This window comes from Staurois parvus, unplaced genomic scaffold, assembly GCF_062004578.1.
Source record: "Staurois parvus isolate SC_StPar_1 unplaced genomic scaffold, SC_StPar_1.0 ptg000143l, whole genome shotgun sequence".
In the NCBI taxonomy this organism is placed as follows: domain Eukaryota; kingdom Metazoa; phylum Chordata; class Amphibia; order Anura; family Ranidae; genus Staurois; species Staurois parvus.
The window spans coordinates 2,876,324-3,020,502 of NW_028317939.1; the positions used below are offsets into that span (position 1 = coordinate 2,876,324).

Consider the following 144,179-nt stretch of genomic DNA (forward strand, 5'->3'; position numbering starts at 1 on the left):
TCTTCAGCCACCTCAGATGTTTTTCGTTGGTTTTTCGCTGCTTCTTTAGCAGCTATATCCGCCAAGTGGTTCCCTCTGGCCTCTTGAGAATTCAGTTTACCATGTGCTTTAACCTTCAAGACAGCCACTTGGTCAGGCAGGAGCAGTGCATCTATTAAATCCTTGATGGCTGGGCCGTGTTTTACCAGTTTTCCAGCCTCTGGCTTTCCAGATGATACCAGTCATGAGCTACTCCAAAGGCGTACCTTGAGTCTGTGTAAATATTGACTCTTTTACCTTCTGCCATCTTACACGCTGTAATGAGGGCTTGAAGCTCTGCTTCCTGGGCAGAGAAAGTTGGTAATAATGCTCCTGCTTGTAGAATTTCAAATTCCGAGGTCACAGCATAACCTGTGTGGTACTTGCCTCCTTCATCTGCATATCTGGAACCATCCACAAAAAGTGTGTAGTCAGGGTTTTCCAGAGGAATTTCACTCACTGTAGGGAGATGTGTGGTTTCCATGCGCATCATATCAAGGCAGTCATGTGGAGTAGTGCAGGGGTCTCCTTCTTCACCTTCTTCTCCCCCCTCGAAAAATGGCAGAAGAGTGGCTGGGTTGAGGGTAAGACACCTTTGGAGGGTCACATTGTCAGGAATGAGGAGGGAGATTTGCAACCGTAGATGTCTGGCTGTGGACAGGTGTCGGGGTTGTACCTGATTCAGGATGGCGGCAATGTCATGCGGCGCCAGGAGGACAAGTTCATGTCCCAGAACAATATCAGAGGTCTTATCCAGCAGAGCTTGAGCAGCAAAGACAGCTCTTAGACATGAAGAACCACCCCTAGCTACGGGGTCCAAATGGCAAGAATATTACCCAATGGGTCTGGTTTGCCCTCCATGTACTTGAGCTAGGACCTCTGTGGCGTGACCTTGCTTTTCTGATACAAACAGTTTGAAAGATTTCTCATAATCTGGAAGTCCCAAGGCAGGAGCGGTGGATATTGCTTGCTTCAGCAGAATAAAATTGTCCAGGGCCTCACTTGACAAGGTAAATGGCATAGACTTGAGAGCATCAGGGATTCATGTCCTGCAGTAGGATATGAGTCCAAAAAAAGGCATGCAGTTGTTTAGCTGCTTTAGGTTGGGGAATATCCTGGATTACAGCTACACGGTCCCCCAGTCTTGTTTGAGGATACTGCCATAAGGGGTGACACGGGTTTGCCCATTTCCTAACGAGAGTTGGGGCGTGGTGGTTGATATTCGCACTGCCCTTCCCGGGGGTCCCTGTCTTGTCTAGGATATCTTGGGGCTCTGCATTCTCTTCTAAAATGTTCCCATTTGTCACAGTTATAACAGGTGATCCTTTCCCTGATATTTGGCAAAGGTGGTGGACAAGTGTAGGTGGGATCTTCATCATTGACCACCATAAGGGGCGCTGGGTTTTTTTTTTTTTTTTTTTCTATGCCTCTGGCCGCCAACAGTAAGTCAGACATCTTCATAGAGCGGTATTCAGGGCAGGGCCACCATCAGACCTTTCCTAATATCCTCTTTGAGCCCTGAGACAAAAACAGTTGAGAGCATGTGTGTATGTGCCTTTTCATATTGAGAGAAGCCCAGATCATCAAAGGCCTGTATGAGTCTGGCATAATACTTCTCCACAGACTCCCCTTTATCTTGGGTGATGTCTTGAATCGTGGTAGTCTGATCCGCCAATTTCTCCTTTGCCCAGTCATGGAGCTGGGCACAGAACTCCACGCCTGAAGAATTGGAAATAACACTTGTCAGGCAGGCATCATTAAAGGCCATCTGCATAACCGGCCAGAAAACATGTCCTGCTTTAATTTGGCATAGACTGAGCAGGTCTTTCCAAGCAGCTGAGTAAGTTTCTTGTATCTGCACTACCCTGCGATAAAAGGGTATTGGCTGTTTCTCTGGGTCAGGCAGACTCGTCACTAAGGCCGCTGCTTGTGATGGGGTAAAAGCGACATACATTACCGGTGCCCCTTCCGGTAATCTTGAATGTCGGTGTTGTCTTGTGTACTGTTCCTGTTTAGGTTGTGCTCCACTGTGCGTGGGTTTGGGAGTCAAATCTATTGGCGCCCTTGTTGCTTGCAACTGTTGATCACTCCATTCAGATGCATTGTCATTCAATTGGACATCTGGCATAGGTTTGGGAGTCATACCTATCAGCATCCTTCCTGCTTGAGGTTGTTGATCATCCGACTCGAATACATTGTCATTCATGTATCCGGCTTGTGAAGGTGACACTTCCATATTGGGGAAAACGGGAGTGTGGTAGGAACCATCCTGGTTTAGAACAGGGAGAACTGGGTATATGCCTTATTTAGGCTTTCCGGGTGTACCAAGATGGCTGCCAGGCAGAAGTGCACTGGGCTGGACAGGAAATGACAACACAGGTGTAGCAAGATGGCTGCTAGCAGGAAGTGTACTGGGCAGGAAGTGACAACACAAGGTGTAGCAAGATGGCTGCTAGCAGGAAGTGTACTGGGCAGGGCTGGGGTAATGGGAATAAAGTAGGCGTTAGACAAAGGGCAGGGCTGTCCCTCCCCTCCTCCGCCCCACATTCCAACATAGGGCGGTGGTTTTAGAACACCTCTATTTACAATTTTGTGATACACATACATTATACAATTGCCATTTTCTTGAATTTCTTCCAACTATCCTTCTTTATGCAACACTTTTCCAGTTCTGTACCAAACTTCTGTCACTTTCAGCAAACCTTTATCACATAACATTCCTCTCTGTTCCTACAATGATTTATGCCAATCCTGACCTTCAGCTTACAAACTTTTGCTACTTTAGATAACTTTTTAACTGCTTCACTTCCTTCTCTCCTTTTTACAATATCACATACTAATAATCCTTTCTGTGGCTTGACTATCTTCTGACCCATCTTCCCCCCTCTCTCTGGGTCACCCAACTTCTCACTCTGTTCTGTTCTTTCACCATAGTCTCAGCTATCGGTTTCAGAGGCAGCGCGGGCAACTATTAGATTAATATCCCTATTCTGCTGCTTTCTGTCTTATCTCAGAACAAACAGTGATTCACAAATACACTCAGAACAGGACATTACACCTGCCGCCCCTTGCTCCGTGAAGCCTCAGCAGCTGAACTAAACCCTCAGGGGTCTCACACCGTCAACCCCGAGTCACCGTCCGTAGACGCTTGTTGCAAGGTTCCGTCTTCCAGGGGCCCACAGCTCACCTGGTCAGGACACTCATTGCAACATATTGCAAGGTTCCGTCTTCCAGGGGCCAACAGCTCACCTGGTCAGGACACTCATTGCAACTTATCTATCAGTCTACTGAGTTATCACAGTCGCACAGGATGACAGACACTGAACAAATACACAGTCAGCAGAAATCCAGTGGCAGGTTCGTTAAACAGCCCCAGGCGAGCAATAAAAATTACCTGCCGCTCTTGATGACCTCTGGAAGCCGACAAAACTGGCGCCAAGGCTGGACAGAAACAAATCGTACAGTGGTAAGTATAAAAAGTACCTACCGTACTCTCAGGGGTGCGCAAATCCCTTTTGGTCAGTCCTGGCCAGCCGCTCAGTCTCACGTGCGGACTTCCATCGGTCACAACCTGGGGCCCCACATTGGGCGCCAGCTAAAAAGGTTGGAGAACCACAATTGGGCTCAGGGTAGGATTTCTGCTGCTGCTCCTAATTTTGAGATATGGATTGCGTACACGCCGGAAAATAATTACACGGACAACTGTCCAGTACAACCACTTTCACATCATCTCATCTCTGTTTATTGCAGGGCGGTGCTTAACCTTTTATACATAGAAAACAATAGAGTATACGTCACTATTACATATATACAGTCACACTCTAAAAGGCACATTTTGCTTGGTTGAAATATAGGAGAAATGTAGAAACTTGATGCTTGCTTCTCATCCCGTTATCTTTTCACTCCTCCTCACATTCCCAAAGTCTAAGTGAAGTCCTCTGCGAAGGGAGGGGTTGAGAGCATCGCTCTGAGCAAAACAAGTTAAGGAGGACTACAAAGCCCAGCAGACAATATATATATATATATATATATATATACACACAACACATATATTTAGAAATATAAAAAAGTATAAAAGTAAATATGTATAAAATGTATATTTTAAACAGAAAACAGAATAGGCATTTTACCAAATCCATCACAGTATTGTGGGGTAGGTTATTTGTTGGTATACAATGAGCGATTCTGAGGTATGTAAAATTTTCAGCAGTAGGAATATTGTATTTGGATTGAAGAGTTTGGAAGGGATACAAAGATTGATTGATGTAGAGGTCCCTTATGTTGGTTATTCCTTGTTTTGTCCATTGCGATAGATCCAGTGAGGGGATGAGGAGGTGTAGTATGTTGGTTGGGGTGGGTATTTGTTTAGTGTCTTTGAATTTAGTGAGTAGAAGGTCCTGCCAAGCTTGTAGGGAGGCTACAATGCAGGGATGATTTAGTTGGGGTTCTATACGTTTGGACGGAGGGATCAAAAGAATGTTTTGGGGTTTAAGTGGTCGAAAGGGGAGGGTTTCCATTATGGACCAGATTTTTTCCTTCGAAGGATTCCACCAGAAGTATAATTGGTCTAAGAGGGTAGCTGTGTAATAAGATTTGAGGTGTGGGAGTCCTGCTCCTCCTTTGGTTGTAGGTCTGATGAGAAGATTGGTGGTACATCTCGGTTTTTTTGAGTTCCATAAGAATTTTGTAAGAATTGTTTGTAGTTTAGTGAAGAATGAATTAGGAACTGGTAGGGGAAGTGTACAGAATATGTACAAGATTTTGGGTAAAATATACATTTTTAGGGTCGCCACGCGGCCTAGTTTGGAGAGTTCTGAGGTGCGTAGAGTGTTTAGTTCTCGGGGTATAGTTTCAAGCAATATTTTGTGGTTTGCTGTGTATAGATGGCCTGTCGCTGGTGTGAGTCTAATTCCTAAGTAAGGAATGCTGTTAGTTTCCCATGTAAACGGGAATTGTTTGGTCAGTTGGGTTTGGAGTTGGGTTGAGATGTGAAAGTTAAGTATGGAAGATTTGGGTTCATTAAGTTTATAGTATGACACTGTTGAGTAAGTAGATAGGTGTGAGCGAATCGTTTGGAGGGATTTTTTAGGGTTGGATACCATAAGTATTATATCGTCCACAAATAGGCTGATTTTGTGTTCCATGTTAAGATGTGTAATTCCTGTGAATGTTCTATCCTCCCTCAGTTTGGAAGCTAGGGGTTCAATAAGGAGTGTAAATATTATCGGGGAGAGTGGGCAGCCTTGTCTTGTACCATTTGATATGTTGAAGGGATTGGATAATGTGCCATCTGTCAGAACTCTAGCGGACGGTTGAGAATATAATGACAAGATGGCTTTCATCATCCAACCTGTGATGCCAAATTTTTGAAGTGTCAGTTTCATGAATTGCCAATGTATTCGGTCGAACGCTTTTTCTGCATCCAATGATAGGAGGAAAGAGGGGGTCTTAGTACTTTCTAAATTATGCAGGAGGGAAATAATTCTCCTGGTAGCATCGGGTGCTTGTCGACCTAGGATGAAACCTACTTGATCCGGGTGTATTAGCAGGGGAAGGTAGGGAAGAATTCTTCTGGATATAATTTTTGCGTAGAGTTTTATGTCGGTATTGAGTAGTGAGATTGGCCTATAGTTCTGAACTAGTTGGGGGTCTTTGCCAGGTTTGGTATAGTCGTTATAATGGATTGCAACATGTCTTAGGGAAATGAGCCTGTGGTGGCAGCGTGGTTGAAGAGTTTGGTCAGATGTGGTGATAGTTCTGTGGCAAGGTGTTATAGTATTCGTTAGTGTAACCGTCATTTCCTGGTGATTTATTAATTGGTAGTGTTTTAATGGTCATTTCTATTTCTTTGGGTGATATCGGGGTGGAAATGGAGTCACGTTTCTGTGGATAGCTGAGGAAGATTGGTTGTTTGGAGAAATTGTTGTATGGTCGCGGTCGTTGGTTGAATGGTGTTAGGGTCGTTTTTAAGATTATAAAGATTTTGGTAATATTCTGCAAAAGCGTTCTATATATCTTGTGGGTTTGTGTTTAGGGTATTTGTAGATGGGTGTTTAATTGAGGCTATTTTGGATTTCAGACGTTTTTGTTTTACCGATTTGGCTAACAACGAGCTGGCTTTGTTACCTGGTGAGTAGAATTTCACTTTCATTTTCTGGAGATTTAGATCATATTTCTGGAGTAAAAGGGATCTTAATTTATTTCTATCTGCTGTCAGAGACGCAGAGATTGCTGGGTCTTGAGATTTTTTGTTTTTTTCTTCATTTGATTTGATTGATGTTAGGAGGTTATCTATTTGTTGGGTTCTATTTTTGTTATTGCGGGCGTTTAGTTGTATCAGAATACCTCTCATGTATGCTTTATATGTTGACCGTAAAGTGGTTATGGATATATCAGGGGTATCGTTAAATTAAAAAAATGTTTTGTGCGCATCAATTATCTGTTGCTTGTAGACTTGGTTTTTCAGCAGGAACGAGTTCAGTCGGGGTATAGTCGAATATTGTTTGCTGTCAAGAGAGATTGTGATCGGAGCGTGGTCTGACCACGTGATAATGCCAATCTTGGAGGAGGTGATGTGCTGCAGTGTCCATTTATCGGTGAGGAAGAAGTCTATTCTAGAGTAGGATGAGTGGGATGGAGAAAAGTAGGTATAGTCCTTTTCTGTACTGTGTTGACATCTCCAGACATCGTGCAGATCGTTGGAATGGAGAAATTGGTTGAAGGTCCGTCTTGAAGATCTTGTATTGGATGAGGAGTCCAGAAGAGGATTACCGATGATGTTAAAGTCGTAGCATTGGTAATTCAGGTGCTATGAAGAGGAGTGGACTGTTCTGTGGTGGAGTCGATGGACCATCAGATGTGCGATTTTGTGAACATGGGACTGCTGCTTTTGTGGACTGGGTGTTCAGCTGTGCAGAGAGCGATGTTGAGAGGGACAATTCTCACTGTTGAAGACTGGTAGCTTGGGGTAAAAACAGGGGTAAAAATGAGGGTAAGAAAGACTTGCAGACAACGCAAGTAACATGTGTAGCAGTATCTTCTACTGTATATGAAGGAGGCGTGAGGAAGCATGACTCTTCCGAGAGCTCATGCTGGGGACGAACTTGGATGAACAGTTTGTTCGATCGATCGGGGCCGATTGCCAGCTTGTGTGTTAGTAATTGGTGCCCAGGGAATTGAGCGTGGAGATAATAATGCAACGGAGTGGAGGCTATATCCGCTCAGTTTCCATGTGTTGTAGTCAGTTGGATGCCGGTTGATGGGAGTCGGGTGGTATAATGCTCCATGACTTTAATAATTCAATGCCTGCTTCTAGGGAATTAATTGTGAAAAATCTGCCTTGGTATTTGACATTGAGTTTCGTAGGGAAGCCCCACTGATATGCGATGTTGTGGTTCCGTAATGCTTTGGTTATGTTGACGAGCTTTTTACGGTTGTTTAGTGTGGCTTTGGACAAGTCTGCGAACAATTTAATGTTTGCTTGGGCTGAAGGGATGGAGGACGGATTCCTGGCTGCAATCATAATTTTTTCCTTCACATGGTAAAAATGTATGCGCGCCAATATGTCCCTGGGAATCGTCGTAGGTAAAAATGTTGGTTTGGGGATTTGATGTGCTCGATCTATAGCCAATTCCACGTCAGTGAGGGTGGGAATAAGATTTTTCATATAATTTTGTATGAAAGGGACAATGGCATCTGTAGCTATGGATTCTGGAATCCAATGGAATTTGATGTTGTTCCGCCTGGAGCGACCTTCTACATCTGCCAGTTTGAGGTTGATTTGTTCGATGTCTGTCGTATGGTCTGTATGTACATCTATAAGATTGTTATGTGTGGTGCACATTTCTCCTAATTTTTTCTCGATATGGCGGATGCGTTTTTCCTGGTTTTGAACCGTGTTGGAAATTTGGGATAGTGAAGCCGTCAGATCATTTTGTAGTGTTTGTTGCAGGGAAAGGAGCATGTTCTTCATAGAAATCTCTGTGATAGGTTGGTCAAAAGCAGGATAGGATTCAATTAGAGATGGAGCAGCATCAGAAAGTAGGGTAGGAGAGAAAGAATGCAGCTGTCTGTCAGGGGGAGATCCCATATCCAGCCTAGGTCTGGATTTTGCCGGGCTGCTAGTTGTAGGAGACGGTGGGAGAGGACTCACCGGGGTCTCCTGGGTAGAGGGGTCCCTTAAGCCTGGGGTCCGGATAATGTGCAGCCTGGTGGTCTGTGGTCTCCCCTTCATGCTGTTGCTGGGCAGATGAGCCGTTTTGCAGGGGACCGGCGCCATCTTGGTTGCAGGGAGTGAGAGCTGGGTAAAAATGTATCATTTTTGCAGGGTGACCTGGCGCTTTCCTCCTGCGGGTCACAGCCCTGTTGGATGGTGAGGTTTTGATGGCTCTATGGAGCTAATTATAATTCCCTGGGGTCGTAGTGTGCCGGCGTTAGGCTGGCGGAGCTCTCTTCAGTGAGCGTCCATCCTCAGAGCCGGCCGCGCATGCGCCCCAATCCATTCCTTTATGACTCCAGTGTCCCCATCCTCTGATGGTTCCTTCCAGCAGGATAATGCACCATGTCACAAAGCTCAAACCATCTCCAACTGGTTCATTGACCATGACAATGAGGTCACTGCACTCCAATGGCCTCCACAGTCACCAGATCTCCATCCAATAGAGCACCTTTGGAATGTGGTGGAACGGGAGGTTTGCTTCATGGATGTGCAGCCGACAAATCTGCAGCAACTGCGTGATGCTATCATGTCAATATGGACCAAAATCTCTGAGGAATGTTTCCAACACCATCTTGAATCTATGCCACGAAGAATGAAGGCAGTTCTGAAGGCAAAAGGGGGTCCAACCCTCTACTGGTACGGTGTACTTAATAAAGTGGCCGGGGAGTGCATATTATTCGGTGGGCAGTGACATCAGTCAGTATCACGGTTGATGGGAGATTCTGAACAATGACTTATTTTATTATGGGATAGATTTAGATACAGTAAAATGGTGAGAGCCAACCTGTCATGACCCTAGTGCTACGAGCAGTCGGGGACCTCAATATAGTCATGTGCAGAATATGGAGCTATAGGAAGATCAGTGATAGGACAGCGTCATAGAAGCTCAGGTTGGGCATGGCCAGAAAGGGAGGACTGCCCTTTTCCTGGTGACCCAGGCTGAATGCAGGGATAAAGGTTTACTATGATTTTTTGGTGGGATCCCATGCCATTTTGCTTCCACAAAACTGTGTACTGTCCCATTTAAGATAAAATGGCATGGGCCCCCATAACATTTATACCACACCCTTATCTTGGCACGTGTGCGGGTGCAGCAGTAAAAACACAGAGTCCAGTTGCAGATAAATTAGAACTTGTGTTGTAGAATAATGTAAACTACAAACAACCCCAACGGGAGAGCGCCGCTAAGGGTATCACTCAGAGTTCAGTTCTTGGCAGAGGGGCGATGTGTAAAGATGCACCAACAGTATCTGTCTTTAGAAGGCAGAATGTGGTCTGGTCCCAAAAGGAAGTTGCAGCACAGGTTTGCGAGTCCCTAGTGTAGAATTAACCCCTTCACTAGTCACTAGAGATTTGGGTCCCCTTATAGTCCTGCACACCCAGGCAACATGCATTTCCTTCCAGACTTGCACTCCAGAGACAGTAACCAGTCCTTGATCTTGGGTTTTTTGTTTTATTAGGGGATTTTGAACTTGGATGGGGTAAGGGGTGTATGGGATGCCCAAAGGAACTGCAATTGAGGACAATCTTCCTGGAACTTTGTACAAGTCTCTTTAAAACAAAGAATCATCTTATTGGAGAGCTAGCCAACCTCTCCTGGTGTACCACCCCAGACCCTAGATACTTCTTTATCCAGCTGTCTGAAGGAATCCCTGAGCAGGGGATCCAGTTCCTGTCGCTTTAAATGTAAGGCAGTCCCGGGAAGAAAGCTAATCCAGTTTCTCACTAGAGTGCTCCTTCCCCTCTCTGGCCCAGGGGGTGCATGTCCACTCATTCAGTCCTCCTATGAGCTGGTGGTTTGGTTGATGCTCTCAGGCCTTCTGCTGGGCTGCTCCTTCCCTACTGCAAAAGTGATCCTCGCTCTGGGGGCTAGTGAAGTCCTGAGCTTTCCTCCTTTCCAGGACTACTGCCTATAGGTAAGCCCCTTCCCACCCGAACCCCCTCCCAGGCTCCTGCTCTTCAGCCTCTCACACATCTTCCACCCAAACTCTCCCTGCTGCTGAGCAGGATTGGTCACTCTTAAGGACTATCCTGGCCCCATGCCAAGCCTTCTGTTCAGGATTGGCCAGGATCCCTCAAGAGTGCAGACTAGCTCCACCTCACCCCCACCCACTGAGTTCTAGAGACTCCCCCAAGTCTCTAGATCAGGTGAGGTGTCAGGGAACTGCTCTACAGAGCATCTCAGCCCTGACTTAATTTCACCCTGCTAACTATTACACCTGGACTGCTGCTCAGCCCTCCCAACTACCAATTGACTCCATCTCCCTCTAGCTATCTAGGAGGGTGCTAGCCTGTTCCTATTCATCAGGAACCTTTCCCTTCCACTATCACTTTCCCTAATAGACGGGATGTGACAAAACATGGTGGTCACCAAAGATGGCCACCAAAGGTCACCTGAACACATAGTAGCGAACCGGAACGCTGCCTCCAGAAACCATAGAAAAAAATGATTTTCCTTTGACTTATTTTCCAGGATGTGTCGGGTGCCACCTACAGTGAAGAAAGCAGACTGCACCTGGCTACAGGCATACAGCCTTGGTGGCTTGTAGGGATGGTCTATATGTTCGAGTGTTCACTGAACACATGGACATCTGGGGCGTTCAACGGGCCATTCGCCCGTATGCCCCACAGTGCAATGCGCTCTGGTGACGCATTGTAATTGGCCAAAGCATTGCACCTGACCACAGGTCAGGTTCAATGCTTTGGCCAATCACAGCTGAATTCACAATAAGAGCCATGATTGGCCAAAGTCTCAGTGACTTTGGCCAATCATGGCTCACGGCAATTGAGTGGAGCTAGTGGTGATGTCACTGCTAGCTCCGCCCAATTGTGGATGATGGTTCTGACAGGTACATAATTGGCTGGAGCTAGAGGGGACGTTTGTTTTCGTCTGACTTGCAAATGTTGGTATCGGCGAGTACTCCGCAGGTGCAGACGGGTCGGCGGGTGTCGGGATTTTTTTAATTCGTCAGGACAACACGGGACGCTGTGATTGATGATGGATTACAACACTGAAACCATTTTTTAAAATAAAAGACTTGTCAAAAACAGATTTTTTGTTCAATAAAGGATATTTTCAAAAGTCTGGTCTATTTATTTTTTACAAGTACCCCTTACTCACACACAAGGGGAGCAGCATCAGGGTGTCCCCTTATTTAAAGGGGTACCCTGATACTAATGAGCCCCCCTGCCCACAGACCCCCCCCTGCCCACTGGACCAGGGATGTGGGGAAGAGGCCCTTGTTTTCCTTGGCATGAGGACATTTGCCCCACCCCCTCTCCTGGCTTGCCAGGCCTGTGCTCAGATCAAGGGTCTGGTAGGAATTTAGGGGGGATCCCATGCACTCCTCCCCAATTTTGGGAGGTGCGGTTCCCCTAAAAGTCCTACCAAGCCTAAAGGGCTAGGGGGAATCCCACACAATTTTTTAAAATACATTTTTACTGTGGGGTCCCTCCTAACCTTCCTACCAGACCTAAGGGGTCTGGTATAGATTTTTTTAAATGTCAGTCTTGCTGCAGCAGGTTTAATACACAGATGTGCAACTTTGCAGGTTGTTTAGGGAGACCCCCCCCAGGCATGATATTTAAAGGAATTTTTTCATTTTTTTTAACTTTTAGCAACGAAAATGACTACGCCTTTAAAAACAATACTTTTTGAAATGTTTTCTTTCACTGATTCATATCCCTCAGGGCAGTGCCCAAGTCCCCACATTTATGGCCAATAACTTGCATATAAGCCGTCCAAATGGGCATTTTTTAAATTTACAAGTTCAAGTCCCATAGACCTGCATTATGTTCAATGTTCGCAGTATAACTTTCTACCGCGACCCGAACACACAGGGGGTGTGCAGACCATCACTAGTGGCTGAGAAATGGGAAGTAATGATCATACAGCCTCTTCCTTAATGTACCATACGCCTCCCCCTTGCAAGGCACCCCGTGCCCATGTTCAGGGGGCAGTGGCCTCATCTCCACATTCTGTCCCCAAATAGGGTGGCTGCCTCATCCCTTTACACCCGAACACATATTAATGACACAGGTTCTGTGGCTGAGTAGGCTGGTAAGTAACTGTTTCCTGTCCACCATATAGCAGAAATACCGAATACAGAAAAATCACGTATATATACAGTAGGGTAGCGCCACCATTCATGGACGTGGCTGTAAATCACTGGATCCTGGCCGGTGATCACTCGCCCGGAGATTGCTGAGCATCTCCGATGAAGAGGACAGTTATCCTCCCTGTCAGCTTGTGCACACAGCACAGCCATCCAAAGCAGTGTGATTACAGTGAAGCACATGGACACAACTTATAGTAACACAGCACACATTTAACCCTTTGATCTCCCCAGATGTTAACCCCTTCCTGCCCAGTGCCATTAGTACAGTGTCAGTGCTTTTTCTAGCAGATCTGAGGGGAAGGCTGCTGGGATTCAGTGTAGTCCCGGGAAAATGGGGTCCTTAAAATAGATTAAATTTTCGGATTTTCTCCTCCTTCCTGGTCCCGATCCTCTCCTGGTCCCGTTCCTCTCCTCCTTCCTGGTCCCGATCCTCGCCTCCTTCTTGTTCCCAATCCTCTCCTCCTTCCTGGTCCCGATCCTCACCTCATTCCGGGTCCCAATCCTCGCCTCCTTCTTGTTCTCGATCCTCTCCTCCTTCCTGGTCCCGATCCTCGCCTCCTTCCTGGTCCCGATCCTCTCCTCCTTCCTGGTCCAGATCCTCTCCTCCTTCCTGGTCCCGATCCTCTCCTCCTTCCTGGTCCCGATCCTCTCCTTCTTCCTGGTTCCAATCCTCTCCTCCTTCTTGGTCCCGATCCTCTCCTCCTTCCTGGTCCCGATCCTCTCCTCCTTCCTGGTCCCGATCCTCTCCTTCTTCCTGGTTCTGATCCTCTCCTCCTTCTTGGTCCCAATCCTCCCCTCCTTCCTGGTCCCGATCCTCGCCTCCTTCCAGTGATGTCACTTCTGCCCGTGCGTTCCACGCGGGTTCCGGTGCACTTCCTCATATACACAGGGCATCCCGGCTCCGTTCTCCCATCTTCCAGCCCAGATGACAGCGGCAGACCCTGCTAAAGGAGGGAGCTAAGGACCTACTAATCTGATACGTCTGAAGTTTGTAGTCATCTTGTGAGTGTTTTAACCTCTTTAACCCCTCCCCCTCCAGAGGATCCCCCCCTCCTGACCAGGCCATTTTTTGCGGTACAGTGTGGCGTTACTTTAATTGACAATTGTGCGGTCATGCAACGCTGCACCCAAATGAAATTTACATCCTTTTTTCCCCATGAATTGAGCTTTCTTTTGGTGGTATTTGATCGTCTGTACATTTTTTATTTTTTGCGCTATAAGCAAAAAAAAGACCAACAATTTTGAGGAAAAAAACAAGATTTTGGACATTTTGCTAGTAAACATGTCCAGTAAAAAAATTTAAAAAATCAAATTTCATCATAAATTTCGGCCAAAATGTATTCTGCTCCGTGTCTATGCTAAAAAAAATCCCAATACGTGTAAATTAATTGGTTTACATGAAAGGTATAGTGTTCACAAATGGCGGTATAGATAATGAGATTTTTTTTTCTACTAGTAATGGCGACAATCAGCGACTTTTAGCGGGAATGCGGCAGACATTCTGACACTGGGGGGGAACCAACTTGGTGTCACTGACATCCCCAGTGACACCAATGCAGTGATCAGTGCTAATAAAAAGCACTGACACTGTACTAATGGCACTGGGCAGGAAGGAGTTAACATGAGGGACAATCAAAGGGTTAACTGTGTGCTGGGAGTGTATTACTAGGGGGCGGTGGTGTGTGCTTCACTGTAATCACACTGCTCTGGATGGCAGTGCTGTGCAGTGTGCCTGAGCTGACAGGGAGGAAGTTTGTAAACAAAACAATCTTCCTCCCCGTCGAAGATGCTCGGTAATCACTGGGCGGGTAATTACCGGCCAGGACCCGGTGATGGACAGTCGTGGGCGCAAATGGCTCACGCACGCCCCCTACCAGGAAATGAGAAATCACATATATATATTTCTTTATTTATTTATTTATTGCAGGTACTTGTATAGCGCTGTCAATTTACGCAGCACTTTTACATATATATTGTACATTCACATCAGTCCCTAACCCTCAAGGTGTGTACAATCTAAGGTCCCTAACTCACATTCATATACAAGGGCCAATTTAGACAGGATCCAATTAACCTACCAGCATATCTTTGGAGTGTGGGAGGAACCCGGAATACCCGGAGGAAACCCACGCATATATATATATATATATACACATGTGATTCTGCGCACAGATTCCCCCCTGGAGCAGTATATCTGCTATAGGGTGGTCCTTAAGCAGTTAATAAACCATCTTTATACACATACTGCACTTAGCTGGCACCTCCTGTCCCTCCCTACATAGCTGGTCACTCCCTGTGGACGGCTGCCGCCGGCAACTCTTTGGATTTTTTGTATATTGTGGAATTCTGGGCCTTAAAAGGACTTTGTCAGAGTAATTAGGACTTATAAGGACTCCCTTACATATTGTTTGCATTACCATTGGTCCTAGTTAAGCACCAGATCATACTGTTCTCTTTGTGGGGGGAAGCCCCCTGCACCAATTCACCCCTCCATGTTCAGGGCATGTGCCCTGGTGTAGTTTGGGGGGGGGGTGTCAATCACCCCCCCCTCTTTCCTGACCTGCCAGGCTGCAGGCTCAGATAAGGGTCTGGTACGGATTTGGGGGAGATCTCAAGTCATTTATTTTTTTAATTATCTGCACTGTCCTGACATTGGGGGATATCTGTACTGTCCTGACATTTGGGGGATATCTGTACTGTCCTGACATTTGGGGGATATCTGTACTGTCCTGACATTTGGGGGATATCCGTACTGTCCTGACATTTGGGGGATATCTGTACTGTCCTGACATTTGGGGGATATCCGTACCGTCCTGACATTTGGGGGATATCCGTACCGTCCTGACATTTGGGGGATATCCGCACCATTCTGACATTTGGGGGATATCTGTACCGTCCTGACATTTGGAGGATATCTATACCGTTCTGACATTTGGGGGATATCTGTACTGTCCTGACATTTGAGGGATATCTGTACTGTCCTGACATTTGGGGGATATCTGTACTGTCCTGACATTTGGGGGATATCTGTACTGTCCTGACATTTGGGGGATATCTGTACCGTCCTGACATTTGGGGGATATCTGTACCGTCCTGACATTTGAGGGATATCTGTACTGTCCTGACATTTGGGGGATATCTGTACCGTCCTGACATTTGGGGGATATCTGTACCGTTCTGACATTTGGGGGATATCTGTACCGTCCTGACATTTGGGGGATATCTGTACCGTTCTGACATTTGGGGGATATCTGTACTGTCCTGACATTTGGGGGATATCTGTACCGTCCTGACATTTGGGGGATATCTGTACCGTCCTGACATTTGGGGGATATCTGTACCGTCCTGACATTTGGGGGATATCTGTACCGTCCTGACATTTGGGGGATATCTGTACCGTCCTGACATTTGGGGGATATCTGTACTGTCCTGACATTTGGGGGATATCTGTACTGTCCTGACATTTTTAGACCTCAAGAAATTAGATTGGCCATCAGTACTTCAGGATTGATCGGTTTTCAGATCTATCCCATAGTTTGTGAACTCTATAACTTTCCTACAGATAAATAAAACATCCTAATTTGGGTTGTTTTCACCAAAGACATGGAGCAGAATACATCTCGGCCTAAATTTATGAAGAACAATTATTTATTTGCAAACTTTTATAACAGAAACAAAGAAAAATGTGTTTTTTTCAAAATTTCGGGTTTTATTGGTAATTTAGCAAAAAATAAAACCCCCAGCAGTGATTAAATCCCACCAAAAGAAAGCTCTAGTTGTGTGAAGAAAATGATAAAATTTTAGTTTGGGTTCAATGTTGTATGACCGCGCAATTGTCATTCAAAGTGTGAGAGCGCTGAAACCTGAAAATTGGCCTGGGCAGGAAGGGGGTAAAAGTGTCCGGTATGGAAGAGGTTAATAATAATGATAATAATAATAATGATAATAATGATAATAATGATATTAATAATAATTTCTGATTTCAGGTTCTGATATCTCGATGCTCAGATCCCTGTTTACCCGGCAGCAGAAAAAAGTTTGGCTCTTCCATACATAAATGCTGCTATGAGTGTTCCCCGTGTCCAGAAGGAGAGATATCCAACATTTCCGGTACGGTTTGTATTTGTTAGTAAGTGATTGTTGGACTCGGCAGACTTTACCAATGTAGTTAACCGGTTCCGTGCCGCCCTATAGCAGAAATACTGCTACAGCTCGGAACGGGTGCGCACAATCATGTATATATATGTGATTTCACTGTTCTGGGTAGCACCGCCATTCGCAGCCTCGGCTGTCAATCACCGGGTCCCGGCCGGTGATTACTTGCTGGCACCCGCTAATGATCACCGAGTATCTCCGACAGGGGAGAGACCTGTGTATAGACAAAACAGATCTCTCCTCTGTCAGCTCCTGCACACTGCTTTGTATGGCTCTGCATAGCAGCATGCTTGCAGTGAAACACAAACACAGCACACAGGTAACCCTTTGATCACCCCACATGGTAACCCCTTCCTGCCCGGTGTCATTAGTACAGTGTTGGTGCTTTTTATTAGCACTGATCACTGTATTGGTGTCACTGGGGATGTCAGTAACAGTAAGTCAGTCCCCCCCCCCCGTGTCAGAATGCCCGCCTCACTCCCACTATAAGTCGCTGATCGCCTCCATTACTAGTAAAAAAAACCCAATTCCAGTATATATCCCGCCATTTGTAAACGCTATAACTTTCACATAAACCAGTTAATTTACACGTATTGAGATTTTTTTTAGCAAAGACACGGAGCAGAATACATTTTGGCCTAAATTTATGAGGAAATTTGATTTTTTTACTGGACATGTTTTATAGCAAAATGTCCAAAATATAGTTTTTTTCCTGAAAATATTTTTTTTGTTTATAGCGCATGTAACGGAACCGGTACCCGACCGCCACAAACAACATGTTTTATACAGAGGGCGGGGAAACACAACCAGGAACAGGAAATACATCATCAGTCCACCCTCTCAGTGGGAAGGGCTACAGTATAGGCAGGAAACACCTCATCACCCCTCCCCATCCAACCAGACACAGAACAATGGGATGCAACCATGTGGCAAAGGACATTGACCAACCCCCACACCAATACACAAACAGTACATCTCATAATAGTTCGCTGGACAGGAAGACACAGCACCATGGGGGGGAGCACATGGCAAACAAACAATGGACAGCCATGTGGCCCAGAACAAAGGAATGGACACATGGCAGTAGACAATGGGCAACCACATGGCAGGGACAAAGGAACACACACTATACACAATACTGGGACATTCACTTTCACACCCTGTACCCCTTAACAGGCACAGGGTGGGTTAAACATAATGAGGGGGACATGAGCTGACCAAGCGGTCCAACCACCCCCAAAAGTCACTCCCGTCACATATCTCCCCTTTCGGCAAGAGAGTAACACAGGAGTAGATCCCAGACGGATGTACTCTGAAGTTACTCTGCACCTCCAGTCTCTCAATGCCGGCACCTGCACAGTACCCCATGCAAATTGTCCCACACCAAGTGTTACTCACCCAGCCAACCTCTGCCTCTCCCGTAGAACATACCCGCCGCTGGGGAGAAGTACGGACTGGTCCTTCTCCCGGAAATCCTCTCAGCCGCTGGAGAGAAGACAGGGTGGCTGGGCCGCCTTCATCCTTCTGTGGGGGATCTGGGCCAACTGCCCAGCATCCCTGGGGTATCCAGGTGGTGGCTGTAGTTGCTAGGCAGAGGCCAGCGGCCCTCTGCCCTGTTGCCAGCACTTCTGCTGGGGACCCCACATCTGCTCCGGCTAACCATAGGGGAGGTAGGCCGGCTTCCTCCCCTCCCAGACTGTGGATCTGCTGCTGGGATGGAATTCCACTGTCACTGTCCCCCTGGTGCACAGATCCTGGCTTGGGAGGGAAAACAGTTTCCTCCACTCTGGCTGACTGTGGGGGAGAGAGGACAACAACCTCCTCTCCCTTCTCACCCTGGGCCTCTGAAACTACCACAGGCATGGGACAGAGGTCCTGGACCCTCTGTCCGGTTGTCAGCACTTCAGCTGGCGGCTCCCCGGCTGGTTCCTCCTCAGAAAAAAAATCAATCAAATCCCCAGCCTCTGGAACTGGGGTTTGGGGATCGGGGCTCACCATCTCCTGTTCGTGGAACTCAGGAGACGTTACCAGTGCTGGGCAGAGTTCAGTACTGTTTGGCCCTGTTGCCAGGTCTACTGCTGGTTCCTCCTCAGCCGAGAGGTCTATCAGATCCCCAGTCTCTGGAATTTCCACTGCTGATTCTTGGGCATGCTGCCGAACATGTCCTAGCAGCTTCCTGTATGCCCTTTCTAGATCCAGTTCTTTCTTCAGCAGGTATTCCAGATCTGCTTTAAGTTCTGAGACCCCTCTGAGACTGAACATAGCCTCTCTGCCTTCTCGTAACTCCTCCAGAGTAGGTTCTCCTCTATCGCCAAACACAAAAAGGTCTGTAAGGCTCTCCCACAGCAATCCAGGCCCACCAAAGTCAAGTCCCTCAGGAGAGCACTCTGTGGACACCCCTAAATATTCCTGCTCTGCGTACCACTGCAGAGCCCGATATCTATTGTCCAGTTCTATCTCCTGCTGGACCAGTCTGTCCAACTCAGCCACCCATTGCTCCTGGGGTTGCTCTCCCAGGAATGGCATCCATGACTTCTGATGGTCCCTGGCCCTCTCCTCTGGGGTTGGATACCACTTGCCTTTGTCCATACCAGCAGCCTGGACGGCTCCTCTCCAAAGCACCTCCTAAATCCGCTGCCTGAGCTCCAGGTACTGATCCGTAGACACAGTCCTGGGGTATGTTGCAAGAACAGTCTGTAGCAGCCCTGGGAACTCTGATGCCAGGTCCATATCTCCACTGGGGTGACTGACGTCTTTTCCTGCTCTTGAATCCCGGTGGTGGTTTGGATGTGTTTACAGTTGGAAGCACAATCCCACCGCTTGCCACCAATGTAACGGAACCGGAACCCAGACTGCACTGAGTTTTTCCGTTATAGCACAACTTCCCCTGTCCGAACACCATCCACGGACCACACCCTCGACATCCCTCAGGAAAATAGACAATACCCAGCTCTTACTAAAACAGGAAGCCAACAACCTTTATTTTACACAAACAACATGTTTTATACAGAGGGCGGGGAAACACAACCAGGAACAGGAAATACATCATCAGCCCACCCTCTCAGTGGGAAGGGCTACAGTATAGGCAGGAAACACCTCATCACCCCTCCCCATCCAACCAGACACAGAACAATGGGATGCAACCATGTGGCAAAGGACATTGACCAACCCCCACACCAATGCACAAACAGTACATCCCATAATAGTTCGCTGGACAGGAAGACACAGCACCATGGGGGGGAGCACATGGCAAACAAACAATGGACAGCCATGTGGCCCAGAACAAAGGAATGGACACATGGCAGTAGACAATGGGCAACCATATGGCAGGGACAAAGGAACACACACTATACACAATACTGGGACATTCACATTCACACCCTGTACCCCTTAACAGGCACAGGGTGGGTTAAACATAATGAGGGGGACATGAGCCGACCAAGCGGTCCCCCCACCCCCAAAAGTCACTCCCGTCACAGCGCAAAAAATTAAAGACGCACAGACGATCAGATACACCCAGCACACCATCCCACCGATGGGTCCCAACACACCATCCCACCGATGGGTCCCAACACACCATCTCACCGATGGGTCCAAACACACCATCTCACCGATGGGTCCCAACACATCATCCCACCGATGGGTCCCAACACACCATCCCACCGATGGGTCCCAACACAGCATCCCACCGATGGGTCCCAACACACCATCCCACCGATGGGTCCCAACCATTCGCTTTAGCTTAAAAGTATGTGCCGCCTCCAAAGATCAACAACCGCCTCCGGAGCCAGAACACACCGAGAATAAAAAAAAAACACCCACACACACCCCCAGGGAGGGTGGGAGGAAAACTTGCTCCACTGATGCCCTATCCTGGACTGAATAGGATGACCCCCCCACAACCACACCCAAAGATGCTGAAGACCCCACCCTGCACTCCCGTCACCAATCATATAACCTGCCCATTTTCTAACTCCCACCTACTTTTCTCTTAACCCTTTCTTGTCTTTCCTACCCCCCTCTTAAGTCATGTCTACCCTGCGCTATTTTCTTTTTCTTGCTTTTTGCTACAGGCATCTCTTTCCAGTCAATGTTAACACCTCAGCCACTTCTCAACTACTCAACTTAATTTCCTCTTTTAACCTAATACAATGGGCACAAGCCACCACTTACTCCAATGGCAACACCCTCAACCTCGCATTCTCCCACTTAAGCACTCCCAGCAACCTCTCCAACATCCCTTTTCCTCTCTCTGACCACAACCTTCTCAGTTTCACACTTCCCCTGTCTCCTACCTCCCATGCCTCCAACCAGCAAACGGTTACCCGCAGGAAACTTGGCCACCTCAACCCTTCCCTTCTTCATCCTGCTACTGACTGCCTTTATGATAAAATTGCTCCCCTGTCCTTCCCAGACCTGGGCACTTCTGCCTACAACAACATTCTGTCATCCTTCCTGGACACGCTCCTCTCACTACACGCAGAACCAGGCCTCACCTGTCACAACCCTGGCAAACAGATGACACCAGAAGTCTCAAGAGATGCAGCCGTGCTCTTGAGCGAGTATGGAGTAAAACTAAATCCCTGAAAGACTTCACCCTCTACAAATCCCTCCTTCTCAAATACAGCTCCTGCCTTCATACTGCTAAACAAACCCACTACACAAGTCTCATCAAAACCCTCTCATCCAAATCCTGTCAACTCTTTTCTACCTTTAATTCCTTACTTCACCCCACACTGCCTACAGCCACCAACTTGCTTACTGCCCAGGATATTGCCAGTCATTTCAATAACAAAATCAATACAATTAGTGAGGTGAGATTAATGAGATAGCCAGCATCCAGCTTTCTCTACCAACCAACTCACCAACTCCAACACCACAATCAACACTTTCCTCTTTCAACCCCATTACCACTGAGGAAGTTGCCAAACTCCTTTCCTCTGTCCACTTCACCAAATTTCCCCTGGACCTGTCCTCTCTCAATTACTATGGCCACCTTCCTGCTCCATCCTAAACTTTCAAACCCACATCTTCAACCTTTCCCTCTCTTCAAGCACGTTTCCCTCCACGCTCAAACATGTACTGGCCACCCCCATACTTAAAAAATCCTCACTGGACCCCACCTGTTTGAATAACCTAAGACCCAGCTACCTGCTGCCATTTGCCTCCAAGCTTCTTGAATGCCTTATCCACAGTGGTATGAGTTGCTACCTCCTTGACAACAACCTTCTCAATCCCCTACAGTTCTGCTTCCTCCCACAATGTTCCACTGAAAATGCTCTATTAAAATTCACCAATGATCTTTTAACTGCTAAAACCAACGGCCATACTCCATACTCATACTCTTAGACCTTTCTGCTACCTTTGACACAGTTGACCACCCACTCGTCCTCAACAAACTCCACTCCCTTGGCCTCCATGACTCTGCTCTTTCCTGGGTATTCTGGTACCTATCTCTGTGCACTTTTAGTGTCACATACAATACCATCTACTCTGCTCCTCTTCCTCTTTCTGATGGGGTCCCCCACGGCTCCGTCCTTCAGCTCCTCCTCTTCTCCCTCTATATCTCTTCTATAGGCCAGTTGATAACCTCTAATGGCTTCCAATCCCACCTCTATGCTGATGACACCCAGATCTATCTCTCAACTCCTCATTTCACCCCCTCAATCCCCTTACAGGTCACAAGTTTACTAAGTGACATATCAGTATGGATGGCACACCGCTACCTCAAACTCAATCTTTCTAAAACTGAGCTTCTAATAGTTCCTCCTTCTGTATCTCCTCCCCATGACTTTACCATTGAGATCAACGGCACAACCAATGGTCCCTCCACACATGCTAGGTGGTGCTTGGTGTAATCCTAGACTCTGACCTCTCCTTCATCCCCCACATCCAATATCAGGCTAAATTTTGCAGCCTCAAACACCGGAACATTTCCAGAATTCTCCCCTTCCACACTAAAGACACCACACAACAGCTTATTCACTCCTTGGTTATTTCCCAACTTGACTACAACTCCCTTCTCACTGGCCTACCCTTACACAGGCTATCCCCCCTTCAGTCTGCTATAAATGCTGCTGCCAGACTAATGCACCTTACTAACCAATCCATGACTACTGCCCCTCTGCCTATCTCTTCACTGGCTTCTACTAGCCCAACATATCATTTCAAAATACTAACCACAACATGCAAGGCCATCCACAACATCGCCCCCAGCTACATCACCAACCTCATCTGCAAATATTGTCCTCTCCTCCCAAGACCTCCTGCTCTCCAGTTACCTCCTCCCACACTCGCCTCCAGAACTTCTCTCCCATCCTCTGGAAGATGGCCACCTAAAAGCAAAGGATTTGAGTCTCTGTGGCATGACCTCCGACAGGTTCAAGCTGAGTGCCACAGACTTCTGATAATTTATTTGAAAATTAGATAATTCACCATAACGTCTAAATTCAGCCATCAAGTTGGGAATGGTGACATCCAGTTAACTGCTAAAAAAGAGCAAATCATCTGCATAAGTAGAGACCTTATGGCATTTATGCCCAGTCAAGATATTATGAATGTTCTGCTTACTCCTAACATAGTGTAGAAATGGTTCACACATTAAAAGGAAAATGAGAGGTGAAAAGGCACAACCGTGTCTTGTACCATTTGTAACAGGGAAAGGAGACAAGAGCAATCCATTAGCACCTGTGCTGTGACTCAGTCCACATTCTCATAGTCGGACTAAGGCCTATGTCTTCCAGTGTGACCCTGATGAAGGACAAATTCACGCTGTCAAAGGCCTTTTCACATCAGTAGAACGAAGGAGAGTTGGAGTAGTCCCTGGCAGGACAGAATGTATAACATTAAGTCTTCGGATCATACCATCACATGCCTCTCTGTCTGGTATAAAGCCCACCCGGTCATAATGGATAATGTTATTAAGATAAGGAATCAGATGGGTAGCTAAGATTTTAGTGAATAGTTTTGGAGCAAGCTTGAGCAGAGAAATAGGCCTTTAGTTGGAGCATCGAGTGGGATCTTTCATTCTTTGGTGATCACTGAGATATGGGCTGTTAATGTTTCTGGGTGTACAGTGTGTTCATGGGCACTGAGCAGGCTTTTCCTGAAAGCACTTTTACTAGGCCAGGGAGAAGCCATCTGAGTCTGGTGCTTTGCCAGTTTTCATTTGCTTGATGACCTGGGAAAAATCCAGAGAATTTATTGGTTAAGCAAGGCTATAGATTGTTTCCAGAAGGCATTCTGGTGCTCCGACCATAATCCAGAATCCTCTCTCTGAGTATATCACAAAGCACATTTATTTATTCTGGGCTGGAGTGACAATGTATAAGGAAGCAAAATACTCCCTAAATGCTTACGCTATCTCAGAGGGCATGAACAGGTGGGTTACAGTAGTGGCGTACTACCAGTAGATATGCTTTGGATTTCCATTGTCTAAGCACTCTAGCAAGAGACTGACCACATTGGTTTCCATATTTGTAGAAACTATGTCTGCATTTAACAAGAGTGGCTTTAGCATTATCTAGAACTCAAATATACTCAAAGGATAAGTTCACCTTTTGTAGCAAGTTACATGTCACAGCTATATTCAGGGTGCAACATGTAGCATGTAATGAACGGACTGCCCCCCTCCACTAGCTGTAACAATTTAAAAAAATGGGGGCTCTGTCCACCCGGCCATGTCACTCATTCACAGTATTCTGTGCATATCTTCTCAGTCTTCTCAGAAGCCTGCCTCACTACCTGCCCCCTGGACCCTATCCCCTCTCAACTCCTCCGGTCACCCCCCTCTTCCCTCATCCGCTCCCTTACCCACATCTTCAATCTCTCCCTCTCTACTGGCGTCTTCCCCTCCCCCCTAACACATGCACACATCACCCCCATACTCAAAAAGCCCTCCCTGGATCCCACGGACCTCAACAACCTCAGACCAATTTTCCTGCTGCCACTCACGTCCAAGCTCCTTGAGCGCTTGGTCTACGATCGCCTAAGCGCCCACCTAACTGACAGCAACCTCCTTGACCTACTACAGTCTGGCTTCCGTCCCCTACACTCCACCGAAACTGCCCTCCTCAAAATCACCAACGATCTACTAACCGCCAAAGCCAAAGGCGACTACTCTGTCCTCCTTCTCCTAGACCTCTCTGCGGCCTTTGACACAGTTGACCGCCCCCTCCTCCTTAATAAACTACTCTTCCTTGGCATCAGAGACACCGCTCTCTCCTGGTTCTCGTCCTATCTATCCCAACGCTCCTTCAGCATTTCCTACAACGGTGCCACCTCCTCTTCCCTCCCCCTCTCTGTTGGGGTCCCCCAGGGCTCTGTCCTTGGACCCCTTCTCTTCTCCATCTACACCTCCTCCCTTGGCAAACTCATACACTCCCACGGCTTCAACTACCACCTCTACGCTGATGATACTCAAATCTACCTATCCACCCTTCACCTGACCCCCACATTTTCCGCCCGCATCACTCACCTCCTACACAACATCTCTGACTGGATGTCGCTACATTTCCTCAAGCTCAACCTCTCCAAAACCGAGCTTCTCGTCTTTCCCCCTTCCCGCGCCCCCCATACATCCTTTCCATCACTACCAACAACACCACCATCAATCCCGCCCAGCAAGCCAAGGTCCTTGGCGTCATTCTGGACTCAAACCTTTCCTTTCAACCTCATGTCAAATCACTTACAAATACATGCAGGCTCTACCTCCGGGACATCGCCAAGATACGCTCCTTCCTTACCCCAGACACCACTAAACTACTCGTACACTCCCTGATTATCTCACGCCTTGACTACTGCAACTCCCTCCTCACCGGCCTACCCCAGTGCAAACTCTCCCCGCTTCAGACCATCCTGAACTCAGCTGCCAGACTCATCCACCTCACCAGCCGCTCCACCTCTGCCACCCCCCTCTGCCTCTCCCTCCACTGGCTCCCCATTGCCCGACGCATTAAATTCAAACTGCTCACTCTGACCTATAAGGCCATTCACAAGACTGCCCCTAACTACCTCACCGACCTGATTCCCAGGTACCACCCTACCCGTACCCTTCGCTCTTCACAGGACCTCCTTCTATCTTGCTCCCTGGTCTCCTCCTCCCACGCACGACTGCAAGACTTCTCCAGGTCCTCCCCCATCCTCTGGAACTCACTACCCCAATCCATCAGACTGTCACCTTCCCTCCTCACCTTCAGGCGCTCCCTGAAAACCCACCTCTTCAGGGAAGCCTACCCCACCCTCACCTAACAGCCGCTGCCCTTCCCTCCTACCACTCCATCCCCCACAGCCATTCCCTCCTGTACCTCTACACCCTCCCTCCTAGATTGTAAGCTCGAAAGAGTAGGGCCCTCTTACCCCTTGTGTGCTGTTTGATGTTACTGTACTGTTTCATGTATTGTCCCCCCCTCTATTGTACAGCGCTGAGCAAACCCTTTGGCGCTATATAAACTCGATAAATAAATAAATAAATATGAAAAAACTACAAGTTCCGACAGTCTTTATAACCATCGGCTTGTAGTTTTGAAAGCTTGAAAGCTTTTGGCCCAGGGGACAAGTACAACCCAGAAGCCCATGGTGCAGTGACTTGGCCCCCTCCCACTTTCCCTCTTTCCTGCCTCCTCCTGTCCCCCATCCCAGGCTAAAGTTCTCCTTCAGGTACTCTCTGCTCACCCGGTGGGATGGGTTGGACAGCGCCTGGTTCAACTGGCATCAACTCCAGGTTCCCAAACTGGCCAGAAGGGGCTGCAGGAGGAACTCAGGGCAGCTTGGTTGGGGCTGGCCAGGGAAGGAGAGCCTCCGCTGAAGCACAGAGCTGGCCAGAAACAGCATACACCATCCATGTCAGGGGGTGGCCTGCGTCTGAGCTCACTCGGCAATGTTCTGGACATGCCCAGAGAATGTTAAATTTGTTGTCAAAATTTGACAAACTGAATTCTTGAAGTGTATATCACAGCAAAAAAAATGTGCAGGACATGAACATTTCTCAGCATTTTGTCCTTTTTAAAGGCCCAATAATAAATTACCTGTTGACCTGCTAGAAATGCTCTGACTTCTTAAGTCCTATTGTGGGCTGACAATACCCAGCACTTTTGTGGACTTAATGGTGTCAGCTCTGTCCAGTTCTCTTTTGCTAATCTACTGAAAGAATCCCCCATCCTGTTCTGTACAAAATAAAGACTAATCACTTTGTAGTCTTCAGATAAGAACCAGGAGGGCTAATTAGACTGTGCTGAGATAACTAAAGGCTTCTCCTGCTGCCCTCTCCTATGGTGGTCTCCAGTGGACTCACTCACCCAGACCTAGTGGATGGAAAGGAGGTGGAGTTGCATTCCTTCTATCCCCACAGAGCACCTTGGACTTGGCTACCCTACTTTCTCTCCTCTGAATTACACATTATCATTCTTGGTGACTTTACCATCCCTGTTAGTGTTAACAGCCGGGCTACAGCTCAACTTCTCAACTTAACCTCATCTTGTGACCTAACACAATGGACATTCACTCTGATGGTAATACGCTTGGCCTTGTATAACCCCATCTCTGCACTCCTGGCAACTTCACCAACACCCCCTGTCCTTTCTATGATCACAACCTCATCAGTTTCACAGTATACTTGTTTTCAACCACCTATCCCCCCAAGCAGCAAATGATTACTTGTAGAAACCTTCACCCTTCTCTTTTCTGTTCTGTTACTGACCACCTCTATGACAAAATCTCTCCCATTTCCTGTCCTAACCCGGCCACCGTTGTCTACAGCAGTTCACTCTCATCTTCAGTGGATGCACTTGATCCTCTAACTAATGAAATGACTAATGAAACCACCAAGTTACTCATTCACTCCCTTATTACATCTGCCTTGACTTTTACAACTCCCTTCTCATATGCCGATCTCTCCATAGGCTATTCCCTCTCCAGTCTATCATGAATGCTGCTGCCAGGATCAACTACCTTACCAACTGCTCACTGTTTGCCACCCCTCTCTGCCAATCCCTCCACTGGCTTCCGATTGCCCAGTGAATTAAATTCAAAATGCTAACAACAACAACATACAAAGCTATTCACAACTCTACCCCCAGCTACATCACCAGTCTTGTATACAGATATCTCCCAAACCATCCTCTCCGCTCCTCTCATGATCTCCTGCTCTCAAGATCCCTTGCCTCCTCCTCTCCCATTCTCTGGAATTCTTGACCTGTCTGGCTATCCCCTACTCTAGATGCCTTTAGGTGATCCCTGAAAACTCATCTGTTCAGGGAGGCAAAACATTGCAGAACAAACCTCCAAAATTTTTTTAAATATATTAATAGTAAAAAAGGTCCAGTCCGAGCATGTAGGCCCTTTACAGAACCATCTAGAGGGGGTGACTGGGGACAAAGAGAAGGACAATGTATGAAATCCCTTCTTCAGCTCTGTGTATACAAAGGGGCATGGGGGGGCTCTTGTCCTCAATGGGTATGGTATTGACACAGCTCCAGATGATCCACATTGGCTAACAATTGATATGATCCAAAAATATTTAGACAGAATAAAGGTGAATAAAGCCCCTGGACCGGATGGCATACACCCACGGGGCCTTAAAGAATTGAGCTCTGTCATCTCACAGCCATTGTTTCTCATTTTTAGGGCCCCTTTAATGACTGGCATAGTACCACTGGATTGGTGTAAGGCCAATGTGGGACCAATATTTAAAAAGGGGTCAAAATCTTTCCCAAGTAATTATAGGCCTGTTAGTGTAACTTCTATAGTTGGGAAGATACTGGAGAGTTTAATAAAAGACACACAGAGGAGTACTTGCTGGAAAAAAAATATTTTAAGCAACAGACAGCATGGATTCATGAAAGACAGAAGATGTCCAACAAATCTGATTTCTTTTTATGAAGAGGTGAGCAAAATCTTGGAAAGAGTGGATGTGGTATACTGGGACAGAGGGGTGGTTGTGGACATGGTATACTCGGACTGAGGGATGACAGTGGACATATTATACTTGGACAGAGGAGTGGCTGTGGACGTGGTATACTTGGACAGAGGAGTGGCTGTGGACGTGGTATACTTGGACAGAGGAGTGGCTGTGGACGTGGTATACTTGGACAGAGGAGTGGCTGTGGACGTGGTATACTTGGACAGAGGAGTGGCTGTGGACGTGGTATACTTGGACAGAGGGGTGGCGGTGGACGTGGTATACTTGGACAGAGGAGTGGCGGTGGACGTGGTATACTTGGACAGAGGGGTGATGGTGGATGTGGTATACTTGGACAAAGGGGTGGCGGAGGACATGGTACACTTGGATTTTGCAAAAGCGTTTTGCACAGTTCCCCACACACGGCTAATATGTAAGGTAAAGTCTACAGGCTGGAAAAATCCAAATGTAAATGGATAGAAAACTGGCTAAAAGATCGTATTCAAAGAGTAGTGGGTAATGATTCATAATCTGAATGACCTAGGGGTTGTCAGTGGGGTACTCCAAGGTTCAGTGTTATTAGTGGGGTTCCCCAAGGTTCAGTGTGATTAGTGGGGTCCCCCAAGGTTCAGTGTTATTAGTGGGGTACCCCAAGGTTCAGTGTGATTAGTGGGGTCCCCCAAGGTTCAGTGTTATTAGTGGGGTACCCCAAGGTTCAGTGTGATTAGTGGGGTCCCCCAAGGTTCAGTGTTATTAGTGGGGTACCCCAGGGTTCAGTGTGATTAGTGGGGTCCCAGAAGGTTCAGTGTTATTAGTGGGGCACCCCAAGGTTCAGTGTGATTAGTGGGGTACCCCAAGGTTCAGTGTGATTAGTGGGGTACCCCAAGGTTCAGTGTTGGGACCCTTACTTTTTAATATATTTATAAACAATATAGGATTTGGGATTATAAATCCCATTTCAGTGTTTGCAGATGACACCAAGCTGTGCCGGGAATAACGTCCTTACAGGATGTCTCCAACTTACAAGCCGACCTCAATGTTCTGTGTAATTGGGGGACTATGGGGCCAATGAGGGTTAATTTTGATAAATGTAATGTTCTGCACTTGGGGGCTAAGAATATGCATACATCATACATACTGGGGGGGGGTACAATTGGGGGGTCAATGGTGGAGAAGGATCTGGGGGGTCAATGATGGAGAAGGATTTAGGGGTTTTCGTAAATCACAAGCTTAATAATGGCATGCAAGTTGTGGGTTGTAAAGCGAGCAAAATCCTCTCTTTTATTAGGAGAGATATAGACTCCATAGAGAGAGATATCATCCCCCCCTCCCCCCCAGGCACATATCATTATTAACACCTCATCTAGAATATGCAATTCAGTTTTGGGCACCAATTCACAAAAAGAACATTGGGGAACTGGAGGGAAAAAAGCGAAGGGAAAGATTAGAGGAACTGAATGTATCCTCCACTTAAAAGAGGAGATTAAGGGGGAATATGATCACCATGTATAATACATAAGGGGGATATGATCTCCATGTATAATACATAAGGGGGGATATGATCTCCATGTATAATACATAAGGGGGATATGATCTCCATGTATCATACATAAGGGGGGGATATGATCTCCATGTATAATATATAAGGGGGAATATGATCTCCATGTATAATACATAAGGGGGGATATGATCTCCATGTATAATACATAAGGGGGGATATGATCTCCATGTATAATACATAAGGGGGATATGATCTCCATGTATCATACATAAGGGGGGGATATGATCTCCATGTATAATACATAAGGGGGAATATGATCTCCATGTATAATACATAAGGGGGGATATGATCTCCATGTATAATACATAAGGGGGGATATGATCTCCATGTATAATACATAAGGGGGGATATGATCTCCATGTATAATACATAAGGGGGGATATGATCTCCATGTATAATACATAAGGGGGATATGATCTCCATGTATCATACATAAGGGGGGGATATGATCTCCATGTATAATACATAAGGGGGAATATGATCTCCATGTATAATACATAAGGGGGGATATGATCTCCATGTATAATACATAAGGGGGGATATGATCTCCATGTATAATACATAAGGGGGGATATGATCACCATGTATAATACATAAGGGGGATATGATCTCCATGTATAATACATAAGGGGGGATATGATCTCCATGTATAATACATAAGGGGGATATGATCTCCATGTATAATACATAAGGGGGGGATATGATCTCCATGTATAATACATAAGGGGGAATATGATCTCCATGTATAATACATAAGGGGGGATATGATCTCCATGTATAATACATAAGGGGGGATATGATCTCCATGTATAATACATAAGGGGGATATGATCTCCATGTATCATACATAAGGGGGGGATATGATCTCCATGTATAATACATAAGGGGGAATATGATCTCCATGTATAATACATAAGGGGGGATATGATCTCCATGTATAATACATAAGGGGGGATATGATCTCCATGTATAATACATAAGGGGGGATATGATCTCCATGTATAATACATAAGGGGGGATATGATCTCCATGTATAATACATAAGGGGGATATGATCTCCATGTATCATACATAAGGGGGGGATATGATCTCCATGTATAATACATAAGGGGGAATATGATCTCCATGTATAATACATAAGGGGGATATGATCTCCATGTATAATACATAAGGGGGGATATGATCTCCATGTATAATACATAAGGGGGGATATGATCACCATGTATAATACATAAGGGGGATATGATCTCCATGTATAATACATAAGGGGGGATATGATCTCCATGTATAATACATAAGGGGGATATGATCTCCATGTATAATACATAAGGGGGATATGATCTCCATGTATAATACATAAGGGGGGATATGATCTCCATGTATAATACATAAGGGGGGGGTATGATCTCCATGTATAATACATAAGGGGGGAATATGATCTCCATGTATAATACATAAGGGGGGATATGATCTCCATGTATAATACATAAGGGGGGATATGATCTCCATGTATAATACATAAGGGGGATATGTTCTCCATGTATAATACATAAAGGGGGGGGATATGATCTCCATGTATAATACATAAAGGGGGGGGGGGTTATGATCTCCATGTATAATACATAAGGGGGATATGATCACCATGTAAAATACATAAGGGGAGGATATGATCTCCATGTATAATACATAAAGGGGGATATGATCTCCATGTGTAATACATAAGGGGGGATATGATCTCCATGTATAATACATAAGGGGGGTATGATCTCCATGTATAAAACATAAAGGGGGATATGATCTCCATGTATAATACATAAGGGGGGATATGATCTCCATGTATAATACATAAGGGGGGGGTATGATCTCCATGTATAATACATAAGGGGGGGTATGATCTCCATGTATAATACATAAGGGGGAATATGATCACCATATATAATATATAAGGGGGGATATGATCTCCATGTATAATACATAAGGGGGGGGATCGTGATCTCCATGTATAATACATAAGGGGGATATAATCTCCATGTATAATATGAAAGGGGGGATATGATCTCCATGTATAATACATAAGGGGGATATGATCACCATGCATAATACATAAGGGGGGATATGATCTCCATGTATAATACATAAGGGGGGGATATGATCTCCATGTATAATACATAAGAGGGGATATGATCTCCATGTATAATACATAAGGGGGGGATATGATCTCCATGTATAATACATAAGGGGGGATATGATCTCCATGTATAATAAATAAGGGGGGATATGATCTCCATGTATAATACATAATGGGGGGATATGATCTCCATGTATAATACATAAGGGGGATATGATCTCCATGTATAATACATAATGGGGGGGATATGATCTCCATGTATAATACATAAGGGGGATATGATCACCATGTATAATACATAAGGGGGGATATGATCTCCATGTATAATACATAAAGGGGATATGTTCTCCATGTATAATATATAAGGGGGATATGATCTCCATGTATAATACATAAGGGGGGATATGATCTCCATGTATAATAAATAAGTGGGGATATGATCTCCATGTATAATACATAAGGGGGATATGATCACCATGTATAATGCATAAGGGGGGGATATGATCTCCATGTATAATACATAAAGGGGATATGATCTCCATGTATAATACATAAGGGGGGGATATGATCTCCATGTATAATACATAAGTGGGATATGATCTCCATGTATAATACATAAGGGGGCATATGATCACCATGTATAATACATAAGGGGGGATATGATCTCCATGTATAATACATAAGGGGGGATATGATCTCCATGTATAATACATAAGGGGGGATATGATCTCCATGTAAAATACATAAGGGGAGGATATGATCTCCATGTATAATACATAAGGGGGGATATGATCTCCATGTGTAATACATAAGGGGGGATATGATCTCCATGTATAATACATAAGGGGGGATATGATCTCCATGTATAATACATAAGGGGGACATGATCTCCATGTATAATACATAAGGGGGGATATGATCCCCATGTATAATACATAAGGGGGGGGGGTATGATCTCCATGTATAATACATAAGGGGGGATATGATCTCCATGTATAATACATAAGGGGGGGTATGATCTCCATGTATAATACATAAGGGGGGGTATGATCTCCATGTATAATACATAAGGGGGAATATGATCACCATGTATAATACATAAGGGGGGATCGTGATCTCCATGTATAATACATAAGGGGGATATAATCTCCATGTATAATACGAAAGGGGGGATATGATCTCCATGTATAATACATAAGGGGGATATGATCACCATGTATAATACATAAGGGGGGATATGATCACCATGTATAATACATAAGGGGGGGATATGATCTCCATGTATAATACATAAGGGGGGGATATGATCTCCATGTATAATACATAAGAGGGGATATGATCTCCATTTATAATACATAAGGGGGGGATATGATCTCCATGTATAATACATAAGGGGGGATATGATCTCCATGTATAATAAATAAGGGGGGATATGATCTCCATGTATAATACATAAGGGGGGGATATGATCTCCATGTATAATAAATAAGGGGGGATATGATCTCAATGTATAATACATAAGTGGGATATGATCTCCATGTATAATGCATAAGGGGGGATACGATCACCATGTATAATACATAAGGGGGGATATCATCTCCATGTATATTGCATAAGGGGGGATATGATCACCATGTAAAATACATAAGGGGGGATATGATCTCCATGTATAATACATAAGGGGGGATATGATCACCATGTATAATACATAAGGGGGGGATATGATCTCCATGTATAATACATAAGGGGGATATGATCACCATGTATAAAACATAAGGGGAGATATGATCTCCATTAGAGATGAGCGAATCGAAGTATCCGAAGTGGAATTCGAGTCGAATATCGGAAAAATTTCGATTCGCGCCGAATCCGAAAAATAGCCTAATTCGGACGCGAATCGAAATTTTTCCGAAAATGGCGGCTGACATGTGCGGCGACGGAGCGGGGATGTCTGGGAAGGCGCGCAGACAAGGCGCGCTGACCCATAATGCATTCCTCAACGACATGTGATCGCATCAGCCAATCAGCAGCCAGCCAGCTAGCACTGTGTAATGGTCGAGCTATAAATAGCGGCCATTTTGGAATTCTTCATTTGCCTGCAGTCATTGAACAGAGGCAGACCGCTCTGTACTAGGGACAGGGACAGAGTTAGGGCCACAGAAACGATACTTGGGGACAGAGAAACGATACTTAGGGACACAGAATTGTTAATTAGGGACAAAGAAACGCTAGTTAGGGCCACAGAATTCATACTCAGGGACAGACAGAATTGTTACTGAGTGCCAGAGAATTGTTATTTAGGGCCACAGAAACGTTATTAGGGCCACAGAATTGTTACTCAGGGACAGACAGAATTGTTACTGAGTGCCAGATAATTGTTACTTAGGGCCACAGAAACGTTATTAGGGCCACAGTATTGTTACTCAGGGACAGACAGAATTGTTACTGAGTGCCAGAGAATTGTTACTCGCACAGACACAGAATTGTTACTCGCACAGACACAGAATTGTTACTCGCACAGACACAGAATTGTTACTGAGGGCCACAGAACTGTTACTTAGGGCCACAGAATTGTTACTCGCACAGACACAGAATTGTTACACAGGGACACAGAACTGTTACTGAGGGCCACAGAACCGTTACTTAGGGCCACAGAATTGTTACTCGCACAGACACAGAATTGTTACTCGCACAGACACAGAATTGTTACTCGCACAGACACAGAATTGTTACTGAGGGCCACAGAACTGTTAGTTAGGGCCACAGAATTGTTACTCGCACAGACACAGAATTGTTACTCGCACAGACACAGAATTGTTACTGAGGGCCACAGAACTGTTACTTGGGGCCACAGAAACGTTAATCAGGGACACAGAATTGAAACTGAGGGCCACAGAACTGTTACTTAGGGCCACAGAATTGTTACTCGCACAGACACAGAATTGTTACACAGGGACACAGAACTGTTACTGAGGGCCACAGAACCGTTACTTAGGGCCACAGAATTGTTACTCGCACAGACACAGAATTGTTACTGAGGGCCACAGAACTGTTACTTGGGGCCACAGAAACGTTAATCAGGGACACAGAATTGTTACTGAGGGCCACAGAACTGTTACTTGGGGCCACAGAAACGTTAATCAGGGACACAGAATTGTTACTGAGGGCCACAGAACTGTTACTTAGGGCCACAGAATTGTTACTCGCACAGACACAGAATTGTTACACAGGGACACAGAACTGTTACTGAGGGCCACAGAACCGTTACTTAGGGCCACAGAATTGTTACTCGCACAGACACAGAATTGTTACTCGCACAGACACAGAATTCTTACTCGCACAGACACAGAATTGTTACTGAGGGCCACAGAACTGTTACTTGGGGCCACAGAAACGTTAATCAGGGACACAGAATTGTTACTGAGGGCCACAGAACTGTTACTTAGGGCCACAGAATTGTTACTCGCACAGACACAGAATTGTTACTCGCACAGACACAGAATTGTTACTGAGGGCCACAGAACTGTTACTTGGGGCCACAGAAACGTTAATCAGGGACACAGAATTGTTACTGAGGGCCACAGAACTGTTACTTAGGGCCACAGAATTGTTACTCGCACAGACACAATTGTTACTCAGGGACACAGAACTGTTACTGAGGGCCACAGAACTGTTACTTAGGGCCACAGAATTGTTACTCGCACAGACACAGAATTCTTACTCGCACAGACACAGAATTGTTACTGAGGGCCACAGAACTGTTACTTGGGGCCACAGAAACGTTAATCAGGGACACAGAATTGTTACTGAGGGCCACAGAACTGTTACTTAGGGCCACAGAATTGTTACTCGCACAGACACAGAATTGTTACTCGCACAGACACAGAATTGTTACTGAGGGCCACAGAACTGTTACTTGGGGCCACAGAAACGTTAATCAGGGACACAGAATTGTTACTGAGGGCCACAGAACTGTTAGGGCCACAGAATTGTTACTCGCACAGACACAGAATTGTTACTCGCACAGACACAGAATTGTTACTGAGGGCCACAGAACTGTTACTTGGGGCCACAGAATTGTTACTCGCACAGACACAGAATTGTTACTCAGGGACACAGAACTGTTACTGAGGGCCACAGAACCGTTACTTAGGGCCACAGAATTGTTACTCAGGGACACAGAATCGTTTAATTAAAGAGTATGTCAGACAACATGCAGAGGAGTGGCAGAGGAGGCAATGTTTTAGGAGCGAGCAGACGTGGCAGCAGAGGAAGGGGTCGAGGCAGCACTATTCGCAGCCAGAGGCTAGTGCTCCCGGTGTCATCCAGTACAGTGAGGAAGAGCTAACAGAGGGCGGTCAGGAACGGGGGGAGACATCCGCCTCTTCAGCAGCCAGGCGAAGAAGTAGTGGCGAGGAGAGTGGCTCGGTAGCCGGTCTAGAGACAGGTCTGTCTCCTGACCCACACGCAGCCGAGGGGGCTAGTAGTGAGGCGGAGACCCTAATTGATTATGATGAGGCTGATCGCACTTGGCAGCCTCGTCGTCATCAGGCTATTGCTTCCGCATCATCAGGAGAAGAGGGTGGCAGCTTGGCAGCGAGCAAAACAGTCGGTGGGTTGTCTCCATCGCCACACTCTGCCATGTGCCACTTTCAGGTCTCCTCACACACTGCTGGTGTGTTGAATTTTTTGACATAGGGTGCTGGCAGATTACGGGCCTCCCATAGATGCTGCCAGGCCCCTAATCTGCCATGGGCCCCTATATACCGCCTCCTCATGCTGCTGCCAAGTCCAAAGTCTCTCATGGGTCCCTGTACGGCCTCCCATTGCTGCTGTCTCCATCGCCACACTCTGCCATGTGCCACTTTCAGGTCTCCTCACACACTGCTGGTGTGTAGAATTTTTTGACATAGGGTGCTGGCAGATTACGGGCCTCCTATAGCTTCTGCCAGGCCCCTAATCTGCCATAGGCCCCTATATACCGCCTCCTCATGCAGCTGCCAGGTCCAGAGTCTCTCATGGGTCCCTGTACGGCCTCCCATTGCTGCTGTCTCCATCGCCACACTCTGCCATGTGCCACTTTCAGGTCTCCTCACACTGCTGGTGTGTAGAATTTTTTGACATAGGGTGCTGGCAGATTACGGGCCTCCTATAGCTGCTGCCAGGCCCCTAATCTGCCATAGGCCCCTATATACCGCCTCCTCATGCTGCTGCCAAGTCCAGAGTCTCTCATGGGTCCCTGTACGGCCTCCCATTGCTGCTGTCTCCATCGCCACACTCTGCCATGTGCCACTTTCAGGTCTCCTCACACACTGCTGGTGTGTAGAATTTTTTGACATAGGGTGCTGGCAGATTACGGGCCTCCCATTGCTGCTGCCAGGCCCCTAATCTGCCATGGCCCCTTATACCGCCTCCTCATGCTGCTGCCAAGTCCAGGGTCTCTCATGGGTCCCTGTACGGCCTCCCATTGCTGCTGTCTCCATCGCCACACTCTGCCATGTGCCACTTTCAGGTCTCCTCACACACTGCTGGTGTGTAGAATTTTTTGACATAGGGTGCTGGCAGATTACGGGCCTCCCATAGCTGCTGCCATGCCCCTAATCTGCCATAGGCCCCTATATACCGCCTCCTCATGCTGCTGCCAGGTCCAGAGTCTCTCATGGGTCCCTGTACGGCCTCCCATTGCTGCTGTCTCCATCGCCACACTCTGCCATGTGCCACTTTCAGGTCTCCTCACACACTGCTGGTGTGTAGAATTTTTTGACATAGGGTGCTGGCAGATTACGGGCCTCCCATTGCTGCTGCCAGGCCCCTAATCTGCCATGGGCCCCTATACCGCCTCCTCATGCTGCTGCCAAGTCCAGGGTCTCTCATGGGTCCCTGTACGGCCTCCCATTGCTGCTGTCTCCATCGCCACACTCTGCCATGTGCCACTTTCAGGTCTCCTCACACTGCTGGTGTGTTGAATTTTTTGACATAGGGTGCTGGCAGATTATGGGCCTCCTATAGCTGCTGCCAGGCCCCTAATCTGCCATAGGCCCCTATATACCGCCTCCTCATGCTGCTGCCAGGTCCAGAGTCTCTCATGGGTCCCTGTACGGCCTCCCATTGCTGCTGTCTCCATCGCCACACTCTGCCATGTGCCACTTTCAGGTCTCCTCACACACTGCTGCTGTGTAGAATTTTTTGACATAGGGTGCTGGCAGATTACGGGCCTCCCATTGCTGCTGCCAGGCCCCTAATCTGCCATGGGCCCCTATACCGCCTCCTCATGCTGCTGCCAAGTCCAGGGTCTCTCATGGGTCCCTGTACGGCCTCCCATTGCTGCTGTCTCCATCGCCACACTCTGCCATGTGCCACTTTCAGGTCTCCTCACACTGCTGGTGTGTTGAATTTTTTGACATAGGGTGCTGGCAGATTATGGGCCTCCTATAGCTGCTGCCAGGCCCCTAATCTGCCATAGGCCCCTATATACCGCCTCCTCATGCTGCTGCCAGGTCCAGAGTCTCTCATGGGTCCCTGTACGGCCTCCCATTGCTGCTGTCTCCATCGCCACACTCTGCCATGTGCCACTTTCAGGTCTCCTCACACACTGCTGGTGTGTAGAATTTTTTGACATAGGGTGCTGGCAGATTACGGGCCTCCCATAGCTGCTGCCAGGCCCCTAATCTGCCATAGGCCCCTATATACCGCCTCCTCATGCTGCTGCCAGGTCCAGAGTCTCTCATGGTTCCCTGTACGGCCTCCCATTGCTGCTGTCTCCATCGCCACACTCTGCCATGTGCCACTTTCAGGTCTCCTCACACTGCTGGTGTGTAGAATTTTTTAACATAGGGTGCTGGCAGATTACGATCCTCCTATAGCTGCTGCCAGGCCCCTAATCTGCCATAGGCCCCTATATACCGCCTCCTCATGCTGCTGCCAGGTCCAGAGTCTCTCATGGGTCCCTGTACGGCCTCCCATTGCTGCTGTCTCCATCGCCACACTCTGCCATGTGCCACTTTCAGGTCTCCTCACACACTGCTGGTGTGTAGAATTTTTTGACATAGGGTGCTGGCAGATTACGGGCCTCCCATAGCTGCTGCCAGGCCCCTAATCTGCCATAGGCCCCTATATACCGCCTCCTCATGCTGCTGCCAGGTCCAGAGTCTCTCATGGTTCCCTGTACGGCCTCCCATTGCTGCTGTCTCCATCGCCACACTCTGCCATGTGCCACTTTCAGGTCTCCTCACACTGCTGGTGTGTAGAATTTTTTGACATAGGGTGCTGGCAGATTACGGGCCTCCTATAGCTGCTGCCAGGCCCCTAATCTGCCATAGGCCCCTATATACCGCCTCCTCATGCTGCTGCCAAGTCCAGAGTCTCTCATGGGTCCCTGTACGGCCTCCCATTGCTGCTGTCTCCATCGCCACACTCTGCCATGTGCCACTTTCAGGTCTCCTCACACACTGCTGGTGTGTAGAATTTTTTGACATAGGGTGCTGGCAGATTACGGGCCTCCCATTGCTGCTGCCAGGCCCCTAATCTGCCATGGGCCCCTATACCGCCTCCTCATGCTGCTGCCAAGTCCAGGGTCTCTCATGGGTCCCTGTACGGCCTCCCATTGCTGCTGTCTCCATCGCCACACTCTGCCATGTGCCACTTTCAGGTCTCCTCACACACTGCTGGTGTGTAGAATTTTTTGACATAGGGTGCTGGCAGATTACGGGCCTCCCATAGCTGCTGCCAGGCCCCTAATCTGCCATAGGCCCCTATATACCGCCTCCTCATGCTGCTGCCAGGTCCAGAGTCTCTCATGGGTCCCTGTACGGCCTCCCATTGCTGCTGTCTCCATCGCCACACTCTGCCATGTGCCACTTTCAGGTCTCCTCACACACTGCTGGTGTGTAGAATTTTTTGACATAGGGTGCTGGCAGATTACGGGCCTCCCATTGCTGCTGCCAGGCCCCTAATCTGCCATGGGCCCCTATACCGCCTCCTCATGCTGCTGCCAAGTCCAGGGTCTCTCATGGGTCCCTGTACGGCCTCCCATTGCTGCTGTCTCCATCGCCACACTCTGCCATGTGCCACTTTCAGGTCTCCTCACACACTGCTGGTGTGTAGAATTTTTTGACATAGGGTGCTGGCAGATTACGGGCCTCCCATAGCTGCTGCCAGGCCCCTAATCTGCCATAGGCCCCTATATACCGCCTCCTCATGCTGCTGCCAGGTCCAGAGTCTCTCATGGTTCCCTGTACGGCCTCCCATTGCTGCTGTCTCCATCGCCACACTCTGCCATGTGCCACTTTCAGGTCTCCTCACACTGCTGGTGTGTAGAATTTTTTAACATAGGGTGCTGGCAGATTACGGGCCTCCTATAGCTGCTGCCAGGCCCCTAATCTGCCATAGGCCCCTATATACCGCCTCCTCATGCTGCTGCCAGGTCCAGAGTCTCTCATGGGTCCCTGTACGGCCTCCCATTGCTGCTGTCTCCATCGCCACACTCTGCCATGTGCCACTTTCAGGTCTCCTCACACACTGCTGGTGTGTAGAATTTTTTGACATAGGGTGCTGGCAGATTACGGGCCTCCCATAGCTGCTGCCAGGCCCCTAATCTGCCATAGGCCCCTATATACCGCCTCCTCATGCTGCTGCCAGGTCCAGAGTCTCTCATGGTTCCCTGTACGGCCTCCCATTGCTGCTGTCTCCATCGCCACACTCTGCCATGTGCCACTTTCAGGTCTCCTCACACTGCTGGTGTGTAGAATTTTTTGACATAGGGTGCTGGCAGATTACGGGCCTCCTATAGCTGCTGCCAGGCCCCTAATCTGCCATAGGCCCCTATATACCGCCTCCTCATGCTGCTGCCAGGTCCAGAGTCTCTCATGGGTCCCTGTACGGCCTCCCATTGCTGCTGTCTCCATCGCCACACTCTGCCATGTGCCACTTTCAGGTCTCCTCACACACTGCTGGTGTGTAGAATTTTTTGACATAGGGTGCTGGCAGATTACGGGCCTCCCATTGCTGCTGCCAGGCCCCTAATCTGCCATGGGCCCCTATACCGCCTCCTCATGCTGCTGCCAAGTCCAGGGTCTCTCATGGGTCCCTGTACGGCCTCCCATTGCTGCTGTCTCCATCGCCACACTCTGCCATGTGCCACTTTCAGGTCTCCTCACACACTGCTGGTGTGTAGAATTTTTTGACATAGGGTGCTGGCAGATTACGGGCCTCCTATAGCTGCTGCCAGGCCCCTAATCTGCCATAGGCCCCTATATACCGCCTCCTCATGCTGCTGCCAGGTCCAGATTCTCTTATGGGTCCCTGTACGGCCTCCCATTGCTGCTCTCTTCATCGCCACACTCTGCCATGTGCCACTTTCAGGTCTCCTCACACACTGCTGGTGTGTAGAATTTTTTGACATAGGGTGCTGGCAGATTACGGGCCTCCCATTGCTGCTGCCAGGCCCCTAATCTGCCATGGGCCCCTATACCGCCTCCTCATGCTGCTGCCAAGTCCAGGGTCTCTCATGGGTCCCTGTACGGCCTCCCATTGCTGCTGTCTCCATCGCCACACTCTGCCATGTGCCACTTTCAGGTCTCCTCACACTGCTGGTGTGTAGAATTTTTTGACATAGGGTGCTGGCAGATTATGGGCCTCCTATAGCTGCTGCCAGGCCCCTAATCTGCCATAGGCCCCTATATACCGCCTCCTCATGCTGCTGCCAGGTCCAGAGTCTCTCATGGGTCCCTGTACGGCCTCCCATTGCTGCTGTCTCCATCGCCACACTCTGCCATGTGCCACTTTCAGGTCTCCTCACACACTGCTGGTGTGTAGAATTTTTTGACATAGGGTGCTGGCAGATTACGGGCCTCCCATTGCTGCTGCCAGGCCCCTAATCTGCCATGGGCCCCTATACCGCCTCCTCATGCTGCTGCCAAGTCCAGGGTCTCTCATGGGTCCCTGTACGGCCTCCCATTGCTGCTGTCTCCATCGCCACACTCTGCCATGTGCCACTTTCAGGTCTCCTCACACACTGCTGGTGTGTAGAATTTTTTGACATAGGGTGCTGGCAGATTATGGGCCTCCCATAGCTGCTGCCAGGCCCCTAATCTGCCATAGGCCCCTATATACCGCCTCCTCATGCTGCTGCCAGGTCCAGAGTCTCTCATGGGTCCCTGTACGGCCTCCCATTGCTGCTGTCTCCATCGCCACACTCTGGCATGTGCCACTTTCAGGTCTCCTCACACACTGCTGGTGTGTAGAATTTTTTGACATAGGGTGCTGGCAGATTACGGGCCTCCCATTGCTGCTGCCAGGCCCCTAATCTGCCATGGGCCCCTATACCGCCTCCTCATGCTGCTGCCAAGTCCAGGGTCTCTCATGGGTCCCTGTACGGCCTCCCATTGCTGCTGTCTCCATTGCCACACTCTGCCATGTGCCACTTTCAGGTCTCCTCACACTGCTGGTGTGTTGAATTTTTTGACATAGGGTGCTGGCAGATTATGGGCCTCCTATAGCTGCTGCCAGGCCCCTAATCTGCCATAGGCCCCTATATACCGCCTCCTCATGCTGCTGCCAGGTCCAGAGTCTCTCATGGGTCCCTGTACGGCCTCCCATTGCTGCTGTCTCCATCGCCACACTCTGCCATGTGCCACTTTCAGGTCTCCTCACACACTGCTGGTGTGTAGAATTTTTTGACATAGGGTGCTGGCAGATTACGGGCCTCCCATTGCTGCTGCCAGGCCCCTAATCTGCCATGGGCCCCTATACCGCCTCCTCATGCTGCTGCCAAGTCCAGGGTCTCTCATGGGTCCCTGTACGGCCTCCCATTGCTGCTGTCTCCATCGCCACACTCTGCCATGTGCCACTTTCAGGTCTCCTCACACTGCTGGTGTGTAGAATTTTTTGACATAGGGTGCTGGCAGATTATGGGCCTCCTATAGCTGCTGCCAGGCCCCTAATCTGCCATAGGCCCCTATATACCGCCTCCTCATGCTGCTGCCAGGTCCAGAGTCTCTCATGGGTCCCTGTACGGCCTCCCATTGCTGCTGTCTCCATCGCCACACTCTGCCATGTGCCACTTTCAGGTCTCCTCACACACTGCTGGTGTGTAGAATTTTTTGACATAGGGTGCTGGCAGATTACGGGCCTCCCATTGCTGCTGCCAGGCCCCTAATCTGCCATGGGCCCCTATACCGCCTCCTCATGCTGCTGCCAAGTCCAGGGTCTCTCATGGGTCCCTGTACGGCCTCCCATTGCTGCTGTCTCCATCGCCACACTCTGCCATGTGCCACTTTCAGGTCTCCTCACACACTGCTGGTGTGTAGAATTTTTTGACATAGGGTGCTGGCAGATTATGGGCCTCCCATAGCTGCTGCCAGGCCCCTAATCTGCCATAGGCCCCTATATACCGCCTCCTCATGCTGCTGCCAGGTCCAGAGTCTCTCATGGGTCCCTGTACGGCCTCCCATTGCTGCTGTCTCCATCGCCACACTCTGCCATGTGCCACTTTCAGGTCTCCTCACACACTGCTGGTGTGTAGAATTTTTTGACATAGGGTGCTGGCAGATTACGGGCCTCCCATTGCTGCTGCCAGGCCCCTAATCTGCCATGGGCCCCTATACCGCCTCCTCATGCTGCTGCCAAGTCCAGGGTCTCTCATGGGTCCCTGTACGGCCTCCCATTGCTGCTGTCTCCATTGCCACACTCTGCCATGTGCCACTTTCAGGTCTCCTCACACTGCTGGTGTGTTGAATTTTTTGACATAGGGTGCTGGCAGATTATGGGCCTCCTATAGCTGCTGCCAGGCCCCTAATCTGCCATAGGCCCCTATATACCGCCTCCTCATGCTGCTGCCAGGTCCAGAGTCTCTCATGGGTCCCTGTACGGCCTCCCATTGCTGCTGTCTCCATCGCCACACTCTGCCATGTGCCACTTTCAGGTCTCCTCACACACTGCTGGTGTGTAGAATTTTTTGACATAGGGTGCTGGCAGATTACGGGCCTCCCATTGCTGCTGCCAGGCCCCTAATCTGCCATGGGCCCCTATACCGCCTCCTCATGCTGCTGCCAAGTCCAGGGTCTCTCATGGGTCCCTGTACGGCCTCCCATTGCTGCTGTCTCCATCGCCACACTCTGCCATGTGCCACTTTCAGGTCTCCTCACACACTGCTGGTGTGTAGAATTTTTTGACATAGGGTGCTGGCAGATTACGGGCCTCCTATAGCTGCTGCCAGGCCCCTAATCTGCCATAGGCCCCTATATACCGCCTCCTCATGCTGCTGCCAGGTCCAGATTCTCTTATGGGTCCCTGTACGGCCTCCCATTGCTGCTCTCTCCATCGCCACACTCTGCCATGTGCCACTTTCAGGTCTCCTCACACACTGCTGGTGTGTAGAATTTTTTGACATAGGGTGCTGGCAGATTTCGGGCCTCCCATTGCTGCTGCCAGGCCCCTAATCTGCCATGGGCCCCTATACCGCCTCCTCATGCTGCTGCCAAGTCCAGGGTCTCTCATGGGTCCCTGTACGGCCTCCCATTGCTGCTGTCTCCATCGCCACACTCTGCCATGTGCCACTTTCAGGTCTCCTCACACTGCTGGTGTGTAGAATTTTTTGACATAGGGTGCTGGCAGATTATGGGCCTCCTATAGCTGCTGCCAGGCCCCTAATCTGCCATAGGCCCCTATATACCGCCTCCTCATGCTGCTGCCAGGTCCAGAGTCTCTCATGGGTCCCTGTACGGCCTCCCATTGCTGCTGTCTCCATCGCCACACTCTGCCATGTGCCACTTTCAGGTCTCCTCACACACTGCTGGTGTGTAGAATTTTTTGACATAGGGTGCTGGCAGATTACGGGCCTCCCATTGCTGCTGCCAGGCCCCTAATCTGCCATGGGCCCCTATACCGCCTCCTCATGCTGCTGCCAAGTCCAGGGTCTCTCATGGGTCCCTGTACGGCCTCCCATTGCTGCTGTCTCCATCGCCACACTCTGCCATGTGCCACTTTCAGGTCTCCTCACACACTGCTGGTGTGTAGAATTTTTTGACATAGGGTGCTGGCAGATTACGGGCCTCCCATAGCTGCTGCCAGGCCCCTAATCTGCCATAGGCCCCTATATACCGCCTCCTCATGCTGCTGCCAGGTCCACAGTGTCTCATGCCATGTGCCACTTTCAGGTCTCCTCACACTGCTGGTGTGTTGAATTTTTTGACATAGGGTGCTGGCAGATTATGGGCCTCCTATAGCTGCTGCCAGGCCCCTAATCTGCCATAGGCCCCTATATACCGCCTCCTCATGCTGCTGCCAGGTCCAGAGTCTCTCATGGGTCCCTGTACGGCCTCCCATTGCTGCTGTCTCCATCGCCACACTCTGCCATGTGCCACTTTCAGGTCTCCTCACACTGCTGGTGTGTAGAATTTTTTTGACATAGGGTGCTGGCAGATTACGGGCCTCGCATTGCTGCTGCCAGGCACGTAATCTGCCATGGGCCCCCGTACCGACTCCTCATGCTGTGACGTTGCAACAAGGTGGAATTCAACCCTACATATGTTAGACCGCCTTTACGAACAGCGAAAGGCCATCACAGATTTCCTGATGTTAAAAGCGGATAAAGGTACTCCCTGTGTAACTTAGATGTCAGCCATTGGCAGCTCATGCGTGACACCTGCGCTTGCTCAGGCCCTTTGAGGAGGCCACGCTATTCGTGAGTCGGCAGGACTATGGGATGAACGACGTCATTCCTCTGTTGCACGTCCTGGAACAAATGCTGTTAACAATGGCTGGTCAGGGTGCGGTAGACGTGGCGCACAGATCTCAACGCCACATGACCCCTGTGGGGGCAGGACAGGAAGAAGAGGAGGAGGTAGAGGAGGACATTGGTGCTCAGGAATTATTGAGTGAAATGGGTGGTTTTTCCACTCAGCGGACAGGAGTGGAGGAGCAGGAGCATCTGGTAGAGGAGGAGGAGGAGACAGAGGACCCAGACGCACCGTGGCAGTATGCTGTGGAGATGGAGGCAGGGAGTCCCTCGCATTCCTTGGCACAAATGGCCCATAGCATGCTCGGTTGCTTGCGTAGCGACAGCCGAATAATAACCATCAGACAGAGGGATGACTTTTGGCTGTCCACCTTGTTGGACCCTCGCTACCGTTCAAAAATGGTGGCCTTTTTCACACCTGCTGAGAGGGAGGCCAAAATAACGTACTATAAAAACCACCTATGTAGTCAGCTGGTCTCTGCCTGTCTGCGCCAACGTCCATCCTCAGACACTGTGGGCCCTGTGCGCTCGCGTTCCGCTGCCATGGCAGCAGGGGAGGGGTGGGGTGGTAGGAGCAGTGGCAGCTCCACCAGCAGCGGCTGCCTCAGTCTGCAGTCGATGATGAGTAGCTTTCTTCACCAGCGCAGTGAGGAAACTACTAACCAGCCGCAGCAGCAGCAGCAGCAGCATCAGGTGGACCTGGAGCAGGACCTCAAACAACAGGCTTAGGCCTACTTGGACAGCACCCTGCCAACCGAGGTAGACAATCCCCTTGACTACTGGGCAACGAAACTTGACCTTTGGCCCCAACTAGCTGAATTTGCCCTTGAAAGGCTGTCATGCCCGGCCAGTAGCGTGGCATCGGAGCGCGTGTTTAGTGCGGCAGGAGGTATTGCAACTCCGCGGAGGACACGACTGTCCACCCAAAGTGTGGAGAGACTGACGTTTGTGAAAATGAATCAGGCGTGGATTAGTCTGGATTTCAAACCACCAGTTCCTGACACAACTGACTAAATCCGCCATGAATCATGCCCCAAACATGTGCCACTTTCAGGTCTCCTCACACTGCTGGTGTGTTAAATTTTTTGTCATAGGGTGCTGGCAGATTACGGGCCTCCCATAGCTGCTGCCAGGCCCCTAATCTGCCATGGGCCCCTATACCGCCTCCTCATGCTGCTGCCAAGTCCAGAGTCTCTCATGGGTCCCTGTACGGCCTCCCATTGCTGCTGTCTCTATTGCCACACTCTGCCATGTGCCACTTTCAGGTCTCCTCACACTGCTGGTGTATTCCATTTTTTGTCATAGGGTGCTGGCAGATTACGGGTCTCCCATAGCTGCTGCCAGGCCCCTAATCTGCCATGGGCCCCTATACCGCCTCCTCATGCTGCTGCCAGGTCCAGAGTCTCTCATGGGTCCCTGTACGGCCTCCCATTGCTGCTGTCTCCATCGTCACACTCTGCCATGTGCCACTTTCAGGTCTCCTCACACTGCTGGTGGGTTCCATTTTTTGTCATAGGGTGCTGGCAGATTACGGGCCTCCCATAGCTGCTGCCAGGCCCCTAATCTGCCATGGGCCCCCGTACCGACTCCTCATGCTGCTGCCAGGCCCGTAATCTGTCATGGGCCCCTGTTGTCGCTTGTTGGCATATTCCGCTCGTTCAGATGCTCCTTCTCCTGCTACTCCTCTTCACGGATTCTGTCAGCAGTCTTTCTTGGAATCCGTTTCCAAGAGACAACAGTTTGCGAGCACGCACCAGACGGTGCAGAAGCTGAACGTCCTCCTGTCCAAGTTGCTGCTGCCAGGCTCGTAATCTGTCATGCGCCCCTGTACCGCCTCCTCATGCTGCTGCCAGGTCCAGAGTGTGTCATGGGCCCCCGTACCGACTCCTCATGCTGCTGCCAGGCCCGTAATCTGTCATGGGCCCCTGTACCGCCTCCCCATGCTGCTGCCAGGTCCAGAGTGTGTCATGGGTCCCTGTACGGCCTCCCATTGCTGCTGCCAGGCCCGTAATCTGCCATGGGCCCCCGTACCGACTCCTCATGCTGCTGCCAGGCCCGTAATCTGCCATGGGCCCCTGTACCACCTCCTCATGCTGCTGCCAGGTCCAGAGTGTGTCATGGGTCCCTGTACGGCCTCCCATTGCTGCTGTCTCTATCGCCACACTCTGCCATGTGCCACTTTCAGGTCTCCTCACACTGCTGGTGGTTTCCATTTTTGTCATAGGGTGCTGTATGGCCTCCCATTGCTGCTGCCTCCACCGCCACACTGTGGCTCCACACTCTGGTTTTGGCCCCGTGACTGCCCAAATGAGTGAAGTGTGCGGTGATTCTAAGATCGACGGCACTCATCTGCATGTCATACTGACTGACAGTATTATTTCTCTTCCCCAGCAGACTCCAAGGGCATTTAAATTAAAGGTACAGTGTTCAGCACTAATATTAAGTCTCTCTGAAGCCTAGAAACACCCTTTTTTAAGTTAAATTCACAGCGAATATATTCGACTCGAATCAAAATTTTTCCACGAATTCGCCGAATCAGTCGAATCGAATTTTTGAATACTTCGCTCATCTCTAATCTCCATGTATAAAACATAAGGGGGATATGATCACAATGTATAAAACATAAGGGGGGATATGATCTCCATGTATAATACATAAGGGGGGATATGATCCCCATGTATAATACATAAGGGGGGGATATGATCTCCATGTATAATACATAAGGGGGGATATGATCACCATGTATAATACATAAGGGGGGATATGATCTCCATGCATAATATATAAGGGGGATATGATCACCGTGTATAATACATAAGGGGGGATATGATCTCCATGTATAATACATAAGGGGGGGATATGATCTCTGTGTATAATACATAAGGGGGGATATGATCTCCGTGTATAATACATAAGGGGGGATATGATCTCCATGTATAATACATAAGGGGGGATATGATCTCCATGTGTAATACATAAGGGGGGATATGATCACCATGTATAATACATAAGGGGGGATATGATCTCCATGTATAATACATAAGGGGGAATATGATCTCCATTTATAATACATAAGGGGGAATATGATCTCCATTTATAATACATAAGGGGGATATGATCTCCATGTATAATACATAAGGGGGGGGATATGATCTCCATTTATAATACATAAGGGGGAATATGATCTCCATTTATAATACATAAGGGGGAATATGATCTCCATGTATAATACATAAGGGGGGGATATGATCTCCATGTATAATACATAAGGGGGGATTTGATCTCCATGTATAATACATAAGGGGGGTATGATCACCATGTATAATACATAAGGGGGGATATGATCTCCATGTATAATACATAAGGGGGATATGATCTCCATGTGTAATACATAAGGGGGGGATATGATCTCCATTTATAATACATAAGGGGGGATATGATCTCCATGTATAATACATAAGGGGGATATGATCTCCATGTGTAATACATAAGGGGGGGATATGATCTCCATTTATAATACATAAGGGGGGATATGATCACCATGTATAATACATAAGGGGGGATATGATCACCATGTTTAATACATAAGGGGGGATATGATCTCCATGTATAATACATAAGGGGGGATAAGATCTCCATGTATAATACATAAGGGGGGGGATATGATCTCCATGTATAATACATAAGGGGGATATGATCTCCATATATAATACATAAGGGGGGGAATATGATCTCCATATATAATACATAAGGGGGATATGATCTCCATGTATAATACATAAGGGGGGATATGATCTCCTTGTATAATACATAAGGGGGGATATGATCTCCATGTATAATACATAAGGGGGGATATGATCACCATGTATAATACATAAGGAGGGATATGATCTCCATGTATAAGACATAAGGGGGGGGATATGATATCCATGTATAATACATAAGGGGGGGATATGATCTCCATGTATAATATATAAGGGGGGTATGATCTCCATGTATAATACATAAGGGGGATATGATCACCATGTATAATACATAAGGGGGGATATGATCTCCATGTATAATACATAAGGGGGGATATGATCTCCATGTATATTACATAAGGGGGGGATATGATCTCCATATATAATACATAAGGGGGGATATGATCTCCATGTATAATACATAAGGGGGATATGATCTCCATGTATAATACATAAGGGGGGATATGATCTCCATGTATAATACATAAGGGGGGGATATGATCTCCATGTATAATACATAAGGGGGGATATGATCTCCATGTATAATACATAAAGGGGGATATGATCTCCATGTATAATACATAAGGGGGATATGATCTCCATGTATAATACATAAGGAGGGATATGATCTCCATGTATAATACATAAGGGGGGATATGATCTCCATGTATAATACATAAGGGGGATATGATCTCCATGTATAATACATAAGGGGGGATATGATCTCCATGTATAATACATAAGGGGGGATATGATCTCCATGTATAATATATAAGGGGGGATATGATCTCCATGTATAATACATAAGGGGGGATATGATCTCCATGTATAATATATAAGGGGGGATATGATCTCCATGTATAATACATAAGGGGGGATATGATCTCCATGTATAATACATAAGGGGGGTATGATCACCATGTATAATACATAAGGGGGATATGATCACCATGTATAATACATAAGGGGGATATGATCTCCATGTATAATACATAAGGAGGGATATGATCTCCATGTATAATACATAAGGGGGGATATGATCTCCATGTATAATACATAAGGGGGATATGATCTCCATGTATAATACATAAGGGGGGATATGATCTCCATGTATAATACATAAGGGGGGATATGATCTCCATGTATAATATATAAGGGGGGATATGATCTCCATGTATAATACATAAGGGGGGATATGATCTCCATGTATAATATATAAGGGGGGATATGATCTCCATGTATAATACATAAGGGGGGATATGATCTCCATGTATAATACATAAGGGGGGTATGATCACCATGTATAATACATAAGGGGGATATGATCTCCATGTATAATACATAAGGGGGGGATATGATCTCCATGTATAATACATAAGGGGGGATATGATCTCCATGTATAATACATAAGGGGGATATGATCTCCATGTATAATACATAAGGGGGGGATATGATCTCCATGTATAATACATAAGGGGGTATGATCTCCATGTATAATACATAAGGGGGTATGATCTCCATGTATAATACATAAGGGGGGATATTATCTCCATGTATAATACATAAGTGGGGATATGATCTCCATGTATAATACATAAGGGGGGGATATGATCTCCATGTATAATACATAAGGGGGGATATGATCTCCATGTATAATACATAAGGGGGATATGATCTCCATGTATAATACATAAGGGGGGGATATGATCTCCATGTATAATACATAAGGGGGTATGATCTCCATGTATAATACATAAGGGGGGATATGATCTCCATGTATAATACATAAGGGGGGATATTATCTCCATGTATAATACATAAGTGGGGATATGATCTCCATGTATAATACATAAGGGGGGATATGATCACCATGTATAATACATAAGGGGGGATATGATCTCCATGTATAATACATAAGGGGGGATATGATCTCCATGTATAATACATAAGGGGGGTATGATCACCATGTATAATACATAAGGGGGATATGATCACCATGTATAATACATAAGGGGGAATATGATCACAATGTATAATACATAAGGGGGGATATGATCTCCATGTATAATACATAAGGGGGGTATGATCACCATGTATAATACATAAGGGGGGATATGATCTCCATGTATAATACATAAGGGGGGATATGATCTCCATGTATAATACATAAGGGGGGATATGATCTCCATGTATAATACATAAGGGGGATATGATCTCCATGTATAATACATAAGGGGGGGGGATATGATCTCCATGTATAATACATAAGGGGGATATGATCTCCATATATAATACATAAGGGGGATATGATCTCCATGTATAATATATAAGGGGGGATATGATCTCCATGTATAATACATAAGGGGGATATGATCTCCATGTATAATACATAAGGGGGGAAATGATCTCCATGTATAATACATAAGGGGGATATGATCTCCATGTATAATACATAAGGGGGGATATGATCTCCATGTATAATACATAAGGGGGGATATCATCTCCATGTATAAATACATCAGGGGTTCATATAGGGATCTCGGTGTAGTTATTCCCCCTGAGGTCATCACAGAGGACAAGGGGGCGCTCTTTACGTCTGGAGGAAAATAAATGTAATCTCCAAACACGGAAAGGTTTCTTCACAGTGAGAGCTGTGAGAATGTGTAATAGACTCCCTCCAGAGTTGGTTGTGACCAGCTCAGTGGATTGCTGTAGGAAAGTCCTGGATTCTTTCTTGGATACACAGAATATAACTGGATATATCATTTATAGGGAAAGTTGATCCAGGGAATATCCGATTGCCTCTCGGGGGATCAGGAAGGAATTTTTTTCCCTGCAGGAGCAAATCTATCTATCTATCTATCTATCTATCTATCTATCTATCTATCTATCTATCTATCTATCTATCTATCTATTATCTATCTATCTATCTATCATCTATCTATCTATCTATTATCTATCTATCTATCTATTATCTATCTATCTCCCTCCCACAATTAACTGATGGAAATCCCATTACTAGCTGTGAGACAACACAAGACAGTTCATTTCCTCAGAAGCTCTGACCCCGATGCTCATTGTGTTTATATTGTTCTTCCTGCAGACAGTGAAAACTGCATGAAATGTCCTGATGATGAATGGCCAAATGAGAAGAAGGATCGGTGTGTTCCAAGAGTGGTGGAATTTCTCTCCTACACTGATGACACCATTGTTGCAGTATTTTCAGCCGTCTCCATCCTCTGTTGCCTTCTGACTGGTTTAATATTGGGGATATTTATATATTACCGGGACACCCCCATTGTTAAAGCCAATAACCGGAACCTGAGCTACCTTCTCCTGGCCTCCATCATGCTGAGCTTCCTCTGTGTCTTCTTGTTCCTCGGCCATCCAGTAGATGTGACCTGCATGCTGCGTGTCACCTCTTTTGGTGTCATCTTCTCAGTTGCCGTCTCTTCTCTACTTGCCAAAAGTATCATGGTGTGTATTGCCTTTAAGGCCACCAAACCTGGGAGTCTCTGGAGGAAATGGATGGGAACCAAACTGCCCAATTGTATCATTTGTGTCTTCTCACTGGTCCAAGTCATAATCTGTGTCACTTGGTTGTCTATTTCTCCCCCCTTCCAGGACCGAGACGTTCACTCTTATCAGGGGAAGATCATCATTCAGTGTAATGAGGGTTCAGTTATCGGCTTCTACTCTGTCCTGGGATATATGGGGCTTCTGGCAGCTGTGAGCTTCATTATCGCTTTTATGGCCAGGACATTACCGGACAGTTTTAATGAGGCCAAGTACATCACCTTCAGCATGCTGGTGTTCTGCAGTGTCTGGATTGCCATGATCCCGGCCTATCTGAGCACCAGAGGGAAATACATGGTGGCTGTGGAGGTCTTTGCTATAATAGCATCAAGCTTTGGACTTCTTGGCTGTATATTTTTCCTAAAATGTTACATAATTCTGTTCAGACCCGACCTGAATACAAAGACAGTTATCCGCTGATATGTATGGAGCAACACTGGGCTACCTGTAGTTATGGCATTATCTCTATTATTATATATTTTAGTATTGTACTAGTGTTTGGGAATTTAAATATTTAATACTTACCTCTTCAGGACATGGTCAGTCTAATTGAGTCTCTCTTGAAGAGCTATGGATGCCACTAGTATCAGATACTTTGGGTTTGTTGGAAACCTTGTCCCCTGCTGGGTGTAGTGATTCCTCCCATCAGCCGTTACATCACTACAGAACAATGTAGTCTATTATTGAGGAGGAACCACAGTGATCAGAGGGGGACAAAGTATCAAAAACATCCTAAAGCGTCAGATACCAGAGACACCCATCACTCAAGAGAGGGAAGATTTCTGTCATCACCTTCCATAAAGGTAAATATTAAACACGTTCTCTTAGAAGATGATTGTGATGTCATTTGTCAGTGTCACATTCATTATATTTATCATTGTATGTAGATGTATCCGACTATATCAATAAATTCATAAAGCAGTAAAGGTGTACAGAAGAATGAAGTCATACAAATTACAGGAGCATAAATGACACAAAGAAAAACAGTAATGCAAACAGCAGGTCACATAGTATTAGTAGCCTGAAAGGTAGTTTACAGCCAGTAGTAATGGTGGAGAACAAATGTCTTCATCTTGGGGATGTAAGAGGGAAGGAAAAGGGAGTGTAGAGAGGGAAGTTAAAGTGGAGCTCCACCCAAAAGGGGAAGTTCCACTTGAAGCCTTTGTCCCTCGCTCCTCATTAAGGATTTGCACCTTTGGAGAGTGGGTACCCGAATTTGACAGGTACCCGCTCCCACTTCCCCTGCAATCGCCTGGGCAATCGGAAGCGGAAGTTGTCCTCCCCCCCTCCCTCCCCGTAGTCTTTTGTGTCACGTGACAAGTCCCAGAAGACTATGGGGCCATTCAGGAAGTGTAACACTTCTCACACATGCTCAGTGGGCACCCCGGCTGTGAAGCCTCAAGTTGTCACAGCTGGGTGCCCACATTGAAGATGCCGGCGCCGGGGAGAGAAGACAGCCGGTGAAATCAGCGGTGGTGGTGAGGACACTACTGGACCGAAGGACAGGTAAGTGGCCGTATTTTAAAGTTTTTGTAGCTACTGACTTTTATTTTTTTTCCAGGTTAAACTCTGCTTTACGGTTAAGGCAGGGTAGAAGGAGGAGAAATATTGGAGGAGGGTAATCAAACACGGGAGTGGACTAACAATACAAGGAAATAGTTCCAGTCAGCAATACAAGGCAATGTAAGTACATGTCATCAATCTTATAAAGTACAATCTGCGTTATTTAGCCATATGGACCAAATTAGAATGAATTTTTTGTGCTAATAATTTTTTTTAATTCTGGTATTTTTTCCATTTCGCATTGGTAGTTTAAATCTCTAAGAGTGTTGACCATACTGGGCTGTGAAAGGGAATTCCATATTCTAACAATGTTGCGTTCAGCTGCAAAAAGTAGGTAGAGAACCACAAAATGTAACATTAGAGGGTATTTGTAAAGTACCTAAATTCAGTAATGTAAGGACAGTGTCAGGTGAGATCTAAGTGCCCTATAATATTAGAGGCTAGGAAGTAGATAGCATTCCAGTAAGGGTGCCATAAAATATGGGGAAAATCCTGTTTGTCCACATAGTCACCAGCACCTAGGGGACCATGTCAGGTATAATTTAGGTAACATGAAGGGGGTAGGATACCAATGATGGAGTGTTTTTTGGTCAACTTCCCGGTGACTGAAACAGTACAGCTTATATATAGTGGAGAGTGCGGCTTTCCAGCTCGCCTTGGTGAGGACTTTATCTATGTTCCCCTCGCACATATTCTTGGAAGTACGGCTCATCAATGGTGGGTGATGTAGTAACTACCAGCTGGGACTGGAAACATCCTAGGCAAACGTACACATTCATACAAAATGAAAGAAAATGCCACGATATAGGTGGATCACCCTATAGAATTACTCTGACTCGTCAGTCAATATAGATGTGGGTTAATACCGAAAAATTAGAGCATACAAAAAATAGTCATCCCTGAAGAAGGACTGTAAAGTAACGGTTTAAAATGAACCCAAGCAGAGTAGTTAATGGTACAAAAATTACTTTATTATAAATCTTGCATAAAAAAATATGAAACCTTGCAAGGTGAGAAATACACATCACAATATAAAAACTTGAGCAATCCGGATTGCAAAGGCCTAATGTCACAAGTTAGCCTGCAGTTTCTTGTTTGCGTGTTCTGACCTCCTTGCTGCAGTGCTGTTCCTGATCCCTTTCACATGTGTGAACTGTCTGTGCTCACCTATGGGCGTCGTCTGCTGTTCTCTGGGTTTTATTTCCTTCCCTTCCATCACTTCCTGTCCCGCCTCCTTGTTTGCCTGCCTATATAAGACATGCTCAGTCTAGGCCACTTTGCCTGAGCAACTTCCTAGTTGTTGGAGCTCCTGTGTGTTGCTACTGCCTCAGGGGCGGACTGACAACTCATGGGGCCCCCAGGCAATAGGGAATGATGGGGCCCCTGTGTCCTTGCCCACACTCAAAGCACACCCAAAAAAGCCTATAAAAGTTACCATGGGCATTTCATGGGGCCCCCTACTGACCCCGGGCCCTCAGGCAGTGCCCGAGTGCTCGAATGGTCAGTCCACCCCTGTACTGCCTATATCATGCATTAACTACTTGTATACCGACCCCGGCTTCGTTCCCTGACTGTGCTTGTTTTCTGCCCGTCCTGACCTCGGCTAGTCTATCAGATTTCCATTTGTCTCCTCCCATTGTACTCTGCTCCCCCAAGCGGTCTCCTCATCCTCAGCTGGGAGTACTTGGGGCCACAACCTGGTCCCAGCTTGCTGCAAGTCCATCCCCACCATCAGGGGCTCTGGTGAAGAAGCAGGCTGGGGTTTAGACTCCATGCCCTGGGGAACCCCAAGTTGAGCATCTACAAGGGCTCACTACCACAGGAGCTGACACCTCAGGCTAATAAATATACCATACATCATAGATAAGCTCCATGAAATAAACACAATCCATTATTCACAGAAGTGGTAAATACCATCTTACTTGGTAAATGAATTGCAATATTTCATCATCAATTGCAAAAATTATGTTAGATGGCATATGAGCTGAGCATCAGGATGATAAGTGTTCCAATCACCCCATGAGGATTGAAATGGGATCATGTAAACCCCAGAGGAACAAAAATAATCATACAGGCCCAGGAGCAAATATATACATATCACAACATGCCAATAAAGATGATGGAATACGGCACCGTTAGCAATCAATAAGGGACAACAGATATTAGGCCATGTAAGGCTCCATGTACACGGGACACTTCTGAACGATGGAAACAGACTGCTGGAAAACGTAGGTTAAAAAAAGTCTGTTTAGCTACGTGTTTATGCACGTATATGTGTGTAACGGAACCGACCCCAGACTGCACTTGGGTACTTCCGTTAGACTCCCCCTCCGAACACCGACAACAGACACCACAGCCGACCATACAAGACTAGACAACACCAGTCTTGAAGTAAACCAGGAAGTAGCCTAGTTTATTTGAACACAGATACAAGATATATACACTCAGGGGATAATCCCCCCTCCCTGCATAATGACACAGGGCGGGGCAATCTACATTTATTAACAAGTGACACACCAGCAGACAATCCCATCAGGAAGCAGGGCTGCTGGAGACACCCCCCACCAAGCCAATACCCATAAACACATACATCCCATAATAGTTTGCTCCCAAGCAAGACACACAATAGAACAATGGGATGCAACCACATGGCATTAAACAATCAACATCCCCCTCACCCCAATATTAGGACAGATCACCCTTTACCCCTAACAGGCACAGGGTGACTTACATATAAGAGGGATTTGGGGAGCTGAGACAGGGGTCTCCTCATCTTTCCAAAGTGAGTTGAATTCCATGGGCCCCCTACCCAAGGTGACTCCCGTCACATAGTGCATTTGCGTTTACAAGCGTTTTTTAAAGATAAGCACAGGAGAACCTCCCAAATGCCCGGATTGCACTGAAAAGTGGTAAATTATTAACTATTTCAGACTGTTTCAGAGAAATACAGAGAGTAGAAGCAGAGACCGCAGTATGTGTTGAGATTAGCTTAGGTGTGAGTTGCTCATTAACATTTCTTTTGTTTCCAAGGGTGGGAAAGGTGGCTGGTGGAGGGAGTCATTAAGGCCACCTGGCAGGAATTTGAGGTGTGAATGGTCATTACAATGTGTGGCAAGATTGGTGGGAACATCCTGTGTTCAGTGTTTTGTCCATCTGAGTACCTTGAAAACGCTTTGCATTCATTTTTCATGATGAAAAAAGGCTCTGGACAGCATTGGGAACTGGAAGATTCAATTTGCAGCGTTTACAAGCGTTCACAAGCATTTTTCATTTGAAACGCTGATAAAATCGACTGCTAAACGCAAGTTTTCTGCGTTCGTAAAAACGACTGTAAACTCAACTGCCTGTAAACGAAGATGTGTACACGGACACATAGGAGAACATTAGGGGGAGTTCAGGAGCTGCTGAAAAACAACGCTGAACAGCTCCTAAATGTGAGTTTATCACCCGCAGTGTATATGAGCCCTAATACTGAGCACATTACTGGGGTATCTACCAAGGTAGCCTCATCACATTAAGTGACTGAATTAAACTGACAAGAAGTCATCTGTGTCATATGGTGACCTGATATGGAATAAAGTGTAACATTTGTATGAGATAGTACCAATCATCCCAGAACGGGAGAATTGTTAGATGGACAAGTACTAAGTCCACAAAAACGCAATTCAAACCGTCCAGCACATGTGAAGATCAGTAATAGAGATCAGCTGAAATAATGGCGCTGAAAGTCAAACGTTGCGGGAATTAACCCCGTGGATTTCCACTGATATGCAGACCTTAGTCGGTATATGCTTCAAATGGCACCGGGGTATAGAAGTGCCAGCATGTAAAAAATGTAAAATACGGCATAAATCATACATTGAAAGTCAAATGTTGCAGGATAAAACCCCGGGAATACCTGGAAGTACGGCTCATCAATGGTGGGTGATGTAGCAACTACCAGCTGGGACTGGAACCATCCTAGACAAACGTACACATTCACCAGCACACCATGGAACTTTCTTTTGGGATGTAATCTTATTGCAATAAAAACCTTTTTTGGACCATAGTGGAGATCCATGGTGTGCTGACGACTATGTACGTTGCCCTTGGTGAAGAGCCGCCCATTTTGGTTTCCCATTTGTGCATAGTATTGCATTATTTTAGATTAGATCGCTATTTTCTTTTTTTGTGGTGCTTCTGATCATTGAACAATGACTATACAAAGGAAGGAGGTTCTACGTATTAATGGGGAGGGTTTTTTTATAAAACCGTTTATCGAGATCCCAGCAAAAGGAATCCAATATTATACAAAATACAGTAATGTGAGCGTGTTTACATAGTAGGGATTACATATAGAAACTGTAGAAAGCTTGTACAGGGATAACACAGCAAGGCCTCTCAGAATCTCAGCAGCATTCAGTATCCCAATACACTGGCCTCTTGTGGTATACTACCAGCTCTGAATGGACCGATCTGGGTAAGAAGGCCATCTATATGGGACTGAACAGAGAAGAGAGGGCGCTTAAGGTATCAAATAGCCAAACAGAAACCTGAACGGGAGGAGAACAAAGAAGAACACGTATAGGACCAAAAGGTAAAAGAAGAAAAGAAGAAAGGAAGGAAAAAAATTGAGGGTGTGTCAAATGAGGCAGGAACGAATCAGCTATGAGCTCCCCTTCCTACCCTCCAAAACGGTAGGGGGGAGAGAAGTCCGGTCATTTGCCTCCTGCAGATTATGGCGCTAAGAGTCATCCCAGCGTGCAAGAAATGGGCCATGTCTAGTGTGGTATTTTATAGGTATGATTTGTATTATGGTGTGGTTTTAAAGTGGATCCAGTAGGCCGATGTGGTGACAAATTTGGAACTCATATGAATGAATTCCAAAGATATGTCATCTGGTGACAAATTGTGAAACAATGAATGAGTTATTATTATTATTATTATTATACAGGATTTATATATCACCAATAGTTTGCTCAGCGCTGTACAATATAACGGGAGACAATACAGCAACAATACAAATCAATACAAGAGGGATAGGAGGGCCTGATCCTCGGAGCTTACAATCTAGGAGGGAGGGGCTAGTGGTACAAAAGGTATTAACTGTGGGGGATGGACTGGTTGGAAGAGTAGAAGATTCCATTATTAGCGGAGGGCAGGATAGGCTTCCACGAAGAGATCGGTTTTCAGAGATCGCCTAAAAGTGAGCAGAGTAGGCGATAGTCTGATAAATTGGGGTAGAGAGTTCCAGAGGATGGGGGAGGCTCCTGGAGACAAGCATGGGAGGAGGAGACAAGGGAGCTAGAGAGCGGGAGGTCATGCGAGGAGCGGAGAGTACGGTTTGGGTGATATTTGGAAAAAACATTTCTTCAATGTTGGCCAATCTGGTCAAGCATTCCCTGACCGTCAGAACGCGTGTGGAACGCCAGTGCACTGGTATGCAGAGTCTGTCAGCGGTAACCATAAATATAGCTAAGGATTTATGGTGGGATTCCTCAGATAAGGAAGTGTAATATAAAAGGTATTGGGCTGGTTTATAGTCCAAAGGTAGTGCAGACACTTCTGCGGTAATCTAGTGGAAAAAATGAGAGATGTGTAAGTAGATGTTCTGGTGTTAGAAAATTCAATTTGGTGTATAATGTTTTGAACATTTGAAATGCTTAATTAGAGAATAGTTGGCTTATTAAAGTGAGACCCTTGGGTTTCCATGGCAAAGGTGCTGGTTAAGGAGGAACTGATGCAGTAGGTCAATGGGGAGGTTGGTCATCTGTAGAGATGAGGAGATATTCGTTTGTGTTGAGGTTTGGGACCAAATATGGTGTGATATAGAAACCCGCTGGGTATTCTGACCTAGAAGGAGGTAAACCTAGTTTCATTGTCAGTTTGGAGTTTTTAGATATAAAAAATGAAGGCTCCATCAGGGACCAGGTTTTATCTGGTGTTGGGTTCCACCAAAGGTGGAGTTTGTCTGGGATGGAAGCTCTATAATAAAGGGATATGTTTGGTAGCACTATGCAATATTTACAGTAGATCTATGTCTAAGTATAATAGTAAGCTTCCATATGGGAGGTTTGTTACCCCCCCATACATATTGATTTATGGGACAATGAATTGCCATAACATATGATGGAGTGAGTGGGTAATATTAGCTTTGAATATGGAGAGAAGTTTAGGGAGCAATATCATTTTTAGAGCTGCTATTCTACCCGCGACAACTGAATGGATAGATAGATAGATAGATAGATAGATAGATAGATAGATAGATAGATAGATAGATCGATAGATAGATAATAGATAGATAGATAGATAATAGATAGATAGATAGATAGATAGATAGATAGATAATAGATAGATAGATAGATAGATAGATAGATAGATAGATAGATAGATAATAGATAGATAGATAATAGATAATAGATAGATAATAGATAGATAGATAGATAGATAGATAGATAGATAGATAGATAGATAGATAGATAATAGATGATAGATAGATAGATAGATAGATAGATAGATAGATAGATAATAGATAGATAGATAGATAATAGATAGATAGATAGATAGATAGATAGATAGATAGATAGATAGATAGATAGATTCTACCCGTAAAAAAAAAGATCATGGGAGTGCAATTGTTTTAGTTTCTGGGGTAAAAAGGATAAAAATGTTTTTTTCATTAAGGTCATAGAGGTTTGAGATGGATGCCGAAATGCATAGAACCTAGAAAGGTGATTGCGATGTTGCCCAGACATATGGGAAATGTAAGTGCTGAGGTGTGTGAAGGCTTTGAATTTCCTCTTTAGCTTTGTTTAGTTTATACTAAGAGGCAGCACTAAGAGGTAGGACATTGTATTTCTTGCAGGGAAGAGTTGGGGGTCGGAGACCATGAGGATAACATAATCTGCAAATACGATTATTTTATGTGCGGTGTCATGAATTGTTATTAAAAATCCTGTAAATCCGCATAGAAACCCCAAGTTCAAGTTGCAACTATCCTACACCACAAATAAAAAAGTACGTGGACCCCTGCACTATCCAACTAATAACAAAGTGAAAATTAACCCCTTCATGTCCGGACACTTTCACCCCCTTCCAGTCCGGACACTTTCCCCCTCTTCCAGTCTGGAAACTTTCCCCCCTTCCAGTCCAGACACTTTCACCCCCTTCCAGTCCGGACATTTCCCCCCCCCCTCCATTCCGGACATTTTCACCCCCTTCCAGTCCGGACGCTTTCACCCCTTCCAGTCCGAACACTTCCCCCCCTTCCAGTCCGGACACTTTCCCCCCTTCCAGTCCGGACGCTTTCCCCCTGTTCCAGTCCGGACACTTTCACCCCTTTCCAGTCCCGATACTTTCCCCCACTTCCAGTTCGGACACTTTCCCCCACTTCCAGTCCGGACACTTTCCCCCTCTTCCAGTCCGGACACTTTCACCCCCTTCCAGTCCAGACACTTTCCCCCCCTTCCAGTCCGGACACTTTCCCACCTTCTTGCCCAGGCCAATTTTCAGCTTTCAGCACTATCACACTTTGAATGACAATTGCGCGGTCATGCAACACTGTAAACAAATTAATTTTTTTGCCAGTCCGGACACTTTCCCCCCCTTCCAGTCCGGTCAATTTCCCCCCTTCCAGTCCTGACACTTTCACCCCCTTCCAGTCCGGACACTTTCCCCCCTTCCAGTCCGGACATTTTCACCCCCTTCCAGTCCGGACACTTTCACCCCCCTTCCAGTCCAGACACTTTCACCCCCTTCCAGTCCAGACACTTTCACCCCCTTCCAGTCCGGACACTTTCACCCCCTTCCAGTCCGGACAGTTTCACCCCCTTCCAGTCCGGACACTTTCCCCCCCTTCCAGTCCGGACACTTTCCCCCCCTTCCAGTCCGGACACTTTCCTCCCCCCTTCCAGTCCGGACACTTTCACCCCCTTCCAGTCCGGATACTTTCTCCCCCTTCCAGTCCGGACACTTTCCTCCCCCCTTCCAGTCCGGACACTTTCACCCCCTTCCAGTCCGGATACTTTCCCCCCCTTCCAGTCCGGACACTTTCCCCCCCTTCCAGTCCGGACACTTTCCCCCCCTTCCAGTCCGGACACTTTCCCCCCTTCCTGCCCAGGCCAATTTTCAGCTTTCAGCACTATCACACTTTGAATGACAATTGCGCGGTCATGCAACACTGTACCCATGTATATGTCTTAAAAAAAATGCAAAAAAATTCATAACTTTATTTTGGTGGTATCTATTCACCACTGGGATTTTTATTTTTTTCTATATAAATGAAAAAGTCAAAACTTTTTGAAAAAAAAAGTGTATTTCTTAAAAAATTTTGCAAATAAATAATCTTTCTTCATAAATCTTGACCAAAATGTATTCAGCTATCTGTTTAGTAAAAAACAAAAAACTCAAATTAGTTTATAACCAAAAATTATAATTTTTAAAAAATTTTTTTACATTTTTATTTTTTTTTTTATATTATTTATGCGTTTTTTTTTTTGTATATATACTGTCACCCTAGCAGTACAGTGTCACCATGGTGACACTGTACTACTTGTGGGGGGTGATGAAGATTTCTTTTTCTTTTTTTACACTGATTAAGTTTATACCCATAAAGGCTGTAAAAGCAATCATTTCTCCTTCTCTCTGGCTGCATTCCTGCAGCCATTAAGAAATACTGACTGAGCTGTGATTGGTCACAGCTTGTCACATGGTACAAGGCTGTTGTGAATAGCAATGTACCATATGATCTCTGTGATCATTCACAGATTTCAAACGTAGTAAGCAATGATGTCAGCAAGTGACATCTTACTACTATTCATGTGATCACTGATTGGCCAATCAGTGATCACATGAATAGGAACCTCACACAGAGGTCCCGTACAGCCGTTTTATTAGGGGATTTGAACTGGGATCGAGTTAAGGGTGTCCGAGATGTCCAATGAAACTGTGAAATCGAGGACAACATCCTGAAACTATACTGTATACAAGTTTTAACAGCAAAATCCTCTTGGAGAATCTACCCCATGAAGTCAATCTTCCCGACGCGTCGTATCTTCAACCCAGATCCTAGATTATGGGCGAATCCCTGAGGGAATGACACTTTAAAGTAAGACAGTCCGGGGTAGTCGCTAATCTGATTTCCCACCAGAGTGCTGCCTCCTTTATCTGGCCCAGGGGGTGCAGCTTTACTCGCTGGTGGGTTGGTGGCTGCTACCAGGCCTTCTAACTGGGCCAATCCTTCCCTGCCACACAGGTAGTCCTCTATCTATCTATCTATGGAGACATCTATCTATCTATCTATCTATCTATCTATCCAAACAGGATCCCACAATCCGGCGAGAAGGACGTGCGTCGGCGAGCTCCTGCTCCCCTGGCCCCAATCCGCTGCCATCTGGGCAGCAGCGGACCCTAACGGGGGCCCCACGATCCTTCGGTCCCTGCTCATCAGCTAGGTAAGGCCACTGCACCTTTTCCCCGGACCTCCGGGACTTGCGGCCTACCCGGCACCCGAAGCCGCGGCCTCGATTTTTGGCGCGGCCGACCCGGATCGCCGGGCATCAGCCCAGGCCGCCGCTGCTCTGTTCCCCGGTCCCCGCCGATCAGCCAGCCTCCCCAGGGCCCCCCTCACTGGCCCTGGGTCCATCCCGACCACCGGGTACCAGCTCGCCCGGAGCAGCCACGTGCTCGTCAGCTCCGGCGCCCCCGCGCCCGATCCGCTGCCATCCGGGCCCCTGAGCCTGCTGCCGATGTCCCCACCAACACCCTGAAGGGGACACAGACACTCCGTCCCTCCAGCGGAGCTCCGGCGGTCCGAAGCGGCTTGAGGCCTACCACGGCACCCGAAGCCTCGGTGTTTCCTGCCGGCCGTGGCTGGAATCGCAGCGGGACGCCTCCGCTCCTCCGGGGAAGCTACCACCACCAGCACCAACGGTCCTCCTAACATAAGAGGGATCCACCTCCACCCCGACGCTCTAGGACATCAGGTACTCCACCACCCATCAGGGGCACCCACTACCCATCAGGGAGCCCAACCACCATCCCACCGCCAGCCACCAGGGATCCCACCACCCACCAGAAACCCTAACCACCAGGGACCCCTAACCACTATCCCTCCAGGGATCGCTACTAACCCACCAGGGATAGCACGGCCACCATCCCACCAGGGATCCCCTGTCCTCCACCCCACCTGGGACTACCAGCCACCTCCCACTGCGTTTCGGACACTGCTTCGCCATCCCTGACCAGCACCCCCTCACCCACCCTGACCCTTCCTGCACCCCGCTCACCCCAACATGCCGCCCGCGCTCCTCCTCCTTGTCCTCCTCTCCTCCATCCCTAAAACCGCCTTCCTCTACCCACCCACCCCCGCTAAGCAGCTCTATATCGCCCCCTCACTTCTCCCCTCTCCCCACTACGGCACCCACCACCTCCTCCTGCTACTCCACTTCCCCGCTGACCCACTTGCCACCACTTTCAGACCCAAGCGCTCCTACACCTCCCGTTCCCACGCCACCTTCCTCACCCTCCTCCTTCTCATATCAGCTGGGGACATCTCCCCAAACCCTGGCCCCTCACCACCTCACACCCCCCCTAGAGCCCCCCCTGCTCACGCCAGCCGACGCGACCCCCTCAACCTCATACATGTACCCCTCCTCCCCATATCTATCCCCCCTCTCTCGGTTGCACTCCTGAATGCTCGTTCGGTTTGCAATAAGCTTACCGCCATCCATGACCTCTTCATCTCTCGCTCCCTCAACCTCCTAGCAATCACCGAAACTTGGGTACAGGCCACCGACTCCACCTCCCCTGCGGCACTCACTCATGGAGGTCTCATCTGGACCCATTCACCAAGACTGAGCGATCGCAGAGGTGGTGGTGTCGGCCTGCTCCTGTCACCGCTTAGCACCTTCCAGGTCCTCCCTAACCCACCCTCTCTTTCCTTCCCCTCCTTTGAGGCGCACTGCATCCGACTCTTCTCACCCACCCCCCTAAGGATCGCAGTGATCTACAGGCCTCCCGGACCCATAGCCCGCTTCCTGGATGACTTCGCCACCTGGCTTCCCTTCTTCCTCTCCTCTGAGCTCCCCACCATCATCCTCGGGGACTTCAACATCCCCATCAATGACAACACCCCGGCTACTTCCCAATTCCTCCACCTAACCTCCTCTTTTGCGCTCACACAGCACACTCAATCCTCCACCCACCTCGGAGGGAACACCCTGGACCTCGTCTTTTCCCACCTCTGTACCCTCAACCAGTTCGCGAACACCCCCTTCCCTCTCTCCGACCACCACCTCATCACCTTCTCCATCTCCCCTTCCCCCAACTCCCCCCCTCAAAAACGCCAAACCATCACCAGCCGCAACCTCCGCAACCTGAACCCGGCCCCCCTCCACTCTGCCGCCGACTGCCTACACGACAGCATCCTCTCACTGTCATGTCCTGACATAGCCACCACCTTGTACAATGACTCACTGTCAGCTGCCCTAGACTCTCTGGCACCCCTTACCACACGCATCATCAAACCCAGACCGCTTCAACCCTGGCAGACCGACAGCACTAAACGCCTCAAACGTCGCAGTCGCGCACTGGAGAGACTGTGGCGCAAAACCAGGTCCCCTCATACTTTCTCCCTCTACAAATCTGCATTTCTTATCTACACCTCCTCCCTCCACGCCGCCAAGCAGGCCTACTTTGTTAACCTAATAAACACCCTCTCCTCCTGCCCCCGCCGACTCTTCTCCACCTTCAACTCCCTGCTCTCCCCCCCCCCTCCTCCACTCAGTACCTCTCTCACCGCCCACGAAATTGCCACCCATTTCCACAACAAGATTGACGCTATCTGTAAGGACATCGTCAACTTGCAATCTACCTCCCCACCTAGCCTCCTCGCCCCCGTCACCCCTTCATCTCCCCCCTCCTCTGCCCTCACAACCGCACTGCCCCCCTCCTCTCCCAATGCCCCGCCCACCATAACCCCCCCCGCACTGCACTCCCTCAGCCCTGTCACTACTGAGGAAGTCGCCAAAGTCCTCTTAAAAGCCCGCCTCACTACCTGCCCCCTGGACCCTATCCCCTCTCAACTCCTCCGGTCACCCCCCTCTTCCCTCATCCGCTCCCTCACCCACATCTTCAATCTCTCCCTCTCTACTGGCGTATTCCCCTCCCCCCTAAAGCACGCGCATATCACCCCCATCCTCAAAAAGCCCTCCCTGGATCCCGCGGACCCCAACAACCTCAGACCCATCTCCCTGCTGCCACTCACCTCCAAGCTCCTTGAACGCTTAGTCTACGATCGCCTAAGCTCCCACCTTACTGACAATAACCTCCTTGACCCTCTACAGTCCGGCTTCCGTCCCCTACACTCCACTGAAACCGCCCTCCTCAAAATCACTAACGACCTACTCAACGCCAAAGCCAAGGGCGACTACTCTGTCCTCCTTCTCCTGGACCTCTCTGCGGCCTTCGACACAGTTGACCACCCCCTCCTTCTTAATAAACTACTCTCCCTTGGCATCGGAGATGCTGCTCTCTCTTGGTTCTCATCCTACCTATCCCGACGCTCCTTCAGTGTCACCTACAATGGTGCCACCTCCCCCTCCCTCCCCCTCTCTGTTGGGGTCCCCCAAGGCTCTGTCCTTGGACCCCTTCTCTTCTCCATCTACACCTCCTCCCTGGGCAAACTCATACAATCTCACGGCTTCAACTATCACCTCTATGCTGACGACACCCAAATCTACCTCTCCACCCCTCACCTCACCCCCACTATCTCCGCCCGCATCACTCACCTCCTAAATGACATCTCAGACTGGATGTCGCTACATTTCCTCAAGATTAACCTCTCCAAAACCGAGCTTCTCGTCTTTCCCCCTGCCCACACCCCCCCCCCCATCCTATCCATCATCACCAACAACTCCACTATCACTTCCGCCCTGCAAGCCAAAGTCCTTGGCGTCATTCTTGACGCGAACCTCTCCCTCCAACCGCATGTCAAATCACTCACAAACACATGCAGGCTCCATCTTCGCAACATTGCCAAGATCCGCTCCTTCCTCACCCCAGACACCACCAAACTTCTAGTACACTCCCTCATCATCTCACGCCTTGACTACTGCAACTCCCTCCTCACTGGCCTACCCAAGTGCAGGCTCTCCCCGCTCCAGACCATCCTGAACTCAGCTGCCAGACTCATCCACCTTACCACCCGCTCCACCTCTGTCACCCCCCTCTGCCTCTCCCTCCACTGGCTCCCGATTGCCCAACGCATCAAATTTAAACTCCTTACCCTGACCTACAAAGCCGTTCACAACACTGCCCCTGACTACCTCACCAATCTGATCACCAGGTACCACCCTACCCGTACCCTTCGCTCCTCACAGGACCTCCTTCTATCCTGCTCCCTGGTCTCCTCCTCCCATGCACGACTGCAGGACTTCTCCAGGTCCTCCCCCATCCTCTGGAACTCACTGCCCCAATCCATCAGACTGTCGCCTTCTCTATTCACATTCAGGCGCTCCCTCAAAACCCATCTCTTCAGGGAAGCCTACCCCACCCTCACCTAACGACCATCCTCCCTCATTCCTCCTACCACTTCATCCCCCTCAGCCACTTCCTACTGTACCTTTACCCCCTCCCTCCTAGATTGTAAGCTCGTAAGAGTAGGGCCCTCTTACCCCTCGTACGCTGTCTGTCTTTGTTGTACTGTGCCATGTATTGTCCCCCCCTATTGTACAGCGCTGAGCAAACCCTTTGGCGCTATATAAACTCCATGTAATAATAATAATAATAATTATCTATCTATCTATCTATCTATCTATTAAAATTGATCTATTTTACTAAATGATTTGATCAGACATAACTTGTGTAAAACTGTTCTCTTGGTTAAGATACTTTTCTTGTGTCTCTCATGTGCTGTGTGTTGGGTGTCGGTGTCCCCCGGGAAAGTACAGATGATACTATAATAAAATCATTGTATTCTGCAGCTCAGTATAGCTATGAAAACCATCACATTGCCATCACTGTAATCAATAATCATCACTTAGCTGGTAGGGGCGTCTCGGCAGGGAGGGGTGTGAGGAGGTTCAGCAGCTGTGATCTGTCTTTCTATGAATGTGTCCCCCTCTGTAATTATGTCTCCAGGTGACAACGTCCTCTGTGTATGGATACAACTACTGTATACTGATAGACAGAGCCAGGTGAGGATGGAGGGAGGGGGAGGATGACGGGAGGGGGAGCGCAGTCTGGCAGATGCTAACACAATTCTTTTCCCAGAAGATATAGATGACTTACAGTAGACATCTCTATGAGATTTAAAAAAAAAAAAAAAAGTTTATAGAAAATGACATTTCTGATCAAACTGATAGTAATGCCATTACACAGATACACTTCTGATTAAATTTTCACATTTCATTTACAGACCTTATAATTCGACGATACATTTTATTAGTTATGATACAAATTGGAGGCATTTATTTATTTAGTTATTGGGGGAGCAATGCTTTCATTTGGTGATATTGTCTGACAAGAGTGAACTAATTATCTGTATATTTAAAAGGCAAAAGAAGCAAAAAAAAAAACTTAAGTTTGACCACTGATAATATTTAACAAAACATAAATAATTGACCAGTGATAATTAAAAAAAAGAACAAAAAAGTGTTACGAAAGTCAGTCTGTAAGAATTTTATGACCAATGTATTTGATGTTGGCCCAATATTTTCCCAATAATCTTTACCATCTTCCCACCTGCCGTATAGCAGATTGACAGCCGGGCGGGACGCTCCTCCTGCTGAGTGAACGTCATATGATGTCCCATCAGAAGGTGCCGCCCATGTGGCCACGGAGCCGCACAGAGTAGTACAATCTTACTATGGTAATACTGTATTGCTCTGGTCACAGTGTGTTGAAAAAAAAAATTGTAAAAAAAAAAGAAAAAAAAAATTTAATAAAAAAAAGAAAAATGTGAAAAAAACATTTGGTTTTGGTCACAACGGTCACATGGTACAGACAGGGCTAATCACACCCATCTGTATCATGTGATGAGCTTTGCCCAGTCACAGCTAAAGACAACAAAAGACTGAATGAATCGGTTTCATTCAGTAACAATGATTGCTATTATCAATGAAATACATTGGTATTAGCAATCATAATGTGTAAAAAAAAAATCCTGATCACTTGCCCAGAGTAGTACAATCTTACTATGGTATCACTGTATTGCTCTGGTCACAGTGTGTTGAAAAAAAATAGTATAAAAAAAAAAGTAATAAAAATGAAAAATTTAGAAAAAAACATTTGGTTTTGGTCACAACGGTCACATGGTACACGGTCACATGGTACAGACAGGGCCAATCACAGCCCATCTGTATCATGTGATGAGCTTTGCCCAGTCACAGGTAATCGCAACAAAAGACTGAATGAAATGGTTTCATTCAGTAACAATGGTTGTGTCACGTACCTGATGGGAGACTGAAATGATGAGGTTGGCCTCACTTGTGTCACCAGCCCTGACCCCACTGGAGTTGGAACAGAGGGAGTCTAGGACCCAGGGGAACAAGAGCGCCAGTAGTTGTTGTTTGCAGCTCTTGCAGATGATGACTCTGGAAGACTGATGATCTTCTGATTCAGGCACAGTAGTAACAAGCAGAGTGGGTCTTGTAGATTGCCAGGAGTGCACCAGAGCAAGGCAGGTAGTGAGGGTAAGAGACTGGAGCAGTGTCATGGGAATAGCCGGGGTCATCAACAGTCGGGCAGCATGGTACAGAATCAGAAGGAAAGCCAAGGTCAGGAGCAGAGCCGAAGTCAGGAACCAGTATCAATCAGGAGAGCAATCATAGTCAGGTGAGGAACAAGCCGGGTCAGCAACAAAGGAATCACACAGGAATAAGCAGGACATGGGGGAGCTGAAGACCAGTCGGCACTGAACATGAGCAGAGACACTCTTTAAATAGGCTGTCTGGTGGCAATCTTCGCCGTGCGTTTCTGTGTGCATGCGCACAACCGGTAATTCCTATGCGCATTTCGAAACGCGATTCGTCTTGCCGGAAATCCCTTACATTGCCCCCCCCCTTAGGGGCAGCCTCCCACTAGGGCCCACTAGGGCTTGTTTTTCAGGGTGAAGATGGAGGTAGGCTTGAACTATCTGTGGGGCATGTGGCACATTAGTGGATGGTTCCCAGGAATTATCTTCTGGTCCATAACCTTTTCCCTTGATGAGAAACTGGGTCTGTCCACCCCTCTTCCTACAATTCAAGATAGCAACCTCGCATTCTTCATTTCCCTCAACCAGCAGTGCGGCAGGTGCCTCCGGATCTTGATTGGGAAATCCACTTAGAATATGTGGTTTTAGCAAGGAGCAATGGAACTCCGGATGAATCTTCATATTAGCAGGTAGTTTTAATTTGAAAGCTACAGGGTTAAATTTCTCTTGATAGTAAATGGTCCCAGGTATCTTGGACCAAGCTTTCTCGAAGGACAATTCAATTTTAGATTTGCCGTGGATAACCAGACTTTATCCCCTTGTTTCAGTTTTAAGTTGCCCCTTCTTCTTCTGTCAAAAACTCTTTTGTTACTCGCCTGAGCTTCGGAAATAGTTTTTTGCAATATTTTACCGTTCCTCCTGAGGAACATCCTTTCTTGTACTGCCAGGACAGCAGGTTCCACTGGTATTTCCGGAAGGAAAGAGGGGTGATATCCATAGTTGGAGTAAAAGGGGGATTGCTTGGTAGCCGAGCGAATGGAATTATTGTATGCGAACTCCGCTAACAGAAGAAGAGATACCCAGTCATCCTGTGAATATGAGGAGAAGCATCGGAGGTATTGTTCCAGAGTTTGGTTCCTTCTCTCCGTCTGTCCATTTGTTTGTGGGTAATATAGAGGAGAAGCATAATTCAATCTCTAATGCCTCACACAGAGCTTTCCAGAACTTGTATGTAAATTGTACTCCTCAATCGGATACAATATTGATAGGAACGCAATCTTACTATCTCTTTGATGAAGGCAGAAGCAGTTTCCGTGGAGTCCCTCTCAAGGGAATGAAGTGAGCCATCTTTGATAGGCGGTCAACTACTACAAAAATAGCGGTGAATCCCTCTGATGGGGGAATTTCCACAATAAAATCCATGGAGATCATATTCCAAGGTTTTTCCGGTACGGGCAAAGATTCCAACAGGCCCCAGGTCTTGACTTTGTCAGATTTGTTTCTAAGGCAAACTGCACAAGATTTTACATAGTTCTGGCAATCTTTCATTGAGTTGGCCAGCAGAAGGAACGAGAGACCAAATATGAGGTCTTGTGTTGATCCCGAAGTGACCCGCTAAGGGGTGATCGTGACACCTTTTGAGGATAAGAGTCCTGAGTTCTTCGGGCACAAAGATTTGTTCCTTATGAAAATACAGACAGTCCTTTAGCTGCAGATGCATATCTATGGAGGGTGGATGATTGTCCACCACTTCTCTTATTTGTGTTACAAGGTCTGTCTGCAGCACTAAAAAATTCTTGGCTGGCAAAATCGTGTCAGGTTCAGACTGTAAGATTGGGTCAGGAAACATACGGGAGAGTGCGTCGGGTTTACCGTTCTTTGATCCAGGACGGTATGTCAAATGAAAGACAAAGCGGGAGAAGAATAGCGCCCATCTCGCTTGTCGTGGGCTTAGACATTTTGCTTTTTTCAGATATTCGAGGTTCTTATGGTCTGTGAAGATGAAAATAGGATGGGATGCTCCCTCCAGTAAGTAGCGCCATTCCTCAAGTTCTGCCTTGATGGCTAGCAGCTCTCTGTCTCCCACATCATACAGTAGTTCCTTTCAGAGGCATTTAACTTCCTGGAGAAAAATGCAACAGGGTGCAGAAGGGATTTGAGTCCCTGTCTTTGTGACAAGATGGCTCCTACAGCATTCTCAGAAGCGTCCATTTCGAGGACAAAGGCTAGAGCAGGATCTGAGTGCTTCAGGTGCTTCAGGTGCGGAGGTGAACAAGGTCTTTAATTGTTCAAAGGCTGTTTGGGCCTCAGGAGTCCACTTGAAGGGAATATACTGCCTAGTGAGCTGTGTTACTGGTGCGATGATCCCAGAGAAGTTTTTGATGAATTTCCTGTAGAAATTTGCGAATCCTATGAAACGTTGCACTGCTTTCCTGTCTCCTGGAACGGGCCATTCTAATACAGAGGACACCTTTTGGGGATCCATAGAAATGCCCTCGGGGGTGATCACAAGTCCGAGGAACTGAATAGTCTGTTTCTCAAATTCACATTTTTCAGCCTTTGTGCAGAGGTGATGTTGGCGTAATCCAGTCTTTTTTACGTGATCCCGATGTCTTTCTATTGAACTGGAAAAAACTAAGATGTCATCCAGGTAAACAATAATGAATAGATCCAAATAGTCCCGAAATATATTGTTTACAAAGGTTGCTGGGGCATTACAGAGACCAAAAGGCATCACCAGGTATTCAAAATGCCCGAAGCGAGTTCGAAAGGCCGTCTTCCATTCGTCACCATTGCGAATTCTAACTAAATTCTAAGCGCCTCTCAGATCCAGTTTTGAAAAGATACATGCTCCTTATAGCCTTTGGAATAACTCAGGAATTAGAGGAAGGGGATAACGATTTTTGACCGTTATCTCATTCAGGTCACGGTAGTCCACACAAGGTCTGAGGGTGTGATCCTTCTCTCAACAAAGAAAATTCCAGCTCCTGCTGGTATGTAGAAGGCTGAATAAACCCTTTTTGCAGACTCTCATCAATATAACCCCGGAGGACGTCTAATTCTACTTCGGATACGGGGTAAATTCGTCCGAAAGGAATTTTGGCACCAGACAGGAGCTCAATCGGACTATCATAGGAGGGATGTGGAGGAAGAGTATTGGCACTCTTTTTATTAAATATGTCCAGATAATCGTGGTAAACAACAGGAACGAGTTTCATGGTCTCAGGATCAGAGTGAATACTAAGAAGAGGGGTTGCTGCGCTTGGTTCTTTAGGAATGCAGTGATTCAGACAGTATTCCGAAGGAAAGAGGATCTCTCCGGACAACCAGTTGATGGTTGGGTTGTGTGCTCTTAGCCAGGGCATGCCGAGAATAACTGGAAATATCGGGGAAGTAATAATATCCAGACACAGAAATTCCTGGTGTCCCGAGGAGGTGAGGCATAACATTGACAAGGTCTCTTGTGTCACAGGGCCAGAACTGATCCCAGACCCATCCGCTAGATGAACCGAAAGTCTTTGTGCCTTGATACGGAGCGGAATCTTATTCTGGGTAGCGAAGTTTGCATCCATAAAACAACTACAAGCACCCGAGTCTATAATGGCTGGGAACGTGATCATCCTTTCGGCCAGTTGTAGTTGAAGGTGGAAGGAGAGATGCGTTCGGCTTGTTCTTTGGGGATGCATCATATAGAACCAGTTGGGAGAGGGCTTATGAGGTCTTATTGGACACGTCACTACATAATGACCTGTGTCACCACAGTAGAGACAGAGATTGAACGTCTGTTGTTGAATACTTTCTGCAGCAGACAACTGTGGTCTCCAAAAGCTTCTTCTAGATGGATTAAGATGTTTTCTTTTATTAATGGGTAACTCTGATGGAACAGCAGTCGTAGAGGGCACAGGGGTCCCCATTTCTGGACATATCAGAATCTCCCCGTTAGTTTTCTCATCCTGTCTTTCCCGAATCCGACGGTCAATGTGGATAGTCAGGTCTATCAGGTTCTCCAGCCTGGTTGGTACCCCCACTCAGGCAAGCTCATCTTTCAGGGTGTCAGAAAGGCCAAGACGGAACTGGTAGCGGAGAGCAGACTCATTCCATTGAGTATCGGAACTCCAGATGCGGAAATCGGTAACATGTTCCTCAACAGGCCTTTGGCCCTGCTGTAACTTGCTGAGCATGGATTCAGCAGTCTGACACAGGAACGGATCAGCATAGAGTTGTGCCATTGCTGTGAAAAAAGAGTCCACCGAAGTTAGAGCAGGATCGTGTTGCTCACGAAGGTGGTGTGCCCAGGATTGAGGTTCATTCCTAAGAAGTGTGATGATGAACCTCACTTTGGTGCTTGGTGAAGTAAAGGTCCTTGGATGCAGGGAAAAATATAACTCACAGGAGTAACGAAAAGTTCTGAACTTCCTGTGGTCTCCCGTGAAAAACTCAGGCGTAGGCACCTGGGGTTCTGGCAGGGAAGGAGTTCCAAAGATCATTCTGAACTCTGAGTGGTTACATCTGAGGCTGCAGTGAGATCCGTGGCTATGGGGTCCTTAGACTCAGTTTGCAGTTAACTCTCCAGATGCTCAAAGTTTCTCTGCAAATCTTGCACCAAGTAAAACAAGGCAGATACTGATTGACAAATGTCCCCCAATGTGGAGGCCTCCCTTTCAGACTCCATCATTGGCTGACTGGTACTGTCACGTACCTGATGGGAGACTGAAATGACGAGGCCGGCCTCACTTGTGTCACTAGCCCTGACCCCACTGGAGTTGGAACAGAGGGAGTCTAGGACCCAGGGGAACAAGAGCGCCAGTAGTTGTTGTTTGCAGCTCTTGCAGATGATGATCCTGGAAGACTGATGATCTTCTGATTCAGGCACAGTAGTAACAAGCAGAGCGGGTCTTGTAGATTGCCAGACGTGCACCAGAGCAAGGCAGGTAGTGAGGGTAAGAGACAAGAGCAGTGTCATGGGAATAGCCGGGGTCATCAACAGTTGGGCAGCATGGTACAGAATCAGAAGAAAAGCCAAAGTCAGGAGCAGAGCCGAAGTCAGGAACCAGTATCAATCAGGAGAGCAATCAGAGTCAGGTGAGGAACACACCGGGTCAGCAACAAAGGAATCACAGAGGAACAAGCAGGACACCGGGGAGCTGAAGACCAGTCAGCATCTAACATGGGCAGAGACTCTCTTAAAATAGGCCGTCTGGTGCCAATCTTCGCCGTGTGTGTGCACGTGCGTGTGCACGATCGCGCATGCGCACAACCGACAACTCTTCTCTAGGAGTTCCTAATGCATTTCTAATCGCAACTCGTCTTGCCGGAAATCCCTTACATGTTTTCTCTTCTGTGGAGAGCTATCCAGCCTCTCCTGGTGTACCTCCTCAGACCCCAGATGAAATCTCCTCTTCGCCCAGATGCCAGAGGGAATCCCTGGCCAAGAGGTCCCAGAAGCTGCTATCTTAAATGAAAGCAGTCCCATACGCGGGATAGTCAGGTTTCCCAAATTCCCTTTCCCCTTATGCCACCCAGGGGATGTGGGGTTACACACTCAGTCTGTCCTGCAAGCTTGTAGGTTGGTGGCTACCTTCAAGGCCTTATGCTGGGCTGGCTCCTTCCCTGCTTCCCAGGCTGTCCTCTCTCAGGGGACGGTGAGGCTGAGAGATCCTCCCTTCCAGCTCCTCTGCCTGTAGGTAGCCCTTCTCCTTTAACCCCCCCCCCAGGCTCCACACTCTATCCTGCTCACTCCATCTTCCACCCAAACTCTTCTGCTGCTGAGCAGACTTGATCACTCTTAAGGGATGCCTTGACCCCATGCCAAGCCTCGTTCTTGCGACTTGGCCAGGATCCCTTGAGAGTGCAGACCAGCCACTCCTCACCCCCGCACCCACTGACTTCTAGAGACTTCTCCAGATCAGGGGGAAGTTCCAGAGCGCTGGTCTGCAGAGCTTCTCAGCTCTGACCAAAATTTGACCGGGCTGCTCTAACTAAAATCAATCAGCCAGCTCCCCCTACATACCTAGGGGGGTGCTACAGAAGCAATAGACAGACATGTGTGTAATGATTCCTTACCTGATACTTTATTTTCCTTTCTCCAGACCCTTATCTTGTTGTCTTCATCCTGCTTTGCAATTTGTTTAGGGTAGAAAACCTCCACTTTCACCAATGTGTACTTTTTATTAGCTCTTAATTTATTAATTATCCAAACCTCCCCCACCCCATCTAATGATAAATTCAATAAAACTCTTTGGGGCGGCAGATGAGGGGTAAGCACGGCCATTTTTGTGTAAAGGGCCATTTTCTGCCTTAAGTGTTTGGAACATTTAATACAGTACTTTGACAAAGGCGCATCAATAAACACAAGTAGAAGCATTCATGCTCCACTCCAAACAGTCTGCAAGTGTCCTTTCATCTCTTACAGTATCTCTCTTCCTCGGCCTGCTTTTCCCCTCTCTTTCCCCTCTAACATGTTCTCACTGACCTTCTTTTTTGTAATAATGTCCACTCTCCTCAGACTCTCGTTTCTTTACCCCTCTCCTCCACCCCACAACCTATACATATCACCCTTACTTCTGCACATTCAAAATGGATGCACTTGTCATCTCCTGCTCTTTCTGAGCCCATATAACGTCATCTCTTCCAAATCACTGGGGAATTTGCCCTCATATTTCTCCTCTCGCCTCCCTCACTCCCTCCCCCAATGCTCCTAACTTCCAGGGATATCACCCCAGACCCTGGTCCTCCACCATAAACGTCTCACTGCCCAGAACTGGCAGTCTCTCCTCTCTGGCAGCAGCCACAATCCTCACTCACAATTCCACCTGCTTTCAGCTGGTTGAACTGGATGGACTTTTGTCTTTTTTCAGCCAGACTAACTACCGTATTTTTCGCTCCATAAGATGCACTTTTTTCCACCCCAAAAAAGGGGGGAAAATGTCAGGGGGGAAAATATATTATTATACAGTATTTATATAGCGCCAGAAAGGTTTGCTCAGGGCTGTACATTATAGTGGGGGACAGCACATGAGACAATACAGTAACAAAACAATACACGAGGGGTTCGAGGGCCCTGCTCTTTCGAGCTTACAATCTAGGAGGGAGGGGATAGTGGCACAGGAGGAAGTGGCTGTGGGGGATGGAGTGGTAGGAGGAGTAGAGGAGATTGGCTGTTAGGTGAGGGTGGGGTAGGCTTCCCTGAAGAGATGGGTTTTCAGGGTGCGCCTAGGTGACAAGGTGAGGAGGGTAGGTGACAGTCTGATGGATTGGGGTAGTGAGTTTCAGAGGATGGAGGAAGTCCTGGAGAAGTCCTGCAGTTGGGCGTGGGAGGTGGAGACCAGGGAGCTAGAAAGTCGGAGGTCTTGTGAGGAGCGAAGATTACGGATTGGGTAGTATTTGGGTATCAGGTCGGTGAGGTAGTTTGGGGCAGCGTTGTGAATGGCTTTGTATGTCAGTGTTAGTAGTTTGAATTTAATGCGTTGGGCAATCGGGAGCCAGTGGAGGGGATGACAGAGGGGGGTGGCAGAAGCGGAGCGGTTGGTGAGGTGCATGAGTCTGGCCGCTGGGTTCAGGATAGACTGAAGTGGGGATAGTCTATGATGAGGTAAGCCCGGAGAGAAGGGAGTTGCAGTAGTCCAGACGTGAGATAATGAGGGAGTGAACGAGTTGTTTAGTAGTGTCTGGGGTTAGGAATGAACATATTTTGGAGATGTTGCGGATGTGGAGCCTGCATGAGCTTGCCAACAATTGGACATGGGGTTGGAAGGACAGGTTTGAATCTAGAGTGACACCTAGGACTTTGGCTTACAGGGTGGGACTGATGGTGGCGTTGTTGGTCATGAAGGAGAGGGTTTGGGGGGTGAGCAGGGGGGGGGAATTAGGAGCTCGGTTTTGGAAAGGTTCAGTTTGAGGAAATGAAGCGACATCCAATCTGATATGTCGTTCAGCAGGTGAGTGATACGGGCAGAGACCGAAGGGGTGAGGTGAGGGGTGAAGAGGTAAATTTGCCTGTCATCGGCGTAGAGGTGATAGTTGAAACCGTGGGAGTGTATCAGTTTGCCGAGGGAGGAGGTGTAGATGGAGAAGAGAGGGGCCCGAGGACAGAGCCTTGGGGGACCCCAACAGAGAGGGGGAGAGAGGGGGAGGTGGTAGCGTTATAGGTAATGCTGAAGGAGTGTTGGGATAGATAGGAGCAGAGCCAGGAGAGAGCGGAGTCTCTGATGCCAAAGGAGTGTAGTTTATTAAGGAGGAGGGGGTGGTCAACTGTGTTGAAGGCCGCGGAGAGGTCAAGGAGTAAGAGGACTGAGTAGTGGCCATTAGCTTTGGCGGTTAGCAGGTCGTTAGTGATTTTGAGTAGGGCGGTTTCGGTGGAGTTTAGGGGACGGAAGCCGGACTGTAGTGGATCGAGGAGGTTGTTGTCAGTGAGGTGGGAGCTTAGGCGATTGTAGACTAAGCGCTCAAGGAGCTTGGAAGTGAATGGCAGCAGGGAGATGGGTCTAAGGTTATTCAGGTCGGTGGGGTCCAGGGAGGGTTTTCTGAGTTTGGGGTTGATGTGTGCGTGCTTTAGGGGAAGGGGAATGCACCAGTAGAGAGGGAGAGATTGAAGATGTGGCTTAGGGAGCATAGGATGGAGGAGGAGGGTGCCCGGAGGAGTTGTGTGGGGACAGGGTCAAGGGGGCAAGTGGTGAGGTGGGCTTCTGGGAAGACCTTAGTGACCTCCTCAGTGGTGGCAAGGCTGAAGGAACGGAGTGTTGGGGAGGTTATAGTGTGCGGGTTGTTAGGTGTGGTGGGGGGCAGGGCGGTTGTGAGGTCAGAGGAGGGAAGAGTTGGTGGGGTTATAGTGGGAGCGAGGCTATGTGGGGAGGTAGGTTGAGCATTGGCGATGTCCTTACGGATTGCGTCGATCTTATTTTGGAAGTGATTGGCAATCTCGTGGGCGGTGAGTGAGGTACTGGGTGGGGGTGGGGGGGGGAGAGTAGGGAGTTGAAAGTGGAGAAGAGCTGGCGAGGACTGGAGGAGAGGGTGTTGATGAGGATTAAGAAGTAGGCTTGTTTGGCGGCGTGGAGGGAGGAGGTGTAGGTGAGGAAGGCAGATTTGTAGAGGGAGAACGCTCAAGGGGGTCTGGTTTTGCGCCATAATCGCTCCAGCGCATGACTGCATCGTTTAAGATTTGTAGTGAGATTTTTAGTGAGATAGATCAACTCAGTACAATTTTTGACTCTTACATAGATTTTTTAAAGAGCCTCCAGGCATTCAGGTGCAGTGCATCTTATCGTTCTTTAGATTCCAGATTGTGTCTGAATCTGGAGCCGTAGGCTCTTGATCACTATCTGACTCTTGACATTGTCAGCCACTTCCCACTCCTCGATGGCTTGAATTGAAGACCTTCTGATGGCTTACCAAACTCAGCCACAAGAGAAACTGAGAGTCCTTTAATTCCATGGCAGGAGTGGAAGTGGCTACTTTTGGGTCAGATGTGGCTCGCCCAGAGCTTTCTGGATTTGGTCTTGGTCTGCCTAATTGAATTAACTGGGCTTCAATTGAATCAGCAAGTTGGAAACTTCCCCCTTGCAGCACAGCAGGAATTCCTTTCTTCCATTCTGTCAGGACACATTTGCAAAGAGTGTATGGACTTGTCTTCACATTTAAGGATGAATACTTGTTGGCCAGGGACCAACGCTACTGGTGTCTGTCACACCTGTTCTTCAGACCATGTGCCCCCAGGTACACTATACCAATCACCACACAGTTCCAGTTAGGCATTTTGTTCTTGGTACCACTTATCAGCTGCTGTGGGCTCCATGGTTATCTTCTTCTCTCATTAAATGACTTACTGGCACATAAACCAGAGGAATCCTGGACCAGCCCCCACATGTAGTGCTATACCCTCAGGGGCCGATGGTTGATTTTGGTGCTCTGCTCTTGTCTAGCCCTATGTGAGGCCTCAGTCCCACTGACACTACCAGTTTATCTTTCTGTGGACCTTAACAAGCACACAAGAATTAGACTTACAACTCTATGAAAGAATAATAGAATGTATTGAAAAGTTAAATTCAACCAGCATAAACATAATAATGAGCACACAATTAGATTCACAGGGTCCCTTCCAGAGATTTTAAATTCCAGCATATACTGTGCTCCCCAACGGCATAAACTGTAGCTCTCTATATGAGATGATTTGCCCCAAGTGACCACAAAAGTAATAGCAGAGATCAGGCTATGCCACTTGAGAGCTCTCAGACAAGGGGACTAGGGTTAGTCCTGAGGAGAAGAATTTAAAGTTAAACACAAGTCTGCCTTCAGGATTATTATTATTATTATGATTATTATTATACAGGATTTATATAGCGCCAATAGTTTGCTCAGCGCTTTACATTACAATGGGAGACAATACACGAGGGTTTCGCGGGGGGCTGGAGGCTGGAGGGGAAAACTAGGAGCTCAGTTTTGGAAAGATTTAGTTTGAGGAATTGGAGTGATCTCCAATCCAATATGTCGCTTAGTAGGCTTGAGATACGGGTGGAGACTAAAGGGGTGAGGTGAGGGGTAGAGAGATAGATTTGCATGTCATCGGCGTAGAGATGGTAGTTGAAGCCATGAGAGTGCATTAGTTGGCCAAGGGAGGAGGTGTAGATGGAGAAGAGAAGGGGCCCGAGGACAGAACCTCTGACACAGTCTCTGAGGCCAAGAGAGTGTAGTTTTTTGAGGAGGAAGGGGTGGTTGACCATGTCGAAAGCCGCAGAGAGGTCGAGGAGTAGGAGCACTGAATAGTGGCCATTAGCTTTGGCGGTTAGCAGGTCATTGGTGAGTTTGAGTAGGGCAGTTTCGGTGGAGTGTAGGGGGGTGGAAGCTAGACTGTAGGGGATCAAGGAGGTTGTTGTCAGTGAGATGGGAACACAGGTGATCATAGACTAAGCGCTCCAAGAGTTTGGATGTAAATGGCAGCCGGGAGATGGGTCTAAGGTTGTTCAGGTTGGTGGGATCCAGGGAGGGTTTTTTAAGTATCGGAGTGATGTGCGCGTGCTTCAGAGGGGAGGGGAATGTGCCAGAAGAGAGGAAAAGATTATAGATGTGAGTGAGGGAGTGTAGGATGGAGGAAGATGGTGATCATAGACGTTGTGAGGGAACAGGGTCAAGGGGGCAGGTGGTGAGGCGGGCTTCAGAGAAGACCTTAGTGACCTTTTCAGTGGTGGCGAGGTCGAAGGAGTGGAGTGTTGAGGGGGTTTTAGTGTGAGGGATGCTAGGAGGGGTGGAAGTGTGAGTAGTGGCGATGTCCCTAAGAATTGCGTCGATCTTGTTTTTGAAGTGGTTAGCAATCTCGTGAGCGGTGAGTGAGGTACTGGGTGGGGGTGGGGGCAGAGAAAGTAGAGAGTTGAAAGTAGAGAAGAGCTGGTGAGGACTGGAGGAGATAAAGTTGTCTAACTATAGTCCTTAAAGTAAATCTTCTACCGGCTAGGTTGGGGCCCTTGAAGACAATATGAGAAGGACATGTCAACTTCTTGCAAGTGGACACTATCAAAGGCTCAGCCTAACTGTAGGTCTGTGACCCACTCACCACTCTCTCTGTCTGGAATCCTCCTGTATCGGTTGGTTGAAGTGTTGGAGGGGCCCTCCTTTATTTGCTAACTCTTACTTGTGGCAGGAAAGATGACAGGAAAAATGTTTTGCTTCCACCAGGGACCCAGCTCTGTGCCTGTGTCCATGCTGTGACAGGCATCGTCGGCCATCTTGGCTGCAGGAGGAAGAGAGCCACATCCCTCCGCTCTAGCCGCCGACTCGTGGCCGGACTGCGCCGGCAGAAGGTACCGCTCCATGCTGGGGGCCGATGCGGGAAGGTAAGGGGCACCCCTAATCTAAAAAGCGGGTGTCCCCGAGGCAGTATGCGGGCCTTATAAAGCCGGGATTCCAGGAGCCGCGAGTCCCACGAGTCACAACATCCGGCGCCGGAACCAGACGTCCACCAGGGACTGTTTTAAGACATTCTAGCTATCCACTTGGACCAGTCCTCTTGTTCCACAATGGTAATAAACTCCTGCTCTGATGCTAAAATCTTCTGATAGCCTATTGGGAGAATTAACTTTCTGGGTATAAGATGCAAAAATGGTCCCCCAGTGTGGCAGGCGCAGCACCCTTTGGTGCCTAGTGCGCTGTGGCATTAGAAAAATGATGCAATTGCTGTTTCTTTGTTTGATTAGACTGACTTTACTCTGTAATTCCTCCAATGCCGCTCTATGGATGCAGTAGGTTTAAAGAGCACACCGAATACTTTAGTTAACTTCTTTAATAACTTCAATCTTCTTCATATAACAGCTTACAATGGCTTGTTTCTTTCATATTACAATGGTTTAATTCGTATTACATTGGGTTGATTCGATAGCTTGATAAATTCGTTAGATTCGGTAAATTCGTTAGATTATGATTACTCTACAGTGAACTGATTCGTAAGTTTGTAAGTTCGTAAATTCGGTGGAACTACAAGTAAACACACACAACAGATTTTACACACAGATTTACCTGCACTGTTAAACAACAGAGGAACACACAAGTGCATTAAATACCTATTTGGCCTTCTCTGCTTCCATAAAGCTTTTCTGATTGGAACTTTGTCTGTTTCCTCTTCTGTCTGGTGAGCATGTGTCTCTAGAAAATCCTAGCAGGGAGTTTTGCACAGGCACAAATGTGAAACTGCCTGGGATTGGTTAAGGCTCTGTGCAGTGTGAGGCTGTCTGTGATTGGCTCACCTTTAACTAACTCTTAAAGGCATATTTTCCTTTTCTGCTTCTGCTAACACAATGAATATATAAATGTCATATAACAATCAAAGACATAAATCACAGCAATAATTCTGCTTTTGGCTTTAACATGTGCCCATATACACTGTACTGAGGTTATTGGCAGGTTTGGTATACACATATATGTGAACCATATGAGCAACCTAGGGCTGGTCTTAGCTGGCCAGCTACACTCCCACCAAAATTACCTATAATTCTATGTTCTCAGTAATAGGATTTGAACATGAATTTGAGGAATTTTCCATCAGTTTCTCAACTCTCAAGTGTCTTTGTTACTCTCAAGCAGAACAACTAACTTTTGTATTGGACATTCCAATACATTGGACGTTCCGTTGGAGTTGTGAGACGTTTTCCCTTTTTGTCCAGTCTTGAGTCTCCCATTTGTAACAAAACTCTTCTTACTAGTCCTTCTTCATCCTTTCGAGCTTCTAGGACTTTGGCCAATTTCCATTGACTTCTAGGTAAGTCGTCTTCCTTTACTAACACTGTCATCAACATGAACATTTCTTCTAGACGTTTGCCATTTACTTCTTAGTATGAGATGAGCTAAGTACTCCTTGCTCCATCTATTCCAAAACTGCTCTGATAGATATTGAACTCTTCGCCATCTTTTCCTTGCATATAAATCCTCTTTGGTGAAGTTGCCAGGTGGTGGCTGTATGTAATCAGACTTAAGGTGAAGTAGATGGTTGGGAGTTAGAGGTTCCAAACTTGTTGGGTCGTTGATGTTGTTGACTGTAAGTGGACGACTGTTAACAATAGACATTACTTCATAGAATAGTGTCCTAAGTGAAGCATCATCTAATCTTCCGGCGTTCTTATTCAACACTGAACTTAGTACGTTTCTTACAGTTCTGATTTGCCTCTCCCAGACTCCGCCTGTATGGCTTGCATGTGGAGCATTCATGTGAAAATCACACTGTTTCTCTAACAAGTACTCAGTTACTTTTTCTTTATCAATCTCTTTTAGAGCCTTGTTCAATTCGTTCTTTGCTCCAACAAAATTAGATCCTTGGTCAGATCTAAGTTCTCTGACAGTACCTCTAATGGCTATGAAACCTCTTAAGGCATTGATAAAGGTGTCGGTTGACATATCTTCCAACATTTCCAGGTGAATTGCTCTGGAGCTTAGACACGTAAATATCAGTCCATATCTCTTGTACTCCTTGCGGTTTTGTTTGGTGATAAATGGGCCGAAGCAATCCATTCCGCTATAAAGAAATGGTGGTGATGGGTTTACACGATCAGCTGGTAGATCAGCCATTCTTTGTTCTTCTGTAGGTCTACGTGTCTTTCTACAGATTACACATTTACTTATGTACTTCGCTATAATTTTGCTTCCTTTCACTATCCAGTAACCACCTTCTCTCAAACAGCTTTGAGTAAAGCTTCTTCCTTGATGCAAGGATTTGTTGTGGTAGTGATTGATAATCAATCTTGTGAAGGTAGAATTTTTGGGTAGAATTGCTGGATGCTTAACTCTGTTAGGTAGCGACGCATTTTCCAGCCTCCCTCCCACCTTCAGTATACCATCCTGCAGAATAAGATGACGCTTGTACAATGGGTGGTTGTTTGGAAGTCTCTTAGGTTCTTGACTAAGTCTCTTCAATTCTTCACTGTAGAATCTTTGATGAATGAGTCTTCAGCTTTCACTCTTTCCTCTACATTCAACGATTCTTTCTTTCTGATTCCTTTTGCTAAGCATTGAATTCGAGCTACAATGTTTATGACTGTATTCCACTTTGAACATCTGGCTAGTCGTTCAAGTATGTCATCTTGACACTTGGCGGCAGTGCTCAATGTTTGAACTACCTTTACTTCTGGATCACCCATGGACAGTTCTGTATAACCTTCACTGGGTATGATTTTCTTTTCCCAAAGGAACTCTGGACCGGTGAACCAGTTTGAATTCTTCAATTCTGTTACATTTAGGCCTCTTGAAGCATGATCTGCCGGGTTTTGCTTTGTGTCAACATAGTGCCAATGTTCTGGATTCATTGTTTTCCGAATTTTTTGAACTCTGTTAGCGACAAAAGTGTGTAATCTTCGAGCTTCATTGTTTATGTAACCTAGGACAACTTGTGAGTCTGTCCAAAAATGCTCTTCATCTATTTTCAATTCCAATTCTTCTTTCAGAAACTGACTTACTGATGCTGAAACGACGTTTGCCGTTAGTTCGAGTCTTGGTATTGTCTGAATATTGTTGGGTGCGACTCTGGCCTTTCCCATAACTAGGGCACAGTGTATCTTTCCTTCTCCTACTGCTCTGATGTAGGAGCACTGACCATAACCATGACTACTGGCATCTGAAAAGTGATGAAGTTCTATTTCCTTGTACTTTCCGAAATCAGGAGGTACAAAACATCTGGGTATCCGAATTTCTTTCAAATTTTGCAAGTCTCTTATCCAACTCTCCCACCTTGGCCTCAAGCCTGCAGGTATGGGTTCGTCCCATCCCAACTTCTGTCTGCATAATTCTTGCAGTATTTCTTTTGCTCTGAGGATTACTGGTGATAGGAACGGATCATATATTGAGGCTACTGTGGAAAGAATGGTACGTCTAGTTGGAACTTTCTCTTCCATGGATATTTCAAAGAAAAAATTGTCATTTTCTACATTCCATCCCAATCCGAGTACATTCTGAACTGGAAGAGGATCATAGTTAAGATCCACATTCTTTATTGTTGATGCACGTTCGGAGTCACTGATGGATTCTAGTACCTCTCTGTCATTTGAGATGAATTTGTGAAGACGCAGGTTTGCCTTTGCGCATAACTCTTGGCTCTCTCTCACCAACTGAATTGCCGATTCTGAGGATTCTAGGCTTATAAGACCATCATCTACATAAAAGTTTTTCTTCACAAAATTTGCTGCTGATGGACAATCCTTTTCATTCTGATTGGCCAGATAATTCATACCATAATTAGTACAACCTGGGGATGATGCTGTTCCAAACAAGTGTACTTTCATCCTGTATTCTGCTGGCTCTGTATCTGTATCCCCGTCTTCCCACCATAGGAACCTCAGGAAGTCTCTATCTTCTTCCTTCACATGAAATTGGTGGAACATCTTTTCAATGTCGCACATGACTGCTATGGGATACTTTCTGAATCTACAGAGTACTCCAGGTACAGTGTACAGTGTTTGTAAGATCTGGTCCCTTTAGTAGATGATCGTTCAATGCAACATCATTGTACCTTGCTGAGCAATCAAAAACTACTCTGATCTTATCCGGTTTCTTTGGGTGATAGACACCTTGATGTGGGATGTACCACACTTCTCCATTTTTAGGCTGACCATCAACTTTCTCTGCATGCCCTTCTTTGAGGATTTCTTTCATGAATTTCAAATAATCGTCTTTGAGTTTGGGATCTCTTCCCATCCTTTTCTTTCAGCTTTTCAATCTTGCCAGGGCAAGATCACTGTTATTTGGCAGATGAGGTTGTTCTCTAAAAGGTAGGGGCATTTCAAGATGACCTTGTTGATTTTGCTGAATATTATCTTCTAGAATTTGAACAAACTTTATGTCCTCTTGGGATACACTCTTTTCATTACAACTTGCGTCTGCAAAGTCGGATTCTAGGATTTTGAGTACTTTCACTGGACTTACAGTTGGTAACTCTTGGACAGATATTCTATGACACAATCCTGTCACCTGTCCTGAATCTGCAATCTGTTGTTTTCCTCCAACAACACCCCATCCTAGATCAGTTTGGACTGCGTAGGGTTCACCCTTTCCTCCTGCGATTATCTTTCGTGGCACCAACGCCTCGGGACAGTCGTAGCCTATCAACAGTCCAACACCAAATTCCTTCAGCGGGGACATTTCATGAGATATGACAGATAGGTGTTTCCATTTGTTGGCTGTTTCACAGGTAGGTATGCGATCTCGATCCAGAGGTATGTCATCTTTTGTATAAGCTGGAGGTAGATCTAATATGCAGTTTGAGTGGAGTCCTCTAACTCTCAGTCCTCTGACTCTTTGACTGTTCACCAATGTGTCTCTTCCTGTCATTGTGGTGAGTTTGAGTTTCACTGGTTCTGTGGCCACTTGTAATTTCTTGCAGATTTCTTGATCAATGAAGGTGACGTCACTCTGGGCATCCAGTAGCGCATAGGCGTATACCTTCTTGTTCTTCCTTTTAGGATTTGAAATACACACTGGTACAACCATTGACGTGCCATTGATTTCTCTTTCTCTCACTCTGCAAGAGAATACTGTTGCTTTATTTTCTTCCTCAGTGTCCTTGGGCATTAAGGATTTCTCTTTCTTTGGACGTTCTTCATGTAGTGGTGTAGGATGACGTCCTTTAAAAACACTGCAAGTGGCCTTTTTCTTGCATTCTTTAGTAATATGGCCTTTTCTTAAACATCCAAAACACAGCTGATTATCAAACACAAACTTCTTCTTTTCTTCTGGAGATCTTTCCTTCAATCGTTGGCACTTATGTATGGAGTGATTCTCTTCACAGAACATACACTTGAAGGTAGTCTGAAGACTTGTCAGTTCTGACTCTTTACTGATCCCAGTAATGACATTGAACTTGCTCTCATGGGCATCTGGACCTTTAGTAGCTGTGTTGGTTGCAAAGCTAGTTGCTCTTGAGCGTCTTATCTCTCTTGTGGCCTTTCTTCTAAAGGTTTTAAGACATAAGATGCTGTTACTGGATTACACGCTATTCACGCTTTTGAAACTTGGGAAGTTTTTGCCTTGATCTAACTGTTTAGTCACATAGCGATTCCATCCAGAAGCCACTTGTTCTGGTAGCTTGGCTAGGATCCTGTGGTTTTCTAGATAGTCGTTCAATACTTCTAGGCCTTGAACATGTGGGATAGCATTGCTGCATGCTTGCAGGAAGTCGCCATACTCTTGGAGCTTGAAGTGTTCTTTAGGACCTATTTTAGGCCAGTTTATCAACTTCTCTCTGAAAGCTCTTTGTACTAAGAAGGGATGACCATATCTTGCATTTAATTTTTCCCAAGCTTGCTTGTAGGCTTCTTCATATTTCCTATAGAAGTTACCTTCAAGAACCTTTTTTGCTTCTCCTCCAGTATACCGCTGGAGGTAGAATAACTTGTCCACTGGACGGGAGCAATTATGTTCAATGATCATTTCAAAACTTGCCTTCCATTCTATAAACTTCAGTACGTCTCCAGAGAATATAGTAGGTTCTGGAACAGGAAGTCTAGTGAGAAATATTCTCTGAGGTTTCGCCGGGTCAACAGTTGTAACATCCTCGTGACCACTGCCATGACATATGAGAGTTGAATTATCTGGTTCTCTTTTTCCACTTTGTTCTGAATCAGGTGAGTCTCTCTTCTTTTCTCTCTGAGCAGAGATGAAAGGACTATGACTTATTTCTTCACTACATGCTGGAGATTTCCTTCCATTTTCCTGGGCGTAAGGAAGAACGTAGGAGTCAGCTTCTCCACTTAGCACTGATTTGGATCTATGACTACCCTGATTTGTATCCTCTTCGTGCACTCTGAGTCTGGCTTCTATAATCCTAACTTCCTTCTGCCTTTCCAGACTTTCCATTTTATGGCGCTGAGCTTTCAGTTCGGCTTCCATTTTATGGCGCTGAGCCTCTATTTTGGCTATCTGTAGACGCTGAGCCTCAATGGCAGATTCCATCTCAACTTCTGCTCTTTTGGCAGCGAGTTGTTCAGCTAATTCCTTTCTTTTGGCTGATGTACTTGAGGACTCTGTTATGTGGCTGGTACTTCTGCTAGTGATGGAAGTCAGACTTGAGATTGTGGTTCCTCCTAAGGACCTAGCATAGTCTTTCATGAAGAGCTCATTCATTCCCTTTCGGGCCTTGACTTCATCATAATTTGCTGCAGATGATAGTTCTCTCATAAGCTTCACTAAATCCCTAGTGACTGCGGTACATGTATCCATGTTCCTTACAATATCCTGGGAGGGTGTCAAGGACGACCGCAAGTTGACATATGCTGTCATAAGCTCTGACTCAGAATCTTCTACCATCTCTATTATTTCACTCAAATTCTCCTTTATGCTTTCTTGTTTTAGCTTTCTGCGAATGTCTTTGATGTATGCTTTCCACCTCTCATACATTCGGGCAAACCTTTTTTCTTTCAGTGCTGCCTCTTGCTCCAAATTTTCTAGCACCTTTTGGGTCGGTTTTCTGTCCCGTGATGAACGTCTTAGTTCACCTGTTTCAGCTATATTTGTTTGGGGCGAGACTACCGTTACATTGCACCTTTCAGATTCAGACAGGTTCTCTTGCTCTTCACCTTCTACCATATCTATCATTGCATCCGCTAACAGTGGGGTGGCAATGCTAGGCTCAGCCATTTCTGAATGCTATAACAATTAATATGAATAATAAGGACCTGTCACTTTAAATGCAATACTAACAAATGCAAGAATAAATGACTTTCACTTTACATGTAATAGCACCAAAACACAGGCATTAAATGACTTTCACTTTACATGTAATAGCACCAAAATTCAGGCAATAAATGACTTTCACTTTAAATACTTCAGAGTCATATACTAGAACTGTCTTTTTTTTTTAAAAAAGTCTGTATTCTCTTGAGCACAAAAATGTCTCTTGCAGAAACCTATGTGCATAAGTGAGTAATAAAGGAAAGCTCTGACATTAATTGGAAAGCAGGATACCGTGATCTGAAGGTTGCAGAAACAAATGTCAGTCTTAAAGGAGACTTTTCTTTTCTTGATGCGGTGACTTTGCAATGCTCTGCGGTGACTTTGCAATGCTCTGCGGTGACTTTGCAATGCTCTGCGGTGACTTGCGATTAGTATCGTGAACTCTCTGGATGCAACACGTGGTCTCTTGATGGATAGCGGTGCGGGCACTCTAGCTCTGGACTCTGGCCCTCCCCCCATGCATCTCTTTCTCTCTCTAGGGGTGCAGGAGGTTTGGCACTCTTTCTCTGACTGTCTTGCCTTTGCCGTTATGCCACTTTAAGAGTCGGTTGCAGTCTGACTAATGCGCACGTGCTATGGCCTGTACTGTTCCGCTGAGGTGTCTTCACGCGGCGGTATATGCTGGCGCTCTGTTTCTCTAGTGTACTCTTTACTGTGCAAGTTGAGGAGCGCTGTTGCTTGACCTCTGAGGGTAATAGTTCCACTGTGGCAGGCGCAGCACCCTTTGGTGCCTAGTGCGCTGTGGCATTAGAAAAATTATGCAATTGCTGTTTCTTTGTTGGATTAGACTGACTTTACTCTGTAATTCCTCCAATGCCGCTCTATGGATGCAGTAGGTTTAAAGAGCACACCGAATACTTTAGTTACCTTCTTTAATAACTTCAATCTTCTTCATATAACGGCTTACAATGGATTGTTTCATTTATCATACAGTAGCTTATTTCTTTATATTACAGTGGTTTGATTTGATAGCTTGATAAATTTGTTAGATTCGGTAAATTCGTAAGTTCAATTCGATAAGTTCGGTGGAACTACAAGTAAAACACACACAACAGTTACAACACACAGATCCACCTGCACTGCCAAACAATAGAGGAACACACAAGTGCATTAAATACCTATTTGGCCTGCTCTGCCTCCATAAAGCTCTTCTGATTGGAACTGTCTGTTTCCTCCTCTGTCTGGTGAGCATGTGTCTCTAGAAAATCCTAGCAGGGAGTTTTACACAGGCATAGATGTGAAACTGGCTGGGATTGGTTAAGGCTCTGTACAGTATGAGGCTGTCTGTGATTGGCTCACCTTTAACTAACTCTTAAAGGCATATTTTCCTTTTCTGCTTCTGCTAACACAATGAATATATAAATGTCATATAACAATCAAAGACATAAATTACAGCAATGATTCTGCTTTTGACTTTAACATATACACATATATACAGTACTGAGGTTATTGGCAGGTTTGGTATACACATAAATGTGACCATATTAACAACCTAGGGCTGGTCTTAGCTGGCCAGCTACAGCTCCGACTCTGCCTGAGACCCATTGGAAGAAGGGGGACCCCAGAATCTACATCAGCTTTACCTGAGACTACCGCATCAGCTTTGCCTGAGACTACCACATCAGCTCTGCATGAGTGTATGCTTCCCTTGTGTTATCTGACTGCTTATGAACTGCCTCTTGGATTACAAACTGCCGTAGAGACTTTAACTTTGCCCACCGGGGCTGGATTGCAAGTATTTTGGACTCTCTCTCCCTGCACTACTCCCCATTGAGTGACTGTTGTCTGGTTTAATAAAGCTTTAAGTGTTTGCCGTCGGCCTTGTGTGTTCTGTCCTGCCTACCGTCACAATACATATACATGATTTGTGCTCCTGTGGTTTTCATGCCCCTCCCAGATGGCGTCAGATTGCCAGTCAGTACACCAGTCATCACATTTAACCCCTTCACTGCCAGGAAGACGCTCATACACAATAAACCTCCATTGCTAGTATAGTGTCTGAACGGATCAATATCTTTGATCAGATCTGCACTATACCAGCGTTCACAATAGTATAGCGTCCCGAAAAATGCAGCGTTAGTGAGATCAGCCCCTGCACTTGCCAGCACCTGCGTTTAGTCTCGACGCTTACCCCCCCCCCTTTTCCCCCAGCAAGTGCAGTGTCAGTAGGTCACTGTCACTGATACATTGCACACAAAACTGCAGTGTTGGCAGAATCAGGCCTGATCTCTGTTAGCACTTGTCGGTAAATTTTGAGGACTCTCATATGCAGCAGAGTGCCAGTACTAGTGCCGCGCTACCTTTTGGTGAACTGGCGAGCACCAGCGGTCTAGTACATCTTGGTCTTTCACATATCTCTTAGATTGTAAGCTCCCAGGATCAGGCCCTCCTATCCCTCTTGTATTGTTGCTGTATTGTCTCCCGTTATACTGTAAAGCGCTGAGCAAACTGTTGGCTCCATAAATCCTGTATAATAATAATAATACCAGCACTGCAGTATGACTTGGTGATGTGCGAGTCCCATAAGTCCAGTACAAGTCGGTGTGATGGTGAGCACAAGTATTGTCCCGCGGCCACCAAGAATTTGCACACAGGCCTGTAGAGCTCCTATTATCCTTCTGGATGTGCTTGCAAATCCCGATTGGCAGTCCACAAATTCTGCAGCACCCGTACTTCCCCCACTCACTGCCCAACCTGGAATTAAGGTGGAAATAGCAAATTTAAATACTCCCCTTGATTTTTGGAGCTGTTTTTCACAGAATATCTGTATGCGTTGATTGTGGATCAAAGCATTTTATATGCACAACAATTTATCGCCACCAACCCAAATTCAAACCTTGCCAGACCATTCGCATGGAAACTCATTACGGTTTCCGAATTTACTTTTTTTTCCCTTAGTAATACCCTCAACATGGGCATTACTAAGAAGAATGAATTGCGGTTTTATTGGTCCGCAGACCCGATTCATCATATGCCGTGTTCTCTGCTGCCATGGCCAGGCATAGATATGAGAGTATAATGTGTTTTATGCATTTCAATGACAATACACTCTGTCATCCTCGGGGTGACCCTGAATTTGACCGGCTCCACAAAATTCAGCCCCTCGTAAATCACCTTAACCAAAAATTTGCAGATGTCTATACTCCCCAGCAAAACATCTGCGTTGAGGAGTCCCTCATTAATTTTTCTGGCCGCCTTGCGTTCAACAATTTCTCCCCAGCAAGCGTGCCAGATATGGGGTCAAGATGTAGAAAACCTGTGAGAGGACAACAGGCTATACTTATAAGTTTCAGATTTACGAGGGACAAGATAGTCACGTGGAGCCCCCCGGATGCCCAGACTACATGGGGAGCAGTGACAAGATAGTTTGGGACTTGGTGTCATGCTTTTTCCATATGGGGTACCACTTATACGTGGACAATTTTTATTCACGCGTGCCACTATTTAGACATTTGTACAATCTTGGAACTGGCGCATGTGGCACCGCATGACCTAATGTGTGCCCACCATTAGAAGTGGGTGGATGCAGGGCGGTATATTCTAATGGTGGGTGTAACGGAAGCGTAGGCAGAACAGAGCACACGGAGAAGATGGGGAACACACAAACTTTATTGAAGCAACAAATTGACAGACACTCAATAGGGAAATGGCAGGGAGCGTGATGTGTGCGCAAACCAGGGACTATTCCAGGCACGGGGGGGATCTTCAGCGACAGGCAGGCAATCTCCCCCCCTCGACTTGGGGCCTCTGCTGAGCTCCCTCCGTGACTGGACAGTGGATTGGAGACTCGGGCAACAGGTGGCAACCTACCACTGGGCAGGGGCCTCGGGCAACAGACGGCAACCTACCACTGGGCAGGGGCCTCGGGCAACAGACGGCAACCTACCACTGGGCAGGGGCCTCGGGCAACATGTGGCAACTTACCACTGGGCAGGGGCCTCGGGCAACAGACGGCAACCTACCACTGGGCAGGGGACTCGGGCAACAGACGGCAACCTACCACTGGGCAGGGGCCTGGGCAACAGACAGCAACCTACCACTGGGCAGGGGACTCGGGCAACAGACGGCAACCTACCACTGGGCAGGGGACTCGGGCAACAGACGGCAACCTACCACTGGGCAGGGGCTTCGGGCAACAGGCGGCAACCTACCACTGGGCAGGGGTTTCGGGCAACAGACGGCAACCTACCACTGGGCAGGGGCTTCGGGCAACAGGCGGCAACCTACCACTGGGCAGGGGCTTCGGGTAACAGGCGGCAACCTACCACTGGGCAGGGGCCTCAGGGACTCAACGGGACTCTAGCTGTGGAGGCTGGCCACTAGAGATGAGCGAATCGAACTAGGCGAAGTGGAATTCGTTTCGAATATTAGGAAAATTTCCCTAAAATGGCGGCGACATGTGCGGCGACGGAGCGGGGATGTCTGGGAAGGCGCGCAGACAAGGCGCGCTGACCCATAATGCATTCATTCATGACATGTGATCGCATTAGCCAATCAGCAGCCAGCCAGCACTGTGTAATGGTCGAGCTATAAATGGCGGCCATTTTAGAATTCTCCATTTGCCTCCAGTCATTCAACAGAGGCAGACCTGGCTGTATTCAGGGAGAGAGTTAGGGACACAGAAACGTTAGTTAGGGACACAGAAACGTTACTTAGGGACACAGAAACGTTACTTAGGGCCACAGAAATGTTACTTAGGGCCACAGAAACGTTACTTAGGGCCACAGAAACGTTACTTAGGGCCACAGAATTGTTACTTAGGGACAGACACAGAATTGTTACTGAGGGACACAGAATTGTTACTGAGGGCCACAGAACAGTTACTTAGGGCCACAGAAACGTTACTTAGGGACACAGAATTGTTACTCAGGGACAGACACAGAATTGTTACTGAGGGACGCAGAATTGTTACTGAGGGACACAGAACCGTTACTTAGGGCCACAGAAACGTTACTTAGGGCCACAGAATTGTTACTTAGGGACAGACACAGAATTGTTACTGAGGGACACAGAATTGTTACTGAGGGCCACGGAATCGTTACTGAGGGCCACAGAATCGTTACTTAGGGCCACAGAAACGTTACTTAGGGCCACAGAAACGTTTCTTAGGGCCACAGAATTGTTACTTAGGGACAGACACAGAATTGTTACTGAGGGACACAGAATTGTTACTGAGGGCCACAGAACAGTTACTTAGGGCCACAGAATCGTTACTTAGGGCCACAGAAACGTTACTTAGGGTCACAGAATTGTTACTTAGGGACAGACACAGAAATGTTACTGAGGGACACAGAATTGTTACTGAGGGCCACAGAACTGTTACTTAGGGCCACAGAAACGTTACTTAGGGACAAAGAATTGTTACTCAGGGACAGACACAGAATTGTTACTGAGGGATACAGAATTGTTACTGAGGGACACAGAACCGTTACTTGGGGCCACAGAAATGTTACTTAGGGCCACAGAAACGTTACTTAGGGCCACAGAAATTTTACTTAGGGCTACAGAAACGTTACTTAGGGCCACAGAATCGTTACTTAGGGCCACAGAAACGTTACTTAGGGCCACAGAAACGTTACTTAGTGCCACAGAATTGTTACTTAGGGACAGACACAGAATTGTTACTCAGGGACAGACACAGAATTGTTACTGAGGGACACAGAATTGTTACTGAGGGACACAGAATTGTAACTGAGGGACACAGAATTGTTACTGAGGGACACAGAATTGTTACTGAGGGACACAGAATTGTTACTCAGGGACACAGAATTGTTACTCAGGGACAGACACAAAATTGTTACTCAGGGACAGACACAGAATTATTACTGAGGGACACAGAATTGTTACTGAGGGACACAGAATTGTTACTGAGGGACAGACACAGAATTGTTACTGAGGGACAGACACAGAATTGTTACTCAGGGACAGACACAGAATTGTTACTGAGGGACACAGAATTGTTACGGAGGGACACAGAATTGTTACTCAGCGACAGACACAGAATTGTTACTCAGGGACAGACACAGAATTGTTACTGAGGGACACAGAATTGTTACTGAGGGACACAGAATTGTAACTGAGGGACACAGAATTGTTACTGAGGGACACAGAATTGTTACTGAGGGACACAGAATTGTTACTCAGGGACACAGAATTGTTACTCAGGGACAGACACAAAATTGTTACTCAGGGACAGACACAGAATTATTACTGAGGGACACAGAATTGTTACTGAGGGACACAGAATTGTTACTGAGGGACAGACACAGAATTGTTACTGAGGGACAGACACAGAATTGTTACTCAGGGACAGACACAGAATTGTTACTGAGGGACACAGAATTGTTACGGAGGGACACAGAATTGTTACTCAGCGACAGACACAGAATTGTTACTCAGGGACAGACACAGAATTGTTACTGAGGGACACAGAATTGTTACTGAGGGACACAGAATTGTTACTCAGGGACACAGAATTGTTACTCAGGGACAGACACAGAATTGTTACTGAGGGACACAGAATTGTTACTGAGGGACACAGAATTGTAACTGAGGGACACAGAATTGTTACTGAGGGACACAGAATTGTTACTGAGGGACACAGAATTGTTACTCAGGGACACAGAATTGTTACTCAGGGACAGACACAAAATTGTTACTCAGGGACAGACACAGAATTATTACTGAGGGACACAGAATTGTTACTGAGGGACACAGAATTGTTACTGAGGGACAGACACAGAATTGTTACTGAGGGACAGACACAGAATTGTTACTCAGGGACAGACACAGAATTGTTACTGAGGGACACAGAATTGTTACGGAGGGACACAGAATTGTTACTCAGCGACAGACACAGAATTGTTACTCAGGGACAGACACAGAATTGTTACTGAGGGACACAGAATTGTTACTGAGGGACACAGAATTGTTACTCAGGGACACAGAATTGTTACTCAGGGACAGACACAGAATTGTTACTCAGGGACACAGAATCGTTTAATTAAAGAGTATGTCAGACAACATGCAGAGGAGTGGCAGAGGAGGCAATGTTTTAGGAGCGAGCAGACGTGGCAGCAGAGGAAGGGGACGAGGCAGCACTAGTCGCAGCCAGAGGCCAGTGCTCCCGGTGTCATCCAGCGGTCGTGTCTCCACCGACAACCCTGCCGTCATCGATTGGTTGGCTCGGTCGTCTTCCTCTTCCCAGGTCACCTCTGACACCTACAGCCAACGGTCGGTGGGTACGTCAGACACAACCGTTAGTTAGCATGGCCCAGGAGCAAGCCCACTGAAATCACGTGTCCTCTACCTGCCCCTGTCCTTTGGTGTTCCCTCACCAAGCGAAGTATCGCATGCTGTGGGCTCAGCCCCACTGTACAGTGAGGAAGAGCTAACAGAGGGCGGTCAGGAACGGGGGGAGACATCCGCCTCTTCAGCAGCCAGGCGAAGAAGTAGTGGCGAGGAGAGTGGCTCGGTAGCCGGTCTAGAGACAGGTCTGTCTCCTGACCCACACGCAGCCGAGGGGGCTAGTAGTGAGGCGGAGACCCTAATTGATGATGATGAGGCTGATCGCACTTGGCAGCCTCGTCGTCATCAGGCTATTGCTTCCGCATCATCAGGAGAAGAGGGTGGCAGCTTGGCAGCTAGCAAAACAGTCGGTGGGTTGCCCAGGAGGCAGCAGGGTCGCAGCAGTGTCAGTGGAGGCAAACGGCCACGGAGTACAGCACCAGCTCCACTGCAGCCTACCACCACGGCCAGTAGTGGTGCCGGTGTGCACGGAGGAAGCAGCAGTCAGCCAGTGAGGAGTATCGGGGGCAAAGTTTCCTACTCGGCGGTGTGGCAATTTTTCGTCAAGCCGCCCGAGGAAGTAAACGTAGCCGTATGTCGACTATGTGGCCAGAAAGTCAAGCGTGGCCAGGGGGCCCATGTTGGGACTACAGCATTGCGTCAGCATATGCAGCGTCGCCATTTGGTGGCCTGGGAAAACCGTGATAAAGATACGGCGGTTCTGCCTGCCCCAGCCCCCGCTCCATCACCCGCTCCGTTACTTGCTCCATCACCCGACGTCAATCGCCCTCTATCAGCCAGTCAAGGCTCCAACACCTCTGCTGAGGGGAGTTGTCGCTCGTTGGCATCTTCCGCTCGTTCAGATGCTCCTTCTCCTGCTACTCCTCTTCACGGATTCCGTCAGCAGTCTTTCTTGGAATCCGTTTCCAAGAGACAACAGTTTGCGAGCACGCACCCGACGGTGCAAAAGCTGAACGTCCTCCTGTCCAAGTTGCTGGTGCTGCAGTCCCTCCCTTTCCAACTGGTGGACTCAGCACCTTTCCGAGAAATGATGGCTTGTGCCGCGCCGCCGTGGAGAGTGCCAAGCCGGCATTTCTTCGCCAAAAAGGCAGTGCCAGCCCTGCATTCACATGTAGAAGAGATGGTGGGCCAGTCTTTGAGCATGTCGGTCTCTGCCAAAGTGCACGGCAGCGCCGATGTGTGGAGCTGTAACTACGGTCAGGGACAGTACATGTCATTTACGGCCCACTGTGTGAACGTGGTGCCGTCACAGCCGCACCAGCAACTTGGACAGGTCACGCCGCTTTTGCCTCCACGTTTGCACGTCCTTGGTCCGGCAAAGATGTCCGCCTCTACCACCTCTTCTTCCGCCGTGTCCTCAGCCGCCACCCCCGTGCCAAGTCCCATTACCCGACCGGCATATCACATGTGCAGGGCGAAACGGTGTCACGCTGTGCTGCACCTGGTATGCCTTGGCGAACGTAGTCACACAGGGGAGGAACTTCTGAGTGTAATGAACAGAGAAATCGACAGATGGCTGTCTCCGTGCAAACTGAAAATCGGAACCATGTTGACCGACAACGGAAAGAACATGGTGTCTGCTCTGCGTCAAGGAAGGTTGTGCCATGCGCCATGCATGGCTCACGTGTTCAATCTGGTTGTCAAGCGGTTCCTAAAATCCACCATCCCACTGCAAGACATCCTTAAAATGTCACGTAAACTTTGCATGCATTTCAGCCATTCCTACACCGCAAAGCACACCCTCCTTGAGCTGCAGCGGCAGAACGGAATTCCACAGCATCGCCTGATCTGCGACATTGCAACAAGGTGGAATTCAACCCTACACATGTTAGACCGCCTTTACGAACAGCGAAAGTCCATCACCGATTTCCTGATGTTACAAGCGGATAAAGGTACTCCCCTGTGTAACTTCGATGTCAGCCATTGGCAGCTCATGCGTGACACCTGCCGCTTGCTCAGGCCCTTTGAGGAGGCCACGCTATTCGTGAGTCGGCAGGACTATGGGATGAACGACGTCATTCCTCTATTGCACGTCCTGGAACAAATGCTGTTAACAATGGCTGGTCAGGGTGCGGTAGACGTGGCGCACAGATCTCAACGCCACATGACCCCTGTGGGGGCAGGACAGGAAGAAGAGGAGGAGGTAGAGGAGGACATTTGTGCTCAGGAATTATTGAGTGAAATGGGTGGTTTTTCCACTCAGCGGACAGGAGTGGAGGAGCAGGAGCATCTGGTAGAGGAGGAGGAGGAGACAGAGGACCCAGACGCACCGTGGCAGTATGCTGTGGAGATGGAGGCAGGGAGTCCCTCGCATTCCTTGGCACAAATGGCCCATAGCATGCTTGGTTGCTTGCGTAGCGACAGCCAAATAATAACCATCAGACAGAGGGATGACTTTTGGCTGTCCACCTTGTTGGACCCTCGCTACCGTTCAAAAATGGTGGCCTTTTTCACACCTGCTGAGAGGGAGGCCAAAATAACGTACTATAAAAACCACCTATGTAGTCAGTTGGTCTCTGCCTTTCTGCACCAACGTCCATCCTCAGACACTGTGGGCCCTGTGCGCTCGCGTTCCGCTGCCATGGCAGCAGGGGAGGGGTGGGGTGGTAGGAGCAGTGGCAGCTCCACCAGCAGCGGCTGCCTCAGTCTGCAGTCGATGATGAGTAGCTTTCTTCACCAGCGCAGTGAGGAAACTACTAACCAGCCGCAGCAGCAGCAGCATCAGGTGGACCTGGAGCAGGACCTCAAACAACAGGCTTGGGCCTACTTGGACAGCACCCTGCCAACCGAGGTAGACAATTCCCTTGACTACTGGGCAACGAAACTTGACCTTTGGCCCCAACTAGCTGAATTTGCCCTTGAAAGGCTGTCATGCCCGGCCAGTAGCGTGGCATCGGACCGTGTGTTTAGTGCGGCAGGAGGTATTGTAACTCCGCGGAGGACACGACTGTCCACCCAAAGTGTGGAGAGACTCACGTTTGTGAAAATGAATCAGGCGTGGATTAGTCTGGATTTCAAACCACCAGTTCCTGACACAACTAACTAAATCCGCCATGAATCATGCCCCAAACATGTGCCACTTTCAGGTCTCCTCACACTGCTGGTGTGTTCCATTTTTTGTCATAGGGTGCTGGCAGATTACGGGCCTCCCATTGCTGCTGCCAGGCCTTAATCTGCCATGGGCCCCTGTACCGCCTCCTCATGCTGCTGCCAGGTCCACAGTGTCTCATGGGTCCCTGAACCGCCTCCCATTGCTGCTGTCTCCATCGCCACACTCTGCCATGTGCCACTTTCAGGTCTCCTCACACTGCTGGTGTGTTCCATTTTTTGTCATAGGGTGCTGGCAGATTACGGGCCTCCCATTGCTGCTGCCAGGCCCGTAATCTGCCATGGGCCCCAGTACCGCCTCCTCATGCTGCTGCCAGGTCCACAGTCTCTCATGGGTCTCTGTATGGCCTCCCATTGCTGCTGTCTCCATCGCCACACTCTGCCATATTCCACTTTCAGGTCTCCTCACACACTGCTGGTGTGTTCCATTTTTTGTCATAGGGTGCTGGCAGATTACGGGCCTCCCATAGCTGCTGCCAGGCCCCTAATCTGCCATGGGCCCCTGTACCGCCTCCTCATGCTGCTGCCAGGTCCACAGTGTCTCATGCCATGTGCCACTTTCAGGTCTCCTCACACTGCTGGTGTGTTCCATTTTTTGTCATAGGGTGCTGGCAGATTACGGGCCTCCCATAGCTGCTGCCAGGCCCCTAATCTGCCATGGGCCCCTATACCGCCTCCTCATGCGGCTGCCAGGTCCAGAGTCTCTCATGGGTCCCTGTACGGCCTCCCATTGCTGCTGTCTCCATCGCCACACTCTGCCATGTGCCACTTTCAGGTCTCCTCACACACTGCTGGTGTGTTCCATTTTTTGTCATAGGGTGCTGGCAGATTACGGGCCTCCCATAGCTGCTGCCAGGCCCCTAATCTGCCATGGGCCCCTATACCGCCTCCTCATGCTGCTGTCAGGTCCAGAGTCTCTCATGGGTCCCTGTACGGCCTTCCATTGCTGCTGTCTCCATCGCCACACTCTGCCATGTGCCACTTTCAGGTCTCCTCACACACTGCTGGTGTGTTCCATTTTTTGTCATAGGGTGCTGGCAGATTACGGGCCTCCCATATCTGCTGCCAGGCCCCTAATCTGCCATGGGCCGCTATACCGCCTCCTCATGCTGCTGCCAGGTCCAGAGTCTCTCATGGGTCCCTGTACGGCCTCCCATTGCTGCTGTCTCCATCGCCACACTCTGCCATGTGCCACTTTCAGGTCTCCTCACACACTGCTGGTGTGTTCCATTTTTTGTCATAGGGTGCTGGCAGATTACGGGCCTCCCATAGCTGCTGCCAGGCCCCTAATCTGCCATGGGCCCCTGTACCGCCTCCTCATGCTGCTGCCAGGTCCACAGTGTCTCATGCCATGTGCCACTTTCAGGTCTCCTCACACTGCTGGTGTGTTCCATTTTTTGTCATAGGGTGCTGGCAGATTACGGGCCTCCCATAGCTGCTGCCAGGCCCCTAATCTGCCATGGGCCCCTATACCGCCTCCTCATGCTGCTGCCAGGTCCAGAGTCTCTCATGGGTCCCTGTACGGCCTCCCATTGCTGCTGTCTCCATCGCCACACTCTGCCATGTGCCACTTTCAGGTCTCCTCACACCCTGCTGGTGTGTTCCATTTTTTGTCATAGGGTGCTGGCAGATTACGGGCCTCCCATAGCTGCTGCCAGACCCCTAATCTGCCATGGGCCCCAGTACCGCCTCCTCATGCTGCTGCCAGGTCCACAGTCTCTCATGGGTCCCTGTACGGCCTCCCATTGCTGCTGTCTCCATCGCCACACTCTGCCATGTGCCACTTTCAGGTATCCTCACACACTGCCGGTGTGTTCCATTTTTTGTCATAGGGTGCTGGCAGATTACGGGCCTCCCATTGCTGCTGCCAGGCCCCTAATCTGCCATGGGCCCCTGTACCGCCTCCTCATGCTGCTGCCAGGTCCACAGTGTCTCATGCCATGTGCCACTTTCAGGTCTCCTCACACTGCTGGTGTGTTCCATTTTTTGTCATAGGGTGCTGGCAGATTACGGGCCTCCCATAGCTGCTGCCAGGCCCCTAATCTGCCATGGGCCCCTATATACCGCCTCCTCATGCTGCTGCCAGGTCCAGAGTCTCTCATGGGTCACTGTACGGCCTCCCATTGCTGCTGTCTCCATCGCCACACTCTGCCATGTGCCACTTTCAGGTCTCCTCACACACTGCTGGTGTGTTCCATTTTTTGTCATAGGGTGCTGGCAGATTACGGGCCTCCCATATCTGCTGCCAGGCCCCTAATCTGCCATAGGCCCCTATACCGCCTCCTCATGCTGCTGCCAGGTCCAGAGTCTCTCATGGGTCCCTGTACGGCCTCCCATTGCTGCTGTCTCCATCGCCACACTCTGCCATGTGCCACTTTCAGGTCTCCTCACACACTGCTGGTGTGTTCCATTTTTTGTCATAGGGTGCTGGCAGATTACGGGCCTCCCATAGCTGCTGCCAGGCCCCTAATCTGCCATGGGCCCCTGTACCGCCTCCTCATGCTGCTGCCAGGTCCAGAGTGTGTCATGGGTCCCTGTACGGCCTCCCATTGCTGCTGCCAGGAGGCAGCAGGGTCGCAGCAGTGTCAGTGTAGGCAAACGGCCACGGAGTAGAGCACCAGCTCCACTGCAGCCTACCACCACGGCCAGTAGTGGTGCCGGTGTGCACGGAGGAAGTAGCAGTCAGCCAGTGAGGAGTAGGGGGGGCAAAGTTTCCTACTCGGCGGTGTGGCAATTTTTCGTCAAGCCGCCCGAGGAAGTAAACGTAGCCGTATGTCGACTATGTGGCCAGAAAGTCAAGCGTGGCCAGGGGGCCCATGTTGGGACTACAGCGTTGCGTCAGCATATGCAGCGTCGCCATTCGGTGGCCTGGGAAAACCATGATAAACATACGGCGGTTCTGCCTGCCCCAGCCCAGGGTTCCATTTTGTCATAGGGTGCTGGCAGATTACGGGCCTCCCATTGCTGCTGCCAGGCCTTAATCTGCCATGGGCCCCTGTACCGCCTCCTCATGCTGCTGCCAGGTCCACAGTGTCTCATGGGTCCCTGAACCGCCTCCCATTGCTGCTGTCTCCATCGCCACACTCTGCCATGTGCCACTTTCAGGTCTCCTCACACTGCTGGTGTGTTCCATTTTTTGTCATAGGGTGCTGGCAGATTACGGGCCTCCCATTGCTGCTGCCAGGCCCCTAATCTGCCATGGGCCCCTGTACCGCCTCCTCATGCTGCTGCCAGGTCCACAGTCTCTCATGGGTCCCTGTACGGCCTCCCATTGCTGCTGTCTCCATCGCCACACTCTGCCATGTGCCACTTTCAGGTCTCCTCACACACTGCTGGTGTGTTCCATTTTTTGTCATAGGGTGCTGGCAGATTACGGGCCTCCCATTGCTGCTGCCAGGCCCGTAATCTGCCATGGGCCCCTGCACCGCCTCCTCATGCTGCTGCCAGGCCCGTAATCTGTCATGGGCCCCTGTTGTCGCTTGTTGGCATATTCCGCTCGTTCAGATGCTCCTTCTCCTGCTACTCCTCTTCACGGATTCCGTCAGCAGTCTTTCTTGGAATCCGTTTCCAAGAGACAACAGTTTGCGAGCACGCACCCGACGGTGCAGAAGCTGAATGTCCTCCTGTCCAAGTTGCTGCTGCCAGGCTCGTAATCTGTCATGCGCCCCTGTACCGCCTCCTCATGCTGCTGTCAGGTCCAGAGTGTGTCATGGGCCCCCGTACCGACTCCTCATGCTGCTGCCAGGCCCGTAATCTGTCATGGGCCCCTGTACCGCCTCCTCATGCTGCTGCCAGGTCCAGAGTGTGTCATGGGTCCCTGTACGGCCTCCCATTGCTGCTGCCAGGCCCGTAATCTGCCATGGGCCCCCGTACCAACTCCTCATGCTGCTGCCAGGCCCGTAATCTGTCATGGGCCCCTGTACCGCCTCCTCATGCTGCTGCCAGGTCCAGAGTGTGTCATGGGTCCCTGTACGGCCTCCCATTGCTGCTGTCTCCATCGCCACACTCTGCCATGTGCCACTTTCAGGTCTCCTCACACTGCTGGTGGGTTCCATTTTGTCATAGGGTGCTGTATGGCCTCCCATTGCTGCTGCCTCCACCGCCACACTGTGGCTCCACACTCTGGTTTTGGCCCCGTGACTGGCCAAATGAGTGAAGTGTGCGGTGATTCTAAGATCGACGGCACTCATCTGCATGTCATACTGACTGTCAGTATTATTTCTCTTCCCCAGCAGACTCCAAGGGCATTTAAATTAAAGGTACAGTGTTCTGCACTAATATAAAGGCTCTCTGAAGCCTAGAAACACCCTTTTATAAGTTAAATTTGCAGCGAATATATTCGACTCGAATCAAAATTTTTTCACGAATTCGCCGAATCAGTCGAATCGAATTTTTGAATAATTCGCTCATCTCTACTGGCCACAGCACAGCTCCCACCCAGCTTTCTAGGGTCATTGGGTTCACAGGGACTCAACAGGTAGCGATGGCTCAAGCACTCAGGGACACCACAGGTAGCTATACTCTGGGCATGCCATCAGGACACGGGTGGTCAGTGCACACACAGCGGGGCGGTTCGGAACACGGGTGGTCGGTGCACACATCGGGGACAGTTCAGAACATGGGTGTTCGGTGCACACAACAGGAACAGTTCAGGACACGGGTAGTCAGTGCGCACAACAGGAACAGTTCAGGACACGGGTGGTCAGTGCACACAGCAGGAATAGTTCAGGACACGGGTGGTCAGTGCACAGAGCAGGAACAGTTCAGGACACGGGTGGTCAGTGCACACAGCAGGGACAGTTCAGGACACGGGTGGTCAGTGCGCACAACAGGAACAGTTCAGGACACGGGTGGTCAGTGCGCACAACAGGAACAGTTCAGGACACTCACGGTAAGCAGCTTGCAGACCCTCAGCGGCAGGCGGCTCCAGACAGGGACGACCAGCGGTCAGCGTTCCAGGAACAACCAGCGATCAGCAGACAGCAGCAGCTCCCAGGGCACTCAGCAGCAGACAGCCTCCAGGGACACGCAGCCATGGATAGTGTGCAGGGTCCCTCAGCCACAGCTCCCAGGGCACTCAGCAGCAGGCAGGGTGCAAGGGTGCTCAGTAGACAGGCTTACAGACTGGCAGGGTCTCAGCTGTGGGGTCTGACCTTTGAGGAGAAGGCTCATGCAGAGCTATGGAGACTCCAAACCCTGGGGTATTGTAGAGGGCTACAGTCCTGACTTTTTGGGGGTCTGCAGAGTGCGCAGGGGGGATGGCTGGGGAGGCTCGGTCCCCCTCACCCGAGCCTCCCAACATCTTTCTGGGAGCAGGATGATTCTACCCACATTGCCAGGAACAAAAGGGAAGGCTGCTTCCTGTGTGGGTCTCTTGAAGATCATGTGGGACGTGGCTAGGTTGCCTCGGCAACGGCTGGCCCAGCCCTGTCCATGGAAGCCCCACAGACCTTCTAATGCACAAGGAGGAAGGGAGGGGTGGAGGGATATGGCGGGGGATGGGAGAGGCACTGGCAGTCTGTGACAGTGGGCATACCACACACTTTTTCTGGCAGAGATTTCTTCTCTTTTTTTCATTCAGTCTACAGGCTGCATACAAAAAAAAAAGAACATATCATATACACCCAACAAGGACCGACGATGTACTGGTACATCACTGGACTTTGAATGGTTATACCAGGATGATGCCTACAGCGGTTGCCCCATGCATGTGAGGTATCGCCGTGAACGTCAGATGAAGGGCAGTAATTCTAACACCCGACCTCCTCTGTAAATCTAAAATGGTAGTTTTAAAGGCTTTTAAAGCGTTGCCAATGGATATTAAAAACGTATGCAGATTCTCGCCATTGCAAGGGGCATGCACAGTTTTAAAGCATGTCATGTTTGGTATCCATTTACTCGGCATACCATCATCTTTTATATTTTACCAAATAATTGGTCAATATATTGTGTTTTGTGCATTAAAAGTAAAAAAAGTGTATTTTTTTTTTTTAAATTTGCTTTGAAAAATTGTTATGCAAGTACTATGTGCCATAAAAAATTGCAGCACCCACCATTTTATTCACTAGGGTGTCTGCTTTAAAAAAATATATAATGTTTGGGGGTTCAAATTAATTTCCTAGCAAAAAATACAGATTTTTTTCATGTGAACAAAAAGTGTCATTAAAGGCTTGGTCTTCAGGTGGTTAGAAGAGTGAGTGATGTGTGGCATAAACTACTAATGCTGGGCATAGAATGCCCCCACCCCCCCAAAACGACCCCTTTTTGGAAAGTAGACACCCCAAACTATTTTCTGAGAGGCATGTTGAATCAATAGAAGAATTTATTTTTTTACCACAAGTTTTTGGAAAATGACAAAAAAAAAATTATTTTTTTACACAAAATTGTCACCTAAATGATTTATTGCTCACACATGCCATGGGTATATGTGGAATTACTCCCCAAAATACATTCTGATACTTCTCCCGAGTATGGGGGTACCACGTGTGAGAGACATTTTGGCAGTCTAGCCAAGTACAGGACCCCAAAATCCAATAAGCACCTTCAGGCTTTTAAATGGCTTTATTTCCTCATTACACTTCCAGACTACCTATCACAGTTTCGGAGGCCCTGAAATTTCAGGATAGCACCTAACCCCCCCCCCCCCCTCCCCAAATGACCCCTTTTTTGGAAAGTAGCCACTCCAAGGAATTTGATAAGAAGCATGGTGAGTATTTTCCAGATCTCATTTGTTGCCACAGGTTTTTGGAAAATGAAGAAAAAAAAACAAATTTTTTTATATTTCAAAACCTTGTAAGAAAAAATGAGATCTGCAAAATACTCACCATGCCTCTTTTTAAATTCCTTGGGGTGTCTTCTTTCCAGAAAGGGGTCATTTTGGGGGGGGGGGTTGGTGCTATCCTGGCATTTCAGGGCCTCCGAAACTGTGATAGGTAGTGAGGAAGTTACACACCTTCAGGCTTTCAATTGGTCATTGGATTCCAGGCCCCTGTATGTGGCTAGGCTCCCAAAAAGTCTCACATGTGGTACCCCCATACTCGATAGAAGTAGCAGAATGTATTTTGGGGTGTAATTCCACATACAGTGAGGAACAGAAGTATTTGAACACCCTGAGATTTTGCAAGTTCTCCCACTTAGAAACCATGGAGAGGTCTTAAATTCACCTTGTAGGTGCATTCCCACTCTGAGAGACCAAATTAAAAAAAAAAATCAGGAGATTACATTGTATGATTTTTAAAGAATGTATTTGTCTCGCACTGCTGAACAGAAGTATTTGAACCCCTGAGAAGATCCGTGTTAATATTTGGTACAGAAGCCTTTGTCTGCAATTACAGAGGTCAGACGTTTCCTGTAGTTCCTGACCAGGTTTGCACTGCAACAGGGATTTTGGCCGACTCCTCCACACAGATCTCCTCTAGATCTGTCAGGTTTCGGGGCTGTCACTGAGCAACATGGAGTTTCAGCTCCCTCCAAAGATGTTCTATTGGATTTAGGTCTGGAGACTGGCTAGGCCACTCCAGAACCTTGATATGCTTCTTACGGAGCCACTCCTTGGTTCTCCTGGCTGTGTGCTTCGGGTCGTTGGTCATTTTGGAAGACACAGCCACGACCCATCTTCAATGCTCTGACTGAGGGAAGGAGGTTGTTGCTCACAATCTCACAATAAATGGCCCCATTCATCCTCTCCTTAATACAGTGCAGTCGTCCTGTTCCCTTCACAGAAAAGCAGCCCCAAAGCATGATTTTACCACCCCCATGCTTCACAGTAGGGATGGTGTTCTTGGGATGCAACTCATCCTTCTTTTTCCTCTAAACACGACTAGTGAAGTTTAGACCAAAAAGTTATACTTTGGTCTCATCTGACCACATGACTTTCTCCCATGCCTCCTCTGGATCATCCAGATGGTCATTGGCAAACTTCAGATGGGCCTTGACATGTGATGACTTGAGCAGGGGAACCTTGAATTTGAAACCATGACGGCATAGTGTTCTACCGACAGTGACCTTTGAAACTGTGGTCCCAGCTCTCTTCATGTCATTGATCAGCTCCACCCTTGTAGTTCTGGGCTGATTCCTCACCTTTCTTATCATCAGTGATCCCCCACGAGGTGAGATCTTGCATGGGGCCCCAGTCCGAGGGAGACTGACAGTTGTCTTTAGCCTCTTCCATTTTCTAACAATTGCTCTAACAGTTGATTTATTTTCACCAAGCTGCTTGGAAATTGCCCCGTAGCCCTTTCCACCCTTGTGGAGGTCCACAATTTTGTCTCTGTTGTCTTTTGACAGCTCTTTGGTCTTGCCCATGGTAGTAGTAGGCGTCTGAATGACTGTGGGGTGGACAGGTGTCTTTAAAGAGCTCAGACAGGTGCTACTAAGTTAGATTAAAGAGTGGAGTAGAGGTGGACTTTTTAAAGGCACAGTAACAGGTCTTTGAGAGCCAGAATTCTTGCTGTTTCTTAGGTGTTGAAATACTTATGTTCAGCAGTGCGAGACAAATACATTCTTTAAAAATCATACAATGTGATTTCCTGAATTTTTTTTTTTTAAATTCTGTCTCTCAGAGTGGGAATGCACCTACAATGTGAATGTCAGACCCCTCCATGATTTCTAAGTGAGAGAACTTGCAACAGGCTGTTAAAATACTTCTGTTCCTTACTGTATGCCCATGGCTTGTGCGAGAAATAAATCATTTAAATTACAACTTTGTGTAAAGAAAAAAAATGTTTTTGTCATTTTCCAGAAACTTGTGGAAAAAATAAATCTTACATGGACTCAATATGCCTCTCAGCAGATAGCTTAGGGTGTCTACTTTCCAAAAAGGGGTCATTTGGGGGTGTTTGTACTGTCCTGGTATTTGGGGGTGTTTGTACTGTCCTGGTATTTGGAGGTGTTTGTACTGTCCTGGTATTTGGGGGTGTTTGTACTGTCCTGGTATTTGGGGGTGTTTGTACTGTCCTGGTATTTGGGGGTGTTTGTACTGTCCTGGTATTTGGAGGTGTTTGTACTGTCCTGGTATTTGGGGGTGTTTGTACTGTCCTGGTATTTGGGGGTGCTTGTACTGTCCTGGTATTTGAGCACCTCAAGAAATGTGATGAGCAGTCAGAAAGTAAAAGCTGTGTAAATTCCATTATCTCTCCCATAGTTTGTAGACGCTATAACTTTCACACAAAGCAATCAATATACACTTACTGGGGTTTTTAAGCAAAAACATGGAGCAGAATACATTTTGGCCTAAATTTATGAAGAAATTTTAGTTTTTTTGGATATTTTTTATGACCGATATGAGAAAATAATGTTTTTTTCTTCAAAATTTTTTTGTTTATAGTGCCAAAAATAAAAAGTGTACAGGTGATCAAATACCACCAAAAGAAAGCTCTATTTGTGTGAAAAAAGGACATACATTTCATTTATGTACCATATTGCATGACCGCGCAATTGTCCATGAAACTAGCGCAGCGCTGTATAGCAAAAAAATGGCATAAATTGCAGTACCTATACCATAGATTGTAGACGCTATAACTTTCACACAAAGCATCAAAATTTTTGGTCTTTTTTTGTTTATAGCATGAAAAATAAAAAGCGCACAGGTGATCAAATACCACCGAAAGAAAGCTCTATTTGTGTGAAAAAAAGGAGGTAGATTTCGTTTGGGTGCAGCATTGCATGACCGCGCAATTATCAGTTGAATTAGTGCAGCACTGAGTAGCAAAAAGAGGCGTGGTCATTAAGGGGGGTAAATCCTCAGGAAGGCAAGTGGTTAATGATGTTTTACAGTATTGCCCCTTTCTGAACGTGCTATAAAAGGCCTTAATTCCACTTCCATACCACCTTTCACTAGAACTTGGTGAAGAATTTTGCCTAGTCACCTGACATAGTCTGACAGCTTCTCATTCTCTTGTTGTCAGGTATGTTTGGAGAGATAGATCAACTCAGTACTCAATTTTTGGCTCTCACATAGATTTCTCGAAGAGCCTCCAGGCATTCCGGTGCAGTGCATCTTATTCTTTAGATTCCAGATTGTGTCTGAATCTGGACCCCGTAGGCTCTTGATCACTCTCCGACTCTTGACATTGTCAGTCACTTCCCACTCCTCGATGGCTTGAATTGAAGACCTTCTAATAGCTTCCCAAACTCAGCCACAAGAGAAGCTGAGACCTTTAAAGGTCATGGCAGGAGAGGAGATGGCTACTTTTGGGTCAGATGTGGCTCGCCCAGAGCTTTCTGGATTTGGTCTTGGTCTGCCTAATTGGATTAACTGGACTTCAGTTGAATCAGCCAGTTGGAGACTTCCCTCTTGCAGCACAGCAGGAATCCCTTTCTTCCATTCTGTCAGGACACAGGTGTGACGAGTGTATGGATTTGTCTTCACATTTAAGGATGAATACTTGTTGGCCAAGGACCAACGCTACTGGTGTCTGTCACACCTGTTCTTCAGACCATGTGCCCCCAGGTACACTATACCAATCACCACACAGTTCCAGTTACCCATTTTGTTATTGGTAACGCTTATCACCTGCTGTGGGCTCCATGGTATCTTCTGGCTCATTAAATTACTTACTGGCACATACAGCAGAGGAACCCTGGACCAGTCCCCACATGTAGTGCCTCACCCTCAGGAGCCAATGATTGATTTTGGTGCTCTGCTCTTGTTTAGCCCTATGTGAGGCCTCAGTCCCAGTGACACCACCAGTTTATCTTTCTGTGAACCTTAACAAGCACACAAGAATTAGACTACAACTCTATGAAAGAATAATAGAATGTATTGAAAAGTTAAACCAGCATAAACATAATAATGAGCACACAATTAGATTCACAGGGTCCCTTGCAGAGATTTTAAATTCCAGCATATACTGTGATCCCCAACGGCATAAGCAGTAGCTCTCTATATGAGGTGATTTGCCCCAAGTGACCACAAAAGTAATAACAGAGATCAGGCTATGCCACTTGAGAGCTCTCAGACAAGGGGACTAGGGTTAGTCCTGAGGAGAAGAATTTAAAGTTAAACACAAGTCTGCCTTCAGGATAAAGTTGTCTAACTATAGTCCTTAAAGTGAACCTTCAACCGGCTAGGTTGGGGCCCTTGAAGACATTGGGAGAAGGACATGTCAACTTCTTGCAAGTGGACACTATCAAAGGCTCAGACTAACTGTAGGTCTGTGACCCACTCACCACTCTCTCTGTCTGGAATCCTCCTGTATCGGTTGGCTGAAGTGTTGGAGGGGCCCTCCTTTATTTACTGACTCTTACTTGTGGCAGGAAAGATGACAACACTCTGGCAGTTCACCTTTGTGATTCCTTAAGTGGGTCTGAATAGCAGCAGCCTGGTTCACAGACTGGTGATCCAGAAAGGGTACTGGAACAGCTGATGGCTCAATAAAGCCTAGCTTGCTGGGTCAGGGTACATCAGTGATCAGCATACTGCAGATCAGCAGCTCTTACCACTCCCAGCGAGACTCAGCACAGCACCTTTTTTCAGCCACTGGTTGGTGTTCTCCACATCTGCCTTACTCTTTCATGGGCTTTTCTATTCTTAAAACGTCTCCTGATCTCAGGCATCACTGGATACTGTAGTCAATGGCAATGATTCTAATCCCCCTCCAAACTACATCTCCCAGAATGCCGCAGCCCAAAGACAATCACAAGCTAAAAAGCACACCTCCTGCTGCTGCCATCTCATGGATGAAAGGGAGTCCTGCAGCACCAGTAACATTACTTTCTGTTACATCCCCATACATTTAACACATCCCCTTTTAGTTGGTGTCAGGGATCGTGGCGACGCACGGGTCTGCGCATGCACAGAACGCCTATGTGCATTAGCTGGCGGGCACTAGGGCATAGGCAACCGCGGCAACAGCGGCAGCCGCGCATGCGCACTCGCGATCACGGACTCGCGCCTGGCACCAATGATAGCACAGGGCGCACTATTTAAACCAGCCCTATGCATCCCTAAGTTGCTATATGGTCTTGTTCCTGTGTTCCTGCTCGTTTCTGTCTAGTGATTGCCTTGTTGCCGACCCAGCCTGACCCTGATCCTGTTGACCGTCTCCTGCTCTGACCTTTGGCTCATTCTGACTATTCTCTGCCTGATCCTGATTGTTTGACCTCCTGGTACTGAACCTGGCCTGTGACCCGTTATCCTTTTGCCTGCCGCTCTGTACCATCTGCCTCCGCTGTTACCGACCTGGCATGTCTGATTACGCTACCACCTCTTCACATCTGGCTCTCACCTGCCACTTGCCACTGGCGACTACCTCTACCACAGCTGGTTGTACTCGGGGGTCGCGACCTGGTCTCAGGCTGCTTCAAGTCCATCCCCACCATCAGAAGCTCTGGTGAACCAGCAGACTGAGGCTTAAACTCCACGCCCTGGGGAATTCCGGCCTGTGGGTCGCTAGAGGCTACCGCCAGTCGGCTCCTGACAGTTGCATTGTCATTTGCAACTGAGGGAGGAGTCAGGAAATATTTCCCCAGTTTAGTTGGTACCAGTTATCATTTAGAGAAAATGTTTTTCTTCCACCAGGGACTGTTTTAAGACATTCTAGCTATCCACTTGGACCCGTCCTCTTGTTCCACAATGGTATTAAACTCCTCTGATGCTAAAATCTTGTGATAGCCTATTGGGAGAATTAACTTTCTGGGTATAAGATGCAAAAATGGTTCCCCCAGAGCCCAGGTAACACACTAGTTTTCAAAAGCTGTCATAGCACATAGACCTGTGGCCTTTCAATAAACCATTTACTGTAGATAGTGTGAGATTTGTTACCAGTGAAACAATTCTGCCTGAGCCATGTCTAATTTCTCTCTCCTCTCTCCTCATCCCCTTAATAAAATGATGTACCCTATGCAGGCACTTGTTTAACCACCACACAGAGGTACGTTGTTTCGTCAAGACCCTTGTTCCAGCAGGGCAGCGTCTGTGCCCAGGGCAGCCACCCCTTCTTCCTACCCCTTGTAACGGCCTTGTCTGCTGGCATTTGCTATGGGGGCACTTGTGTGGGCCTGCTCCCAAGCTAGCTCTGTATATCAATAGACATCTCATGGCCTGTGATTGACAGCAGTGGGAGCCAATGGTAAGTATAAGGAGGGGGCTAGGGGGCTGCATGCAGAAAGTTTTTTACCTTAATGCATAGAATGCCTTAAAGTAAGAAACCTTCACCCTTTAGAACCACTTTCACCATACAATGATCTGCTGGAAGCTCTGTCTGTAACACCACGGGTCCCTATGAAGTGTCTCTGCCAGGTTTTATGGCTGGAATGTAGCCGAGATACAGAGTCACATGTCTGCCATGCTCCATCACATGTACCGTAGGTGTCCCCTTCTGTCAGGTTTTAATTGTGTCCACGTCCTAGTTGGGGAAATTTCCCTTTATTTCCTGCCTTTGTGAGAATGATGATTGGGAAATAAAGAGAAAGGTAATCACTCCTACAGGGACAGGGACAGCAATGAAAACCCATTTTTTCATACAGTATAGACCAGGGTTCCATGGAACCACAGGGTTCCTTCAAAGGTTAAGCAATGTGCAATTTTTTCCTATCAGATAAGTTTCCACTGACACCACTGATCTTTAGCTACCTGTAAGGGGGGAAATTCTTCCCAATGACCTCAGGTGTAAGGAGCATTCTTCCCACTGACCATCGCACTAATGTATCATGAGTTGTAGATATAGTCATTTTTAGCCGGGGTTCCCTGAGACCGGAAAGTTACTACAAGAGTTCTTCTATGTTGAAAAGGTTGAGAAAGGCTGGTGTAGACAATCGTGAAATGTTTTAGTGCTTTGCCCCTGTTGGGGAGTGTCACAGACTGCCAGTGCCTCTCCCATCCCCCGTCATATCCCTCCACCCCTCCCTTCCCCCTGGCACATTCCGATGTCTGGGGAGCTTCCATTGACAATGGACAATGCTGGGCCGGCTGTTGCCGAGGCAACCTAGCCACATCCCACTTGGTTTTCAAAAGTCTTGCAGAGGAAGCAGCCCCCTCTCTCTGTTCCTGTCCATGCTGCTGGAATCATCTTGCTCCCAGAAAGATGCTGGGAGGCTTGGGTGAGGGGGATCGAGCCTCCCCAGCCATCCCCCCCTGCGCACTCTGCAGACCCCCAAAAGGTCAGGACTGTAGCCCTCTGCCATACCACAGGGTTGGGAGTCTCCACAGCTCTGCATGAGCCTTCTCTGCTGAGTGCCCTGGGAGCTGCTGCTGAGGGATCCTGCACACTATCCGTGGCTGCGTGTCCCTGGAGGTTGTCTGCTGCTGAGTGCCCTGGGAGCTGCTGCTGAGGGACCCTGCACACTGTCTGTGGCTGCGTGTCCTTGGAAGCCGTCCGCTGTTGAGTGCCCGGGGAGCTGCTGCTGTCTGCTGATCGCTGGTTGTCCCTGGAACGCTGACCGCTGGTCATTCCTGTCTGGAGCCGCTTGCCGCTGAGGGTCTGCAAGCTGCTTACCGTGAGTGTCCCTGTTGTGCGCACTGACCACCTGTGTCCTGAACTGTCCCTGTTGTGCGCACTGACCACCTGTGTCCTAAACTGTGTCTGCTGTGTGCACCGACCACCCGTCTTCTGAACTGTCCCCGCTGTGTGCACCGATCACCCGTGTCCTGAACTGTCATGTTGTGCGCACTGACCACCTGTGTCCTGAACTGTGTCTGCTGTGTGCACCGACCACCCGTGTTCTGAACTGTCCTCGGTGTGTGCACCGACCACTCGTGTCCTGAACTGTCCCCACCTTCTCCGTGTGCTCTGTCCTGCCTACGCTTCCGTTACAGGGAGTTTTCTGAATATCGTGTTCCGATAGGCATTGCTAATAAAATAGAGAGTAAAGGTAAATTGGTGAGAACATTTTGATACAGCTAGAAAGACTGCAGAAAGGATCTACCAATCCTGTACAACGGAGTGCTAAGGGGTTCAATAATTCTGTACCAATACAGATCCTAATCAGCATGTCCCTCAAACTCATTAAACACCATAGCTCATTCTACTGACCAATTTCTGTTGTGGATTCTCCCTAGAAGAGTGGGTCTTGTGTCCAAACACCCAACAAATCAAATCATATATGACTCATTCACCCCTATTGGACATCCCCACCCTGGGATGTAAAATATTTTACTAGAAAAAATATATATATTTCTAGGGAAATATATCTTATAATTGAATAATTGTAATTCTGAACTACTGAAGGTGTACTGAGTAAGAAATATAAGAATAAACCAACTTTGTTAGATCAGCTACACTGCTGGATATAGATTTCATATTTTCAGATTGATGTTACTATTACCATTCTTTGTTCTGTAGTGTAAATCGGTCTCAGTCGATGTTTCTATTCTTCCCTTCTTTGTTCTGTAGTGTAAATCGGTCTCAGTCGATGTTTCTATTCTTCCCTTCTTTGTTCTGTAGTGTAAATCGGTCTCAGTCGATGTGTATAAAGTTCTGGTGATTGTGTCTCCTCCTGGGCAGATCTGCCGGTGACTGAGAGGATCTGCTGTGTGCCATGAGATGTTCTCTGCTCCTCTGTGTCTGTTACCTGCTCATCCTCATCCTTCCCATCACATCCTATGGAGAAGTATTGACCTGGATGTCAGCACCTCGTTGTAGACTTAACATGCACAAGCCATTGTTTGAGTATGAATATTACCAGAAGGGAGACGTGATTATCGGAGGACTGATTTCTGCTCACTTTACTAGTCAAATTCAGACAAATTTAAATGAAGGCAGTCTTTCTAATTCAAATGTATGCTTCTCTTTGTGTTACCAGTAAGTCTCTTTTCATCATCTTTGCTCTGTCTGTATGACTCAACAAAGAGAAAAAATAATGCTTTGTCTTTATTTTCACTGTAATATTTTATGAAAATGTACAAATGTTTTATACATTTTCTGATTACTTGATTCCATTCTGTGTTTCACCAAAAAATACATTTAATAACTATGGCTTGCATAATACTTTGTCTTCAGGCCGTGCTGGGATTTCTGATAGATAGTCATGTCATGTGCCTATTGACGGCTCCTGCAGAATGAAAATCTTGATGTCTCTCTTTCTGCCAGGAGGGAGGGAGGTGTGCTGTCATTTAATAGCTTATTTGTATAGTCTCCTACTATTCAGGGATGGTCACAGTCAACAGTACAACAAATGGCCGCTGCCTCAGTCTATAACTGGCCTTCACAGCAAGGAGCACATGGAAGGGTGACGCATGTCAAACAACAAAACAGAAAATTTCCCGGCTCTTTTTTTGCCAGCCAGCCTGCAAACAAACCGAATTAACCTGTGTAACAGTATGCATTAAAAACAGGGGTTTAGTTAGCACACATTTGCAAATACATGCGTAAGCTGCAGAGCCTCGTCACGGCACCCCGATATTCTGTAGTTCCTAACTCTTCAATTTTAAGAGCCCCCGTAGTAGAGGCACATGTATTTAATGGATAGACCAAGGGCAGGTGTACTGGGGTGCCATGAGGAGGCTCTGTAGCTTACTGTTTGTACTGTTGAATTGTTGGTGAGGGGGTGCACTGGACACCTTAGCTGCCATTGTGCTACATGCTGGGTGTCCAGTGCGCTCCTATACCTTTTAAGGAGGGGTGGGCTCCTTCATGTTCACCTGCCCTTGGTCTATCCATTAAATACATGTGCCTCTACTATGGGGGCTCTTAAAATTGGAGAGTTAGGAACTACAGAATACTGGGATGCCATGACGAGGCTCTGTAGCTTGCAAATGTGTGCTAACAATCCCTGTTTTTAACGAATACTGCTAGACAGGTTAATTCGGTTTGTTTGCAGGTTGGCTGGTAACTTAGAGCCGGGAATTTGTCTTTTTTGTTGTTTGACATGGTCACAGTCAAGCCTATTCACAACACAGCAGTAAGTCAGCCTGGTGAAAACTTAGGGGTATACGTATAAAGCAATGAATATGACATTCAACAAATATTCACTGCAGGTGATTCTCTGCTAAATTTGCTTTAAATGACAGTGATTGATTCACCAGCAGTGAAAGATTGGCAAAGTCACATTTACTGCTTTATAAGTATGGCTTCTTGTTCCTCATGCTCACTATTTGCTTTCACTATGGATGAGCAAATCTAGGTTCAGACTGGTCAGCCCCCTGTTCAGCTGGAGCCAAGCATCATACACAGACGTGGTATTTCTATTGCTTCTATATGGCCGCTTCTCTCTGTTAATGGTCACTAAGGAAGCAGTGGGTGCTGGCTCCTGCCACCTTCCTAAGAACCGTTGGCCCTGTCCTCATCAACATGGTGACAAGATACTTTGCCAGGGGGTGGTATGGTTCTGGCCCACTCTCTTTTGTATGGTTCTGGAGGGCCTCCACCACCTTTCCTGGCCAACCAGGCTGCATGCTTTGATTAGGGGTTTGGATTTTTAGGGGTAACCCTGTCAAGAGAACCAGAGAGCACACAGAGACAGATTGCAAGGAACCCAGTGTGCTTTTATTGGGGAGGTTTTTGGGGCACAGACAACAGTTCCTTTAGTCCACAGATCCACACCAGACACAGCAACACAGTATAGTTCTCTGGAAGGCAATATGGAACAACGGGGGTATGGTAATCCACAAGGTAATTCACACAGGAGGCTCCAGGCAGGAATGGGTTAAGTCCAGGCAGGTTCACGGAGAACAAGGGGTTAAGTGCAGGCAGGTTCACGGAGAACAAGGGGTTAAGTGCAGGCAGGTTCACGGAGAAGGAGGGGTTAAGTGCAGGCAGGTTCACGGAGAACAAGGGGTTAAGTGCAGGCAGGTTCACGGAGAAGGAGGGGTTATGTCCAGGCAGGTTCACGGAGAACAAGGGGTTAAGTCCAAACAGGTTCACGGAGAACAAGGGGTTAAGTCCAGGCAGATTCACGGAGAACAAGGGGTTAAGTCCAGGCAGGTTCACGGAGAACAAGGGGTTAAGTCCAGGCAGGTTCACGGAGAACAAGGGGTTAAGTCCAGGCAGGTTCACGGATAACAAGGGGTTAAGTCCAGGCAGGTTCACGGAGAACAAGGGGTTAAGTGCAGGCAGGTTCATGGAGAACAAGGGGTTAAGTCCAGGCAGGTTCACAGAGAACAAGGGGTTAAGTCCAGGCAGGGGATAGATCCAGCCAGGCAGATTCACGGGGACAGCAGAAGATTCTTCCACAGTGCAGAGATTCCAGGCAGCACAGACAGTCCAGGAGATGAGGAGGAGGATGGGGGATGGTCGGATGAGAGAAGCTGGCCCTCAGCACAGCCTTCCCTCACACACACAGCCAGGAGAACACATGGAGGTTTTTCTGCTCACCCTTAAGTATAGAGCTGGTAACCGGAGACTTCCTGTCAGGTTATCATGGCAACGGGTCCTGTCTCCCAGGTCTCCAGACCTGTCCAGGGAGCCCAGGAATTTGTGCATGAGGGGGAAGGGAGGAGATGGCCTGTTTGTGGATTCCTTCAGCAGGAGGCCAGGCTGCAAGCCAGGGGGGTGAGGGGCTGCTGAGGGCTGCCTGTGTCAGGGACAAAGAGGACTAGAAGTACCAGCATGGATGGGACAGAAGAGCGAGGGGTTGCTGAGGAGCGGGGGGTGGTAGCCAGCAAACCTGGAGGATAGGGAAGGAAGGACCAGCTCCGTGACAAGATTTATTATAAATAGTAAAATACTCATAAGAGAAATAAAATCAAATGGAAAGCATGTCGCAAAGGATGCAATGTGGTCCAAAACCCCTGGAAGTGGTCTGGTGGGGGACTGTAGACCTCTAGATAGCTTGTGACTGACACGTTTCGAGGTTGTACCTCTTCCTCAGAGCCAGTGGACACTAGGTAATGCACTAGTGCCGTGCGCGCTCTCTCTGTTTCTTATATACAGTTCTCTTTGGATTCTCCTGGTCCATTGAGGGCAGCAAGGCTTGCATTCCTTTCGTACTCATGTGGGGATTTTGACATTGTGGAGTCCACTGTCCAGCGCAGGAGTACATGCATTCAGTTACTTTATTCTTCTTTACAGAATACAAGTGATACAAGGAAAACAAGAATCACAAAGAAACTAGGAAGTTGCTCAGGCAACGCCAGCTGCACTGAGCATGCCTATTGTCACGTACCTGATTGGAGACTAAAATGACAAGGTCGGCCTCACTTGTGTCACTAGCCCTGACCCCACTGGAGTTGGAACAGAGGGTGTCTAGGAACTAGGGGGACAAGAGCGTCAGCAGATGTTGTTTGCAGCTCTTGCAGTTGGAGACTTTGGAAGACTGATGGACATCCGATTCAGGAACAGTAGCAATATGTAGAGCTGGTATGGTAGGTCGCCAGGTGTGCACCAGAGCAAGGCAGGAAGCCGGGATAGGAGACAGGAGCAATGTCATATGAATAGCCAGGGTGATCAATGGGCGGACAGCAAGGTACCAAATCAGAAGCAAGCCAGAGTCAGGAACAGAGCCGAAGTCAGGAACAAGTATCAAGCAGGAGAGTAATCAGAGTCAGGTAAGGAACAAGCCGGGTCAGAAACTAAGAAATCACACAGGAACGAGCAGGAAACAGGGAACAGCTGAAGACCAGTCAGCACTCAGCACTGGCAGAGGTACCTCTTAAATAGTCCGTCTGGTGACAATCTTCGCCGTGCGTGTGCGTGATCGTGCATTTCTGTGCGCATGCACAGGTCTATTCACCAGCCGTCACATGGGAATTCCCTTACACCTACAGTGGGGCAAAAAAGTATTTAGTCCGCCACCAATTGTGCAAGTTCTCCCACTTACAAAGATGAGAGAGGCCTGTAATTGGCATCATAGGTAGACCTCAACTATGAGAGACAAAATGAGAAAACAAATCCAGACAATCACATTGGCTGATCTGGAAAGAATTGATTTGCAAATTATGGTGGAAAATAAGCATTTGGTCACCTACAAACAAGCAAGATTTCTGGCTCTCACAGACCTGGACCTTCTTCTTTAAGAGGCTCCTCTGTCCTGCACTCATTACCTGTATCAATGGCACCTGTTTGAACTTGTTATCAGTATAAAAGACACCTGTCCACAACCTCAAACAGTCACACTCCAAACTCCACTATGGTGAAGAGTCAAGAGAATTGACATATTGCTTACTACTCTTCATGTGATCACTGATTGGCCAATCAGTGATCACATGATCGGGACCTTGCACAGAGGTCCCATACAACAATCAGTGTTCCACTGTGTGAGGACACAGCAGGCACCGGATCGCAGTGCTGCTCCCAGGGAGCGGGCAGGCCGTTTATAAATGGCCACCCGCCCCTGCACTGACACCGTCCGGCCGTTTAATTTGGTTAAGTGGTTAAATTATGATTTAATTTATAAAGGAAACCAAGCTGTCCAAACCCACCTGACCCTATGTAAAAAAGTAATTGCCCTCCTCATGTTAAATCATGAATGTACTGTGATAAACCACATTTTTGGAAAGCTGAGTTACATTTGCCACACCAAGGCCTGATTACTGCCAGACCTGTTGAATCAAGAAATCACTTAAACAGAAACTGTCTGACAAAGTGAAGCATGTTATAAGATCTCAAAAAGCAAAACATCAAGTTGTGATCCACGATGATATAACAGACGTGGTAACACACGTGGTCAGAATAGCACCAGTTGCACAACTCCCGATGTACACAGGACAATGTCTTTTGGGACACTGACTTATGAAGGTAGGTGCTCCCTGTGACTGTGCATGCAGCCTTGTGCTGCCATCTGTTGCCGTGTTACAAAACTAGTCTTGAAACTTTTTGATACCTTGTAGAAGAGAAATAAAAAACAGAATGAAATAGAAATTTGAATTTTCAAATGAATACATTCAAATTAGAATTCAATGCTTTTCGATTTGGTCGAATTAAATTCAATTTGAATGAATTTGGAAAATTTCAATTTAATTCCAAAACGAATAAACTAAACAAATTCCGAAAACAAATTAAACAAAGTTAACAAAACAAAATTATTGAAACAATGAATCAAAACCTCATGCTCTATTCTATTCTATTTTATTCTATTCTTATTCTATTGTTTCATTATTTTCTTTTATTTTCTGTTCTATTCTGTTCTGTTTTCCTCCATTCTTTTCTATTCAATTTGACTTTACTCCTGTGTTCAAATTCAATTTTGTATTCGGATTAAAATTTCAGACAAAATTTTTAATTGTTGTTTTGGATTCATTTAAATTCATTACTATTGTAGTTCAGAAATTCGGATACATCTGAATCTCCGAATAATGATTAATTGATCTGAATTTTGATTCAAGAAAACAACAAAAACATGTCTATAATGTAAAGTAAGCAATAATCAGGAGCATGTCATGTTCAGCCCAGTGTAGGGAGTGCTGTGGTCAGAAGCAGGAAAAATGCCAAACAATTTATATAAGTACGGGTGTACCTCGGATTACAATCGCCTCGGTTACAGTAATTTTCAGTTTACAAATGAAAATCCATTGAAAATAACTCCTCTGTGTTCAAATTTTTTTTGAATGTTTTTCACAATATGAAGTGTATGTCAGCGCTGATTTTTAAATGCCATTGCGGCATTTTTGTTTTCTTCACTATAGCTCCCAGGATTTGCTGTCACTTTCCCCGGAGCTAAAGAAAACTTTTTTTTCTTTTAAGAAACTAAAAGGAAACATTGTTTCTTTTAACTCGGAGAAATCAACTAGAAGGAAACATTGTTTCTTTTAGCTGGGGGGGAAGTGACAGCTGAATCTCTGAGCTATAGTGAAGGGAAAAAAAAGCAGTAATTACATTTAATAACTGGCACTGACCTATAGTGACATCGACTTTTTTCGACTTTTTTCTGACCTCCGGAACGGATTAAATGGTTTTCAGTGCATTCCTATGAGAAACTGCATTTCGGTTTGCAAATGTTTTGCAAAATGAAACATCCCGGAGAACGCATTAAATTCATAAACCGAGGTACACCTGAATGTAACATACAATAGTAGCGGTGATGTACTGTGCAAAACTGCTCACCCTTGTACCTCCTGCCTCCAACACTTCTCACCTCTGCACCCCCTGGAACCCTAATTCCACACTGCTCCCCTGCAATCCTCTTCCAACACTTCTCACCTCTATACCCCATGGAACCCTAATTCCACACTGCTCCCCCTGCAATCCTCTTCCAACGCTTCTCACCTCTGCACCCCATGAAACCCTAATTCCACACTGCTCCCCCTGCAATCCTCTTCCAACGCTTCTCACCTCTGCGCCCCCTGGAACCCTAATTCCACACTGCTCCCCCTGCAATCCTCTTCCAACGCTTCTCACCTCTGCACCCCCTGGAACCCTAATTCCACGCTGCTCCCCCTGCAATCCTCTTCCAACGCTTCTCACCTCTGCACCCCCTGGAACCCTAATTCCACGCTGCTCCCCCTGCAATCCTCCTCCAACGCTTCTCACCTCTGCACCCCCTGGAACCCTAATTCCACACTGCTCCCCCTGCAATCCTCTTCCAACGCTTCTCACCTCTGCACCCCCTGGAACCCCAATTCCACACTGCTCCCCCTGCAATCCTCTTCCAACGCTTCTCACCTCTGCACTCCCTGGAACCCTAATTCCACACTGCTCCCCCTGCAATCCTCTTCCAACGCTTCTCACCTCTGCGCCCCCTGGAACCCTAATTCCACACTGCTCCCCCTGCAATCCTCTTCCAACACTTCTCACCTCTGCACCCTCTGCAACGCTCCTTCAATACTATCCCCCCCCAAAATCCTCTTCAAGTACTTCTGATCCAGCACTGATCATGCACTCTCTTCCAAAATTGCTCGGAACCGGAACATGCCGGATATCCTCAGCAGTCTGCTGTGTCATTTATGCGATCTGCAGTTGGCTATCAAATTACATTTTTTTCTGGTTTTCTAAGAAGTGCTAAGCCTAGCACGCATGATCAGAAAATCGTACGGAAATTCTAGCTTTTTAAGCGATCGTACGATAATCTGATCGTCCGTACACAGCTATATGAAGGGACGAAATGTGTCTCATATGATATCAGATCATAAGATTTAATCAGTACAGTGTTTATCTGAAAATACAATACAAATACATGACATCACTCCCGAATGTTCTTTCTGTTGTACAAGAATGTTCGTAACGTTGGCAGCCTCTTCACTTTCGATATGAGACTAGGACGCAACCCCCCCAAAAAAAAACAGACGATCATTCGTCCAATATTCTCATTGTGTATACGGGGCTTTAGTTTTGTGGGCTGTGGCCAAACTGTCCTCTCAGAAGTAACCATTTTCCATTTAAAAGCTCTCATTATCTGGCAGTGTTGACATTGAAGAGTACAAAAGCGTCTTGGCGATGATTACTGCTGTCGATGAGATAAACCAGAACCCCGATCTCCTGCCCAATGTCACCCTGGGCTATCATATATTTAGTACTTGTTCTAATCCAATGAAAACTTTGGGATATGTCATGAAGATATTGTCTGGAGAGAAGGAAGCTCCCAACTATTACTGTAAGGGAGACGGAGAAGTGGCCGGTTTTATTGGTGAGAGCTCTTTCTATACGAATAATGCGATGGCCCAATTGCTCAGTCTGTATCGGTATACACAGGTAAGTGATCACTTCCATATATTATGTATGTCTAGCGCTACAACAACTTTGTTGGGGTCTAGGGCGGGTGTCGGCAACCCGCGGCTCCAGAGCCGCATGCGGCTCTTTTTCACCTTTGCTGCGGCTCCGGAGCACACTGCCCACCAGGTGACAGGCAATAGGGTTGCCGTAGCTCAGTGGTCGGCAAGCCGCGGCTCTTTACACATTTTAATGCGGCTCTTCTGTGTGCCGGGCGGCCGCTCCCCTCCCTCCTCTCGGGCGGCCGCCCCAAAAGTCAGGACTCTGCAGCTAGCCCAGCAATGGGCAAACTACGGCCCGGCGGACCTTTTAATCCAGCCCGCGGAGCGTGGCAAACATTGGCTGTCAGGATGTAGGCGTGGCAGCGTGACGAAATCCTCTCCTCTCACAGTCCGCCCCGAAGACCGGAACGGCGCGGGAACACGGCAAGAGGAACGCGCGGAGCAAAGGTAAGTGAATTGACACAATATGGGGAATGAATTACTATAGGGGGGATGAATTACTATATGGGGGATGAATTACTATGGGGGATGAATTACTATGGGGGATGAATTACTATATGGGGGATGAATTACTATATGGGGGATGAATTACTATGGGGGATGAATTACTATATGGGGGATGAATTACTATGGGGGATGAATTACTATATGGGGGATGAATTACTATATGGGGGATGAATTACTATGGGGGATGAATTACTATATGGGGGATGAATTACTATGGGGAATGAATTACTATATGGGGGATGTATTTTCAGTTTTAAAAATGTGGCTCTCAAAATAAATTTCAATCGTGGTTTTGGCGAGATTTGGCTCAGTTGAAAAAAAAAGGTTGCCCACCACTGACCTAAGGCTATGATTGTGATTATGACGATACACTGTGGCCCTGATTAACCCTTTGCTTACTGGGCCCTTAAACCCCCTTCATGACCAGAGCGCTTTTTGCAATATATGCAGTGTCGGATTTGTTTTAAATGTTGCAATGGTTTTGCGGCTCCCAGTCTTTTTTTTCCCTTCGGAAACGGATCCAAGTGGCTCTTTATGTCTTAAAGGTTGCAGACCCCTGGTCTAGGGGAATGTGGGATGCCCAAGGAACTGTAGAACTTGAGGACAACTTCTTAGCACACACTGTACAAAATGTGGAACAAACATCAGCAACAGCTAATTTAAGGAGCACTGAGTCCCTTTTGTTGTACCTCCTCATACCCCAGGTGAATCCTTCCTCTTGCACCCGGCTGTCCTGAGGGTATCTCTGAGCAAGGCATTCTAAGATCTGCAATTAAGTAGTCCCAGATGAGAAGTTGGGTGTTGCACCTGACTGCCCTCTCCCTTCTGTGGCCCAGGGGGTGGAGGAGTACTCATAATGTCCTGTCCTGTAGCTTGGTGGGTTGGTAGCTGCTTTCAAACCTTACACTGGACTAGCTCCTTCCCTGCTGACAGGTTGTTCTCCCTAGGAGACTTGTGGCACAGTGGAGATCCTTCTGTCCAGCATCCAGCCAGTAGGTAGGCTCCCCTCCCTGGGGCCTTCTCCTGGGCTCCACACTCCAGCACCTTCTCTCAGTCCATCTTCCACCAGACTCCAACAACAAACCCTGCTGCTCAGGCTCTGCCACATTTAAGGGCTGACCTTGACCACACTACCTGGCCTCTTGCCTGGGGATTGGCCAATTTCCCCTAAATATGCAAATCTGGGCCTACTCCCCTCCTCTGCCCCTCTTCCAGAAAGTGCCAGAAGTTTCTGGAAGGGTGGGAGGGCTCCAGAAGCCCTGTCCTGTAGAGCCTCCCAGCTTGTCCTGAGGTGAACTCACTACCTCATTCCCAGGCTGGCTCATCCCAGACCGCTTCTCTAACAAAAATCCTATCTAGCTAGCCTAGAAGGGGCTACATATGTAAGATGGTGTGTTCAATAGATGGCTCTGTACAGTCTGGGTGGAATATTTTAGATTTACTTTTCCACAATGAGTGCAGATCAGAATACCGGAAATTTGAATATTTGGTGCACACAGAACATTGCAACTTGGGGGAATTATTCAGTGATTATTATCCACAAATTCTTCTGGGTCCACCATTTTGCTTAACAGGTTTAGTTGCTTGAATGAGAGAACATTCCAGGTGGCATGAACTCAGCATGTTCGTTTGGTAGGTTTTTAGAATTACCTTTGGATCCAGTGCCCAAAAAAATTAGCTCAGCAATAAGGAGATGTAAGAAAATAAGCTGTGCCATTTGTGGAAGTCTCCTTTATGTAGTTGTTTTTACACCAATCAGAATCGTATGTATCTGGACAGCTGCTGACAATATTTTGATTAGCACAAAAAATACTACTATTACTGAAATAATCATCCCTCAAGACCGTACTCAGCAGAGTAGTCAATGACTTCCATCACATTAATCATCCTCACGAGGTGCCATCAATATTTCCAATTTGAAATCTCACCATCCATGGATGGAAGCTTTAAACAAAATCCATCCCACACCTTGAATCCCTTGCAGGTGACATATGGGGATGGTGGGACACAAGTGGAGTTTTGACAGATCCAAGAACATAAAGTAGAAGTGCTTGCAATAAAAATCTTAGCTTCCCAGCACCAGTGGAAATTCGGGCAGCACAGGAACCCATTTATTGTACTGAGAAGCAATGTCCAAACAGTACAAGAAGTAAATACAGCACAAATTGTGGGGGGGGGGTGTCCAAGATGGCATTCTGAGAAGGTGCACCTTCACAAAGCTCTGTGATATGATCTCAGCTCTTATTAATCCCTGCAGTGCATTGTGTCCCCCGTAGCCTGTTTCTGCACCTCTGTTTCCTGCTCCACAGATTTGCAGAGTGGGCACCGATCTCCAAGTCTGTAGTCTGGTGGGATACACTAGTGACTCGGTGCTGCAAGTCCCATTCAGCCTGTTCTGCTTCAATTACAAGCTTTATCCAGAGATCCTGGCTGGGAGGTGAAGGAAACTAGAGTCTTGTAGAGTGGGAATCGCTCCTCACCCTAAAGCCCTGGTGGGAGACATTGGAGGCTCTGTGGAGTGGTCTCTGCTGCTCTCTATCCTCCTGAAGCAGTTAGTTCCCGTAAACCTGTGTCAAACTTCTCCTTACTCCACCTCCTCAAGAGACTAGTCAGGAGGGAATAGACACTGCTGCCTTGATTTGTAGAGCTTCTGTTTTCTGCCTCATGCTCTTACCCCCTCTAAAGACCAGTATTTTCAAAGAAGGTAGGGGAGATGTTCCAAGATATTCTTTTTGGTGTTTTTCAAATCCATGATCAATTTTGTTTTTTTTGTCTGTGCTGCGCCAGCTCCTCGGGTCTTGTGCTCCTCAGAAAGGAGTAAGAGGCGGTCATCGGCAAGGGAGGACTAACATTCCCGGGGAAGGACAGAGACCTTGTGTTCCCGTTCAGCCTCTAGGGGCCGGTGCTCCCCATCACGATACGGCAAGGATTCACATTAAGACCAACCCAGACCAGGAGGATGCTGAGCATGCCCTAGAAGAGCCATGCTGGGCAAGATGGATTGTGAGACTTGCTTCAAATTAACAACCAAACACCAAGAGCCCGATAAGGCTGAGATGGTATCGCTAATGAAGCAGGCATTTGAGGAGATGCTAACGGCGTTTCCTCGGAGGATGAGGGCCATTATGGCGGTTTTGATTGTGCCTTGGTCCAGCATTTCTTGAAAGAGATTAGGCAGCCTCTGATTTGGGAAGACGCCGGGGAAGAACTGCTGAAGAAGCAGAGGATGTTTTTCATGAACATGAAAAAAGAGGGGGTGAATTTCCCATTCATGGAAGAAATTCAGAACATAATTACGGATAAGTGGAACCAAGCGGATAAGAGAATCTCTTTTAAAAATAGGTTCACAAAGCTATACCCCTTCAAGGCGGAGAGTATTAAGAGTTTGGAGGAGCCTCCGGTGGTGGACGCAGCACTTATGCGCCTTGCTAGACACATAACCCATCTGCTAGATGATGCAGTGACATTCAGGGATGTGTTGGATAGAAGAGTGGATGTGGATCTTAAAAAGATTTACACACTTGCTGGTGGAACGTGTAGACCTTCTATGGCTTTGGCAGCTATTTCGAAGGCCATGAAGTCCTGGGTTCAGAAGTCAGAAGTGGCAGTGGGAAGTGACCTGAGCAAAGCCGAGGTCTTGGCCTCCTTTGCCAATCTGAAGCTAACAGCTTCTTTTATGATGGAGGCATCCATTGACCTAATTAAGATATTGGCCAGGATCATGATTATTGCAGTGACAGCCAGCAGAGCTCTATGGCTGAGACCCTGGGTGGTGGACCCAGCCTCCAAGCAAGGATGGTATAAGATACCATTTGAGGGGCAGTTCCCGTTGGAAATAAATTTGACACTGCCATCGCAAAAGCCACAGGGGGGAAGTCGGGATTTATTCCCCAGGATCAGAGGCTCCTGCGCAGAAGAGGTGCTTACAAAAATTCGCCAAGGACCAGAGGTAGAGACGTTAAGTTTTACAGGCTAGGAAGAGAATTTTGTCATCAATGGTCCAACACGGCAGCTCAAAGTTGTCACGTAGGAGTTCAAGTTCCGTCAGGTGTGAGCACAAGAGGTAAAGGAGCCTTGGGTAATTTCCACCATCCAGTTCTGCCATGCTTGGAAGTTCCTGAGGATTCCCTGCAGAATCTTTGTCCCGACAAAATTACCTTTGGCAAGAGAAAAGTAGGAGGTTTTATGGAAATGCATAGAAACCCTCCTCAACCAGGAAGTGATAGTTGCAGTACTCTGGCAAGAATGTTTTTCTGGAATCTACTCACCTCTATTCCTAGTATGGAAGAAGTCGGGAGCGTTGAGACCAGTGATAGACTTCAGGAGGTTCAACATGTACAGTGAAGGAAATAAGTATTTGATCCCCTGCTGATGTTGAATGTTTGCCCACTCACAAAGAAATTATCGGTCTAAAAATCAAATGTTTGGTGTATTGTAACACTGAGAGACAGAATAGCAACAAAAAATTCAGCAGAAATGCATGTCTAATAAGTGATGACTGAATTGCATGTTCATGAGGGAAAGAAGGATTTGATCCCCTATCATTCAGCAGGATGTCTGGCTACCAGGTGTCTTTCATACAGGTAACAAGCTGAGATTAGAAGCAGTCTCTTAAAGGGAGTGCTGCTAATCTCATTGTGTTAACTGTATAAAAGACATCTGTCCACAGGAGCAATCAAACAATCAGATTCCAAACTTTTCACCATGGCAAAGACCAAAGAGCTGTCCAAGGATGTCAGGGACAAGATGGTAGACCTACAGAAGGCTGGACTGGGCTACCAAACTATGGCCAAGCAGCTTGGTGAGAAGGTGACAACAGTTGGTGCAATCATTCACAAATGGAAGAAACACAAAACAAGTGTCAGTCTCCCTAGGTCTGGTGCACCATGCAAGATCTCACCTCCTAGAGTGTCAATGATCATGAGAACAGTGAGGAATCATCCCAGAACTACACGTGAGGATCTTGTCAATGATCTCCAGGCAGCTGGGACCACAGTCACCAAGAAAACAATTGGTAACACACTACACCGACAAGGAATGAAATCCTGCAGTGCCCGCAAGATCCCTCTGCTCAAGAAAGCACATGTCCAGGCCCATCTGAAGTCTGCCACTGAACATCTGAATGATGCCGAGGAGGACTGGTAGGAAGTGTTGTGGTCAGATGAGACCAAAATCCAGCTCCTTGGCATCAACTCAACTCGCCGTGTTTGGAGGAAGAGGAATGCTGCCTATGACCCCAAGAACACCATCCCAACTGTCAAACATGGTGGTGGAAACATTCTGCTTTGGGGGTGTTTTTCTGCTAAGGGAACAGGACAACTGCACCACATCAATGGGATGATGGACGGGGCAATGTGCCATCAAATCTTGGATGCGAACCTTCTTCCCTCAGCCAGGGCATTGAAAATGGGTGGTGGATGGGTGTTCCAGCATGACAATGACCCAAAACACACGGCCAAGGCAACAAAGGAGTGCTCAAGAAGAAGCACATTAAGGTCCTGGAGTGGCCTAGCCAGTCTCCAGACCTTCATCCGATTGAAAATCTGTGGAGGGAGCTGAAAGTTCGAGTTGCCAAACGTGAGCCACGAAACCTTAATGACTTGGAGAGGATCTGCCAAGAGGAGTGGGTCAAAATCCCTCCTGAGATGTGTGCAAACCTGGGGGCCAACTCCAGGAAAGGTCTGATCTCTGTGATTGCCAACAAGGGATTTGCCACCAAGTACTAAGTCATGTTTTGTGAAGGGGATCAAATCCTTCTTTCCCTCATGAACATGCAGATCAGTCATCATTTGTTAGACGCATTTCTGCTGAATTTGTTGTTGTATTCTGTCTCTCAGTGTTACACCGAACATTCCATTGTTAGACCGATCATTTCTGTGTGAGGGGCGAACATTCCATTGTTAGACCAATAGTTTCTTTGTAAGTAGACAAACATTCACCATCAGCAGAGGATCAAATACGCATTTCCGTCACTGTACATCTCGGCCCACATTTATGAAGAACAATTATTTATTTGCAAACTTTTATAACAGAAAGCTTTTTCAAAATTTTGGGGTTTTTTTTGTTAATTTAGCAAAAAATAAAAACCCCAGTGGTGATTAAATATCACCAAAAGAAAGCTCTAGTTGTGTGAACAAAATTATAATATTTTAGTTTGAGTGCAGTGTTGCATGACCGCGCAATTGTCATTCAAAGTGTGAGAGCGCTGAAAGCTGAATATTAGCCTGGGCAGGAAGGGGGTAAAAGTGCCCGGTATTGAAGGGGTTAAGGACAGTGGATATCAGGGAGGACTTACTGTTTTACAGCAGCCTATTCCCCCTGAGGTCATCACAGAGGACAAGAGGGCGTTCTTTACATCTGGAGGAAAAGAAATATAATCTCCAAACACAGAAAGGGTTCTTCACAGTAAGAGCTGTGAGAATGTGGAATAGACTCCCTCCAGAGTTGGTTGTGGCCAGCTCAGTGGATTGCTGTAGGAAAGTCCTGGATTCTTTCTTGGATACACAGAATATAACTGGATATATATATAACTAGATCTCTAGGATATAAATTCTGGCAAGCACTTTTTATTAGAAGAGATAAAATAAATATAGTTACATAGTTAGTCTGGCTGAAAAAAGACAAAAGTCCATCCAGTTCAACCATAAAAATATGATAGAGATCTTTGTGTGTCATTTATATATTGTCTTTGTTTGAATAATATTAATACCATCCCATGAAAATATCTCCCAACCTTTCATCCAGCTTAGTTATCGAGTCTCTCACCCTCTCTCGAGTGATGGAAGAATGTATCCAACTTTATTCCGTATGACACCGGACAATCGGGCCTATTATACGGCTGTTGTACATTTCTTGAAGCATTTTGGGTGGAACTGGGTTGGAATAGTAACATCATATGATGGCAGCAGTGATGATGAGGCCCAAGAACTGAGCAGGATGATGAGCCAACACGGGATCTGCACATATTATATCTTTGACATCCCTTCAACTTTAGAAGATCAATATCGGAAATTAAAGATGATGAATGAATCAACAGCTAAAGTCGTGGTAATGTGTGGAACTTTCACAGAGTACTTTTCTTATATTGCTAATAATATGCCCTCTGCTATAGAAAATACCACATTTATTTTCCCGCCGTCGTGGAGTAAAGTCTTAGATATCGACTTTGGTAATTTTCCACCAGTCAGCTGCAGCTTCATATTTCAGTGGCCACAAATGAAAAGCGTGAACTTCAATCATCGTGGTGTTGGTGTCAACTTCTCCAGCTGCTTAACTGACCCAATACTGCAAGATATTGGGATTTCTTTGTTTCAGTGCCTTTCCCCAAATCCGGACAAAAATAACAATTTTCTGCCCTCTCTCAGACATTGTACAGATATAATTGATATTTCTGAAGTATCTTTTAATTATACATCTATACCTTCCTATGCATACAGGGCTGTGTATGTTCTGGCCCACGCTCTACACGGAATGTACACCAAGAAAATACAATCTGAACAAACTGGATTCCAGCACAGAGTGAGTTGGATAATAAGTGCTTATGTTACTCGGGGGGCGTATTTACCACAAGGTTAAACAAGGCATTTGCCTAGGGCGGCATTTTTTTAGGTGGGCAGCACTGGCCCTCAGCGGAGGGACATGGGGACCAGGTGGGATCCGAGAGAGGCTGTGGGCTGCTTGATGGTGTATGCAGAGTCCCACTGTCATTCCTGGGGATGGCCAGAGCTGTGAAGGTGATTGAAGGCTGTGTCCTCACCTTCACAGCTTTGGACATCCCCCCCCCCACGGAGAGAGCAACAACACCCCTGATCCACCCTCACCCGAGAGAGCCTTTGTCAGGGCTCCGGGTATGACCAGAGGTATGTGAACTGACGCAGGGAAACGCAGGCTTCAGATATGTTATAAACAATATAATTTATTAATACTAACAATACAAAACGCAGTGCAATACTAAAACATAAACACAGTGCAAACGAACCAAACCAAACCACCCACAGATAACAATACATACAATGCAAGCGTAGTCAGGCAGGCCGGGTCAATAACAATCGGGCAGGTAGGAACAGGAGGAGCAGGCAGAGAGTAGTCAGGTCATGAGCCGGGTACAGCAACTAACGGGCAGGTAGGTACAGGGGGTCAGGCAGAGAATGGTCGGGGTCACAAGCCAGGGATCAAACAGGAGAAGTCAGCAGAGGTCAGGATCAGGCAGGGTCAGCAACGAGTCAGCCAGGCAGGAACAGGAACAGGAATGAAGGTAACAAGATACAGGGGCCCATAGAAAAACACACACCAAGGCCCAGACTGTAGGTCTGGCCATCCCTTAAATACACCTCCGTAATCAGCTTCAGGTGTTTGGCTGACTGCAGGGTTGAGTCTCTGATTGCTGAGAGCACCCACTGGCCTGCCCTTGTACTGCAGCCCACAAGGCAGGTGAGTCCCACCATTACTGGCAATTCCATTCCTGACAGCCTTCCACTAACACCCCCCCCACCCGACAGAAAAAAAGACACTCACCTTCACAGCTCTGGACATCCCCTAAGTGTCCTCTACCCCTCTGCCAATGTGTCAGGAATCCCCGGGCTCGTGGCGGAGCACAGGTCGGCGCATGCATAGAACGCCAATGCGCATTAGCCGGTGGGCACTAGAACATAGGCATCCGTGGCAACAGCGGCGTCCGCGCATGTGCACTCGCAATCGCGGACACACGTCTGGCACCAATAACAGCACAGGGCGCGCTATTTAAACCAGCCCTGTGCATACTCAAGTTGCCGTATGGTCTTTGTTCCTTGCTCCCTGCTCGTCTGTTCCTGAGAGATATACCTTGTTGCCAACCCTGCTTGATCCTGATCCCTGTTGACCATCTCCTGCTCTGACCTCTGGCTCTCACATCAGGCTCTCTTCCATTACATACCTCCGGCGGTTCCATCTACCACAGTTGGGTGTACTCAGGGGCCGCAACCTGGTTTCAGTCTGCTCCAAGTCCATCCCCACCATCAGGGGCTCTGGTGAATAAGCAGATTGAGGCTTAGACCCCGCGCCCTGGGGAATCCCGTTCTGTTGGTCACTAGAGGTACCGCGGGGCGGTACTTGACAGTGCCATACGGCCATGACTGAGCCTGGAAGAGGACCTTCCCCTCTGGACGATATATGCCAACATCTGGCAGCGCTTACCCAAGCGGTTCAAACGCTACAGGTACTGTAGGTTACACGCACCTGGAAGGTCGTATTCAGACACTAGCCTCGCCAGCACCCACATCTCAGAACCCGGTTACTCCATCTCCGGCTGGGAACCCCTCGGAACATTCTGTCGGAGCAGTGGTCTCAATACCTCCACCTGAACCCCGCGTGCCGACGCCGGAATGTTTCAATGGGGATCGAGGAAAATTTAGGGCATTTCGCAATTCATGCCAATTATACTTTGATCTGCAGCCGCGGACATTCTCTGCAGAATCCGTGAAGGTGGGGTTCATTATATCCCTACTGCAAGGTGAACCCCAGGGCTGGGCCCACCGACTACTAGAGGCCCGCCATCCGCATCTGAGTTTGGTAGCTGCATTTTCTAAGGCAATGGCATTGTTATACGATGATCCGCAGCGGGCAGCTTTGGCTGAAATGGCTCTGCATACACTCAGACAAGGTTGCCGAGCAGCGGAAGAATACGCTTCTGATTTCAGACGCTGGAGTGGGGATACCCGATGGAATGATGCGTCCCTGCATCACCAGTTCCGTATCGGTTTATTCGAGCCACTCAAGGACGAGCTAGCCAGAGTGGGCATACCCGATACCTTAGAAGATCTAATAACTCTGGCCATCCAGATCGACCGCAGATTGTGGGAACGTAGGCTAGAAAGGTCCAGCCAAGGTCAGGGACTAACATGGGTACTTCCTCGTTGTCAGGGATCGCCACAGCGGATAGGTCTGCGCATGCGCGGAGTGCCTAAATGCACTAACACGCGGGCGCTAGGACCGGGGCGCCTGCGGGGGCAGTTGCGGTCGCGCACTCGCAGGGCGCTCTATTTAAAGCTGGCTCCTGCGGTGCTCAAGGGCCGTATGGTCTTATTCCTGTTCCTAGTGCTGAGATTGCTTGTTGCCGAACCTGCCTGACCTGGATTATCGTGACCTTCTCCTGCCCTGATCCCTGGCTTGTCTGACCATTCTTTTGCCTTCTCCTGTTTGTCTGACCTCCTGCTGCTGAACCTGGCCTGTGACCTGTTTATCCTTTAGCCTGCCGCTCTTTACCGTCTGCCTCCGCTGTTATCCGACCCGGCCTGTCTGACTGTCTGGCTCTCACCTGCCACCTGCCATTGGCGGCTGCCTCTACCACAGCTGGTTGTACTCGGGGGTCGCGACCTGGTCTCAGACTGCTTCAAGTCCATCCCCACCATCAGGGGCTCTGGTGAATCAGCAGACTGAGGCTTAGACTCCATGCCCTGAGGAATTGCGGCCTGTGGTTCGCTAGAGGCTACCGCCAGTCAGCTCCTAACACTCGTGTTCCGGTCCAGTCTACTCCTCTTGTTGGAAATCGGAACTCAGAAACTACCGACATGCCCAAACCCATGCAATTGGGATTAACGCGACCTTCATTAACATTTGAAGAACGCCAGAGACGTCGGTTAAATAACCTCTGTCTTTACTGCGGGGAAGCAGGTCATATGGTATGCTCCTGCCCAGCAAAACTAAGTAAGTATGCCTCTGTTTCTTCTGCTGTATCTCCCACCTGTCTCAGTAACTCAAATTACCTAGCCTTGCCTATTTCTTTCCAGCTTCCCGGAAGGACCGTGTCCACAACGCCAATTATTGATTTAGGAGCTTGCAGTTGTTTTATAGACCTAGACTTTGCAGCTCAGCAGCAGATCCCCCTACAGACAAGGGAATGTGGGTTAAATATCTTCCTGGCCGATGGGTCTCACATTAAATCAGGGTTGGTAGACCGGGAGACCCCATCCCTCTGCACTACGGTGGCTGGCCATCATCGGGAATTCCTTCGCCTGGATGCCATTGCATCCCCTCTATTTCCAATTATCCTGGGGCTTCCCTGGTTATGAGCGCATGATCCCCAGATTAATTGGAAGACAGGGTTGATTCAGTTCCGATCCCCCTACTGCAAAGAGCATTGCTGTCCCAAGGCTTCCTCAGCTCCACAGTCCCTATTATGTGTGGACGCGGACGCAGAACTGACCAAAGTCGTCCCCCCGGATTACCACAGCTGCCTCGATGTGTTTAGTAAGCAAGGGACAGACATTCTCCCTCCACATCGAACCTATGACTGCCCAAATCGACCTTCTCCCGGGATCTGAGATACCTTTCGGGCGAATATTTCCTTTATCTGAGCTGGAGCTGGGGGTATTAAAGGAATAGGGGGTATTCTCCCGGGATCTGAGATACCTTTCGGGCGAATATTTCCTTTATCTGAGCTGGAGCTGGGGGTATTAAAGCAATGCATATTCACCCCTTCACGTCACCATCCGGAGCTGGAATCTTTTTTGTGGAAAAAAAAGACAAGTCCCTAAGGCCCTGCGTGGACTATCGAGAACTAAACAAGATAACGATGAAAAATCGCTACCCGCTTCCCTTAGTTCCTGAGCTATTCCAAAGGATGAAGTCGGCATCTGTTTTTACTAAGTTGAATTTGAGAGGGTCTTATAATTTAGTCCGCATAAGGGAAGGAGATGAATGGAAGACAGCATTCCGTACCAGGTTCGGGCACTTCGAGTACCTGGTCATGCCCTTCGGGCTGTGCAATGCACCTGCCACATTTCAACATTTCATAAATGATGTGTTCAGAGATTATTTAGATGTCTTTGTTGTCATCCAGTTGGACAATATCTTGATTTTCTCCTCATCCCTGGAGGTACATAGAGGTCATGTCAGGAGCGTGTTGGAGTGACTTCGCCAACACGGGCTGTATGCCAAGGCAGACAAATGTAGCTTTGAACAACACAGAATTTCTTTCTTGGGACTAATCATCTCCACCACAGGAGTTTCCATGTATCCCCAGAAGATCTCTGTAATCTTGGAGTGCCCAGTACCCACCGATAAAAAGGGTATTCAACGGTTCATTGACATCTCCAACTTCTATAGGAAGTTCATCAAGAACTTTTCGGGTCTTGTGTCCCCCATTACCCAACTCACGAAGCAGGGGGTTTGCTTCCGGTGGACACCTGAGGCACAGGTGGCCTTCAAGTTCCTGAAGAGATTATTTACCGCAGCTCCTATCTTAAGCCACCCGGATTCCTCCTTATCCTATATACTGGAGGTGGATGCATCCGAGAACGCAGTGGGGCAGTCCTGTCCCAAAGAAAGGGCGTCAAGGAACTCATGCACCCAATAGCCTTCTTCTCTAGGAAACTCACATCAGCAGAGAGGAACTATGATATTGGAGATCAGGAACTCTTGGCAATCAAGACGGCACTGGAGGAGTGGAGGTACCTGCTGGAGGGGGCTATGCACCCGATCTTAATTTTCACGGACACAAGAATTTAGAATATTTGAGGATGGCTAAGCGCCTGAGACCACGTCAGGCCAGATGGGCACTGTTCTTTTTGAGGTTCGTGTTCCATATAACCTGTAGACCTGGATCTAAAAACACAAAACCTGATGCACTCCTGCGCATGTTCGAGGACCCTGAAGGGGTTCCTAAACCAGACACCATTCTGTCTACAGGGAATTTTCTTGCTCTCCAATCCAAACTGCGGTCCAAGTTACAAACTGCATCCATAGGAATGCCAAGTCCACCCGGGGTGTCCTTGCAGAACAAGGAAGGACTTTTGTGGAAGGAGGGACAGATCGTGGTACCCAAGGAAGCCCATACCTTGGTCCTGGGCTACTGCCATGATCATCTATTGGCAGGCCATTTTGGAGTATGTAAAACTTTAGAGCTTTTACAGCGCTCGTTCTGGTGGCCGACTATGGTCAAAGATTGCAAATTATACGTGAAGACCTGTGCCATTTGTCAGAGAAGCAAGTCCACCAGAAACAAGGCCTGGGGTCTACTACTACCCTTACCAATACCCGACAGGCCATGGAGAATGATTTCCATAGCCTTTATAGTGGAGCTCCCGCCTTCTCAAGATCACACTGCAATCTTTGTGATTGTAGATCACCTGTCAAAAATGGCCCATTTCTTACCATTAAAGAACACGCCTTCGGCTCCTGAGACGGCACAAATCTTTATTAAGGAAGTTATAAGACTCCATAGGATTCCTAAAGATATTGTCTCGGACCAGGGGGTTCAGTTGACCTCGAAGTTCTGGAAAGCCCTATGTGAAATCCTAGGAATCAAACTTTCCTTTTCATCTGCATACCATCCACAGACAAATGGGCAGACCGAATGGACAAACCAGACATTGGAACAGTATCTCAGGTGCTACACCTCTTTCCTCCAGGATGATTGGCTGACGCTCCTGTCTTTAGCCGAATTGGCCTACAACAATGCGAGTCATTCCGCCACCAAGCAATCCCCGTTTTTTGCTAATTACGGGTTCCATCCCACGTTTCTGCCTGATCTGATTCCAGAAAGTCCGGTTCCCGCTACACAAGATACGCTAAACTTTTTTCTTCTAACAACAAGGTGTTACAAGAAGCAATTGCAAAAGCCCAGGAGGATAATAAAAGGGCTTTTGACAGAAGAAGAAGAGACAAACTAATTCTGCACCCTGGGGACCAGGTCTGGTTAGCTACGACCAACCTGAAAATGTTGTGCCCATCAAGGAAACTGGCACCTAAGTTCATGGGTCCATTCCGGGTGAAACGGAAGATTAATCAAGTGGCTTATGAGCTCACACTTCCCGAATCCTTTAAGATACATCCGGTTCTTCGTGTGTCTTTATTAAAACCTGCAATACCGGATCCCTTCCCGGACCGTAGGTCCAGACCCCCGGATGCCATAAACGTTGATGGAGAAGTAGAATTTGAAGTTGAGGCGATCTTGGACTGGAGGCCAGACGCAATTTCTCATTAAGTGGAAGGGTTATGGCCCAGAGGAAAATTTGTGGGAACCAGCCCAAAACGTCCATGCTCCTAGGTTGATTCAAGAATTTTTCCACAACCACCACAGAGGAGAAATCAGTTGGGCATCTGGGGGCTGCCTGTGGGGGGGCAATGTCAGAAATCCCCGGGCTCGCGGTAGCGCACGGGTCGGCGCATGCGCAGAATGCCAATGCGCCTTAGCCGGCGAGCACTAGGATATAGGCATCTGCGGCAACAGCGGCATCATCGCATGGCGCACTCGCGATCGCGGACACGCGTCTGGCACCAATGACAGCGCAGGGCACGCTATTTAAACCAGCCCTGTGCATACTCAAGTTGCCGTATGGTCTTTGTTCCTTGTTCCCTGCTCGTCTATTCCTGAGAGATATACCTTGTTGCTAACCCTGCTTGATCCTGATCCCTGTTGACCATCTCCTGCTCTGACCTCTGGCTCGTTTGACTACTCTTCTGCCTACTCCTGATTACTTGACCTCCTGTTGCTGAACCTGGCTTGTGACCCGACTACTCTCTGTCTGCTGCTCTGTACCATTCTGCCTCCGCTGTTACCGACCTGGCCTGTCTGATTACGCTATACTTGCACTGTCATCCGTCCATCCATCCTGCACGGATCCAGTCACTACTGCCCGGGCCTGCCAGCCTCTTCACATCAGGCTCTCTTCCATTACATACCTTGGTTCCATCTACCACAGTTGGGTGTACTGAGGGGCCGCGACCTGGTTTCAGTCTGCTCCAAGTCCATCCCCACCATCAGGGGCTCTGGTGAATAAGCAGATTGAGGCTTAGACCCCGGGCCCTGGGGAATCCCATTCTGTGGGACGCTAGAGGTACCGCCGGGCGGTACTTGATACAATCCCTGCACTGGCCACCATTCAGTGTCCTCCACCCCTCTCTGCCAATCCCTGCACTGGCCTCCATTCAGTGTCCTCCACCCCTCTCTGCCAATCCCTACACTGACCACCATTCAGTGTCCTCCACCCCTTTCTGCCAATTCCTCCACTGACCACCATTCAGTGTCCTCCACCCCTTTCTGCCAATCCCTCCACTGGCCTCCATTCAGTGTCCTCCAACCCTCTCTGCCAATCCCTCCACTGACCACCATTCAGTGTCCTCCACCCCTCTCTGCCAATCCCTCCACTGGCCTCCATTCAGTGTCCTCCAACCCTCTCTGCCAATCCCTCCACTGACCACCATTCAGTGTCCTCCACCCCTCTCTGCCAATCCCTCCTCTGGCCTCCATTCAGTGTCCTTCACTCCTTTCTGCTAATCCTTCCACTGGCCTCCACTCAGTGTCCTCCACCCCTTTCTGCCAATCCCTCCACTGGCCTCCATTCAGTGTCCTCCACCCCTCTCTGCCAATCCCTCCACTGGCTTCCCATTGCCTAATGGATAAAATTCCAAACATTAACAATAACATATAAAGCCATCTATAACTCTGCCCCAAGTTACATCACCAATTTTGTCTCCAAATATCACCAAAACCATCCTCTCTGCTCCACCCACGACCTCCTGCTCTCTAGCTCCCTTGTCTCCTCCTCCCATGCTCATCTCCAAGACTTCTCCAGAGCTTCCCCCATCCTCTGGAACTCTCTACCCCAATTTATCAGACTATCGCCTACTCTGCTCACTTTTAGGCGATCTCTGAAAACCTCTCTCTTCAGGGAAGCCTATCCTGCCCTCAGCTAATACCGGAATCTTCTATTCCTCCTATCAGTCCATCCCCCACAGTTACTACCTTTTGTACCACTAGCCCCTCCCTCCTAGATTGTAAGCTTCAAGGATCAGGGCCCTCCTATCCCTCTTGTATTGAACTGTATTGTTGCTGTATTGTCTCCCGTTATATTGTAAAGCTCAGAGTAAACTATTGGTGCCATAAATCCTGTATAATAATAATAATAATAATATCTTGGATCTAACCACTTTGTATTTTGTAATTAGACTTTAATTTCAGAACCTTTATACCTGTATATAGTAATGTGAGTATTTCTGTCTTCCATGAAAAGCTGCACAAATATGTGAGAAATGTTCATTACACCGACCCAGACGGAGGCGAGATCTACTTTAATGAGAGAAGAGAAATCCCAACCAATCTTATTGTACAGAGCTGCCTTTATTTAAAAAATATATCTTTCCCTCAAAGCAAAATTTCCGTTTTTCAAGGCCCGGATTTTGTACCCAAAACGTTTGATATGAGTAACATCTTCTGGAAAAATGGCAACGTAAGAAATGACTTCAATGTTTTCTGTTCATATCATTTGCTGAGGAGGTTCATAATTAGGATTTCTAGGAATTTGTGTCCTTGTTTTAAGATATTCCAGCAGATACGTCTGTTCATGAAAGGGGTCATTCTTGGAGTCGGTGAAGGTTATTAACTGCCATCATTTTGTGCAGTTTCCTATAAGTGATCTATTTCCTACTTTGTGTATGTATGTGTTATGAAATAAAGTTGTCATAGAAGGTAATGAGGTCTGTAAATCTCTGACATACAGTATGACACGGGATATAATTATTACAGAAAACAGCAGCATTACAATCAGGACATTATTAGTAATACATCCAATTGGGCCCTCAAAGCAGTTCAGGATGTCCATGAAATGTATAAAAGAAATAGAAATGGATAGAAAATAAATCTAACTGGGCAGCTCTTTGTGTTTTCCATGTTGCTGGTGAACATAAATTCCATAAGAACATTTAGAACCCCCTAGAGGTGTCTCCTGGATAAATGGTGACTGATCTAATGTGACCAAACAAGAATGTATCTTCAAGTTGGTGACAGATGATATACAGTGACATGAGTGGGTGTAACAGTTGTGATATACACTCACCGGCCACTTTATTAGGTCCACCTGTTCAATTGCTTGGTAACACAAATTGCTAATCAGCCAATCGCATGGAAGCAACTCAATGCATTTAGGCATCTAGACGTGGTGAAGACATCTTGCTAAAGTTCAAACTGAACGTGGCATGCATGTTGGTGCCAGACGGGTTGGTCTGAGTATTTCAAAAACTGCTGATCTATTGGGATTTTCCTGCACAACCATCTCTGGGGTTTACAGACAATGGTCCAAAAAATAGAAAATATCCAGTGAGTGGCAGTTGTGTGGAGGAAAATGCCTTGTTGATGTCAGAGATCAGAGGATAATGGCCAGACTGGTTTAAGATGATGGAAGGTAACAGTAACTCAAATAACCGCTTGTTACACCCAAGGAATGCAGAATACCATCTCTGAACGCACAACATGTCCAACTGTCAGGAATGGATTTGCCAGTGGTGGTGGGACTCACCTGCCTTGTGGGCTGCAGTACCAGGGCTGGCCAGCGGGTGCTCTCAGCAACCAGAGGGTCACTCCTGCAATGAGCCATCACCTGAGGCTGATTACAGCAGGTGTATTTAAGGAATGGCCAGGCCTGTGATCAGGGCCTTGGTGTATGTTTCCCATGAGCCCCTGTACCTGCATCCTGTCTGCTTCCTGTCTGATCCTGATTCTGCTTTAATCCTGACTCTGCATGAACTCTGCCTGTCCTGACCTCGGCTATTCCTGACTACGCTTCCGCCTGCTCCTTGTACCTTGCCTGCCCGTTTGCTACCGACCCGGCCTGCCCGACTACGTTTAGTATTGTTCCTATTGTTATCTGTTGGAGGTTTGGTTGCACTGTGTTTATGCTTAGTCTTGCACTGCGTTTATGTATTTAGTCTTTAATAAATTGTATTGTTTATACTGTACCTGGAGACTGTGTTTCCCTGTGTCAGTCCACACATTTCTGGTCATACCCGGATCCCTAACACCAACCTTGAAGAAAATGGGCTAGAGCAGTAGAATACCACACCAGGTGCCACTCCTGTCAGCTAAGAACAGGAAACAGAGGATACAATTCGCACAGGCTCACCAAAATTGGACAATAGAAGATTGGAAAAACGTTGCGTCTGATGAGTCCGGATTTCAATTGCGACATTCAGATGGTAGGGTCAGAATGTGACGTAAACAACATGAATACATGGATCCATCCAGCCTTGTATCAGCGGTTCAGGATGGTGGTGGTGGTGTCCTAGTGTGGCGGATCCATCCAGCCTTGTACCAACGGTTTAGGATGGTGGTGGTGGTGTCCTGGTGTGGGGGATCCATCCAGCCTTGTATCAATGGTTCAGGATGGTGGTGGTGGTGTCCTGGTGTGGGGGATCCATCCTGCCTTGTATCAACAGTTCAGGCTGGTGGTGGTGGTGTCATGGTGTGGGGGAAATTTTCTTGGCACACTTTTGGCCCCTTAGTACCAAATGAGCATGGCCTACCTGAGTATTGTTGCTGACCAAATCCATTCCTTTATGTTTCAATATTTTTATTGAGTTTTCAAGGATAAACATGGATAAAACAGGGAAAAACAGGGAAAAGAAATAAGGTTCAATCATACAACATTACAGTAGACAAATATGGTTGATCAATTTGTTGTAGATCTGCCCTCTGGACAGATGGGGTATTGGTCTTGTTTAGCAATATCATCAGAGGTATTCGTGTGCCTTTGAAGTGCCTTGGTGAGGAGTTAGGGGAATTAGGGGGGATGGCGGTGAAGAGGTGGGGGAGGGTAGGGTTGGGGAGGGAGGAATATAACTGGGGAATTGAGTTGATACCAGTGTAAGTGCGGGGTGTGAGTTCATTTCCTGAGATATCATCAAGGTTGTATAATACATTTAGGGTGGTTTAGTCATCAGGTCCACTGGAGATTGAATGTGTGATAGGAGGAAGTGTTGATTGTGGATAGCTTTTCCATTTGGCATTGAGTGTTAAGGTTTGTAATCAATGAGGTGATTGTGGGGGTATTATTTGTGTTTCATAGTCTAGTAATATTAATTTTTGCGGCAAAGACTATATGGGTAATAATTGTTCGGGAGCGTGGAGGGAGTTTCTCGATTCCAATGTGTAGGAGTGCTAGTGATGGGTTCGGGACTAATGGAAATTTGTGTATTTCAGAAATTAACTGGAATGTAGCATTCCAGAAGGAACAAAGTGATTTGCATGACCACAAAATGTGGATTGTTGAGCCTGGCTCACCACAGAGTCTCCAGCATGTAGAGGATTGTTTCGGGTAGTAGATGGAAAGTTTGACCCAAGTCAGGTACCATTGGTGGAGTATTTTTAAGTATGACTCCCAGTGGGAGCTACATTGGGTAGCTTTATAGGTGACGCTGAAGGTATTTTCCCAACACTTTAAAGTTATTTGGGTTGAAAGGATTTTCTCTCAATTGGTTAGGGAGGTTGTTTGCAGAGTGAATTGTGAGTTTGTGAGGTGCGTGTAGAAAGTGGATATACCTTTACCCGGGTACTGGGGTTTGGTGAGGAAGGTGTAGGCTGTAGTTGGTATTATAGTATTGTGGGGTAGGTTATTTGTTGGTATACAATGAGCGATTCTGAGGTATGTAAAGTTTTCAGCAGTAGGAATATTGTATTTGGATTGAAGAGTTTGGAAGGGATACAAAGATTGATTGGTGTAGAGGTCCCTTATGTTGGTTATTCCTTGTTTTGTCCATTGCGATAGATCCAGTGAGGGGATGAGGAGGTGTAGTATGTTGGTTGGGGTGGGTATTTGTTTAGTGTCTTTGAATTTAGTGAGTAGAAGGTCCTGCCAAGCTTGTAGGGAGGCTACAATGCAGGGATGATTTAGTTGGGGTTCTATACGTTTGGACGGAGGGATCAAAATAATGTTTTGGGGTTTAAGTGGTTGAAAGGGGAGGGTTTCCATTATGGACCAGATTTTTTTCTTCGAAGGATTCCACCAGAAGTATAATTGGTCTAAGAGGGTAGCTGTGTAATAAGATTTGAGGTGTGGGAGTCCTGCTCCTCCTTTGGTTGTAGGTCTGATGAGAAGATTGGTGGTACATCTCGGTTTTTTTGAGTTCCATAAGAATTTTGTAAGAATTGTTTGTAGTTTAGTGAAGAATGAATTAGGAACTGGTAGGGGAAGTGTACGGAATATGTACAAGATTTTGGGTAAAATATACATTTTTAGGGTCGCCACGCGGCCTAGTTTGGAGAGTTCTGAGGTGCGTAGAGTGTTTAGTTCTCGGGGTATGGTTTCAAGCAATATTTTGTGGTTTGCTGTGTATAGATGGTCTGTCACTGGTGTGAGTCTAATTCCTAAGTAAGGAATGCTGTTAGTTTCCCATGTAAACGGGAATTGT

General features: G+C 47.4%; 1 protein-coding gene across 1 annotated transcript; it reads left to right on the forward strand.

Moving 5' to 3' along the window:
* The first annotated feature begins 9,461 nt into the window (after positions 1 to 9,461).
* LOC149465144 (vomeronasal type-2 receptor 26-like) lies at positions 9,462 to 53,568 on the forward strand. Its single transcript, XM_089673613.1, has 3 exons — positions 9,462 to 9,539; positions 16,341 to 16,464; positions 52,676 to 53,568. The coding sequence occupies exons 1-3, from the start codon at positions 9,462 to 9,464 to the stop codon at positions 53,566 to 53,568; spliced, it is 1,095 nt and encodes a 364-aa protein (XP_089529739.1).
* The last annotated feature ends 90,611 nt before the right edge of the window (positions 53,569 to 144,179 follow it).

Excerpts from the sequence above, each read along its gene's own strand:
- LOC149465144 (XM_089673613.1), top strand. The coding sequence starts at position 9,462 with ATGTGTAAAGATGCACCAACAGTATCTGTCTTTAGAAGGCAGAATGTG. Across the intron at positions 9,540-16,340 it reads AAAAGGAAGTTGCAGCACAG|GTTCTGATATCTCGATGCTC; the intron begins GTTTGCGAGTCC and ends TTCTGATTTCAG. Across the intron at positions 16,465-52,675 it reads AGAGATATCCAACATTTCCG|ACAGTGAAAACTGCATGAAA; the intron begins GTACGGTTTGTA and ends TTCTTCCTGCAG.